The 143,562-nt window shown below is 41.3% G+C and overlaps 6 protein-coding genes across 12 annotated transcripts; 4 read left to right on the top strand and 2 right to left on the bottom strand.

Moving 5' to 3' along the window:
- Positions 1-25,003: 25,003 nt before the first annotated feature.
- On the top strand, positions 25,004-42,451 carry ppl (periplakin). The gene is made up of 22 exons (XM_026325505.1): positions 25,004-25,288; positions 28,827-28,926; positions 29,032-29,186; positions 29,933-30,053; positions 30,407-30,532; positions 31,203-31,244; positions 31,464-31,625; positions 31,728-31,835; positions 33,000-33,095; positions 33,204-33,326; positions 33,438-33,584; positions 34,299-34,450; positions 34,564-34,673; positions 36,211-36,368; positions 36,472-36,650; positions 36,809-36,947; positions 37,590-37,783; positions 37,915-38,065; positions 38,181-38,264; positions 38,371-38,487; positions 39,215-39,307; positions 39,389-42,451. The coding sequence occupies exons 1-22, from the start codon at positions 25,239-25,241 to the stop codon at positions 42,056-42,058; spliced, it is 5,277 nt and encodes a 1,758-aa protein (XP_026181290.1). The 5' UTR covers positions 25,004-25,238; the 3' UTR covers positions 42,059-42,451.
- A 9,489-nt stretch (positions 42,452-51,940) lies between these two features.
- glyr1 (glyoxylate reductase 1 homolog (Arabidopsis)) lies at positions 51,941-68,032 on the top strand. Of its 3 annotated transcripts, XM_026324751.1 has the most exons (16): positions 51,941-52,031; positions 53,337-53,373; positions 53,474-53,553; positions 53,643-53,781; positions 56,714-56,824; positions 58,335-58,418; positions 59,863-59,916; positions 60,585-60,635; positions 60,867-60,940; positions 61,164-61,263; positions 61,765-61,875; positions 61,971-62,072; positions 62,427-62,589; positions 64,072-64,251; positions 64,423-64,547; positions 65,138-68,032. In XM_026324751.1, the coding sequence occupies exons 1-16, from the start codon at positions 51,994-51,996 to the stop codon at positions 65,210-65,212; spliced, it is 1,524 nt and encodes a 507-aa protein (XP_026180536.1). In that variant the 5' UTR covers positions 51,941-51,993; the 3' UTR covers positions 65,213-68,032. The 3 variants fall into 3 exon arrangements, with proteins under 3 accessions (XP_026180536.1, XP_026180537.1, XP_026180538.1); XM_026324752.1 differs by lacking the exon at positions 59,863-59,916; XM_026324753.1 differs by lacking the exons at positions 58,335-58,418; positions 59,863-59,916.
- A 1,089-nt stretch (positions 68,033-69,121) lies between these two features.
- rogdi (rogdi atypical leucine zipper) lies at positions 69,122-80,476 on the top strand. The gene is made up of 11 exons (XM_026325880.2): positions 69,122-69,311; positions 72,234-72,305; positions 72,523-72,605; positions 73,453-73,507; positions 73,608-73,688; positions 77,411-77,506; positions 77,607-77,705; positions 77,920-78,033; positions 78,123-78,172; positions 78,253-78,379; positions 78,667-80,476. Exons 1-11 carry the CDS (start codon positions 69,237-69,239, stop codon positions 78,706-78,708), a joined length of 894 nt encoding a protein of 297 aa, XP_026181665.1. The 5' UTR covers positions 69,122-69,236; the 3' UTR covers positions 78,709-80,476.
- Positions 80,477-81,274: 798 nt separating this feature from the next.
- Positions 81,275-87,449, bottom strand: smim22 (small integral membrane protein 22). Of its 2 annotated transcripts, none has more exons than XM_026324162.1 (4): positions 87,354-87,449; positions 86,304-86,446; positions 85,602-85,669; positions 81,275-81,655 (listed from the first exon to the last, which is right to left on the bottom strand). In XM_026324162.1, exons 2-4 carry the CDS (start codon positions 86,431-86,433, stop codon positions 81,605-81,607), a joined length of 249 nt encoding a protein of 82 aa, XP_026179947.1. In that variant the 5' UTR covers positions 86,434-86,446; positions 87,354-87,449; the 3' UTR covers positions 81,275-81,604. The 2 variants fall into 2 exon arrangements, with proteins under 2 accessions (XP_026179947.1, XP_026179948.1); XM_026324163.1 differs by having other exon boundaries at positions 86,304-86,441; positions 87,354-87,444.
- Positions 87,450-91,654: 4,205 nt separating this feature from the next.
- On the top strand, positions 91,655-107,384 carry cog1 (component of oligomeric golgi complex 1). 4 transcript variants are annotated; one of them, XM_026325185.1, is made up of 16 exons: positions 91,655-91,998; positions 92,984-93,231; positions 93,413-93,594; positions 95,460-95,636; positions 96,810-96,966; positions 97,714-97,924; positions 98,107-98,488; positions 100,484-100,932; positions 101,749-101,895; positions 101,991-102,152; positions 102,354-102,478; positions 102,924-103,032; positions 103,273-103,382; positions 104,284-104,365; positions 104,501-104,557; positions 107,193-107,316. In XM_026325185.1, exons 1-15 carry the CDS (start codon positions 91,693-91,695, stop codon positions 104,540-104,542), a joined length of 2,889 nt encoding a protein of 962 aa, XP_026180970.1. In that variant the 5' UTR covers positions 91,655-91,692; the 3' UTR covers positions 104,543-104,557; positions 107,193-107,316. The 4 variants fall into 4 exon arrangements, with proteins under 4 accessions (XP_026180970.1, XP_026180971.1, XP_026180969.1 ...); XM_026325186.1 differs by having other exon boundaries at positions 104,534-104,557; positions 107,193-107,298; XM_026325184.1 differs by lacking the exon at positions 104,501-104,557 and having other exon boundaries at positions 98,107-98,470; positions 107,193-107,384.
- A 1,027-nt stretch (positions 107,385-108,411) lies between these two features.
- On the bottom strand, positions 108,412-128,633 carry rgs9a (regulator of G protein signaling 9a). Its single transcript, XM_026325352.1, has 17 exons — positions 128,546-128,633; positions 127,320-127,416; positions 122,969-123,019; positions 122,716-122,822; positions 122,072-122,123; positions 121,786-121,844; positions 120,818-120,894; positions 120,058-120,139; positions 119,894-119,956; positions 118,435-118,464; positions 118,155-118,216; positions 117,755-117,868; positions 116,347-116,462; positions 115,869-115,956; positions 115,298-115,436; positions 108,901-108,983; positions 108,412-108,568 (listed from the first exon to the last, which is right to left on the bottom strand). The coding sequence occupies exons 1-17, from the start codon at positions 128,612-128,614 to the stop codon at positions 108,412-108,414; spliced, it is 1,446 nt and encodes a 481-aa protein (XP_026181137.1). The 5' UTR covers positions 128,615-128,633.
- Between the last annotated feature and the right edge of the window lie 14,929 nt (positions 128,634-143,562).

Below are 143,562 nucleotides of genomic sequence, written 5' to 3'. Positions count from 1 at the left end.
CTACAGACTGATAGAACATCTTAAGTAGCTTGTTGCACAGGCCAAAGGAACAGAGTCTCCTGAGGAAGAACAGTCTGCTCTGTCCTTCCTTGAAAAGTGCATCTGTATTGTGTGACCAGTCCAGTTTGTTGTTAATGTGGACTCCAAGGTATTTGTAGGAGTCCACAATCTCTACTTCATCTCCAAGGATGGAGAAAGGGACTGGGGTCTTCCTGCTCCTCCTAAAGTCCACCACCAGTTCTCTGGTTTTTTGGAGCTTTCTGTCTAAAGCAGAGCTTTAGACAGTTGTTCTTACACCAATCTACAAAGTTTTTTATCAAGTGTCTGTATTCCTCATCGTTATCATTATTGATGCATCCAATGATTGAAGAGTCATCAGAGAACTTCTGGAGGTGACAGGTTCCTGAGTTGTAGCAGAAGGCTGAGGTGTAGAGTGTAAACAGGAATGGTGCCAGTACAGTTCCTTGGGGTGCACCGGTGCTGCTCATCACCACATCAGATAAGCAGCCATCTAAGTGAACAAACTGTGACCGCCCAGTGAGGTTAACTCCATCATGTCTGCGGGACCTTCCATATCCTGCATCTTTGCACTTAGCAGGTGGGGCTGAATAGTGTGGAAAGCACTTGAAAAGTCAAAGAACATGACACTGTTGCCCTGATGGGAGTATGCTCTGTGCATTAAGAAGATGATGGCATCTTCCACTCCAATGTGTTCTTGATATGCAAACTGCAGGGGTCCAGAAATTCAGACACTTGAGACCTCAGGTGTTTCAGGACCAGTCTCTCAAACACTTTCATGACATGTGATGTTAGCGCTACTGGTCTGAAGTCACTAAGGGTACTGGGACAGCCTCTTTTTGGTAATGGGACAATACATGACGTTTTCCATAACTTAGGCACCTTTTTGAGCCTCAGAGAGAGGTTGAAGAGTTTCTGAAAAACCTCTGCAAGCTGTCCAGCACACACCTTAAGTACTCTCGGACTGATCTCATCTGGTCCTTTTGCTTTGTTGGTCTTTAGTTTAGCAAGTTCCTTCCTCACCTGTTCTGTGGCAAAGGCTGGGCCTGTGTATTGTGTTGATGAGGAGTCAGATGGTGAGGGTAAGGGAGGAGGTATTGGAAGTGAGGTATACTTCAATGTTGTATGGCTACTGATAGAGGAGATGGCATCAGTGGGCAATGGGGAGGCAGCATTGGCACATATGTTGGGTGGAGGGATGTGAAGAGACCCCAAGGCATCAGCTAAGGTGGTGGAGGGAGGAGGGATGGTGTGTGAGGACAGTGGATCAGAGTAAGAAGCAGAGGTGGTGTCAAATCTATTAAAGAACAGGTTAAGTTCATTAGCAAACTTTGAGTCTCCTTCCACAGCAGTGTATGACTTCTTATAGTCATTATTTTCATCCCATTCCACACCTCTCTGATATTATTCTGTTTCAACTTGTGCTCTATTCTGTCTCTATAGAGCTGCTTTGCCTCCTCCAGCTTACTCTTGAGTTCTTTCTGCACAGTTCCTCTGTCTCTTGCCATGAACGCCCTCTTGTTGAAAAGGCCTTTAATGTCCTTATTTATCCAAGGCTTATTATTGGGGAAACAACAATTTTTTTTGGATGGAACAACATTGTCCTCACAGAAGTGGATGTAATCTGTGATACAGTGAGAGATGCCTTCAATGTCCTCACCATGAGCGTCCATGAAAAGGTCCCAGTTTGTAACACTGAAGCACTCCCGCAGGGCCTCCTCAGCATCCTTTGACTAAACCTTCACATACCTCTTGGTAGCAGACTGTTGTTTTACTACGGACTTGTATGTTGGTACTAAATATATTAAGTTGTGGTCTGATCCACCAAGTGGGGGGAGGGCTGAAGAGCTGTATGCCTCCTTCACATTGGCATAAAGGTCAGATCAAGATCAAGAATCTTATTTTCTTGTGTTGCACAGTCCACATACTGTTTGAAGTTGGTCAGAGTTCCAGAAATACTGACATGGTTAAAATCCCCATTAATTAGTATAAGGGCACTGGGCTGTTTTGTCTGGAGATCAGCGACAACTGTGTGGATGATGTCACATGCACTCTTTCCTGCAGCTGATGGAGGAGTCAACAATGGTGTGTGAAAACTCACGGGGCAGGTAGTATGGCCTCAGTCCAACCACCAACAGCTCAATGTCTGGAGTGCAGATGCAGTCCTTCACTGTTACATGTCCAGGGTTTCACGATTTGGAGTTAACAAAAACAGAGAGACCACCTCCTCTTTTCTTGCCACTCTGTTTGCCTCTGTCCGCTCGCACTAGTGAGAACCCAGGCAGCTCAAGCGAACTGTCTGGTATATTTTCATGCAGTCAGGTCTCAGTGAAGGAAAGCAAGCTACACTCTCTGTACTCTCTCTGGCTGCTAGCTAAAGCAGAAAGTTCATCCACTTTTTTGCAGAGTGACCTCACATTTCCCATAATAATTTTTGGGAGAAATGGTTTAAATCTCCTACGTTTTTCTCGATGCTTCACTCCTGCTCTGCAGCCCCTTCTATGCCTCCTCAGATCATGGGGGATTTCAGGTTTTATACCAAGGTTTTATTCAGGTTTTATACTTGTTCCCTTGAGCGCTAACAGTTGCTCCCTTGTATAGATGCTGTTGCCACAGAAATGTATATTTTCTGATGCAGTTTCCATAATCTCCATATGTCTCTCCACAGGAATTAAAAGATCCCAACTCATCCACTTTTCATCCATTGTCAGAGAGAAAGCATAGATCTTGACTTGACTTGGATTAACAGATGATAATTCAGTAAAAAACTTGCAAAAAACAAAAAACAGAGGAGCTGCTGTAACTGGCTGCCACCTAACAGGCGCCATTCTAGAATAACAGTAACCTAATAACAGTGATTATCTCATTACAATGACCTGTGTCAACATATTAATCAATAGGTGAACAGTTGGTCCTTGAAGTAATGTGACCTGAGTGAATTGGACAAGAAAAAAATTGTGATGGTTAATGACTAGACGTTCAGTGGGTGAATCTGCAACAAAGTCCTGGTTATCCAAAGCTCATTGATGTGCATGGGGAGCAAAGGCTTGCCTATTTGGTCTGATCCCACAGAAGAGCTACTCAAGCCAGCATTAGGTTGAAAAACCTCTCTGGGGAAAAGATGGTGCCAGCAGTACTAGAAGAAGGCAAGCTGGGAGAAGCAGTGTGATGCTCTGAGCAATGATCTGCTATACACACATCCCACCTAGCCAAACATATCTGCAGACCAAGTACACCCCTTCATGGCAACAATTTTCCCTAGTGATGGAGTGTGATGTCATGCTGTGTATGAAAATGAGATCCTGAAAAGTTACATTTTTCAATTTTCCCTGACAGCAGTGGAGGCCATCAGCAGGATAATGTACCTTGCCACACAAAATCTGTCCAGGAATGGTTTGAGGAAAATTATATAAAGTTCAAGGTATTACCTTGATCTTAAGTCAATCAAGCATCTGTTAGCATATTCCACCACTGAATGTCACTAACTTTGTGCTCTCTCCCTCTGTCTCTGTACCTTCTGCAGGTGTCCCTGGTCCTGGAGCTGTATATTGTTGATGTGCAGTTACTGGCCCCACCAACCTGCAGAGTTTGTTATTGTTCTTTTCTCTCTCCTCTATCCACTCACCCCAACCGGTCGAGGCAGATGGTCGCCCAAACTGAGTCTGGTTCTGCTGGAGGTTTTTTCTCTCCACTGTCACCAAGTGCTGCTCATAAGGGATTTGTTGGGTTTTTAGTTCTTTGTAAAGTGCCTTGAGATGATTGTATTGTCATTTGGCGCTATACAAATAAAATTGAATTGAATTGAAGTTAGATGTACTAAAAAACATCCACCCACTTGGATCTTTTGGGATTTTAAGGCAGCTGCCTGAAGACTAAAGTTACAGACTCAAAGCTTGTTTAGGCTTAGAAATTGTTACGTATGCTATTTACAATGTGGCCTCAGAAGATTGGGCAACAGCAGTCTTGTTTATTGTCCTGTGTTGTCCATCATGTTTGTCCCATTGCTTTCCTCTTGCCCTTTTACACACACGCATATGGTATGCAGACATAAATACAAACACTTATACAGGTATCTATTATCCTGTTGCTATACAGTTGATGCTATTAGTGTATAATTAAACCTGTTATATTGTAATGTTTGATGATTATTGTGTTTTTTGCTCTAAAATTATCTAAAGCCTCTGGCATGTTCCCTTGGTGTTACATAATTATAGTAAAATTTAAACTTCAATCTCTTAGATTTTATAGATAGATAGATATCTATTTCTGAACACATTTAATTTCATTTAATGTGTACCAGTCTGCAAATAGAAAAGAGCACAAATAAGGAGTTACTGCTTGATTAGACAGGCAGAACCAAAAGCAGTCTGCAATCAGGAATTTAAACCATGACTATTCAGGCAAATGACCTTTTAACCTCAAGCATAATCTGTTTTATTGTGAATTCTGTACGTGACATTGCACTGTAGTCACGTTTAACAAGGAGTAGCACTCTGAGTTTTGTGAGAAGCCTGAAGTCAAGATCAGGCATAGCAGGTTTACACATGCAGATAATGTATAATTATCTATACACATATACTTGTACATTAGTCTTTTTGTCTTTGTGAGGACATTTACATAATGCATTTCCTAGCGCCTTACCCTAACCTTAACCATCACAACTATCCCTATTACCCTAACACCACCAAGGGTCTGAAAAGGTGAGGTATGGCTATTATGTCCTCACTTTCATAGTATTATATTCAAACTGGTCGTCATAATGATAGAAGTATTTTAAAAGTACACACACATACACACACACATACACCTCATACCAGTATGAGGTGTGGCACTCTCATGCTGTCAGGTTTCCTCTGTACAAAAAGAGAGATGAGAATAAAGGAATGTGATGTGATTATCCTCATTTTTTGCAGTACACTGTAATCCAACCCAACATTAGCGGGGAAATAAAAATGAGCAAACACCCCAGACCAGCTTATTAGTAGTTCATGTTTTACCCAGATCTAACCCACTTTATTTTTTCAAGTACACCTGAAAATATAAACTCCAAGTAATAACCATTTAGTGAGTGTAAGTGCACTAGGTCATGGTTCAATTAGGAAATGGTTGTGTAAACTGTGTTTATAACATGTTTATAATGAAACAACTGGAAATAACTGAGACAGTTTGGAAATAACTGGTAATGTTTGAATAATATAAATAATCATGTTCATTAGCTGCTAATTGCTATATTGCATACACTTATTTCATGCACATCGGCATACAGGTATTTCAGGTTTACAGCCTTAGGAATAGTTAAACATATTGGGAATATTTGCCTTAAACTACCTCCCCTTACTCACTATGTTAGCCACACCCAAAACGGTATAAAACCACACCCTCTAGGCCTGCAGATTATTTTGTTTCTCTTCAAAGTCTCTGGAGATTCTCAGTCATACAGGTTATCCAGTTATCTAGAGGTTGAGTCATGGAAACCTAGTTTTTAGCTCGAAAAGTTTCACTACTCATCCTTGTAGCTTTATCAGTCTGAGAGAAAACTGTATGGAAACTCCAATTTATTTATTTATTTATTTCCCACAGCACATAAATTAAACTATCAGTTGCAAGAACTCTTTTTGACAGAGCAAACAATCACCCAAAAAGACAACAGACAGGAGGATAACCACATTACCAAACCTGCAAATATCCAAAATGTACTATAGACAAAGGAAAACAAGAAGTCAGGAGAAAGGAAAAAAAAGAGAAAACCAAAAAGAAAAAAGACAAAGCAGATCACACTGGCAGGATTACACTGACATACATACAAGGCATCACACAAAAAATTGTCTACCCCAAAGACAAAAGCACACCACAAATGCAATGTAATATACGAAATCCCTTCCCAATCATGCAACAAAACTTACATTAGAGAAACAGGAAAGACATTCAACATTCAACACATGCAAAAAAAAGCACCAAATAGGGAGAACCATACAATGGGCCGGGACAATGCCAGAGTTATTGGATCTGAGAACAACAAACACCACAGGTGGATAAAAGAGGCCATGGAGAAACAAGCCCATAGGTCAGTAAACTGGGATGAGGGGGGTTTATATGCTATCCCATATGTGGGATGCTGTTCTAAAGAAGTCAGGCTTTTCTAAAGAAGTCAGCTTTTTGGCGCTGTCTCCCTACCTTGGGTGGTAGGACAACAGTGCCAAAAAGCTGTATAAATCAGCCGACAAGACAAGACAAGGTGATTCTGTTCTAGTGAAGGATTTGTTTTGTCATATGATGACAATTATTGGTCTGAAATTGATATTCCACCACGCTTACAAATGTTTGAAGGTCATCCTGGGGTCATTACATTTCCATCTCAGTGTGACTCTGTAGCCTCTGTGACTAGCCTGGTGATGACTTGTTTGAAATGTTTTGCAAGGAGTTGTGTACTTATCATGATCAAACTTCAATGAAACATAAAACATCACCTAAAGCACTCAAGCGGTCTTCTGTTACACAAAAAGAAATGAAGAAATTCCTTGGCCTAATTCTTCTAATGGGACAAACAAGAAAAGCTAGCTGGAAAAATTATCGGTCAACAGATTCTCTTATAGTTACCCCTATATTTCACAGACTATGAGCCGCAATAGATTTGAGCAAATATGGACATTATGGCACTTTAATGATAACATGACAATGGACAATAGCTCTGGGAGACTCTTCAAAATTCAACCTGTGCTGGATTATTTCCTCCATAAATTCAGGACAATATAAAGACCAAAGCAACAGTTGTCTTTGGACGAGGGAATGATTCCATGGAGCAGACGCCTAAGGTTTCGAACGTACAACCCTGCAAAGATTACAAAGTATGGTTTACTTGTTAGGATGGTGTGCGAGAGTGACACAGGCTATATCTGCAACATGGAGATTTACACTGGTGAAGGGAAGAAATTGGAAAAAAATGTTCTTTTAGTTCTTGATCCTTTTCTTGGTATGTGACACCATATCTACCAGGACAATTATTATAACAGTACCTCTACTGCTGACTTACTACTGAAAAACAAAACTAGAGTCTGTGGAACTATTAGGGTGAACAGAGGTTTACCGCCAAGTCTGAAAACCAAAGCATCAAGAATGAAGAAAGGTGACACAGTATTCTGTAGGTGACGTTCTTCTTCTCATATGGAAAGACAAGCAGGATGTCAGAATGATATTAACAATTCATGACACTTCTGTCTCAAATACAGGAAAGAAAAATAGAAAAACTGGAGAGGATATAGTAAAACCTGTGTGTATAAATCAATACAATGCCCACATGAAAGGAGTTGATTGTGCGGATCAGTACCTTTCATATATCCTATTCTAAGCTAAACTATGAAATGGACAAAAAAAGTCCTGCTTTATCTCATAAACAGTGGACTTTTCAATTGTTTTAGAATCTGCAATTTCCTGAATCCAGAGAAAAAAATCAATTATAAGCAGTTTCTTCTTTCCGTGACAAAATACTGAATTACTGACAATGATAATGAAGGCTCCTTGGAACCAGAGATAGATATGTCCAGCCCTTCCCTTGGTGGTGCAGGGAGAGCAAGTCCACCTCTGCTACGACACGAGGTAACTGACCATGGCCCAAACACATCAGTGCCTACATTGGAGAATGGAACTTGGCAAAGAATGGCAAGGAAGAGACGTTTGAGAGATGGATGTGAGCAAAGGACGGACCTCAATGTCTGTGTCATGATTTTGCAGTTGGAACGTTTTGTGTGAGTTGGTCTCTGTTTGCTTTAAGAGAAACTCTGACCCTGTTAACCATGTGCTGGACAACAATTTAGCAGCTGGGAGGGATCTGGACCTGTGGTCTGCTGGGTTGAGCTCTGACTACACGTAGCTCCATTGAGTTGGCTGTGTGGCTTTGCGGATGCGTTGCACACAGGTATTCACAAAAACATGAAACCTCCTAGACTCATTGTAAATATAACCAATGAGCTCTCCAACGTCCACCACTAACACTGCTGCGCACAGCTCGAGTCTGGGGATAGTAAGTTAGAGTTTGGGAGCTAGTTTAGCCTTTCCGAATACAAATGTGAGCTCTGTTTGGACATCCTTGTTGGTTGCTTTTAGATAAGCCACAGCCATAATTGCTAGAGTTGATGCATTGCAGAAGATGCAGATTTCTTTGTGCTCTGCATTTGTGAGGGAAAAGGAGCAGTATGGTCTTCGAATGTGAGTTCACTCGAGTTGTTTGAGAGCGTTTTTCCATTCTAACCACTCTTTGAACATAGCCTCTGGAAGCGTCTCGTCGGTTAACTCCCGTAGCAGCGCTCTCCCCTGGATGCTTACTGGCACTGCAAACCCCAGTGGGTCAAAAAAACTATTGATTGTGGACAGAACACCCCATTTTTTGTGTAAGGCTTTATAGCTTGTGAAACTCTGAATGTGAAAGTGTATTTTTCAATGTCCCAAGATACTCCTAAACTACTCTGCATGGGTTAAAATCCATGTCTTTGAGCCCACTTGCCAAGTCCTCACTGGGAAATGCTTTCATTGTGGTGCTAAAATAACCGGGATGACGGAGAGCAGCGGAAAGTTACGAAGAATGCCGGAAAGTGCCGAACGGGTGCGGAAGGAAAACTCACGTGACTGATGCATGCACACAGAATGAGAGTGCAGCGAGGTCGGAGATGCCGTCAGTTTGGTGAGACAATGTCGCGGATTTAACTAGCACTTTCTGAATGTGGGGAAACGTGTCAACTGTCGGTCACCTCAGGGACACTGATGGTATGATAGTGTTGCTCTTTGATTGCAGTGTGTGAGGGTCTGATTATCGCACGGATCTGTGTTATTTCGTTACTAAGTTGCACATTATGAGAGAGAATAGTAGCTTGTATTATGTTGTAATTATCATTTAAATGCATGACAAACAACTTTGTGTGTTCATAGAAACTAAAACAAACGAGGGCATATGTCGCATTTGCTTATGAAACGTAAATGTTATGTTTGAGTATGTTTGGTTGGTTTAAGTTTATTTAAATTGTATTTGTTTATTTGGCTACATTTGATCAGAAATAGTGATGTATCCCTTTTCTTGTTTATTTTCTTTTAAGGTTAATAACCTATTGGAGTCTCACTACGTGAGCATATTTGAACAGTCACTGTCTAACCTGCCAAACTGCCAATACAAGAGTTGAAAGGAGATTCTGGAGTTGTTCCTTGTGTCCCCTGTAGTTGACAGGTGCTTTTCCGAGTTAGAAGCAAAAGTTGATGTGCAAAATTCCCAGATAACTCGACAGTTATTAACCACGTGGAGCAGTGAGGACAGCGAGATCAACGGCTCAGTAAAGTCCAGGAACAAATACTGCTGACAAGTTGGGAAATAGCATCCAAGGAAAATGGCTGAGGAAACTGTAGGGAAAACAGTTGATCAGCTGAAAAAGGCGAGAGCTACGGCAAAAAGCCGCTTTACCAAACAAGCTAATTTTCTCAGTAGAGAAGCGCATCGATTGGTAGAATCAGAGCTCAAAGATGAATTCAAAAAGCTCTCCTCTGAAGCAAGGGAAGTTTTTGAAACAAATGATGATTACAAAGCTGGGTTACTGGCAAACGTTGAAGCTCACCAAGAGGATGGTGGAGAGGAGACACTTTCGGACCAGCAAGAAGCTGATCTGAAGAGAACCATGGAGGAATGTGATGCAAGGTTCGAGGAAATTAAGGAGTTAGTGCAAGCTAATCTCTGGAAAAGGTATGGACAAACTGAGGTTTCTACCACGGTTTCCACTGCGGAAAAGGCCTGTGAACGCACAGCTACCATACCTGTTGATGCTGTCGGCTATGAAAGTTACGAAGTGCAGCTGGAACTCTTAATGAGACTGGTGAAAGAGGCAACTGGAGCTTTATTAAAGTGGGAAAGATGGACTCCAACAACTGAGAAAGCGGAGCTAGAGGGTCGGGTGCGTAAATTGAAGGAATTTAGCAATGAGCTTGAAGCAAGAAAAGTAGATTTCGTATGGGCTCGAAGGGCTGCTGAGGATGCACGGGTGTCAGAGACTAATATGAGAGAAATATTGGATGGGAGTGCATCTGCAGCACAAATCATGCCAGTAGTAAGGATCAAACCTACAAGCTTACCCAGATTCAGTGGTAATAAAAGGGATTTCTACCACTGGAGGAGGGACTGGGAGAATCTCCAAAGACAAGGGGAGCCCACAGGGTCGGCTGAGGTTAAAAAGATCCAGCTGGTGGACAGCATTGATGATAAGATTGCTAAGGAGCTCAGGCTATCCTCTTACAACACTGCTGTTGACATCTTCAGGGTGCTAGAGAATCGGTTTGGAAATAAAATCACAATTGCCATGGAAATTGTTGAGGAGTTGGAAAGGATTCCTGTTGTGAGAGGAAATCAGCCAAGGAGAGTTATAGAGTTAATCCAAACAGTGGAAAAAGCCCTGGCAGATCTAACAGATCTTGGAAATATTGGTGCAATTAAGAACCCACTTGTAACAAAGTCAATTGAGAGCAAATTACCTGAGTTTGTGAAGAGGGAATGGCTGGTCTACCTAACAGAGCCTGCAAATGGCATCACACCAGAGAACCACTTCGATGCACTATTAAAGTTCCTAAAGAAAGAAGAAGAAATTCTGGAAAAGCTTGAGCAGCTTAAGATCTCAGAGAAGGCGGAAAAGAAATCTGAGCGGTATACTTTCACCAGAACTACAAAGAAAGTTTCTACAGAAAGTGGATGCATCGTATGTGGAGCAGAGAGACACAGGGACAAGATATTTTTCTGCAAAAGGTTCAAAGAGTTAAAACCATCAGAAAAGAGGTCCATTGTGGAAAAACTGGGCGCCTGTAAAAAGTGTCTGGGGTGTCATGAAGGTGGGGGCAGGTGCAGCGATAACTATCTCTGCAGGAACAAAGACTGTAAAAGAGGAGCCTCATCAGACCACCATTACTTCCTTTGTCAAAAAGGGGAGCTTAAGGGTATGGTTGAAGGTAAAGTCGTGAGCAGAGACCATAAGAGAGGAACTAGATTGACAGATGAGCAGGAGGAGTTTCTGGCTGAGCTCTCGCCAGAATTAGCAGAAAAGTGTAAAAGAGCATTCACCAACAAAGCTAAGATGGAAGACTGCTCTGGGATGGACGGAATGGGATTGTTGGTTGAAAGTGGATTGAAAGAGCTCCCTGTTATTATGATGCTGATGGAGGTAACCACAAATGCAGGACAGAAAATTGGCACTCTAATAGATTTGGCTTCGGACACAAATTATATTACAAATGAAGCTGCTGACAGACTCAAGCTTAGAGGAGAGAAAATTACCCTTGTCGTCCATGGAGTTGGCAAGATGGCCATTAGAGTGAGCACGAAAAGATATCTTCTCAGGATTAGAGTCAGGACTCACAAGGGAACGGAGAAGGCTCACCAGTTGGTTTGCTATGGGTTGGAGGAGATTGCCAAAGTTCACAGAAGTGTACCTCCGGAGCACCTTAAGAAATTCTTCCCAGAGGCAGACCTAGAAGAATTGAAAAGACCGGAGAAAATTGAACTCCTTATCAGCCATCGGGAGGGGAGACTCGCACCGCAAAGAATGAAAATTGTGGGAGATCTTGTCCTGTGGGACAGCCCGTTGGGGAAGACTGTTGCTGGAGCACACCCAGATCTGTTTGAGGTAGTGGATATGACAGCATATGAGTCTAGGACACATTTTGCTCGGTCCATGAGAGCAGCTGCAGTCAAGTATGAGGAAATATTTGAGAAGGCTGAAGCCCCAAGTAGTGCCAAGGGGATCCAGAGGGGGCAAAGTCAAGAGGCTGTAACACTAGCAAGTAATCGTGAGTTTATCGAATGGTGGAGGTGGGACAGTATTGGAGCAGCCTGCGAACCAAAGTGTGGAGGGTGTCGCTGTGGCAATTGTCAGCCTGGAGGGAAAGAAATGACCCTAGTAGAAGAGAAGGAACTTGAGATCATAAGAGAAGGTCTCACCTATGTTGAGGAGGACTCCCACAGTAAGTCTCCACACTGGGATACAAAGTATCCGTGGATTCAAGACCCAGCTACTCTCCCGTACAATAGAGGTGGAGTGGAAAGTGTTTTTCTAAGGACAGAGAAACAACTTAAGAGGGTACCAGAGTGGCGGGGTATTTATGCAGCTCAGGTCCATGACATGGTAGAAAGAAGGGCGGCAACAAAACTCACCAAGGAAGTGATTAATAGTTGGAACGGTCCAATTTGGTATGTCAGCCACTTGGTGGCGCCAAACCCCCACTCAACGACTACTCCGGTGCGGCTGGTCTGGAATAGTAGCCAAAAATTCAAGGGACTGAGTATGAATGATCTTTTGCTCAAGGGACCAGATGTACTCAACCCCATCAGAGCTGTCCTGCTCCGATTTAGGAGGGGAGTATTTGCTGCTCTTGGAGACATTAAGAAAATGTACAACTCCGTCTGGCTGGAAGAGCGTGAAGTCCATCTTCATAGGTTCCTTTGGAGGGATACTGAGGAAGAAGAAATAGGCGAGTATGCCATCACGAGAGTTAATATCGGAGATCGCCCTGCTGGATGCATTGCACAATTAGCTATGCGTGAGACAGCAAGATTGGCAAAGTTTGCTCATTTGGAAGAGGAGCGCCGAGTCCTCGAAGAGGATTGCTATGTCGATGATATCCTTACATCCCACAATGACCAGGATAGACTGGCCGTGATAATAAGTGGACTTGAAGAGATTCTGACTGCTGGTGGATTTGCACTCAAGCCATGGGTCCGGTCAGGGCAAAGTGGGAGGCAAGTGATTGGTAGGCAAGCTCGAGGTCAAGTGATCATGCTTCCAAACCAGTTGAAGGAGGAAGAAAACAAGGCTTTGGGTACCGGTTACTTGGTAGAAGAGGATAAGCTCTACATCATGACTTCCATTAACTTCTCGAAAAGAAGAAGGAAAATGAGAACGGGCCAGAACCTGCTTGAAAACGAAGTGAAACTGAAAACTCCTAACCCTTTGACAAGGAGACATCTGCTAAGCCAGGTTGCTGGGCTCTATGATCCAATTGGTCTTGTTACACCTGCCAAGCAAAAGGGCGCAATTCTTGTTAGGAAGGCATTCCAAGAGGCGGGAAATGGGAGCTTAACTCGACAAACGTGGGACAAGCCACTTTCAGGTAGTCTTAGGGATGAAGCCATCAAACTCTTTGAAGAGTATGTGCAGCTCGGTCAAGTTAAGTTTCACAGAAGCCTCACACCAGTTGGCTGGAAGGGAAAACCACGGGGGATTACGTTCTCAGATGGTAGTGACAAGACTTATGGGGCCATCTTATACCTAAGGTGGGAGACAGACCAAGGAGTAGATGTCAGGTTAGTTGAGTCAAAGGCCAAATTAGCACCATTGGACCAGAAGGGAGATGCTATCAAGGCCGAGATCTGTGGTGCAGTTTTTGCTGTACGTCTCAAGAAGTACTTTGAGAAGCATGGACGGATGGAAGTTGAGCGTTGGTTCCACCTGGTGGACAGCCAAACTGTACTGGGGGCCATTCAACGTGAAAGTTACGGGTACCAGAAGTTCTTTGCGAACAGAGTCGGGGAAATACAAAAGGCTGGGCCAGTGGGGGACTGGTGGTGGATCCCAGGGGACTTCAACATCGCAGACCTCATCACGAGGGGAGGCAGTCCTAAGAATCTAAATGAAGATTCTGTGTGGCAGAATGGACCGCAATTCCTCAGGCATCCAGTAGAAGAGTGGCCGAAGAAGTCTGCTGCAGAAGTTGCTGCTGATGCAAGGGAAAGAGTCAATAAACTGCAAAGGAAGACATTCTCAGCAGTTCTAACAAGAGCTCAAACGGGAAAGGGAGAAGAGGGCCTCAATGAATCAAACGCTGAGAATAAGTGTAGTTCAACCAATATTGCTTCTGACCAAAACAGCCGTGAGGACCCATTAAAATCAAAGCATGTGCAAAGGACGCTAAGTGATTTGGTTGTTAAAGAACTGGTGGATGTGAGGAGGTTTAGTAACCTAACCAAACTAGTCAGGGTCCTCTGCTGGGTGTGGCGTGGCTTAAGAGCATGGTTGGAAATTCAAAGTCTGAACCCAAAGGATGGAAAACGGAAAGCTGCTTCTAAGAATTAAACCAGAAAAGGTGTGCTTAGTGTAAAGGAGCAAGAGGATGCATTGAAAGGACTCTTTCTTGCAGCCCAGGAGGGTGTGACTTTTCCTGATACTACATTGAACAGGCTTGCTGTATACAGAGAAGACTCAGGACTACTCGTCTGTGGTGGCAGGATCCAAATCTTTAATAAGGAAAAGGTGGCAGTTCCGATATTACCTGGCAGTGCATGGGTGTCTATGTTATTGACCCGGGAGGCCCACTATGCAAATCATGAAGAAGTGGCAGGTACGCTTCTCAGAGTGAGGAAGAAAGCATGGGTTGTTAAAGGTCGAAGACTAGCCAAGAAGGTAGTGGACAGTTGTGTGATTTGCAGAAAAACAAGGGCAAAGAGATGCCAGCAGATCATGGGTGACCTTCCTCCGGAGAGGACAGGGCCAGCAGCGCCCTTTGAATTCACAACCTTGGACTTGTTTGGTCCTTACGAGGTAAGGGATGAAGTCAGGAAAAGAGTACGACTCAAAGTCTGGGGTATTGTTTTCTGCTGCATGGCGTCCAGAGCTATACACACTGACATTGTGAGTGACCAGTCAGCTGAGGGCTTCTTACTTGCCTACCAGAGATTCACAGCTCTGAGAGGTCATCCGAGAAAGCTATGGTCTGACCCAGGCTCAAATTTCATTGGAGCTAGGCCTGCTCTTAAAGAACTCTACGGATTCTTAGATAAGCTGCAGGAATCCGACATGGAGGTAGAGGCTGCCAAACAGGGTACCGAATGGTACTGGAAGATCCATCCTGCGAGCTCTCCCCATAGGAATGGGTCAGCAGAGGCTGCAGTTCGTATTGTGAAGCGAGGTCTTCATAACTTAGGAGGAAATGGTGTTTTCACATGGGGTGAGTTCCAGACTTTCCTCTACATGGCAGCCAATCTAGCGAATGAGAGACCTATAGATGCAAGAACCCAAAGCAGAGAAGATTGCATAGAGTACATCACTCCCAATTCTCTCTTGCTTGGAAGGTCAGGGCCAAGGGGAGACCCAGGTGACTTTGATTTCGTAGGCTATCCCTACAAGAGATTAAAGACTATCCAGGGAGAAGTTAACAAGTTTTGGAAGAAGTGGAGTCAGTTAGCAGGCCCAAATCTGTTCGTGAGAAGCAAGTGGCACACGAAGGTGCGGAACGTTGCTGTGGGGGACGTAGTCTGGTTGGCTGACCAAAATGCATTAAGAAGTCAGTACAAACTAGCCAAAGTGGTCAAAGTCAATCCCGACCACAAGGGTGTTGTCAGAGATGCATTTGTTAAAGTCTTTACTCACTACCCAGTCCCAAATACAAAGCCCAACCAGGGAAGAGTTACAAACAAGACAAAGACCAAGAAGTTGACAATCAAGATTCCTGCGACCATTCTCCATAGAGATGTTAGACGATTAGTTGTCTTGATTCCTGCAGAAGAGCAGACAGAAGGATAAGAAGGTTTGACCTACTTGAGTTCAAGAACCAGTAGTTCAAGTGGGAGGTGTGGTGCTAAAATAACCGGGATGACGGAGAGCAGCGGAAAGTTACGAAGAATGCCGGAAAGTGCCGAACGGGTGCGGAAGGAAAACTCACGTGACTGATGCATGCACACAGAATGAGAGTGCAGCGAGGTCGGAGATGCCGTCAGTTTGGTGAGACAATGTCGCGGATTTAACTAGCACTTTCTGAATGTGGGGAAACGTGTCAACTGTCGGTCACCTCAGGGACACTGATGGTATGATAGTGTTGCTCTTTGATTGCAGTGTGTGAGGGTCTGATTATCGCACGGATCTGTGTTATTTCGTTACTAAGTTGCACATTATGAGAGAGAATAGTAGCTTGTATTATGTTGTAATTATCATTTAAATGCATGACAAACAACTTTGTGTGTTCATAGAAACTAAAACAAACGAGGGCATATGTCGCATTTGCTTATGAAACGTAAATGTTATGTTTGAGTATGTTTGGTTGGTTTAAGTTTATTTAAATTGTATTTGTTTATTTGGCTACATTTGATCAGAAATAGTGATGTATCCCTTTTCTTGTTTATTTTCTTTTAAGGTTAATAACCTATTGGAGTCTCACTACGTGAGCATATTTGAACAGTCACTGTCTAACCTGCCAAACTGCCAATACAAGAGTTGAAAGGAGATTCTGGAGTTGTTCCTTGTGTCCCCTGTAGTTGACAGGTGCTTTTCCGAGTTAGAAGCAAAAGTTGATGTGCAAAATTCCCAGATAACTCGACATTCATGACCTTAGGGGTTTTTGAGGCTATTTTGTGGAGCCTCAAATTGGAAGCAGCAAGCAGATCTTGGGTGTCTTTGAGAAGCTCGACTGCCTTGGACTCGGTGGAGACATATTTCAATCCATCGTTGACATAGAAATGTCTTTGGACAAACTGTTTGGCTTCAGGTGAGCGCTTTAACTTGGAAACTGTTCTGGCAGTGTGGTAGGAGACTTCGACGTACATTCTTGAGAATGCTAGTTCTGTATGAGTCCACTACATTTGGCTTATGAGCTCCCCCTAGGCATACATCCCCTACTATTGTCATGTGCTGGTGTCGGAGTGGAGGTGCGGGAGAGAAGGTAGGACCCAAATGCAGGACAACAAAAAAGGGTTTATTTCCTCCTGGGACTTCCAGGGCAACAAATACAAAAAACACACAGGAACCGGGTGAGACGGTAAATTTACTAAGACTGGATGAGACGGTCGAAGCAGAATTAAGACCGGGTGAGACAGTCGTCATAAAACACACTTTCACTCTTTAACACAAACTAATTACAACTAATGCTTCGGCGGGGAACAAAGGAAAGATGGAGGTATAAATAGGGAGAACACAAAAGGTGATTAAACAGGTGGAATGACAGTCTGTAAAGATTGTTAGGCCGTCTGTGACTAACTCTCTTTTAGCCAGAAATCTAGCAAAACTAGCAAAGTCAGTCTCCATTGTTATAATAATTTGGCTGGGGTGGTGGACTGTAGGCAGCATAGGAACTAACTGGCTGGACTGCTGCTGTACTCATGTGCCTGTAGTTTTGTGGCTCTGGGCAAGCAGTAGTTGGTGGGGGAGTGCCAAACTCATTTTTAGTATTGTGGTAATATGCTTGTGGAGAATATTCAAGGGGAATGTTTAGATCTGGGACTGGGCTTGTGGCACGTGGAGATTGCTTTACTGGTGTGAAGTGTTTGGTGTCTGGCAGGTCTTCATGGTAGTCCGTCGAGTATCTGAGGTAGGAATCCAACCCGTAGCTGTCTCAGTGCGTTGGAGCTGGGTGCTGGCCTAGTGTGTGAGGGGTCAGTTTAACTTGTGTGTGGTCTTGATCTTGTTTTTTAGGTGTGTGTGTTAACAGGGTTTCGCCCTTTATGACCTCCTCAGCTATAGCCGCCTCAAACACAGTGGCTTCAGCTACAGCGGCCTCAGCTTCCTTTTCTTCTCTGAGGGCCTCTAATGTGGCGTTAACTTCTGCTTGTTTTATTTTAATGTTCTTTACGTGAAAACTTTGCTCTGGCACATGCAGCTTCAGCCTTTGCACGTGCTTCCACAGCTGCCTTAGCGATGAGCTAGCTGAAGGATCTACTGAATGAGTGGGAACAAACCGACCAGACCTCTAAGTTGTCTTCCTTGGCTGGCTGCATGTTTGTGAAGAAGTCTGAAGTATGAAGAGCTGCACACTGGTCCTCGAAGAATAGCTGTCTGCTAGCCTTTTTACTATTCTGCCCTCGCTACTACCCCGATTGCATCTAGGCAGATTGACAACTCCTCCAATCAAGACACTTGTACATACTTTAAGTGAACTTTTTTTTTTTTCACTGGATGAAGTAAAACTGCAACAGACAGAAAAGCCACACCACATTGGTCCACATATTGTAGCTACGTTGTAGCCTTGATTGAAAACAAGCTAACATGCTAATGCTGCTTTAAATGCTAATTACGAACTTACACACTTAGCGACTTCCTAACAAAAATTTGACATTTATAACAACTTACAGGCTGTGCTTGACTCAGGACACAGAGCTACAGTCATTTTGAAGTTTTCATCTCATAAAAGGAAGTACAAGGCTCAACTTCCGGTTTATTTCAAAATATAATGCAAATGTAAAACTAAATAATACTAAAAGCTATAAAAACACAATAATATTTGGATGGCTCTGAAAGGAGCCAGAACACTGATGTAAGTTAAAATACTGAGTTTCCTTACCTGTATTACTAACTGCATTATCTATTATCTACAGACTATTTGTGTTCTAGTATATATTATTTTTATGTTTATTTGATTTGACCTGAAATGTATTGAAGATTGAGATGGTAGATGCATTCCAAAGTGCTGCAGCCAGAGTCCTGACAGGAACTAGCAAGAGAGATCATATTTCTCCTATATTGGCTTCTCTTCATTGGCTCCCTGTAAAATACAGACTAGAATTTAAAATCCTTCTCCTCACATACAAATCCCTTCATAATCAGGCTCCTTCATACCTTAAAGACCTCATAGTACCATATTATCCCAATAGACCACTTCGCTCTAGAGTGCAGGTCTACTTGTGGTTCCCAGAGTTTCCAAAAGCAGAATGGGTGGCAGAGCCTTTAGCTATCAAGCTCCTCTCCTGTGGAACCAGCTCCCAGTCCTGGTTCAGGAGGCAGACACTCTCTGTACTTTTAAGGCTAGACTTAAAACCTTCCTCTTTGACAAAGCATATAGTTAGGGCTGGGTTCAGGTAACCCTGAACCATCCCTTAGTTATGCTGCTATAGGCCTAGACTGCCTGAGGACCATCGGTGCACTGAGCTCCTCTCCTTTCATCTCCTCTCCTTTCATCTCCCCTCCTCCCTTTTCCTGTCATGGCCGCCCAAACTGAACCTGGTTCTGCTGGAGGTTTTTTCTGTTTCTGTTTTTCCTCTCCATTGTCGCCAAGTGCTGCTCATAAGCAATTTGTTGGGTTTTTGTAAAGTGCCTTGAGATGATTGTGTTTGGTGATTTGGTGCTATACAAATGAATTGAACTGAATTGAAATTGAATTGATATGAGTGAAAATAAGTTGTTATTTGAATTTATTCTTTATTCAAGTTCTTACTTAGTCAAGGCAACTTTATTTATAAAGCACTTTACAGACAGCAACCACCGACCAAAGTGCTGAACATAAGAAAAATCCAACTAGAATAAAATACAATAACATTTATTGAAATACTGAATTATAATAAGTTTGTCTTCTTCTTGTACAGACAAAATCAGCCAACTATCCATATACAGAGATCCTGAATAAATGGTTGGAACTGTTCAGTGGATCCTGTGTTTAAATGTGCACTTCACATCAGATGTCCAGTGAATCAGCACACCAAAAGTTAGAAAATGACTGTTGCTTTTCTGTGGCAGCTTTTGATGGTATTCCCCAGGATATTCACTTATAACCTATACCCAGCTCCTAACCTACAGTATACTGAGCTGCAAATCTACAGTATACCCAGCTGATATCCTATGCCCTGCTGCTGGTTGTAACTTTATATTTATTGTACAGACATGAGAGTGGCATTGATCTCAGCACCTAACTTATAGCATGAAATCAAATAAGCATCATTTAGAAGTAGACATATGATTATTTGATAACTGAATGTATGACAATGCACTGTTTTCACAAGTATACTAAAGTGTGGTGGTAGTGTTGGCTACAGACTGTGACCAGGGATGGCGGTCCTGTGGCTTAGCGGTCTGGACAAACAGAGCTGCATTTTCCTGTCAGAGGGGCTTTTCTGGGGTTTGAAAGGCTTTAGGCTCTGCTGTTGGCAAGTCTTCCTTACACACACATGCACACACCATCACAAGTACACAAAAATGATGTATTCCCATTTCTTGTCACTGTCTGTGGACAGTCTCATTGATTCAGATTATTCCAATTTGATGGGGATTGATTCTTGTTTGAAAGAAATAAACAAAGCATCAGGTGAACATCAGGCATACTAGTCACGTCCGCTTCTTACTCAGTTTGCTACTTTGCAGTCTGTTCCTCAGCTTATCTGCCAGTCTGTTTCTCTGTGTGCTAGCACTGGATAGGATAGGTCCCATCCTGTTCACCAGGCATTTAGCACAAGGTGTGCTAATCTTAAACCTTCACATGTCCCATGATCCAGCCTCCTCCAGGTCCCAAACGCATCAGCCCACTAGTCACCACCAGTCTGTTTCAGGACCTGTTGCTCCTGCAGGCAGTATCAATTCTGCTGGCTGCTCTCCAGTCTCCTATTCAGCTAGCACAGGATCTGCTAATTTTCTTCCAATTATTCCTCAGTCCGATCCATTAGTGGCACCAGCTGATGACAGGAGGTGACCTGAATCTTTGTTCACCCTGACCCAGAGGTGACTGACATCTGCCTCTCCACTTTTGTTGCTGTTGTTGAAAGATTTCTATCTAGACTACACTGTGTGTGATCATGGTTATGAAGGAACACAGTGCAGCAGTGTTCAGTTGCACAGAGCATTAACGTATTTCACACACACATACACACACACACACACACACACATTTATTGTTAGTTTGATTCTGCACATTATATTTATACCAATATATAGAAAATTACTTATCTATACATTTACATAACAGCACAGACAATATTCATTATGTTTTTTTTTTTGCTGTGTTGCTGAGCAATAAATGTGTGTTCACCCAATCATTAGGCTAGTCAAGCAGTTTCTCTTTAGTGCAGGATCACATTTTTGCGGGCAGGGTGGACTCACCTTGTCACTAACAGACTCTTTTAACAATGCTAAGCAGCAAAGGGCTTGGCATAGTTTTGATGTGTGTTACTCACTATTTAAGAGTGTATGTAGGAATGTCTGTGTCAAGACAGAATTCATATACCAACTTTTTTTCTGAAGTAAGAGAGGGACACTCCTGTCATTTAGAAACTGTTGCAACACACACCCTAACCCTTCCTACAATAGTGCTGAAACTGCTGCTCAGAGAAACCGCTGCTTTAAAGATTCACACAAATTTCAAACATGAAATATGTTATTTTTTTTCTTTGAGGGATCTAGAAATCCTTTATTATTAGTGTATTTAAAGCATTAAATATCACATCTAAAAAAATAAACAGCAACATGTCTTACCAGTGATAATGTACCACTTACTCTGAATATTCCACACACGTTATCAGAACTGTGTACTGAGTTGACTAACAATTAACTATTTTCTGTTTGTTTTTTGATCGAAAATATTTCCAAATGTCTTTTTCCTAGTCTCTTGCAAATTCATTTTATATATTACCAAAAGTTTTAGTGTGATATATTTTAGCAGAAATGCATTTCTTGTGTGGATTATGTTTCCTTGCAATGTTTTTTCAGCAGAGGAAATACAGCAAACAGCAAACAAATGAAAACAAAGATATATTAGATAACATATTTCTTAAGTAAAACATTTATCATAAATTTATTACAGATTGATTATATTTGTTAAAACATGCTGATGTTCAAAACTGCAGTGACTACATTAACATGTTTTTATTTTGCTGCTTTCTCACTTCACAGAAAAAGCTCTGTGTCTGCTATACCTGAGCTGTGATGTGAGTCTAGAACAACAGCCATGCAATTCACTGTTTGTGAATGTCCTCTTGTGTGACCCAGAAAACCTGCTGGTTTGATATGACACAGTTTAGGAATAAAATAATTGGTACTTGGAAGGCTTGGAAGACTTTGGGAAGCTTGGAAGGACTACATTAAAGGGAAAGCCTAGCGTGAAAAAATGAAGTACGTCAACATGAAAAAACAGTAAAATCAGTAATCACCTCAAAAAGTCCACCACAGTATGGCAACATTGTGTCTAAAGCATGTGTGCAACTTGTCATACCAAGACTGGACCCACCTCCTCCAGATAATAAAGCAGATAGGCAGGCACACCTCAAAGTTACCCAGGTCACACCTCACTGGGGAATGTGGACAGCAGGTCTAACAAAGACATGGATGCACTACTGTTTTTTTTTCTGTGCCATACCTGCTCACATTCCACATAGTATCACTTCCAAATAAACACTTGTTCACATTCTTAGCATCTCACTCACCTTGCTACGTTGCTACAGATACACATGAAGAAACTTAGACATTTTAATGCCCAAGACTTACAGAATATCATTTAAACACTGGATGTGCTCTATGCAAAACCCAGACTGAGCACCTCATTATTTTTCTAAAATTTAAATTGGATTCATCCACTGAAAGAGAGCTTGCTTGCCCTCTGAACACAATAAGCTTTATACAATACAGTTGAGATTGGATTACCAACATATTTTCTATGCTCATGTCCTGCCTTTGCTGATCTCTGTTACTATCTACCTCACTAATGGAACTGCATCACAGCTTAAAGCTAGAGACACTAATTCATCTGAGAGACTTTAAGATTTTACTAGCTAACATTGCTAGGAATGAATGATACTGTATATTATGTCTTATGAATATAATGCTTACTAATATAAGGGTTGCTGTGTATGTGTGGCAGGTGATCTATAAGGATGTTTGATGAGCTGTAATTTAATGTAATATATGTATATACTGTATGACCTTTATTCACAAGGCTCTCTTGCAGAATAGATCTTGATCTCAAGGAGACTTTCTTTCTACATCAAGGTTAACTAACTGCCTTACCTAAAAACTGGAGAGTGAAAAGACTGCCAGAGACCTGGAAGAAACCCAACAGGTTTTGTCCCATGTATAAGTACTCTAGCTTTTTAATTTCTCTACTCCTCCCATATCTGGTTGGGTGGAGCACCACGAGGACACCTGCACTACATCTCCCAACCTACCTGGGAGGGTGAACTGGATGGACTCCACCTGTCAACATGCTTGGGGTGGCATTAAAAATATTATCAGCACAATGGCTGCACTGTTCTGCTTGGCCTATCACTGATGCCTGTGCACGATGAGAGTGAATATATGTGGAGAGAGTTTTTTTGTTGCCTCCATCCCTACAGACATCACAGGTCATAACAGCACCACAGAGGAAACACAAGCAGCTGAAATGCTGTTGTTTACCTCTGTTGTTTACGTCTTAGGCCTCACTACTCTCTCCTGCCCCACGGCTGCAAATAAATATGCACTAACTGACCTTGTCTTGAATTTTTGTACTTTGTCAGTGTTATCATTTGCCTAGTCAGGGTATAAGCCTCCCCTAATGGCTCAGTCAACTTGTGCTTATGATCAGAATGCTGCTATACCAGTTGAACAGTCCAGCCAGACATTCCAGTCATGGTATACTGAATCAGCCTCCCAGACTACACCCTGCTCGACTGTTTTACCTTTCATCATAAAGGAAGGTCATTTCTGCCACATTAGCATTTCCTGAAGAACACTTAGAGCAAGACAAATATAAACCCCATAATCAGATTCAATTAAACACACTCAACTTATAGGACATGGCTAAATTAAAGGGTCACTCCATTGTATAATGTCTGTGGTTGTGGGCTAGTTCTTACTGATAAATCAAAATCGTTATATGTATATGTGTTATAAACACAATATAAAAGAATGCTTGAAACATGATGAAAAAGAAAAATCATGATCAATCAGTATTGTTGAAGAGACTCTGTGGGAACAGCTGATTTGAAGTATCTAAATAACACCCCCCTCCTTCTCTGCACAGGCTAGGTGGCTGCAGTTAGCCAGCGATCAGTGATACTGTCTACCTATTAAAGCAGAAAGACATAGCTAAAATACTCACTAAATTTTTATTGTAACTCATAGTGTCATTGCCTATGATGGACTGGTGACCTGTCCAGGGTGTACCCCTGCCGTCTTTCACCCAAAGAGAGCTGGGTTAGGGTCCATACAATACTGAACACTGTTATCACACATCGCAGATTTTCCTCATATGCAGGCAAGCTGTGGGCCAGCATTGTTAACTCTGACGAAATAACCCTGTTGATGTCTAATGAAAGGACATGCATTTTGGGAACTGTACCAGCAGCCTTTATGGCCCTAAAAGTCAGATAATTACTGCCTCTGATGCATCAGTTTTTAGTATTCTTCTTAGGTTTTCGATAACCAGTATTTCAATTTTTATAGAAAAAACACAGTTTTTTCTATGTCTTAGCCCATTACCTCAAATAAGGTAGGACAGTGTTAAGTCACACCACACATGAGCTGAGTTGTCAGGACACTGTTAATATGTAATCTAGTGTGACTGTCACAGAGCTCATGTAAAGGCCTTACACTGACTGACAGCACTCATGTAGGAAGACAGTGTCAAGTCTGACTGGTTCAGCCAGTGCAGTCCAAGTCACCACACCACCTCACCAGCTACAAACTGAGAGCCTACCCACGCAATTGTTTTCATTCCTTTACACTGACCAAGGTTTCATGGCAAGTCCTCAGGATGTCCATCTGTGCTTTTCACATAATAAGGGTGTGCCTGTTTTGTTAAATGGACTTCATAGCTAAGCTGTATTATGGAATATAATGCTACCTTTATGCCATACTTTTCCTGGTTAAATAAATAAAATAAGTGGTTTCCATCTATCTATAAATTGGTTACCCTACAAGACAGTGACTTTTACTTTAAGGTTTTTCAAAGTAATTTTCTCCACATAAATATTTTGTCACACCCTGTTTTACATTGTTTTGCATTTCTTTGCTCAAGTCTGCCATTACAATGTGCACTATAGGTTACAATAGTGAGATCAGTGGTTAGAATATGAATGTTCTTTTCCTGACATTGTAATGTCTGCTACAGTTATTATTGAAATACCATACTTTAGGTAAAGTACAAAGTTTATGTGTGTGTGTGTGTGTGTGTGTGTGTGTGTGTGTGTGTGTGTGTGTGTGTGTGTGTGTGTGTGTGTGTGTGTGTGTGTGTGTGTGTGTGTGTGTTTGCCTGAAGGGCGGGGTCTCGCTCAGTGGCCCGGCCCTTCCTCTCCGGGCTGACAGGTACACAGGTCGGGCGTGAAAACTAAAAGCGAACGCTCCCGGTGATGAGCCCAGTGCTGTTGTAGCAGTGTGTGCTGGAGGAGAAGCTCAGACTGTGGGTGGACGCGCCTGACACAATTCTCCAGGAACATTATAAGGAGCAGCTGGGAACACACACACACTTACACACATACACAGCTGAGGCTCACCTGTCCTGCTAGGATTGTTTTGTCGTCGGAAGCTGCTGACAGGTGACCTGCCACCATGTTCTCCAAGAAAAAGAAGTCCACCAATATAACGCCGCAGAAACCAGCGTAAGTAGAGACCTGTGCAGCTAGCTGCCGCGGCATCTGGAAACATTTTAGTTGTCTTTTCTGTTGTGCGATTATCTGTCGTGTGTTTATGTACCTTAGCTTCCCTATGCACCGTCAATGTCAAACGTAATGTCAGGCTGTTTAAAGTGACCTTGCTTCGCGGTGAAGTCGCGTAAATACTCTTATTGTCTAACTGACATGCAGAATGGGGCTTAAAGTGTTCAAATGTATTTTTAATTTATCATTGAAATATGATAAATTGGTGCAAAGCATTATATTCATGCCGAACTAACATAAACAATAAGCCATAAACAACATATTTCATTTATTTACCAAACGCCTTAGGTTTTATATAAATTGTGATGTTATTTGCACAAATAAAAAAAGTTTTGAGCACGCAACCAAAGAACTGGCATACAATATCTTCTATTGCTCAGTGCTGAGCAAAAACTGCCTGTTCCGGTGTAGGTAGTTTGACTCCACTGGTTGGGATGTTGTGTGAATAACATGAGATGGTGTCAGCATGATTTGCATTCAAGACAGAAACGGGAGAAAGTCGTAATTCGATTGCATAATGGACGCTTTAACTGAGGGTGTGGCTGATGGGCTGTGGAGAAAAGCTGTAGTAACTGGTTTGATTAGTGTTAGCCCTGCTGGCAGCCTCTCCCACAATGCTGCTGCACCAAGCCCAGCCCCTGTCACTTTACTTTTCACTGGGTTTGTCCAGCCACTCAGAGATTCCACCCTAGAAACAATGGGTTTATTAAATCATCGTGCCCAGTTTTCAACAAACTGACTTGTCTCAATTCAGCTACAGAGAGACTGATGCCTGTCACTGTGTTCCTCCCACTGCCGTGCCTGTTGGCAAGAGTAAGGAATGCTGTTTTCCTCTGCAGGACAACTAGTCTTTGACCTGTGCTGTGTGTTGGCATCATGAGAGTACAAACCTGTCCTCCATTCTCTTCATGCTGCTCTTCTTAGTTAGTAGTTGGTGTTTGTAAAAACAGAAGCCATGGTTTCAGGCAGCTGGCAATCTGTCATTGTAAGCTTCATGTCAAAGCACAACCTACAAAAATGGCTGGATCACCAGTGCTTGGAGCTGGGGATAGCTTTACAATGATCTAATTATAAAATGTGGTGTACTAGTTTAGGCTTGTTGGTCCGATTTATACTTCAAACCTTTTTACAGACATCTGGCTAGTTGAAAGGATAAGACATGCAGTCAGGACGAACTGTTTGTTTTGTAATGTATTGACCTGATGCCCAAATGGTCAGGAGGGCCTGGTCCACACAGAGATGTAAGACAACCACAATGAAATTCAGAATGAAAACAAAACTACTGCAATGTGATGACAAAGAATGACTACAAACAACACAATGCTTTTATTTAGGAGAGGTGGGAAACCTTTATATTTGGGGTCCATTGTCCAATACTCCCAGATTTCAGACGTATTGATGGAGATCAGGCTGCTGAGGTAGGGTGTGGCTCTCAGTTTGCTGAGATGCAAAGACCCTCTGAGACTTACGGTAATGGGAAAGCATTCTGATTCTAGTTAGAAACATGAGTTTTTCATCTAATGCTCCAGCGCCAGTTCTTCCCTTAAAGCAACCCATCCTGAATTAGAGCCAGTAAGCCTCCCTGGAAACGATTAAGTGTGTTTGGAGCATAGAGGACATACCAGAATAAGGTTATTGCAGCATTGTTTTCCTCCACATATATATTCTAATTAATAAGCTGTATTCTCAGAATCAGGACAACATAGTTACGCAACATATTCTCTTTGAAGACACTCACTGGGACTGCTCAACAGTCAAATGACCAGGGCAGGGTTAGCTTTCATCTGTTCTGAATTTTGCAACAAAAACATCTCTCATGACTCTTTTTCTGCATGTTCTGTTCAATCCAGTGCTGTTAATCATTCATGCAATTCAAATACATATGATTAGGAGATGTGCGGTTTATAAAGGAGTGTTGTGCTTACACAAGGACTTAATGGTTGGAAGGTTTCAGTGAGAAAAGAAACCTGTATGTGTTTGTTATCCTGACCTTGTGCTGTAATGTGACAGTCACTCCCTCAGGGTGTTTGATGGGCCTCTGCAAACTACCAGCTCCTTCTGCAGAACTTACCAGTTCAAACTTGTCTCATTGTTTCATATCAAAACTAAGAGATGCTTTAAAATTAGTCCAGTGTGCATTCAACAGTCATTATGTAATTTGTGTACAAACAGTGGATGGGTGCAGAGTTAGCCTACATGTGGACCTGAAGAGATGGGTAATGAAATTGAACGAACAAATATTGACTCTATTTGCTCTTGTGTGTGTGCGGGTCTCCCTCTCTCTCTCTATCCCTATCTGTCTCTCACACATACAAACATTATGTTTCAAAGACAACATCTGGGATGGTCATTGCTGTGAACATGGTCAGTGTTGTAGTTCATCACTAACATATACTGACATCATGAAGACTTTGAGTGACACTGTAAAACATGCAATATTAAATGGACACATGAAATTCCTCCAACAAACGTTCAAATAAATCTGTTATGCCACAGAACTCATCCTGAAATATGGATCTGCAGGAGGGTTAATGATTAAATTAGGGTGAGAAGGATAGGAAATGTTAGTGCTCTGATATCAACACTATAAATTCATATAAGGCAGGTGATATTACTTGAACATTAACTTAGGCGCACCTTACAGTAGGTGCTACACTGATTGCACTGGGTGTGTCTCCTGCATATGAAGGGAAAACCTGCTGGGCCAGTTTCCTTTACTTTAAGGAAAGATATCAGCTGTGTGTTTCTACTTACCATTAGTTTCACTGAACTTTGAGAGCAACATTTGTGATTGATGGTTGTCTGACAGTGTGGCAACTGTCTGCATACGGATGAATTCCAGTGTTTTAAGTTATGTTATGTTCACTGTCATCCACGCAGTCAGATCAATTTCTTTCACTGGTGTGTATTATGATTGACAGGGCAACTCTCTGAGCCATTTGCTTGATGTAAAGATCCAGAAGGGGATAAAGTGACACAGTATGTTTATGGTTTATTAAGTCATTAATGGCTATAAAACTATATAGTATAGCTTCAAAAATGGTGTGTTCGTGTAGCTCATACATACAGTTGATGGGAACATTCATATCACAGTGTGATTTTGACTCATTTGGAACAAAAAGTCTACCACCAGTGACAATTTGTATACGAATTACTCATACAGTCCATCGAGTGAGTTGATTGCACCATCAAGGATAATTAGAGAGTATCTTCATATGTATAGTGTTATTGTAATCACCTGAGTAGGTCTGTATCTGCTAGGACTAGAAGTATTTTCATTATTGATTAGTTGATTGTAATTGTTTTGGCACCAGTATCTGGTGAGTAGTTTTAAATTCAAGGCCATTCTCATGCATGCATTGTGGCTGTGATTAAGTCTACATATTAAAACTTACAGCATCATTGTCTCTCAAAGTAACAGTAATGACTTGTGGTTTTAACACACAGCATCTCCATTCATCTTTCTGTGTTTGTCTTCCAGTGATTCCTCCACAGAACTGAGCACTCTGATCGAGAAGCTGCAGAAGAATGCTGATAAAGTAGAGAAGAACATTTATGATGTTGAGCAGAACCTCAACAAGGTACAATCTTAAAACTGTTTCCAAACAGCACAGATCAAGTAGCCAGCAGCATTTATCTTACTGCCCCTGGGAAATGTAGTTACCTCCAATGTGGTTTTGCTGCAGGATGTGAGTAAGATCAATGAGGGAAAGCAGCCCCTGTATCAGGATGACACCAACAAGAGAATCCTCAACTCTCTGGAGCTGCTTTCCAGCCTGGTTGACGACGCTGCCAACGCCAAGCGTCTCAAGCATCCGCAGGCTGAGATGATAGAACAGGAGTAAGTAGTACATTTAAAGGCAAAATGCACTATAACATAATTTATGCTTTTGCGTTTTGCAATTTCGCACATATTTACCTCAGTGGCAAAAAGATCCAGGCCTTAAATTGTGAAAGCCAATTTCTGCATTTCACAGCAAAATTTTCTGCCATTTTTACCTGTTGTCTTAATACATTCATGGTAATGTTCATTTCCACTCATTTCACCATTACACAATGTCCCATCATAAGAGCATATCTACTGCTTTCAGCTTGTTTGCTCTAATAGTAAATACCATTACACTTCTTTTATTTTGTATTTTAACTGTCTATCTAACATCAGTGAAGCTCCTCACATCTTACAGTACAGTAATTCAGCAGGCATAACCCCTTGCTTCTCTGGTAACCATTTATATGAGACCAATTCTCTATTAAGTTAATTATCAATTAATGGCTAAGGCACCATCAATGATCAAAACAACAAAAGGATGGGTGCGAATACATAATGGGAAAAAGCATTTTAATCATTTGTATGTCATACTGAATTTAAAGAGGATTATCTATGAAATTATGCCTCAAAACATTTTCTTTGTTGTGTGTGTCTGTGTCTGTGTCTGTGTCTGTGTCTGTGTCTGTGTCTGTGTCTGTGTCTGTGTCTGTGTCTGTGTCTGTGTGTCTGTGTCTGTGTGTCTGTGTCTGTGTGTGTGTGTCTGTGTGTGTGTGTCTGTGTGTGTGTGTCTGTGTGTGTGTGTCTGTGCATGCATTCAGCATGAGACAACTGCGTGAGAGAGTGATGAAGCTGAAAGAGGAACGTGAACGAATCTATCACCTGGTCCGCACTGAGGGGGTGCCCACCATCAACTGGGGCAACATGATGGATGAGAAACTGGTAGGAAGTGTGTCATTTCTATATTAAGAATATATCAAATGACTATTTGCAATTTTAAAGCACATAGTGATAGAGCCCAAAAGAGAGTGAATATTGGACTTGTACTTTTTTGTTTGTTTTTTTGTAAAGTGCCTTGAGATGATTTGTATTGTGATTTGGCGCTATATAAATAAAATTGAATTGAATTGAAATGAATTGAATATCCATCAGATGGACCAAAGCTGACTCAAAAAAATTCTGTTGTAGCTCTATTGAGACAATATTAATTTCAGTAGCAGGCAGAAGTTAAAGTGAAGTCCAAACTGTCACTGTGGTGGAGTGGACTAAAGTGTGTTGTTTTGTTCACCCACCAGGACAACCTGAAAAACAAGGGCTTTGGGCAGGACCTGCCATCTGTGGAAAATGACGTGGTGGAACACAACATCTTCCACAGTGAGGTGGAAGCGCTGGCTCCGCACATCTCCACCAGTGGCGATAAGGTACAAACAGAAAACCAGAATGACATCAAGATTTCTCAGTTTTGATGACCAGAAATTGTTCACATTTCATCAGTAGTAATAATCCTCAAACTGTTATCTAATTATTGGTGGAATTGGTTATTACTGTATGTGTGTAGAGCCACAAAATTAACTACCATGTGGGATCATGACCTGAAGGGATAAGCAGACGAACTGGGCCTGATCACTGAGTTTGCAGGCAAGATCTAGGGAAGAGGAATACCACCTCTCCTGTTGGTAAGGAGCCAGAGTTGGAGCTGGCTAAATATAGTCTGTCCCCACCAAACACTGGGTCTAAAAAGTAAGTCCTGCAGATGGGCTGGGCTCTATCCTTTCCAAAGCCGCCCAGGATAAAAGTCAGGGAATGTGAAATCCAAGCGGTATGGACTGTGGAGGCAGCTGCTGGAAGATGTAATGAGAAAGTTGCTGACATAAGAACCAGCTTGTGGACACCAGCAAGGAAGGAGACCATCAATCTGCAGAAGGAGGACTTTTTGGATGAGATTAGACGTTGTTGGATGTTGTTCGGCTATTTCGTTTTTTTTTTTTTTTTTTTAAGTGCATGTTCACGTGAATGTGTATGGAAAGAGAGCTATATATATGAACCTCATCTTGTTTTCTTGTTCTCTCTCTCCCTGTTTTGTTTCTTTAGGAATATGTCACTGGCCTCCAGATGAAATACAACAAACTGCTGGTAGTTAACCCACACACACACAAACACTGTCAGTCCCTATGTCTTGTGTATCTAGTGTGTTTATATATGTGTCCAAAAGGTAATTCACTTACAGTACACTGGTTACTTAATATCATTCAGTTAGTTTTCTAGTCTTTATTTCTAAAATACATTTTGTCAGCGTAGTATTTATAAGGATTCCATTCATCAAGTCATTGTGTTTTTCTTTCCCATGGCTAGGCCAATTCCAGTGCACGTCAGCACAACCTGCTGAGCCTGCGGGACTATATGCAGAGATGTACCAATGAACTGTACTGGATGGACCAGCAGGCCGAGGAGAGGATCAACTATGACTGGAGTGACCTGAACCTGGACTACCCAGCCCGACAGAGGCAGTATGAGGTACCTGAGGGATGCATACACACCTCACAAAAAAGAAGCATATAGATTCCAAAATAAAACAGGAACCCCAGTTTACTCATTACCTCTGTCTCACCTCAACAGAACTTCATTAGTAAATGTCTGGAGTCCAAGGAGGCCGGAATCACCAAACTGAATGATGATGGAGAGAAGCTGACTGCCTCTGGTCATCCAGGAAAGAATGTTATTGAGGTACAGGCTGTGATTGTGAAAAATACATCATAGGGCCACAGATATAAATGCGTCAAAGTCAACTTCTGGGCTAGCAAATAGTGACTTGTGAGCATCTCTTGGGTATGGAATTTAATTTCTTTATTTTGAATGCTGTTAAGTCTGAACATACAGACATGACATGCATTTGAAATTCAGTGCAACTTATACATTTTGAGGATACCATTATCTTTCAATGTCCACTGGGATTAAGCATCCATAAAGTCACTCACACATCACAGGAAAATAATAGCTTTTTATAACTGCATATAGGCAGCACAGTGGCTGACTGGTTAGCACAGCAAGAAGGTCCCTTGAAACCCAGAAGGGGCCTTTCTGTGTGGAGTTTGCATGTTCTCCCTGTGCTTGCGTGGGTTTTCTCCAGGTACTCCAGTTTCCTCCCACAGTCCAAAAACATGTATGTCTAGGATATAGATAATGGATGGATGAATGGAAAACTGCAGATCTTGCCCAAAAATCATTATAATTTTTGTTTAGTTTAGTATCAGAGTAATCTGGAGCTGCCGATTGCCAACTCAGCTTTACTTTTAAGACAAAATGTAAACACATACAGGCAGAAAACTGTGCTCAAGTTGCCGTCCACATGAGCAAACTAAAAATCCATGGAGACATACTTCTATTTACATGCCCTGATGCATTACAGGAAAACTAAGAGCATGATTTTCTCCCAAGTGAATGTAAAAGAAAAAAAAAAATCATTGCTTAAAATAATAATCATAATTGTTCTAATTATTATAACAGATTTAAAATAATTATCTGGATTAAATCCATTAATTTTCTTAAAATAAGATGAAGATAAGATGAATCTATTTGTCTCACACCAGTGAAATTCACAATGTTGTGAAGGGTATGACATGATTAAAAAAACAAAATAAGAGCCACCAAAATAGAGAAGTACAGGTTATTACAATAAAATATAAGAACATATAAGAAAACAAAATAAATCGTATATTGCATTCCGGGATATTGAATATTTATAGTTTTTTCAGTTTATCAATGTGTGGGTCAATATATAAATTATGTTGGGGTGGAGCCCTACATAACCTGTGTCTGTGTCCTATATCTGTGTTGCCTGTTTTACTACAGTTCATTTTTAGTATTGCTTTAAATATTCACACACATCAGGCTCATATGGAGGCAGTCCACGCTGACTGGAAGGAGTATCTGAACCTGCTCATCTGTGAGGAAAACCACCTTAAACACATGGATGAGTACCACAAGGTCAGACACAGATGGACACTCACAGAATGCTACTCTGTATGTTCAGTCACACACACATTTAAACAGATAAACCTCATCAGTGTCTGTATATATCTCTTGTATGTACAGTACCAGAAGGAGGCGCGTGACACTCAGGACCTGCTGAAGCGGCTGGATACAGAGATTGGCCAGAAGTACAACCCAGAGTTCAAAGATGTCTATCAGATGGAGGGTCTGATTAGAGAGTTGGATGTGAGCGTTTCTTTATCTTAATAAGTATAACATGGATGACAACTAACTACACCATGTCTACTTCTACGTCAGTGGAATATATGCCGTTTGTTTGTGTTTATGTCTGTGTAGGACCAATCCAAGGCCATGGACAACTTTGATGAACGGGTCAAGGCCCTTCAGAAGCGCAGCCTGCAGGTTTTGCCTCTGAAGTATCGCAGAGAAACCCCTCAGAAGCTGCTGCCCATTGAAGCTCTGTGTGAGTTTGACACAGAAGAGGTATGTCCTGTGTTTTGGCAGCCATTGTGTTATAATTCAGCCTAACATCAACACCTGCCAATAAGCAGCTTACTGGCTTATATAGCTACCTTGAAAACAAGCTACTAAGACAACTTTAACACATGACCACTGATAAGTGTTTGCTAGTCAGCAGTGTCAAAGGTAACATTTTTTTTCTGGTTTTCAAAAATAACTTTGAAACACAATAAACATTGTCCTACAAGACAGGTCATTTTCTGTAAAATGACAGCATTTCTATACACAAACCTGATTTTATACATGAACCTCAATAAGCTTTTAGGCTTTTTTGGACCAAACATTATAGGGACTCAGCTATAGCTGACTCGTCTCTAGGAACTAACCCACTGAGGAACAGACCATGAACTGCAGACCTTAAGGGCCTGTGTGCGTTCACACCACCAGTAGGAAAAGTGAAGTCATTTTTTCCGTTGTCAGGTCAGGTTATGCATTAACTATACCTTAACTTTTAAAAATGCGAAAAAATTTGAGCTAACATATTTATGTTCAAAAAGCTTTCAGAGCAGAAAGAGCTGGGTCCTGACAACAAATAATGACTGACCATATAAAGAGGCAGACAAAATAATATTTGCACATTTCTTTAAACTACCTTTATGATCCATTTCACAATTCAGTTGTCATTCAGCTGCCAGCCATGAGTAAACTATAACTAGCGTAACTGTTTCACCTGTGCAGGGGCAGATATTGCGTGGGGAGAAGTACACTCTCCTCCGTAACAATGGGGCCAAATGGGATGTGAAGGATGCAGCTGGTCGTAAAGTCACTGTCCCAGCTGTGTGCTTCATGATCCCCCCCACCGACCCCGAGGCTGTAGCCATCTCTGACAGGTGAGTTTGTTCAAACATATGCATGTATGTTATTTTCTCATTTAGTGGATAGCAGAACTCCAGCGTTTTATTCCAATGGACCAGTAACCATATATTACATTGTGTGCTTGCAGCCTGGCCAGCCAACAAAAAGCTGTCAAACAGAAAATGGCCAGCAGCAAGTCAACTCTGCTCAAACGCTTTGATGAGCTGAAGAAGGAGAGTGGGACTGGCACAGCTACAGGTACAAGACACATTCTTCTATAATAAAGGAAACTGGGTAGTATAGGCTAATGAGGGTGATCTGCAGCAGTTAGCTAGTGTTTTAGCAAGTAGTTTAACCAGCATGGCTGAGCAGCTTAATATTTTTCCATTTTCTCATATATCATGCATCCCTAAATGGAAACACCTTAAAGTATAAAATGCATGAGTGCTGGTCGTCCCCCCCCCCCCCCCCCCCCCCCAGGTCAAACCCCCACTGCAACTCCTCACATGCAGTTTCACTGTTTAGCACCAAAAAAATCTCTGAGGGGGATAAAAAATATCCCCCTCAGTTTCCTATTAGTTTTAGTTTTCTGGTGTAGTTTTGGTATATAATAAGAGAACATCTTAGGTGCACTTATTCTAAATTGAAACTCCAAATAAATGGGTTGAGATAATTTAGTTTAATTGCCATATTGTCTGATCTTCTGAGTTTATTTTAGCTCTGTTATCATGCTTCCAGACCTCAGCAATTACTTTGTAATGTCACATTGTGTAATGTGATTAGTATAAAGTTGTCATAACCAAACCTCCAAAATAAAGCCCACATTTTAATAAACTGAAATCTTCCTTCAAATAGGGGTTACAAAGTTATTTAGCTGTCACACATTTGTACCCCCACGAATTCGCGGCCTCAGTCGTTCACGGATTTTTCCTTAGAACCTAACGAATAATTGCTCAAAGCAACCCCCACAATTTTGCGGAAACCGCAAATCTCTGCAATTTTTTTTTTTTTTTGTGCCAATACATAATACTATGTATAATTTTATATGTGTTTTAACGCTAAATTATTAAGAACATGTTATGTGGTGGGTGGGATGAGGTGAAGGCCCGGGCAGGATCCAAATGCTGGACACAGTCTTTTTATTAATTCCTGGACACACAGGCATAATTGGGGAACATTCTCTGACACACGCACTATAGCAGCCGTCATGGCAACTCTGACACTCGGCATACAAATAAAGCTCTCTCCTTCTCTAACTCAGACACGACATGAACAAACATTAATCCTCCAGTAAGGAACAAAGGAAATCGGGACGTATTTATACACTAAAACAAACTAATAGAACACAGGTGGCACTAATTCAAATAATGGAACATAAAGCTGCCTATGACTAACATAGGTGACCAGGAAACTCGGAAAGCAAAATAAAAGTCAAAAACCAGAAACATAATTCTCCCATCATAACAGAACAATATAATTTACGAATTTAGGTCACTAATTTATTTACTAATAGTGTATTAGACTAAGTCTGAAATTAAATCAAAGTGTTTTGGGAGCATATTTGGGGCATATTTAGGGTTTAAACTATAGAAATAGGCATTTTTTTAACTACATCCAAAATTTGCGGTTTTTGGATGCTCTAGGAACGTAAGCCCTACGAATTACGGGGGTTTACTGTAGTGAGATACTTTAACTATTTTAACATTTTGGCTCACTCACTCTATGCCACTGAAGAGAATAGATGAAGCCAAATTGTGAAGTTCATCGTGCTGTGTGTTATTGTGTGTGACCTCAGACAAGCAGGAGCAACAGTGCCGCCAGCTCATGGCTGGTCTGGACAAGGTCACCAGTGACCTGGACAAACAAGAGAAGGGCATTTATGCCAGAGTGCGTCCGCCGCTGGAGCAGAACAGGCCTCAGCAGGACAGTGCTGATCGCCTGCAGGATATGAAGGTATGACCATCACTCACATCTTCACATGCTACAGTTAAGCTTATAAGGCTAGGGGGGGTAAATATGCATTTCACAACTCACCAAAGAAGGTGTTTACTTTCAGGACCTTGCTGCAGCTGTCAGTAAGATTGAACCAGAGAAGTCTTCTAAAGTGCAGGAAGCAAAGAGCTTCTTGGTCTCAAACCCAAATTGTGCCAGTGCTCCTCAGCTTCACAGTAAGGTGGATGAGACAAACAACAAATACAACAAGCTCGAGGAGCTTCTTCGGTGCTCACAGGAGAGGTAAGAGACTTGATATGTGTCTTAGTATATCTGGTTCTAACATCTGTGCTAGTAGTGATTTTTCTGTGGTAGTAATTTGCGAAGTTCTGTTTCAGAAATGTTTTTTAAATCTTGTTGAATGGGTACTCTCTTAAGAATTATACTTCCCTTTGTTATAGACTAAAAAATTCCAACCAGCTGGAAACATCTCTTCAAAATGGAAAAAATTTACTTTCCACCTACGAGAACAAGCTGGCTAGGGAGGAGGTTGCCCCAGCTGACATGTCCACACTGGAGAAAACCCAGCGGGAGCTTGCGGTAAGCGTGTACATTTTTTGGCACACATTAGAGAATAGCATCTTACACTGCAATGGGACAATAAAGAGACATAATGGAGCTTTTGATTAATTGAAGTGCTATGGAGTAAGACTTTGATCAGCGGGTCCCCATTTTGATGTTTTTTGCTATTACACTGGACAACATTTGGCAATGTTAGTTCAGCAAGAAACACAATAAATTAATCTTGCTGAGAAAACTGTATGTGTGTATGTGTTTGTTCTTACAAATGCAAGTGCAGCACACCAAAAATGCAAAACATTGAAACTTACACTGTTAAAGGTGCTATGTGTAAAATGTGCAGCATCTAGTGGTGAGGATGCAGAATGCAACCTTCTGACCACCAGTATGAGTGGTTGTTTAATTCCCTGTGGAGAGGTCTTATAACTGTTGAGGGATTTATCCTCTGGCCCACATGTGCAGATTACTGTGTTTAAAGAAGTGTCCCTTGTCCTTCAGATGCAGATAGATTTTTCACCTAATATGTAGTGTAATTATTGCATGGGAAGTATAAATTCTAAAAGAAGAAAGCCTACACACACTGCCTTCATCGTGCCATTGACTTGACTGTATCATTCTTTCCTGCATTATACATTCAGCTTGTATAATTTACTGCCCTTGCAGGATATTGCATCAGACCTGAGGTCCAAGAGGTCTGTGATCTCTGAGACAGAGCAAAACCTGCGCTCGGCCAAAAGCAGCTGTGACAACATGGCCACCAAATTCCAAGAGCACTGTCCTGACATTGAAAGGCAGGAAGCTGATGTCCAGAAGCTGAACAAGCGCTTCAACAACCTCAACAAGCAAATCGACACCAGGTGAGTGGGTCAGCATAAGGAAGGAAAGTTCTCTGAAAATTGTGCATTATCAATCAAATAGAAAACAATACTCTACCACATTACCCCACAGAGACAGACTGCATACTGATCAGTTTTGCTGTGTGTTCCAGGTCCCAAAGCTTACAAAGAGCCAAAATGGCATATAACAATTACCGCAATGATTATGACAATTTGAACAGCTGGCTGTCTCGAGTGCCAAACTACGAGCCCCGTGAAACTGATGACATAAAACAAGTGGAGACGAAGCTAAAAAATCAGAGGGTGAGAGTAATAAGCAACAGGCTGATACATACTCCATTTCTTGATATATGGTAATAATCTGTGAGTGGTGCAGTGGAAAGAGGCTCCTAACAACTTCTCTCTCTATTTCCTACAGAACTTGCTGTCTGATATTGCAAGAAAGGAGTCTGATTTGAACAACATCTCTAAAAATGCCCAGCTTTACCAACAAGCTGTAAAAGTAAGATTCTATTGTACAATGGCCTTGCCACCAAATCGTTATCTTAATTTGCAGAAATACAATACTATGAAAGTTTGACTAATGGTTTGCTCGCTCTCCTTTGTAGGACTATGAGACTGAAACTGAAAAGTTCCGATCTATCCTTGACCTTGAGGATGGACTTGTGCCTCAGACATACAAGAGGAGCAGACTGGAGTCACCTGCTATGACAGTGAAGGCAGAGGTGAGGTTTTCATGACATGTTTGAAAGACAAAGTCTTTCCATCGTCCATGGGTTCCACAAGCCTGCATCTGATATTAAAGCCTGCCCTCTGCATGCATGTTTTTAACTTGTATTTAAAACTCCATCTGTTTACTATTACTTTTCTGTGTAAATTTGAGGCCTTGCGGGAGACAGATTAAAGGAATAACCAAAACATACACAGTACAGACTAAGACCTCTAACCCCTAGTAGGAATTGTGCCACTAGATTTGACATTCCTGTAATGCAGGTAGTTATATTTTATTCAACGCTCCCTTCCTAATAAATTCTCACGTATTTCATTCTTCACCAACAGACTTTCTGTTAAAGATTTTGAATCTTGGGCCTAATGTCATCGTTATCATTCTTTTCTCAGAGTAAAAGCACAGAAAGAAATAAACAGGACTTTTATACAAATTTGTTCAAGTCGGTGTTCTGTGTGCTTAGTTTCTCATCCTTCATGAAAATAATTGCTTTTATTTGGAATTTTCATGTAGTAAATGAATGAATAAATTGAGTTGTACACTGAACTGTGACTAGGAATAGATTTAATAGGAATATTTTTAATAGATATGTATTTTTTTTCTTCAACTTCTAGTCAACACAACATGAAGAAATGTGACGTGGGTTAGCTACAAACAGTCATATGCACCAACTTTTGTGAAATTTATGGTATGTGGTTTTCATAACATTATTTTATTGTTTACAGGAATCTGCTATTGAGTCTAAGTTTACTGAGGTGAATGCTGTGCATAAGCAAAGGTTGCAGAATCTTGAGTTTGCAGAAAGTCTTCTCAAACAGGTGAAATATTTTCACATAATAAAATTAACAATAACACACACATTAAAAACAATAATAACAATTGAAATTTTCATTGTACAGCAACCTGAGATCTCTGTGGTCCAGTCTACAAATGTCAAGTCAGTCCATGCTGCCCCAGGAGAAGAGACTTGGAGAATCAGGAAACAGCTGGAAGATGAGATACAGAGGAGGGAGCAGCTACAAAAAGAAACAGAGAGCATTCAGACTGAAATCTATGTCCTTGAAGGACAGAAGCCCCAGGATACAATTGTCAAGAAGGAGCTGATAAAAAAGGTTCCTGACCCCCAGCTGGATGAGGAAGTCCACAAGGTCCAGCAGAAACTCTCAGAGGAGCGACGTACTACACATGTCTTGGAGAATGAACTTGAAGTACTAAAGTTGAAGCTGCGTGGCCTTGAAACAGAGGTCAAAGAAGGTGCCCAGCAATACACGGTGAAGGAGGTCCTGCGTATAGAAAAAGACCGGGCACAGATGGAGGAGTTGCGCAAGCTCCGAGATGAATTGGATGAGATAAGAAGGCAGAAGTTAATAAAAGACAACGAACTGATTGAGATTCAAAAGCACGTGACACTCCTGGCTGAGGAGAAGAACAAGGAACAGGAGGTGATCACTGAAGAGGAGGTGATCAAAGTTCAGAATGACCCCCAACTTGAAACAGAGTACAGAGTACTCCTCGACAGGAAACAAAAGGAAATGGATAACAGAAAGCAGCTTGAGGATGAACTGAAATTTCTTCAGGAGAAGCTGCGGAGGCTGGAGAAGGAAAAGGCGATGGCAGAGGAGAAGATTTCCATCAAGGAGGTGCTAAAAGTTGAGAAAGATATTGCATTTGAAAGGGAAGTAGAAAACCTCCGGAGGCAGTATGAAGATGAGAAAGCCAAACGAAGATCGTCACAACGAGAAAAGGCTGATCTTCAGAGGAAAATTACCAGTCTAGAGGAGGAGAAGTCTAAGGTTGTTATTCAGGAGAAAGTGCGTGAGATTGTCCGCCCTGACCCCAAAGCTGAGAGTGAGGTAGCCAATCTCCGGCTTGAACTTGTAGAACAACAAAGGCGCTATAAAGATGCAGAAATCCAGCTTAGATCCTTGCAGGATGAGCTGACCATGCTGAGGAACAGAGGACCACAAGTGGAGATCAAAGAGATTATCAAAGAAGTCATCAAATACAAAACAGACCCACAGACTGAAAGAGAACTGGAGAGACTCCGCAATGAAATTGTAGACAAAACCCACCAGACTGAGAAATCTGAAATGGAAATACGCCAGCTTCGTGATGAAATTCAAAGATGGAAGGACACCAAACCCCAAGTTCAGACAAAAGAGGTGGTCAATGAAGTGGTGCAGTACAGGGAAGATCCCAAGACTAAGGAGGAGATTGAGACTCTTAAAAGGAAATTGGCTGATGAACAGAAAAAACGACTCGACCTTGAGAGAGAAAGGTCAGCACAGGAAGAGAAGATAAGAATGAAGAAGATGGATCTGTCTCAGGTCCGTGAGAAGATTGTTCAGCAAGAAGTGGTCAAAATGGAACGAGACCCTGTCCTCAAGTCAGAGTGCGACACCTTTTCACAAAACATCAGCAATGAGCAGAAACAAAAGGAGCTCTTGAAAACAGAGCTCTACCAACTGCAGAGACAGAAGACTGACCTGGATCTGCAGCTGGAAGAACTAGAGCGTGAGCGCAAGGCAAGACGTGATGCGGAATTGGAGATCCAAAGGCTTCGGGTCAGACTTAACGAATTAGAGATCCGCGACAAAGAGAACCGTGAGAAGGTGACTGTGAAACAGAAGGTAGTGTTACAACAGGATCCTCAGCAGGAGAAGGAACACTCCATCCTCAAACTACAGCTTGATGAGGAAAGACATAAACGTACCCTGCTTGAGAAAGAACTGAATGTCCTCATCCAGCAGCAGCTCACATTGGAGAAGATGGATATTAAGGAAAAAGTTGTCCGCACTGAGAAAGTTCAAGTTGAAAGGGACCCTGAGGCTGAGATTGAGATTGAGAACCTGAGAAGGACTATGGAAGATGAGAAACGGAGAAGGCGAGAACTTGAGCAGGAGCTGTCCTCTCTCACTTCCAGGCTCTCTGATATAGAATTCTCCAATACCAAGTCTTCTAAAGAACTGGACTACATCCGTGATGAAAGTAGTCGTCTGCAACAAGAAAACCAAAGATTACAGAATGAGATCCGCAAGCTTCGGTCTGAGATCGAGATCACCAGCAAAGAGACTCGGCTTATCACTGAGTCTGCCCCAAGGGAAGATGGAAAGAACCTGGAGTTGAGGCTTGATTCATTACAGAAAGAACTTGCAGAGCTCAGAGGCATAACCACCCAGAAGGATGAAGAAATAGAGAGGCTTCAAAAGAACCTGGCAGCAGCAAGAATGAAGAGGGAACAGAGAGAGAGCCACCTTCGTAGGTCTATTGTTGTCATTGATCCAGATACAGGCAAAGAAATGAGACCAGAGGAAGCCTATAAACATGGGCTGATCGACTGGAAGATGTTTGTCAACCTGCAGAGTCAGGAGTGTGACTGGGAGGAGATCACAGTCAAGGGCCCCAAGGGAGAATCTTCGGTTCTTCATGACAGAAAATCAGGGAAAAAGTTCTCCATTGATGATGCACTGCGTCTTGGGCACATCACAAATAGCCAACTTCAGCAATACCTAAATAAAGAAATCTCCATACAGGAGTTTGCTGCAATGGTGTCGGGCAAGAGTATGTGAACATAAATGTTCTAACACATTTTGGTTTGATTCAATTTGAACTTTTTATTGTACTTCTGGTCTGACTTTAATACCATGGTGACTTGGCATTGTTTTGTACTGTATCCATGATCATTGGATGCTCATTGTATTTATTTGCTTATATTCAGTTTTGGGGTATTGGCATGAATTTATTGATTAATATTACTATTTTTACAGCCATATACATACCACTTGATGCAGTAGGAAGGGTTTTCATAGCTGAGCTCTAATTTCTTAGGTTTGGTACTAGGGTCAAGATCGCACTAATTTGATATTTTGGAAATCACAAGGGTACCAAATTTTGTGGTTGATATTCCTGGGCTTTATGTTACATATGATCTGCAAGCTTCAATAAAAATCAAATCAAACTCAGAAAATTGTTTGGTCTTTTTGTGTTACAAAAATAAAAGAAATAAAAAAAAAAAAGTCTGATAAAAGTCTGATACAGTGTGTGTGTGTGTGTGTGTGTATATATGTATATGTGTATATATATATATATATATATATATATATATATATATAGACGATAAATAGATCCTTAAATTCAATTCCGTACTTAATTAAGAGGCTAATGCTAGGATCTAAGAACTTAAGTAATATATTGTCTCTTCTTGGTGTTTGTCAAATAAAAGCAAACATGTCCACAATTATTTTAAAAGAAGAACAGAAAATTAAAAATAAATGGGAAGTTCCTTTTCTTTCCTTTGAATTGGCACTTAGCCACACATAATGTTCTGAGTAATTAATGAAACCTACTCCAACACATAACACCACAAGGGGGAGTATGACGGATGTGATCATATAGTACTTGTAAAGACCATTATATTAACACTGTACCAAGACAAAATATCTTTATCCAGGAGAAAAGCCTTTTAGCAGAATAAATATTCCCTCTACTAATGGAAGGAGTGATATCTTGAAATGTAGTATGTCTATCAGAGTTTCTGAAGAGTTCAACCGGTCGAGGCAGATGGCCGCCCAAACTGAGCCCGGTTCTGCTGGAGGTTTTTTTCTTCCGTTAAAGGGAGTTTTTTCCTCTCCACTGTCGCCAAGTGCTTGCTCATAAGGGAATTGTTGGGTTTTTAGTTTTAGTTTTTGTAAAGTGCCTTGAGATGATTTGTATTGTGATTTGGCGCTATACAAATAAAATTGAATTGAATTGAATTGAATTCAATATTAAGAAAGTTGAATACATAATAAAATGGTGATCAGTTTTGTACATAAAATATGAATCAGCATATTAACCTCCTAAGTCCCAAATTTTGGTTTGGCTTCCATTTTAGATTTCTTCTAGCTATTTGGGGTTAGGTGGAACAAATAAATATAATAACCAGATATTAAGGGCAGTTGTGGCCTAATGGATAGAGAGTTGGACTTGTAACCTGAAAGTTTTGGGTTTGAGTCTCAGGACCGGCAGGAATCGTTGGTGGGGTGGCGTGAATAGCCAGCGCTCTCTCCACCTTCAATGCCACAACTGAGGTGAGACCTTTGAGCAAGGCACCAAAACCCTAACTGCAGCATTGGCTGCCCACTGCTCTGTGTGTGTGCACGGTGTGTTTGTGTGTTCACTACTGTGTGTGTGCACTTGGGTGGAAATGGAATTTCCCTGTTGTGGGACTAATAAAGTTTTATTAGTAGTGCTTCATGTGATTAGCAGACACAATGTGTTTTTTAATTCTAAGTCAAAGCTCTTATCCACATTTCTGATCTGGTTTCCTTGGCGGGACTGCGGGTTTGTTGACACCGAACTCCAAATTGGTTTTGTTGATGTCATTAGCTCAAGAATTTTTATAACTTACAGTTAATGTTTGAGTGACCTGCACCGTATGGACAATGATTTGTGTGTTATTATTAAGTGTGACTGTAGTTTAGCCTACATAAATGCACTTGCCACTATAACCACTTAAAGCTATAATCCTAGGTAATGGCATACAGAGAAGATGGGCTTGTGTGTGGAGACAAGAGAACATCAGGTTCCTTGAGTGCAAATCTCAAACTCACCTGAACTATGGACACCACCACAATTGTCAAACAATCCTAACAGAGATGACATTATCTAAGAGACTGAAGCAATCATCACTCCCTGTAACATTCCTAAAGCCTTTTACAGATGCTCAGTTGAGTCTGTGCTTAGGTGCTAATTTACCACTTGGTTCTCAAGCTGCTATGACAGGTAGTTAGGTAGTTAACAGCTAGATCAATTTCTGTACCTCTCCAAAGTATTTGATTACACACCTGTTCACTAGACAGGCTAGTTTTACCACTTTAGTGTCACAGCTCAGCTGTTATCTTGTACTGGAGTGCAAGCGTAACATGAGGGTTGGAACCCAGATATAAAAATAACAATTACATTAAAATAGACTCATTTGCTTTTCCTGAATAAAAAGCACAATTACTGGGAACTGTTGCTGCTTCAGTGATTTCTGTATGGCATTTTTCCTTTATAAAGCAGGATTAATCTACTGATCATTGTCTAGGTTCAGTGCCCTGAAAGTAAGTGCTATATTAATAAACTTAGTGTTGTCAATGCACTTGGTTTGATTGTAAAAGTTACAATATATAAAGGTTATAAATCAATATAATACTAAACTCAAAAGCACTTAGTGCAGCTTTAATTGTCAAAAAACTCTTGTGTTATGACATATTTCTAGCATTTATGAGTACACAATGGACCATTCTGAGCACAGTAAAATAAATAAAAATAATTGAATTTAAGCAAACAAAAGACATTCTGTGCTCAATAAATATATTATATTTGATATTATCCTTAGAAACATGCCTTAATAAACTCAACTGGAGGGCATGACAAAAAACTGGTTCAGGTTCATTCATTTACCTTCACAAACCAGCTACTGCTCTTCGTTCTCATGGAGCCCTGCACTCTCTGTCAATACCTCAGCTCTATGTGCACTCTGCCTGTACACTTGCCCAACTGTTGCACCTGTGGCAAAAAACAAGCAAAAACAAAACAACAGCCAATCACTGAGGTGAACTGAAGGCCAAACAAATGGCTGGTTCATCTCTAATCACAAGACTTCCAGAAGAACAGTGTTTTTAATTGCTTAAATAAAAATATGTATGTATATATGTATTTTATATTTAACTTCATCTATTTTATATTTAACTTCATCTATAGGCACTTTGATAGCAATGTGTATTGTATTTAAAATCTGACACTAATTTTTAGCTTACTCTTGAGCTGACAACACCTCAGGGCAATGCCTTTATTTTTTGAGTAGACTAAGAAGAGGCAACCACATCCATCCATCCATCTTCTATACCCGCTTTTCCTGGCTCAGGGTCACGGGGATCTGCTGGAGCCTATCCCAGCTCTCTCTCGGGTGGAAGGCAGGGGTACACAGGTCACCAGTCTGTTGCAGGGCCACATATAGACACACAAAGACAGACAACCTCACACACTCACACTCACTCCTACGGTTAATTTTAGAGTCACCAATCAACCTAACATGCATGTTTTTGGACTGTGGGAGGAAACCGGAGTACCCGGAGTAAACCCACGCAAGCACAGGGAGAACATGCTCCACACAGAAAGGCCAGGATGCGAACCCACGACCTTCTTGCTGTGAGGCAACAGTGCTAACCACTCAGCCACCATGCTGCCCCGCAACCACATCCCAAAAGTCAATTTAGATCATCCTAATAAACTGCATACAGTAGTACTAAAATGAATCAAATACCCTCTAGCCTGTTGTGACAACAAACATGGACACTGTTGGCATAGAGTTGCCATTGTTAGAACATGTCCATGTCAGAAGGGCTAAGAATATCATAAAAGACATTGCACAACCTGCATACCATCTGTTTAAGCTCCCTCCATCAGACAGGTGACCATGAACAATCCACACACAATCAGTACAAATAGACTAAAAAACAGCTTATTTATAAAAGCTGTGGTTGATGTGTTGCTATCATTAGAGCACATGCAACTTATTTGTCTGTTGAACAATAAAATCCAATAATCACCTATCACATAATATCTGTCACATTGTACCTTCACTGCAGATGATTTTGCACCCTTGTATTTTATTTTATTGTTCTTTTGAGTGAGGACCTAAGTATAAATGCACTGTTGGGTTGAAAAATTTGGAGTTTAGTTGTGCCTGTACAAGGCCAATGAATTTTGTGATTGGTTGATTGAAAGGACAAATTAAGACTGGTCTCCCTTGGATGATGGTGGACACTGGTCCCCTCAAGTGCTGTCTGTCTCAGTAACTGTTTTATTATTTCATTAGGTCCTGGGATCAGATTGTAGGGAAAACGGCCAATTAGAACTGACCCCCCGACTGGCTACCCCCCAATGGTTGACACCGGTCAGTTTTTGTTGCACCATTGGTGCTTGGACACCTAAAGAGAAGAAGAAAGGAAAGAGCGGCAAAACAAACAAATCAATCATTACAACAGGTATTTGCCCATACAAAACATACAGTACAAATGTTGTATTGTCCTGTACTTGGTCCTTTATTGCTACTTTATAATTTTACCACACTAGATTTTAGAAGAAAATACTGTACCTTAATCTTTCCCACATTTATAGTTCATAGTTAACCTTCAATGACCTGGCGTCCAATTCAATTCAATTCAATTCAATTTTATTTGTATAGCGCCAAATCACAATACAAATCATCTCAAGGCACTTTACAAAAACTAAAAGAGAGAGAGCACAAGGTTAGTAACATTCAATGGTGGAATATACATGAGGTGGGAGGAGAGAAGAGAGGGGCGGGGAAGGGAAGGGGGGGAGGAGCTCAGTGCACCGATGGTCCTCGGGCAGTCTAGGCCTATATCAGCATAACTAAGGGATGGTTCAGGGTTGCCTGAAGCCAGCCCTTACTATATGCTTTGTCAAAGAGGAAGGTTTTAAGTCTAGCCTTAAAAGTACAGAGAGTGTCTGCCTCCTGAACCCAGGCTGGGAGCTGGTTCCATAGGAGAGGAGCTTGATAACTAAAGGCTCTGCCTCCCAGTCTGCTTTTGGAAACTCTGGGAACCACAAGTAGACCTGCACTCTGAGAGCGAAGTGGTCTATTGGGATAATATGGTACTATGAGGTCTTTAAGGTATGAAGGAGCTTGATTGTGAAGGGATTTGTATGTGAGAAGAAGGATTTTAAATTCTATTCTATATTTTACAGGGAGCCAATGAAGAGAAGCCAATATAGGAGAAATATGATCTCTCTTGCTAGTTCCTGTCAGGATTCTGGCTGCGGCATTCTGGATTAATTGGAGGCTTTTTATTGAGATATTGGGACATCCAGATAGTAATGAATTACAGTAATCTAGCCTTGAGGTAACAAATGCATGGACTAGTTTTTCTGCATCATTTTGAGACAGCATGTTCCTAATTTTGGAAATGTTGCGCAGGTGAAAGAATGCAGTTCTACAAATTTGTTTTATGTGTGAGTTAAAGGACATGTCCTGGTCAAAAATAACTCCAAGGTTTTTTACAGTAGTGCTGGAGGCCAGGGTTATGCCATCTAGAGTAGCTATAATTTGAGAAAAGTTATTTCTGAGGTTTTTAGGCCCAAATACAATAACTTCTGTTTTCTCTGAATTTAAAAGTAGAAAATGACTGGTCATCCAGGACTTTATGTCAGTTAGACAGGCTTGAAGTCTGGTTAACTGGTTTGTGTTAACAGGTTTAATAGATAGATATAACTGAGTGTCATCTGCATAGCAGTGGTAATTAATAGAGTGCTTCCTAATGACATATCCTAAAGGAAGCATGTACAGGGTGAACAGAATCGGTCCTAGCATGGAGCCTTGTGGAACGCCATAACTAACTTTTGTTCGTGTGGAAGTTTCATCATGGACATGAACAAACTGGAATCTGTCCGATAAATAGGATTGGAACCACTTTAACGCTGTTCCTCTGATACCAATCACATGCTCCAGTCTCTGTAATAAGATGTTGTGGTCAATGGTGTTGAATGCTGCACTAAGGTCTAGGAGGACAAGTATAGAAACAAGTCCATTATCTGAGGCTAAGAGAAGATCGTTGGTAACGTTCAACAGTGCTGTTTCTGTACTATGATGTGCTCTAAATCCTGATTGAAAATCTTCAAATAGTTCATTCCTGTGTAAGTGGTCTGATAGCTGCTTAGCAACAGCTTTTTCTAGGATTTTAGAAATAAATGGCAGGTTGGATATTGGTCTATAATTAGCCAAGACTCCTGGATCAAGACTAGGCTTTTTGAGTAAAGGTTTGATTACTGCAGTCTTAAAGGCCTGTGGTACGTAGCCTGATACTAGAGATAAATTTACCAAGTCCAATAAAGATGAGTTCATTAATGGCAGGGTGTCTTTAAGCAGTCTAGTCGGGATGGGGTCTAAGAGACACGTTGATGATTTCTATGAAGCAACTACTGATGTAAATTCAGAGAGATCTATAGGAGAGAAGCAGTCTAAACATAACTGAGGTCCTACAGATGATTCAAGAGCTACTGTAGTAGAAGATTCATTTATTGCAGGTATAGGAAGCATCTGCTGAATTTTATCTCTAATAGTTGTGATTTTATTTGTAAAGAAACTCATAAATTCATCACTGCTGAGAGCTAAGGGAACACTGGGCTCAACAGAGCTGTGACTTTTTGTCAGCCTGGCTACAGTGCTGAAAGGAAACCTGGGATTGTTCTTATTTTCCTCTATTAGTGATGAATAGTATGCAGTTCTGGCTTTACGAAGAGCTTTTTTATATGTTAGTAGACTGTTTTTCCAGGCTAGAAAAATTTTCTTCTAAGTTTGTGGAACGCCACTTCCTTTCCAGCCTTCATGATGCCTGCTTTAAGGTATGAACATGTAAATTATACCATGGGGCTAGTCTTCTCTGATTCACTAACTTCTTTTTCAGAGGGGCTACAGAATCAAGCGTTTCACGCAGTGAGGTTACAGCGTTGTCAACAACATAATCAATTTGGTAGGGAGTAGGATTGAGGCAGCTGCCCTCCACTATGTTTATACTTGGCATAGATGCAAATAAAGATGGAATCATTTTCTTAAATTTATTAACAGCGTTGTCGGATAAACATCTGCTGTAGTGGAATTTTCTTCCAAACGCTGCATGATCCATCATTTTAAATTCAAAAGTTATTAAAGAGTGATCTGACAAAACAGGATTTGGGGAAAAACTATTAGATGTTCAATTTCAACACCATAGGTCAGAACAAGATCAAGGGTGTGATTGAAACAGTGGGTGGGTTTATTAACGTTTTGAATGAAACCAATTGAATCTAATATAGAATTAAATGCAATGCTGAGGCTGTTATTTTCAACATCTACATGAATGTTAAAATCTCCCACTATAATAACTTTATCTGATCTAAGCACTAAATCAGACAGGAAGTCAGGGAATTCAGTTAAAAACTCTGAGTAAGGAACAGGTGGACGGTACACAATGACAAGTAGAACTGGTTTTTGTGTTTTCCAGTTTGGATGTGAGAGACTAAGAGTGAGGCTCTCAAATGAGTTATAACTGTTCTGAGGATGAAAGTTTAATAAGTTTGAGTGGAAGATTGCAGCTACTCCTCCACCTCGACCTGTGCTTCGAGGAACATGATAATTTTTATGACTGAGGGGGGTTGATTCATTCAGACTGACATATTCATCCTGCTGTAACCAGGTTTCAGTAAGATAAAGTAGGTCAATTTGGTGATCAGTTATCAAATCATTTACTAACAGAGATTTAGAAGAAAGGGACCTAATAGTCCACATTTGACAGTTCTGTTTTTCTGTTCAATAAGAGGAGTGGTCTTAATTTTTATTAAGTTTTTATGAATAACTCCTCTTCTGTTAACTTCTGATTTATTTGATTTATATGTTCGAGGGGCAGACACAGTCTCTATGTGGTTTGAGGGGGGCGGCGGCTCTAAGGAAACTGCAGAGAGACGTTTTAGACTGATTCTCTGCATCCCGGTCCCCACCCTGGATTGTCAGGCTTTAGGTCGGCTAATAAACTCGGCCAAATTTCTAGAGATGAGAGCTGCACCATTCAAAGTGGGATGGATGCCGTCTCTCGCTACCAGACCGGGTTTTCCCCAGAAAGTGGCCCAATTGTCTATGAAGCCCACATCGTTTGCTGGACACCACCTAGACAGCCAGCGACGGAACGACGACATGCGGCTAAACATGTCATCGCTGGTCAGATTGGGGAGGGGTCCAGAGAAAACTACGGAGTCCGACATTAATTTAGCACAGTTACACACCTACTCAACATTAATTTTAGTGACCTCCGATTGGCGTAATCGGGTGTCATTGCTGCCGACGTGAATAACAATTTTCCCATATTTACGATTAGCCTTAGCCAGCAGCTTCAGATTTGACTCGATGTCGCTCTGGCCCCAGGAATACATTTGACTATGGTCGCTGGCGTCTCTATTTCCACGTTCCTGACTATGGAATCGCCAATTATCAGAGTCGGTTTCTCAGCGGGTGTGTCACTGAGCGGGGAAAATCTATTAGAAACGTGAACAGGCAGGTGATGAGCCGTGGGCTTCTGCTTAGGAGTACGTTTCCGTCGGACCATCGCCCAGGCTAATTCTCCGGGCTGCTCCGGAGCTGCCCTTGGACCGCTAACAGACCCTGAGCTCGGTGGCTCCACACCAGCTAACGGGGCTAGGCTAGCTGGCTTTTGTTCGAAGGTGCGGAGCCGCGCTTCCAAATCAGTGATCCTCGCCTCCAAGGCTAACAGAACCTTACACTTATTACAGGTATCATTATCGCTAAAGGAGGCAGATGAATAACTAAACATGTGGCACACCGAGCAAGAAAGAGAGAGAGAGGGAGAGGCCATGTTAGCTAAGCTAACTAGCTAGCTAAGCTAACCGGTAGGCTAACGAGCACTAAGTCAGGAAATAGCAACAAATACCGGTCAAATTAGAAAGGTACTTGACTAGTACCGGAATGTAGCAGTTAATGAATTGTTTGGAGTTTAGTTAGTTTTTAGGTGTGTTAAACTATAGCTAGTCTGTTGCTAGTCTGTAGACGAACTATACAACACACACAAGACGACACGCTTGCAAGACAAAAGTGATTCGCTTACCCCACATATGTATGTACCCCACATACATGGACATCACAATTTTGGTTGTCTGCACCATAATACTTAATTCTGTGTAACTAAAACCTGTTGTACACAAATATGGATCAGACAAAAAGGACATTCCTTGTTTGGAGTAGTAGTTTTGGAGCATTACAAAAAAGCAATAACAAAACATAAGCACATTGTCAAGGTTCTGGATATGTTGCGTGTTTTGTTTTTCCATATCCATGTTCAGAGGTTGAAACAGTTGCATATGCAACAGTGAGAATGCAATGTGTTGAAAACTGTGTTCATGCTGGAAATAAAATAGATTTGCACTTTGATACACGATGGCGTCTTGATTGTTTTCTGAGGAAACTCTGACCAAGTGTCCCCATATGTGGACACCTTTTTTTTCTTTTTTCAAGAAGTGCTTTATGTTCGAAGATAATATCCGGTTGTTATATTTATTGGTTACACCTAACCCCAAATAGCTAGAAGAAATCTAAAATGCAAGCCAAACCAAAGCTTGGGTCATAGAAGGTTAAGATGTGAAGCTTAAAAGGAACAAAGAGACAAACTGGTTGAATCTATAAATAAGTTTAAAATGAATACTTCATTTATAGATACTATATTAGGAAGTTATTATTATGAAGTTAAGAAAAATGTCATTAGATTTATTAAATAGGAAAGAGTGATAAGATTTAAGAGAGATGAGGTTTCCTTGAACTCAATGACTGTCCATATTCCAGTGCAGTAGGTGGCGGTAATGCAGTGGCTGGCTTACAAACCTCAATTAAACTACAGAAGAAGAAAAATAAGTTGGGGGGGGGGGGGGGTGTCTTTGCGCCTCATTCACTGCGACGTTTTATTAAAGTTGTAAGATGGCGACGGTGCATCTGAGGATTGGGGATCTAGTGTGGTAAGATAACCCTTCGACATTAGTAGACGCGCCTGTTTCTGTTAAACAACGTCCTGTTGTAAAACTAGCGCTCTGGTGCGTTGGTTAGTTTAACAGTGTGTTTGTTGTAGGTCTTAACCAGGCGCAGTCCATCTTAGCGGACACGGTCAACCCAAACAAATCGCTAACCGAGCTGACTCAGCCAACAGCCGTGCTTAGCGGTTAGCTAGCGGACAGGCTACGCAAAGCTTCAAAACGACACATTTGCCTGGACCCAAACATATCTGATATACTTTCACTTGCGCTGCCGTGCTTATCGGCAAAGCCTGGCCAAAGCTATCCAGTTTAATAATGTAGAAATGTTCTGTGTCGAGCCGTGCTAGCAGTGTAGCTAAGGCGTATGTCGACTGCTGGGAGGCTTCCGTGTGCTGGTGCACCCCCAACACTCGCTTATTTGCACGTTTCCCCCAGTGTGAGGTCTGCTTGTTTACAGGGACCTGTTACCCACCTGCGTGGAGCAGCAGCAACTTGTTTCTCACGGTGGCATGACGCTAAACAGCACTACAGAAAGTGTGGCTGGGTGCCTGCTGTTTAATCAGCACGAGTTTCTGTAATCCTTGCTTCTCCAGACATGCCTTAAACCCGACGCCAGCGATTCAAGCAACAGCTGCTTGCTCTGCTAAACAGTCTTCAACTTAGCTTTAGTACACGACTGTGGCAAAGGTCGTAAATCAACAGGACTTGTTAGTACAAGTTCAGGAGGGCATGACGACAAAAGGAGCAAACAACATAAGAACATTCTCAGTGGTGACTGAAAAGCACAATGGGATCATCATTAGCATCTGTTTCTTCTCTGCACTCAGTAGCTTACTCCAGTTGACCTGTTCAGCACTCCTGTTTACCCAGTTTTTCAGTATTGCATTTTGTATTCTATTTACTGAAACAAGCCAAACCTCTCAGGTGAAGTCAGATGATTTAGAAACACAAGCAGATGCTAGAAGTTTTAATAATAAAAAAGCTGTTCAGTTTGATCTGAAACTGATTTATTAAAGAATTAGATGAAATCACACATTTGATGCTAACATTGATCAGTACTGCTGATGCATTTTGGGTAGTACAAATATATGCTACTTAGACCACTACTTATGTACACACACACACACCCATATATATATATGGGTGTGTGTGTGTGTGTTAGTTGGACTTAATGCAGTACAGCACAGTGAAAGGGTCTTAAACAAGAAATCATCAGATGTATGGAATGTATTGTAATACGTCTCTGTGCTAGCTAGTAAGACTTGTACCAAACTCTTACTCTTACTTCAGGGGGAAGCTTGGTCGTTACCCACCATGGCCTGGAAAGGTAAGTGCAGATAAATCAATAGATGTTTCAAAGAAATTATAGCATATAAATTTCAAATATTATGCTAATAATTTCACTAAAACGGTTATTCATATTTCAGATAGTAAGCCCTCCAAAGGACCTGAAAAAGCCCAGGGGCAAAAAATGCCATTTTGTGAAATTCTTTGGGACTGAAGACCAGTAAGTGTGGATCATAAGGTGCTTGTATGGACTTTGCAATGCCTTTCCCACGAAATGTGCAAGAACTGTCTTTGTGTGTGCCTATACAGTGCCTGGATCAAAGTAGAACAACTGAAGCCCTATCATGCCCACAAAGAGGAGATGATTAAGATAAATAAAGGAAAGCGCTTTCAGCAGGCAGTTGATGCAGTGGAAGATTTCCTGAAGAAAGCAAAGGGGAAAGAACAGGTGAGAGCGTTTTAACACAGTTTCAAAATGTGCCCAAACAGACAGCAAGAATGTGTTTCTGACCTCATTTAAGTAATGTGTTTTTGGTAAAGAGCTATCAGTTCAAACTGTTTCTCTCTCACTGTACACAGAGCAGCGTCGGGTAATTCATGGCAGACTAGAATTTTTGCAAACAGAGCCTTTTTTGAAACTTTTTGATGAAAATACAAGCCTGACTGAAGAATAGAGAGGCTGGTGGGGGAAAAAAAAAGATGGCAAAGCACAGCTTTTTATCCAGTTTTTCCTACACACTCAGATGTATGTAACTTTGGTACTGAACCCCAGGGAAGTCAGAGGAACTCCTGCACCACACAAGACCCCATTTCCCCTGCTGGTGTTCACCACTTCCTGACAGCTCAGTCAGGAACCTTGTCAGGAGTGCTGGTTCTGTGTGTGTTTTTTTTTTTTTTTTTTTTTTTTTTTTTAAATATACAGTGGGTACGGAAAGTATTCAGACCCCTTTAAATTTTTCACTCTTTGTCATTGCAGCCATTTGCCAAAATCAAAAAAGTTCATTTTATTTCTCATTAATGTACACTCAGCACCCCATCTTGACAGAAAAAAACAGAAATGTAGAAATTTTTGCAAATTTATTAAAAAAGAAAAACTGAAATATTACATGGTCATAAGTATTCAGACCCTTTGCAGTGACACTCATATTTAACTCACATGCTGTCCATTTCTTCTGATCCTCCTTGAGATGGTTCTGCTCCTTCATTGGAGTCCAGCTGTGTTTAATTAAACTGATTGGACTTGATTAGGAAAGGCACACACCTGTCTATATAAGACCTTACAGCTCACAGTGCATGTCAGAGTAAATGAGAATCATGAGGTCGAAGGAACGGCCCAAGGAGCTCAGAGACAGAATTGTGGCAAGGCACAGATCTGGCCAAGGTTACAAAAGAATTTCCTGCAGCACTCAAGGTTCCTAAGAGCACAGTGGCCTCCATAATCCTCAAATGGAAAAAGTTTGGGACGACCAGAACTCTTCCTAGACCTGGCCGTCCAGCCAAACTGAGCAATCGTGGAAGAAGAGCCTTGGTGAGAGAGGTAAAGAAGAACCCAAAGATCACTGTGGCTGAGCTCCAGAGATGCAGTAGGGAGATGGGAGAAAGTTCCACAAAGTCAACTATCACTGCAGCCCTCCACCAGTCGGGGCATTATGGCAGAGTGGCCTGACAGAAGCCTCTCCTCAGTGCAAGACACATGAAAACCTGCATAGAGTTTGCCAAAAAACACATGAAGGACTCCCAGACTATGAGAAATAAGATTCTCTGGTCTGATGAGACCAAGATTGAACTTTTTGGTGTTAATTCTAAGCGGTATGTGTGGAGAAAATCAGGCACTGCTCATCACCTGCCCAATACAATCCCTACAGTGAAACATGGTGGTGGGAGCATTATGTTGTGGGGGTGTTTTTCAGCTGCAGGGACAGGACGACTGGTTGCAACTGAAGGAAAGATGAATGTGGCCAAGTACAGAGATATCCTGGAAGAAAACCTCTTCCAGAGTGCTCAGGACCTCAGACTGGGCCAAAGGTTCACCTTTCAACAGGACAATGAACCTAAGCACACAGCTAAAATAACAAAGGAGTGGCTTCGGAACAACTCTGTGACCGTTCTTGAGTGGTCCAGCCAGAGCCCTGACCTAAACCCAATTGAGCATCTCTGGAGAGACCTGAAAATGGCTGTCCACCAACGTTCACCATCCACCCTGACAGAACTGGAGAGGATCTGCAAGGAAAAATGGCAGAGGATCCCCAAATCCAGGTGTGAAAAACTTGTTGCATCATTCCCAAGAAGACTCATGGCTGTACTAGCTCAAAAGGGTGCTTCTACTCAATACTGAGCACAGGGTCTGAATACTTATGACCATGTGATATTTCAGTTTTTCTTTTTTTAATAAATTTGCAAAAATTTCTACATTTGTTTCTTTCTGTCAAGATGGGGTGCTGAGTGTACATTAATGAGAAATAAAATGAACTTTTTTGATTTTGGCAAATGGCTGCAATGACACAGAGTGAAAACGTTAAAGGGGTCTGAATACTTTACATACACTGTAAATACACTGTATACTAGCACTGTGTGTTGTGTGTGGTCTTTGGTAGCTTGTATAGTTAAATCTATATTTGCTTTTTGACCCAAAAAAAGGTTTGTAAACAGTTGTTAAAAAAAAATTCATAAAAGCAGCTGAGAAGAACCTGAAATTGTACCAAATCTAGTCAAATGGGAAAGTTAGCTATAGAAAGATGGATTTAATTTCACTTAACAAACTAAGCTCTGTTTGTTAGAAAAATTGAAGATTTCAATGCAAAGATCAGAAAAGACAGCAATTATTATGTATAGATTTTTTTTTTTTTAATGTTTTTAAACCTGTAAGAGTCTATTGCTAACTCTGCTGTGCTCCTAGCTGGGTGTGTATTTGTTTTGCTTGTAATTTATGTGCTTCAGTACTTCTCTAAGCTGCAGAAAGACCGAAAGAACCAAACAGAAGACTCACATAAGACAAAGCGTATAGAGAAACTTTTATTTTTGGCATTTTTAGAAATTGTTTTTGAGTGGATGTTGCAGTCCATATTTTCAATTTAAAACTCTCTGCAAAAAGTCTTCAAGTCGACTAAACTGTCCACATAAAAGGGTCCAAGATTCCAAAGTAACAACAAAATGCTGTTTTTTGTGAGATCTTTCGCAATGGGTCCTTCTGTTTCAGGCCTCCTTCATAGAATACTCCAAGGTATCACATTCAGTCTCAGAAAATGTTTATGCAGGTTGATGCATGGCCTCTTTGGAGGTTAATTGCCTACAACTGGGAAACACTCGTCTTTTCTGTGTTCATGTTGCTTAGACAAGGTATTTTTTGTGACAGCACAAAGTCATAATCCTATTTTTGACAGAATTCAGACAGCAAAGGAGACTCCAAAGGAAAGAAGACGCCCTACAAGCCACTGAAAATACTGGAGGAAGATGATGAGGATCTCAGTGCCCTGAAGGACCCCTCTGAGAAGGTCAGTAGGACTTTGAGAAGTTCAATACCTCTCCCTGTGAATTATTTGTTAAATAGCTTTTAATTAATGTAGAATATCAAAAAAATACATATAAAAAATGACAACTGTTCAAAAAAAAAGCAGAGATGAAGACAAATTCATCTATACATCATCCTGAACGTCTTGTTTCTCTCCTCTGTTGGAAATGTCTTTGAGACTTAAAACGTTCTAGTATTTGAGGGAAAAAGTAACCTGATGAAACTATGTTCACTAAGCTCAGTTATACCCCCTATGCACCTGGTTACATCACCACAATGCATAGTTTTGTTTTGAAGAGAAATGTGCTCACATAGCACAATGGAGTTCATGAGTTTATTTACCTTGTGCCTTACATGGTGTATTTTTGAGCCCTTTCAGTGATCACACTAGATTTTTATCATGCCAGGTATACTGAACCATACAGAGCATTTATACTAATCACACCAACTGGACTTTGTGGTCACATGTGGTCTATCGCCCAAGTGTGGTTACTGAGTACTGTGACCTACACTGTAGACAGTAATAAGCACTAGACTTCACCTAACTGGAGTACCAGTGAACAATCCTGATTTTCTAGGTTAGGTTGTGTGGTGATTAAAATGTACTTACACGATTATACATTATTCAAATTCTTGATAATGTCAGGGATTACTGACAGTGCTAGTATAAGCAGCCCCTGTTATTGGTCAAGCAGACACAAACATCAAAATAACCACTGTTTCACTATGTTGTGTGGCAGGAGTATGGGACAGTGCAGCGCGAAAGGATTAAAAAAAGATTACAAACGGGGTTTGCTGGATGCTGATTTTGGCCAGTGACTTGCCTATGCCAGTCTCAGCAGTGCTCTTGCTTACCAGTTGTCATATAAATTAGTATCACTTGTTCACATAAACTTGAAAAAAAAATCAATAACTGTAACTTTTGCTTCTTCCATTCTGTCCCAAAATGAATTTCTTCCCTCTTATGCCAGCTGGAAGTGGCATTGTTAAAGCAGTGGATTGTGTTTCAGGCTGTTGTCCAATCCTTTAATTATTTTTTTCATCAGAACTATAACAAACAAACACTACTGAAAGCTATAGTAGCTAGGAAGATCATCTCATTTGAGCGTGTCAAGTGTCAATTTTAACAAGGGTGTAAAAAATCCAGAAAGTTGATTTTTTTTTTTTTTTTTTTTTTTAAAATAATAATCATGTTTAATCCATTTTGGCTAAAGTGAGTGGTGGCTTTCATTTTTTTATGAAGCATGGGTAAATCGATCATATTCATTTTGGACCTAGTAGATGATGTGTATTCTGTAACCCCTGACATTATCTGTTTTTCAGATGCCTGTCTAGTTTCTGCTACCATCCTAATGCAATGGACTTCTGTAATTGGTCCTCAACATTGTCTCCCTCATATATGACAGAGTGGTGACCCCACTATAGCAGACATGGGTCTCTACCAATTCCCTCAATGATTTAGAAGGTCAATATCTGTTTCTCTCCTCCTTAAGGATTTAACTGACTCTGACCCCGAGCCGTCCACTATGGAGAGGCTGGGGGCTGGACCTGGCTCAGGATTCAAATGGGAAAGCAGTGTAGGTGAACCCCCCCTTCCCACCAAGCCTGCCTTGCCTTGCTGTTCTTCTACCTGACTTAACCTTTGGCTTTAATCACCAACAACTGCAGACCTTTCCCTTCTGACCTTCTTGGTGCTCACTGACTACTGAGACTCTGGCATGTACTGTAGGCTCAAACGGAGGTTGAGGTTTGGTTGAGTTGATCTGGAACCATAGTCCTGGTCAGATTTGAGTATGTGGTAGTAATGAGAGCCAACCTGACCCTCAGGACCATGGTGGATGACACCAGGTGTGTGTAAAGAAACATATTCTTTGAGTGCATTTATGTAATTTGTAAGCTGGCTGTATTTAGTGTGTCATTAATTCAAAGCAGCCAAGACCTCCTACCCTGAGCTCCTGCTGCTCTCAGCCTTCTTTATGACCTGTTCAGTTGTAAACAGAATCAGACCTTTTTCTTGTATCAGTTCTTTTTCTATGCAGAACCCAATCAGTTCCTGTGTCTAGAATGGTGCACCTATTTTATGATTATATTTTGCTTCCTCAGAAATTAAAATCTTAATTTTCCCTCAGGCTGTAATCGAATTGTGATTGCATCCTTGTGGATTGGTGTTAAACAGAGTTCCCCAGTTTGTGCTTACTTTGTGCATAAGCAGGGGCTGGCTTTGTGGGTTGAACTGAACCTTTAGGATCATACCTGATGCATCGGAATAAAGGCTTTTGGTTTTCAGAGGACTCTTAGTCACTCAATTAAGGAAACTGTTTTACACCAATTTTTCCCCAAAGATAACTCACTTTTCTCTCTGTGACCTTCTAAGCACACACTGTAATGTTTTTTCCAATTGACATTCATGTTTTGGCTGAGAGTTGCATGGTGATCACTGTAGAACTTGTATAACTTAATGTCAGGGCATTTCATAGGCTAGCCATTCCATTCACTGTATCAAACACCCAGCCCATTTGTTTCAGTTCGAAAACTTGGTTATTGGCACACCTCTGGTTCTTTTGAATAGCAAACTGCTCTTGCTTCACATTGCTCTGAGTATTGTAAAACTATAGGGCCATGTGACTAATAGTTTTTTTTTTTTTCTTTTAACCTGAATGATGTGTGTAGATGCTGAACACATACAGGGTTCTCACTGGTTATGGAGTTTCTGAAGAATTGTAGAGTTTTGACAGAACTGAGATTTATCAGAGAAGTAGCAAACATATTGGAAATTGGAAGAATTCTATGTAGCCTATAACTATCAGGGCACAGTCAAAGTGATGGAATCACTCACCAAATTGGTTACCAGCAACTGTAGAAAATGATGGCAGTTTCTCAAAACGGCATGATGGGAGCCATGATGTGTCAGTACTGTGCGGTGTGAGTGCAAGTGTTTCTACACACTGTGTTCTAGGTTAGGTCAGTTCATATCCATATGCGAAGAGAGCACTGTCCCACTGAACTCTTCTTCTGTTGCAGTCTTTGAAGGATGACCCACATTTCCATCATTTCCTACTCAGCCAGTCTGAGAAGGTAAAAGGAAACATGCAGCCCAACCTTCTATTATCTGCATTTAGTGATTTTCTTTTCAGGCTCAGGTAGAGGAGTGGGTCTGATTTGGTCAGCAGCGATAAGATGTTAATGTAGCATCTTGCATTATCTTGTCATGCCAATCACAGAATAATGTTGGAATGTTGCAATTAAACAGAAAACAGCATGCAGCATGTGGTTAAAGTGACAGAGCCTCTGTATGTCAATGTGTTGGGGATTTGCTAAGTGACATTTCAACACTGGCACACTCCAAACAAGCCATGTCCCTGGGCTTTTTTTTTTTTTTTTGGACAGACCAAGTGCTATAAAATATACATCACTGTCATTTGCTGATTAGAGTTCTGTATCATTCAAACACACCAATGCAGTACACAACTTTTTTTTTTGAAAATAATTATTTTGCATTAGTTACAAAAACTTGACATCTAGTATGAACAAAGAGCAGACTACAATGTTAGTTACCTGATGCTGACCAGAGGTTGCCTAGAGATTGACTTATTTGCATTTAAGGCTGTTCATTAGTAATGTTTACTACACAATATAGTTACTGCTCAGTTTTATATTAAGCAGAGTGAATCTGGTGTGAACTTGCCATTGCAGTGCTGTGTCTATAGAGTATGTTGGTCACCTCTCGTTTCCTCTGCCCATAGCCGGCTTCATCACTGGAACCCATTAGCAAGCGCCTGAAGATCATTGAAGAGGTAACGTAACTAATGAATTCTGGTCTGAGTAACCAGTCAAAATATTTAAACTTATATCAATTAACTTTAATATTAGCCATGTTTTACTTATATTAATTGATTCTGCATTTAAAACTGTGGTGTCTTCAATAACATACTTTTTTTTTTCTTTCCTTACATGTAAATGCATGGGAGAGCTAGGTAGGACTTTTGCTATTATTGTGATATTAATAATGTTGCATTTGGCTGCAGGACACAGGATCGACATCTATCCAAGCAGCAGACAGCACAGCCATTAATGGCAGCATCACACCCACAGATAAAAGGTACTAAGCATATCTGAATACCATTATCAAAATGACTTACTAAATATAGCTGGAATATAGATCACAAGGTTTGCAGCTAGGATTATCTTGTTACGTTATAGTCATTTAGGTTTGTTTTTAAAGCTTGGACCGTATTAAAACATGAATGTATTCTCTTTAGTTTTATCATTTGTTTGCTCATGTTTTTATTTTTTGTTTGTTCTTCTTGGACATTGCCCTCTAGGATAGGGTTCCTCGGTCTAGGGCTGATGGGTAGTGGTATAGTATCTAACTTGCTGAAAATGGGTCACATCGTCACAGTGTGGAATCGCACAGCAGAAAAGGTACAAACTGCACCACACAGTCACCATCACATGGGAAACTACAGTATGCAGTTTAAAATGATCACTAAAACTGATGCAGTGTGTGATATTATATTTAATTTGAAACTTCTGTTACTTTGCTTCTTCCGATGTTTAGTGTTTCAACACACATAAAATTGAGAAAGCTGAGGATGAGGCAACACATAATGCAATATTTTTTGGTGGCGGTTTACACTTGACTGACACCAGAAAGTGTAGAGAAGAATTTGAATGCTTATTAATAAACATGTACGTAAACAGTGTAGGGTTTGAAATACAAATCAACAGCCAAAGTTTTGTGGGAAAGGAAATCCATTAAACAAGATCACACAGTGTGTTTTTGTGAGTAACAATAAACATAAACATAATCTGCTTGTTTACAAGAGAACTCCAAAGGAGGCAGTTTATTGGTATCAAACCACAGAAGGATCATGCACATCAGTGTTGACATGCCGCTGGTGACTCCTCTCTGCTTTGTTCCAGTGTGACCTCTTCATCCAGGAGGGTGCCAGATTAGGCCGGACTCCAGCAGAGGTGGCTTCCATGTGTGACATCACTTTCTCCTGTGTCTCAGACCCAAAGGCTGCCAGAGATGTGAGTTCCATCTCAACTACAGGGAATGGCTTCCTATAAAGGTGTGAATAACTGTCTTACGGTTAAAATCTTCTCATGTATTTATTGCTCTCCAGTTGGTGCTGGGACCCAGTGGAGTGCTGCAAGGAATCAGGCCAGGCAAATGCTACATAGAGATGTCTACTGTAGACCCTGAGACCATCACAGAACTCTCACAGGTGTATACACACACATATACACAAATTTGCCAAAGCAGCCATAATTCTGGAAAAAGTATTAAATATGCATCCTTTCAAAGCTTTTCTTCATAACGGAATATCCCAAACTCTCAAAATGAGTGTTTTTTTTGTTTTTTGTTTTTTGTTTTTTTCCACCTGAAATATTCACAGTACAAGCAGTTATCACTACTGGAGTAGTCTGGGTATTACTACAGGGCTTGCAAAATCACTAGCCCGATGTCCTGGGGTCTTCCAGTCAGGCTTCCAAAATTTATAATCTACCCTGCCCATTGGGCTTTCAGAATTTGTGAGCGCTGTACTATATTAAATTGTTGTTGAACCTGTGAATGTCAGGTGATCACATCGCGGGGTGGCCGTTTCCTAGAGGCTCCAGTGGCAGGAAGCCAGCAGCTCTCCAACGACGGGATGCTGGTCATCCTGGCAGCTGGTGACAGAACAGTCTACGAGGACTGCAGCAGCTGCTTCCAGGCCATGGGCAAGACTTCTTTTTTCCTTGGTATGTAGGGTGTAAGAATGTGTCTAGCAAAGGGATAAGGGGAATCAGTGCTGGATATACAACAGTTGAGTTGGTGTAAACATGAACAAAAGAGGTTATCAGACTCATCCAGCTGAGAGAAAGACAGGCAACAAAACCCCTTTGCTAGAATTGACTGTTGCAGCTATATATTATATGCAAAATGTATCTTAAGTACTGGGCCAATAGGACATCCCAAACTCAACTTGAACTCAGGTGGGCCAAGACTGTTTTGGGTTTAATTTTTCCAAGGAACTCACTGAGAAACCTCTTTTTCAATGGAGACCTGGGCTACATTCCAAAAGGGTGACCTACTCCTAAAACATTGCTCATACAGTATCACTTCTTGTGGTCAAAACATCCACAGGCTACCTTTTGATATAAGCAGTTGAGGTTTTATTTTGCAGGTAAAGGGCTGATTGTGACAAAGTTTCAGATTGCTGCACAGTGCAAACCAATCAAGGAGGCCACCTCTTTCATAGCGATGAGTGTAGGGCAGGCCATAAAATTCCCACACAGACTCCTGGTATGTTCCAGGCATGTCTTAGAGTCATGCCTGTGCTTTCATGTGAAGAAAGCATATTTGTAACAGTAGGTAGTAGTGTTCTGGACAGTTTTCAATCGAAGTTACTCATTTCAGCTTTGAAAGAACATAGGTATTGAATTTATGGTGGTTCATTAGCAAATGGAATTGCACTGAAGTAAAGTCACAAATGGTTTAGTATTAGTGAGTAACCTTTAATATATCAGTCTAGATCAGAGGTAGGCACAGATGTCCCACCCCTGGTCTAGATCAAGTATGACCTCTGGTTTCCATTGCAGATTTTGCATGTATCTGTCAAAACACAAACCTTCACTTATCACCCGCTTACCTGAACTCCATCCAAAGACCTCTGTGCTGTGATTCTGAAAGAAGACTGTCTTCTCTGCAAACATGGGCAAAGAGTAATGGGCTGCATTTAACACTGCTGGCCCAAGCTACAAGCTAACCTAATCATGTTCAGCTGTGCTCAGTTGCAAGCTGTGTCATTTTTACTGCAAGCACCGTGGTTTTCAACAGGAAAAAAGTTGCTAGCTTCCATGTTGTTTCTCAGAACATCAAGTCATCATTCTCCATCATTTTGAACATGATGGACTAAACAGAGGTGCAAGGCAGTCTGATGATTTGAAAAGCCTGCATGTGCTATCATAACGTTTGTTCAGAGACTATCTTTTGAGACTGACCTCAATGTATCAATGGAGGGCATTTACATTTGTTTTGGGGCTCTGAGCAAGGTGCGCTATTGCACCTACCTGTATTGACAAGAGCTATAACTGCAAGGATCCTGCTCTATGTCTGCTAAATGTTAAAGGCTAGCCAACAGAAATGTAGACATTGGTACACACAAAAATTAATTTAGCAGGGAGACTATTGCATATTTCTGCTTTATATGTTTAATTTAGCAAGTGTGTATGTGTTTTAAGGTGAAGCAGGGAATGCAGCAAGGATGATGCTGATCCTCAACATGGTGCAGGGTAGCTTCATGGCCACCATTGCAGAAGGGCTAACTCTGGCCCAGGCCACTGGACAATCACAGCAGACCTTCTTGGACATCCTGTGCCAGGGCCAGATGGCGAGTACCTTTGTTGACCAGAAATGCCAAAGTAAGTCAACCAAAAAGAAGCTTCAGGTCATTTTATTGGGTTATCTGAACCTTGCTTAATTGTTCATTTCTATTTACAGTATTTAAATTTTTTTTTCTTTCAATCTCAAAATAAAATTTAAATTCTAAGTCCATGGCCATTGAAAAATATAATCCTCCATGCTTCTTTTAGATATCTTACAGGGCAACTTTAAGCCAGACTACTATTTGAAACATATTCAGAAGGACCTGCGGTTGGCCATCTCCATGGGTGACATGGCCAACCATCCAACCCCAATGGCTGCAGCTGCCAATGAGGTACAAGTATGCGCTTTTATTTATTTCAGTGAATAAAATGAATGAATAAGTTTGGAGTGGATCCACTGGGGAACATGATGCTGTCATGATGCTTTTTGAGTAATTGATTGGGGCACAAAGCTGACAACCAGTATATATGTTGTCTGAGCTGCTTGTCAGATGGTCAGATAGCTTCACAACCTCCCATATGCCCACACATTTCCAACATCAGGTTACAAAGGTCTGTGTCCAAACATTTCTCACTTTAATGCATGACCTGTTAATCACATTAGTCTATTTTGATCAGAAGTTAAAAATGTGATCACTACATTGTTTCTTTTAACTGATCTGTGACTTTTCAGCAAATAATGATCTTGATCTCATGGGCACCTGTGTCCTGTTGGTCCAAGCAGTCCATCAGTAAAGGAAACTTTCTTTTATTTTTGTTCTGTAAGCTATGGTATGGTTTGACAGTGTGTAGAAGTGACCCTGGTATTCTAACTCCTTTTTGTGTGCACTGATATTGAATCATCAGATCAAGTACCTCTCTCCTTTTCATCAATATATGAATAAATAGTTTTTTTTGTTTTTTTTTTTCTGTTCCTCCACAGGTTTACAAGAGGGCCAAGGCACTGGATCAGTCAGACAACGATATTTCTGCAGTGTACAGAGCCTACATTCACTAGAGCGTGCAGTGCCACCTATCCTCTGGTCCACACAGTCTTTAATCCCTTCTTATCTCTCCCTCATCATCTAAGAAGTGTTTTAATTTAAATTATAGTTTTACTCTATTTACCCCTGATGCCAGCTTTCTTACCTGCATACACGTCATGGGACGTAATTCCTTTTTTAAGAGATGACCTGGAGTATGCACTGACTGTAATGGGGGATGCATGCTGTAAGAATGTTTCAAGCTTGTACTAGTGTAGTGCTGCAGTCTGCTGAGGGGGAAGTGTGTCTGGTTTCTGACAGCTGAAGACATTGGTACATGTAATGCAGGGTGTTGTGTGAGGATGTGGGGTCCAGTGCCACTTTGGAAAGCAGGATGTCCAACTCTGTCAGGTTTTGTGAATGCAGAAACTCTAAAGATTTTTTTGTTAATTTGCAACTGGTAAGTTTATTTAATTGTAAGTTTTCTTTTAAGTGTCCAGAATTCCATGAGAGAAAACACCAAGAACATGCCACTGCATTGCCTTAAGATTGTATTCCCTCAAGTCTTTCAGTAATAGCTGTATTTATATTTCTTTCTAAGTTTTCTTGGTGCAGTTTGATCATGGCTTGTCTCTATCTGATAAAATGAAATGATTTATGCTTTTATTTTGCTGTTATTGATCTTGAACAGGTTAAGGACAGAGCAACAGTGTTGAGGCCTTAAAATGCAGTAATAAGTGACATCTCAAGACTTAAGATTTTCTACTTTTGTTTTACAGAGTTCTCATTTCTGCTGTGCTTTTCTTATAGCAGGGGTAATATATTACCCTGGAACCAGATGCATCCGCTTTTGATTTGCATTTTAACTGAAGGTCATAATTAAGCCCCTGTGTCTTTTCTTTTTTTTTCTTTCTTTTTTTTTTTCCAGATTATTATTAAAAATTCCAGCTGGGTTTGAAAACCAATTTTAAACCGCCCACGAGATGCATGAGTAAAAAATAAACTAAATGAAAGAATATTATGGGGATTAGTGGCAGGAAGGTTTTATTAGTTTTAAAGACTGACACTTGAAGCTGTAAAATAAATGCACACTTATCTCTGAAGTCAGTAGCTGACTTCTGTTGAAACATTGTTGACCAATTTATACCATTCTTAGTACATACACCAAAAAATTGAAATGTTAACAATCAGGGCCCCAAACCAAATGGATGTCTTTATTTTAATTTATTTTATTTTTTGATTGCCCTCAAAATCTTTTCAGGGGAAATAAACGGAAGGACAGCAGCAGTAGTACAGGTCCCCACCAGTTTTCTTGGTTCTAATACTGGTAGATCTAGAATCTGTTCAATGAATTGGCCTGCCAGTATTCATCAAACTGATAAGGTCAGCATAGACATGCTAAAGATATGTTGGATTTTTAATGATGAAGTTTCTATTACAGAGCTCAGGCAAGTTTTTTTTTTTTTTTTTTTTTCCTCACTGAAATGTTGCACTCAGTAGTATCTTAGTCCTAATGCTTTACAGATTGTCATCAAAATTCTACGTTAAAAAAAGTGGATAGTAGTGTAGATAATTTTATATTTAAATATCAGATATTTAACCTTTGGCACAGAATTTTTGAGGCAGATACCATCTGGGTCCGTTTTTATTTCCAATCCAGTCACATTGTATTACTGCAGTTCTCAGATCTGCCTATCTAGCAGGTCCAAGTGGACCTTCAGTTCTCATATAATCCCAGGAGAAAAATTGATCTTGTTGATCTGTAGCGTTCTGAGTGAAGTCTATAACAATGGGCCCTGTTTTAATTTATGCGCATTTGGTTTTCTGTAGACGCTGGTCTAAAAGGTTTAGAACAGTGAAGGCCTCTACTACAAAGCCTAAATCATTCATGCTCACATGCACACCTTGCAGTCACCAGTAAACCTAACATGCGTGTGTTTAGGCTGTGGGAGAAAGCTCACACGGTCACAGGGAGGCCTCAGTAAGTGAGCAGTTCAAAGGTAAAAGATTCAGACCAAGAATTTTCTACTTGTGCGGCAGCAGTGCTAACCACTGCTCCACTGTAGCTCCCAGCCTAATAACTAGTGTGTAGATGTGAATTGCTATGCAGACCATCTACATACCCGCCTATTAGTCATGGATCACATAGCCAGATACTCAAACTTGGCTAGTTGAGCATCATGGTCTATTGGTGCCTATTAGTGCACTCTTCATTCTGCCACTAAATCACCGTTTTGTCGTGTTCATTGTTTTAAAGAAAATAATTTTGGATATAAGTTTAAGTACTTAAAAGTCCAGCAAGCTGTAGCAACGAGTCCTGCTGTTCTTTTGCAACTCATCCAGTACAGCACAAACAGCAGATCTGGGAAGAGGAGAGTGTACACCACCAAAATGTAATTGCTTCCTTGAAGGAAAGGCCCTCATGGTGTTTTGTTTTGTCCTTTCACCCTTCTTCACCCCACTGAATGAGTTTGTCACAAAACAATTATGTTGCATGATTTAAATTTAGGTTACAGGTTCAAGTGTAAAGTAAACTGTTTATAGACAGATGTAAATAGCCCATTAAGATGAGTAGGGGTTCTTTTGTATCTACAATAACTGGGATTAATTGCTTTCAGTTTTGACTTTACAGAGAGGTTGTTTTAACATTTGTGTCTTAATACTGTAGATTGTTCAGTTCAAGTGCAAATGGTTTATTATTACATGGCTTACATAATCGGACTTACACTGAATCGAAAATGACTTGGATCTTGGAAAGTTGTAACTTTTGTTTTGGGGATATTTATGATTTTGTGTACATGTGGAAATATCAAAACTTCTGTGCTGTTTAATAAATCCTCTCTAGATTAATGACATTTAAACATGTTTAATGAATAACCAATTTCCAACTTCATTTGAATTGATCTCTAATATTTTCAAACAGTGCTTCTCAAAACCAGTCTCTAGTTTGTTTTTTTTTTCCTCCTCAATCAGCAGGCAAGGATGGTCAAGGATAACTATTAGGAATATTTTCGCTTCAGTGGAACGAAAATCTGTATTTTGCTGACTTTGTTGAGGTAAATAGTTAAATTATTTGTGCACTCCATATTAGGAGACACTACACTGTAGCTCACCACCAAACAGTGGTGGTGAAAAGGTTGCAGATCCAACTTTCATTATACGGCTTTAATTACGGCCAACAATACAAATACTAATAAAAATGAAGTTTACTGTGAGTCATGAGTGGGGTGTTGTAATGAGGGGAACAATGGACCTATACCCATGGCCACAGCAGGGGGCAGTTTAGATTTGTCAGACTTCTTGTCTCTCATGTTGCTGAATGTCAGATAAGCTGAGGACATTTAGCGGCTACTGAAAGTCATGTGCCTTCATTTGTGGTAGTTTACACTGGTACTGTCCAAAACACCTTCATTCAGACAGTGTTGCTCCAATCAAAGGGCATATAAATACAGTACTGCAGTCATATGTGTTCAGCAGGGGCCCAGGGCCTTTGTTTTATGACAGTAGTAAAGACATGTTTTATTAACCAGTTCAGATCTATGCTGCAGATGTGGATTCAGTTACATGGCCAGATGTGACAGCAGCTTATCAAAGGGGAAGAAGAGTATGAACTAAGAGGCTGGGTGAGCTTAGCACTGTGTTGATGTCACTTTAGGCGGAAGTTACATCCCCAAATAAAACGCGTAGTGGGCGGATCCGCTCTAATTGCGAACGTGTGACCAGCCTGATGTTGCATTCAGGTGGTTCTCGTAAAGACCATTTCCAGAGTCCCCTCAAAGTGGCTTGGTGGGAAATAAGACCTGAATTGGTCACACCAGTCAACGTACACATATTTGATCTACTGATATGTTTTGTCCACACGACAGATTGAAGACAACAAATGTAACGTGGCGCCTAACGGCTGAGCTGACTTGTTCATGGAGCCGCTCTCCGTATTTTCGACAGCGCGTGAAGGCAAACGGTCCTGTGCTAGGCTAGATAGACAGGCGCATCCGTCCGCAGGAGAGGGCAGAGTTTGAAAGGTGTTGCTCGAGGGCCTGGCTCTGTTTACTGCACAAAATGCTCAACCCGCAGAGATCTCTGTCGGAGCTGCCCAAGATGTCCGCTGCCAGCCAAGTAGAAAGAGCCGTGTTGGTAAGCTGCATAATGTTAGCTGCTTTAACAGAACCTGTTTGACATATGTCGTCGATGTAGCTGAGCAGATGAGCTGCTGCTAGCTGGCAGGGACGGTGGCATCCTCGCGGTACACGGCAGCTGCTGCAGCCAGGCTGATTTGGTGGTGCATGTCTGAACGATCCCATTACAAGGTGCACAGCTGACACCTGGACACTAGTCGCCTGTTCTCTGCATGGACTGTGGCTGTTTGTGGTAGTAAGGGGCCTGCAGCAGTAACCTCAGCTAAGCTGAAAGCTAAGATGATGTGCAAACAAATCCAAACCTCAGAAGAAGTCTTGTCTTCTTTTTAATGTGCTTGGTGTTTTACCAGAGGAAGCCCTAAGTGTTCAATATGAAATTACTCATTCAAAATACTAAATGACTGAATTAAGATTCACTAATAAAAAGAACCATTAAAACAAATTAAGGATATTGGATGAAGTGGTGATGAAAACACAGCATGGTGAAATGCTCTGTTATAATTGCTAGGCCTAAACAGTATGAAATGTTTGAGCATTCAGTATTATGTCGACTCATTCTGTCTGAGGCAGAATTCAAACACATCACTGGATCTGTCCTTGTTATTAAGAATGACACAATCATATAAATCGACCAATGGAAAACATCCGACTGCATAATAAAACAACAGGAAAGATGAGGGAATAGTAATAATGAAACAAATGCACATCTTCCTAACATTCATTCAAATGATTATTCATTTCATTTCATTTGTGTATTGCAGTGTTTTGGATTTTGATTTTGTTTGTACATGCCCCAGCTCGCCCCTTTTTAAGAGGGTAGTGACAGAGACAAGAGGCCACATGGATAAAAATTCTTTAAATCTGGTTCCTTAGCTTGGTAACTTGTTTGCACAACTATACTTCCTGGTCAAGAAAACCTAACATTTTGTTGGACCCTCTTTGGTTTTAACTACGCCACGCATTCACTGTTGTGTTGTTTTGAGACCCTTATGCAACACCACAATGTTTATTTCTGTCTAGCCGAGATCTAGCGATGGCAGGAGAGTTGAACCACTCTGGAAAGTCTTCCCCCGCACATCGCAGATGTGGGGTTAAGGTCAGGATGTGGTGGCCAATTCATCAGTTCATGTGTGAAAATGATGCCTTGTTGCCTATTGCCTACTGAATCGTGGCATTGCAATATGCCAGGGGAGAAAAAAATGCACTGATGGGATATCCTAGTGCCACAAAATATTGCTCAGCCCAGACCAACTGAAGCAACCTCAGATCCTAACCCTGCCTTCAGAGTCTTGCACAATGATGATGCATCATTTCAGGGTAAATCTCGATTCATCTAAACCACGACCTTTTTCATTTGTCCCAAAATACAATCTCTCGCTCTTCAGCAATTTGAAGTCTTTTATTCTGATTAGGCTCTTTAACAAGTGGTGAGTGTTCGTTGCGTTTGTGTGTGAAAATGATCTTACTCTCACTTTTAAACATAGCTGGGATTTCTTCTGTTTTTCTATTATGTAACTTCGCCAAGTGTGTAAGTGATCCCCAAGCATGGTCAGTCAAGATGTTTTAGTGAGCCATATTTTCTGTTGTTAAACATGAACTAGCTTGGTCATTCTGACATCACAACCAGACAGACTAACTCCCTTACTCAAAACATTACTGTAATGTAGATATAGATGTTTTTTTTTTTTGTTTGTTTTTTTTAAATCTACTTCTGACATAATTTACCTGGTAATTGTTTTACTAGAGTTTAAGTTCAGAATGCAAATAAGTACAAGGAGCAAAGTTTATACACAGGTGAATGAAAAATCATGTCATCAGAAGACTCAGAGGACTCCCAAGCCACCATCTCTGTATCTTGAGGCTCAACTAAATCTGGGCAAAATGCCCCCTGCAACAAGAGCCACAAACACACATGGAAATATGTTTGAGAAGAGAACAAGGAGATTCAAATGGATATATTTATCTCCATTTGAAGGTTAGAGCTTAACATTTGTGTTTGAATATATTTATTTGGCCGGTTTCTTAAGTGGTAAAGCTGATTTTCCTGTGTGGATGTATGTCATCCATCATTTCACCAATTTTTTTTTTATACAGCTTCTCTTGTAGAGGAGCATGGGGGGGCTTGAGCAGGTCTCAGCTGAATTGATGTATGACAGTTTGAACTACATAAACATCTCATGGGTTTGGGTGTGTTAGTCCTGTTTTTGTGCTTTGGATTTATGTCATGTTGAACACTTTGGGTCTATGTGATGATTAGGGCATTACCTGCTCCTTCCCGGACCCAAAGCAGACTTGGACCCACTCCAAAAGATTTTGAGGGCTACTGACCTACCAGGAAATGTGCCGACAGCACATTTCAGCAACTGAACACGTCCAGTTGTTAACAGATGTTTTTCTGTTAGAGTAAACGGGGTTTACCAGGGTCACGGGGATCTGCTGAGAGGCGTTTCTACTATTTATTCTACCCCCGTCAACACCACTGTCAAACAGCTTCAGTAAAAACATTAGAACCGCTTGATTTATTATAGCCCGTTGTACAAATATTTGCATTTGTTTAGCTAGGTGGATGTAATGAACTGCCACCTGTGTTTATATACCTATGGAATACAGTGAGGTGCAAAGTACCAATGAAGGAGAATCACGTGACTAAAATTGACAAATTACAGACTACCAACAAAGCAGTGCTGAAGGGTGCATCAATGCTACTGTTACGACAGTTTACACACATTATAAAGGAGTATTGGGAAAAAAATAGTAAGTAGGTAACAGTAAGAGCATCCTGATTAGACACCTCCACCAAAGAACCTAGTTCCACCCACAGGAAAAGCTCATCAGAAATGTCAATGATACCTTGTATTGTTCCAGCCCATGTTCCTGCTCATCAAAATTGAGTTTAATCTTTATTTAATCATTGTTGCAGGAGGAGGAATTCAACTGGCTGTTGAAAGAAGAAGTGCATGCTGTCCTAAAGCAGCTCCAGGATGTCCTAAAGGTAAAAATAACAACGCACTAGAAGTAGGAATGTCTCAGTTAATAAGATTATTTTATATGTTCTCTATATACAGGAATTGTAGAAAATAGATAAGTTGGTGTTTAATGCAATGGGTTTTCTGTTTGTAAGGTCTGTAAAATTACCATGAAGTTAATGCATCTACAACAACACAGTGATTAAATTTTAAAGCCACATTTTGCTCTGCTGTTGTTCACAGGAGGCATCCAGACGTTTTACCATGCCAACACCAGGCCTGGAGAGTCAGCTCAAACAGGAAAACTTCATCCTTGGAAGCTCAACGTAATACTTATAAATATTGATATACACTAGGGCTATCAATCAATTCAAATATTTAATCCCATGATTGTCATGAGTTAACTCGTGATTAATCACAACTTAATGGCACATTTCTATCTGTTCTAAATATACCTTAAATTAATACTTTTCAGGTTTTTAATCATCTAACCAACATGGGCATGAACAAACATGGATGCTTTATGCAAATGTATGTTTATTATTAGTGAAACTATCCTAAACATACAGCATAAAGAACATAGACATGTTTCAAAGACGGTAGATATGTTTTTCAAAGAAATTGTTTATTAAACACATGGGAAAAAAAGAACAGAGAAAGTTCCCATTATTTCTCTTCCTTTGCACTGAGCCAGTTGCTCAAACAGACAAGCCTGTTTACATTTTCAGATGACAGGACAACTCACTTTTTCTGAACAACATGCCTTGACAGTGAAAACAATCTTTCACAAGGTATGGATGTGGCAGGAGTTGCCAAGTATCTGCAGAAATTGTTTTGTAAATGTATTTACCATTTAGAAGACCTTTTGAATTTCTCCATTTCAGTTTGCTGCTGCACTCTTTACTGTCCATGGCTGCATTTTCCTGCTACTACGGGCTAGGCCATGGGTCAAACAGGAAATGTGCGTTAATCGTGTGTTAATAAAATTAGTGTCGTTAAAATGAGTTTGCGTTAACACATTAATTTTCACAGCCCTAATATTCTCACACACACACACACAGCAAAGTTGAATGTGCTGGTTATTTCTTTCATGTTTCAGATATCCTCTCTAATACTCCATGAACTGTTTATTCCTCTAATGATGTTGAAATAAAAGTCTATGTGATTTTGCAGCATGGATCAAGTGAAGGGGGTACTGACTCTGCAGGGAGAAGCTCTGACACAGGCTGTGAGTTTGGCTAGTTCTCTTTAAAACTTCATTCCCCTTATGTGGAAAAGTAACATGGATTTCAGCTGAAATCTTGTAAACATTTTTCTCTTCTCAACAGGACATAAACCTGAAGGTCACGAAAAGCAGCCAGGTGCTGCACTTTCAGTTCAGAGAAGACAAACAGTGGAAGCTGCAACAGGTACAGTGTGTCAGTGTGTAACAGTGCTGCAGTCTAATCCTCAATATTTACAACATGTTTACAATCTGTGTATAACATATATTCACGGATGATACTTGTCTACTCCAAATACCAGTGTCATTATACAGTAGATGTCTACATATAAAAAATACAATCTGTAAAATACAATCTGTACGTGACACAGGCATTACACAATTCACGCAGCATGACGATAGAGGCCAAAAGGTGTAATAAAAGAAAAAAATTGTGTTCTTTTTAAGAGTAGAACCAACCAACAATCCCAAAATAGGTCTAACTTTCTCACATATAGCTGCTGCAACCTGATCTACTGTACTAAACCTTCCACCCAGGGTGGAGGATACAGAGACCACCAGAGACAGCCAGTAGAAATGCTGCTTATGCTGGGTCGAGTGTCGAGTGTTTCAAACACCAAACACATATTCAACTAAATGAGTACAATGTGTCTGAAAGTAATGGACACTACTGTTTCATGTTGTGATTCATCCAAATGACCAAATCATGCCTGGATATTGGCTAATGCTTTGAGTTTTGAAATCGGGCTGCAATACTTCATAGCCCAAGACCTCTTCCTCCTCCTCAATTGCTATTACCACAGCAGGAATTGACAATGCTGACAAGAAATGTAGGATTGCCATTAATAATGGAGTCATTTCTATCAGAATTAGAATAATGTAGCCAACTTATTTTTATTATTCATAGCAATCTGTTGCCTGTATAGCCAAGCTAACCAGAGAGTTAATAGTATTAGACCTTGATTAGCAGTGCTATAGTCATGTTGCTCAATCTTAGTCATGTAGGCATTTCATTTTTTTTTTTCTGTGTAAGTTCTATATTCTCAGTATATAGTCAGTATACAGTGGGTATGGAAAGTATTCAGACCCCTTTAAATTTTTCACTCTTTGTGTCATTGCAGCCATTTGCCATAATCAAAAAAGTTCATTTTATTTCTCATTAATGTACACTCAGCACCCCATCTTGACAGAAAAAACCAGAAATGTAGAAATTCTTGCAAAATTATTAAAAAAGAAAAACTGAAATATCACATGGTCATAAGTATTCAGACCCTGTGCTCAGTATTGAGTAGAAGCACCCTTTTGAGCTAGTACAGCCATGAGTCTTCTTGGGAATGATGCAACAAGTTTTTCACACCTGGATTTGGGGATCCTCTGCCATTCTTCCTTGCAGATCCTCTCCAGTTCTGTCAGGTTGGATGGTGAACGTTGGTGGACAGCCATTTTCAGGTCTCTCCAGAGATGCTCAATTGGGTTTAGGTCAGGGCTCTGGCTGGGCCAGTCAAGAACGGTCACAGAGTTGTTCCGAAACCACTCCTTTGTTATTTTAGCTGTGTGCTTAGGGTCATTGTCCTGTTGAAAGGTGAACCTTCGGCCCAGTCTGAGGTCCTGAGCACTCTGGAAGAGGTTTTCTTCCAGGATATCTCTGTACTTGGCCACATTCATCTTTCCTTCAATTGCAACCAGTCGTCCTGTCCCTGCAGCTGAAAAACACCCCCACAACATGATGCTCCCACCACCATGTTTCACTGTAGGGATTGTATTGGACAGGGGATGAGCAGTGCCTGGTTTTCTCCACACATACCGCTTAGAATTAACGCCAAAAAGTTCAATCTTGGTCTCATCAGACCAGAGAATCTTATTTCTCATAGTCTGGGAGTCCTTCATGTGTTTTTTGGCAAACTCTATGCAGGTTTTCATGTGTCTTGCACTGAGGAGAGGCTTCCGTCAGGCCACTCTACCATAAAACCCCGACTGGTGGAGGGCTGCAGTGATAGTTGACTTTGTGGAACTTTCTCCCATCTCCCTACTGCATCTCTGGAGCTCAGCCACAGTGATCTTTGGGTTCTTCTTTACCTCTCTCACCAAGGCTCTTCTTCCACGATTGCTCAGTTTGGCTGGACGGCCAGGTCTAGGAAGAGTTCTGGTCGTCCCAAACTTTTTCCATTTGAGGATTATGGAGGCCACTGTGCTCTTAGGAACCTTGAGTGCTGCAGAAATTCTTTTGTAACCTTGGCCAGATCTGTGCCTTGCCACAATTCTGTCTCTGAGCTCCTTGGGCAGTTCCTTCGACCTCATGATTCTCATTTGCTCTGACATGCACTGTGAGCTGTAAGGTCTTATATAGACAGGTGTGTGCCTTTCCTAATCAAGTCCAATCAGTTTAATTAAACACAGCTGGACTCCAATGAAGGAGCAGAACCATCTCAAGGAGCATCAGAAGAAATGGACAGCATGTGAGTTAAATGTGAGTGTCACTGCAAAGGGTCTGAATACTTATACAACACATGGCTGTAATCACATGGTGATTTCTAGTGATGGCAAGATGAAGCCATCACTAGAACATGCCTTCATGAAGCCTTGAATCTTTGCAGCCAACTGGTTCACAAAAGGGTTAATTTCTTGAGGCACACAAATCCCCCTGCTGGTCAAAGACTGTAAGACAGGCAGATGTGTTCTTAGTCATTGTAACTGTAGTTTGGGAATGGGAAAATGACTTCCAGGAACAGCAAATAAATAAATTTTCATTTAACTTTGCATTTTTCTGTTGTGAGCACAAAATAATAACCCATTCCAACCACGTTTTTCTCTCTCCTTATTAATGTGCCTGTGATTGTTTGTAAATAGTTTGCATAAGAGTTTCCTGGCTGATACATTCTAATCGATGTTGCATGGTAGTAGTACACATACCAAAGTGAACCTTCTCCTTTACATCAATATTTGAAAAAGTCATATTACAAGGACAATTATGTTTTCAAACTGTGGCACTGTTAAGGGTGAGGAATGTGAATGTGCTTGTGAACATACAAAGGCAGTGAAGGTGCTCGTGCAGCTGATGTAGGGGCAAACTTTATTTTTATTTAAAAACAGTATTGTTCAACAGTCTTGGGGTTTAGGCGATTCCTCTTTTTCAAAATGAGTTCTCCGGCTTTGTGGAGATTCAACAGGCTTTATATCTGCCAAAATTTGAACCACTTCCTGAACCGCCACACGCAGCGAGGCTTCAAGCATTGACATCACTCACAGTAAACAATACAAGCCTTGAGACGCGCTTCACTAAACACTTCCTGGATTTCTTGACACATGCTTCGACGCATCGGCACGATACGTCCCATCACTAGTGATTTCTCACTAGCCTCTGTTTCTCACTGACTAGACATAGGTTTGAACAATGGACAAGTATCTCACTGGGACGAAAAGAAAATCATGCGACGTTTTCAAAACTATCAAGACAATGACGGACAATGTGAACAATGATTTACCACCAAAATCCAAGAACAGGAAATATGATGACATGTATCTTAGTCATGGATTCACAGCGAATGTGGTTGGAGATGAAGAAAGATCACTGGCAGTGGACAGTACGAAAGCTAATAAATTGGAGAGACACTTAGAGACCTTACACCCATCATGTGGGTAAGAGTCTCACTGCAGCCACTGATACCCAGATGCAGTTACATGACCTTTCATTATTATATTTTCATGTTTGCACTTCTTTTTGTAGAGTTTTAAAAATATGTGCAATGTATAACGGGGTCATTGCAGCCACTGATACTGTTACAATATCCATCTTTATTTGCTAAAAATCTCTTTTTTTGTTTTGGAAAATATTTAACTTTCTTGTTATAATCATAACAAAATAATTGCACTTTTCATTTTTCATTCCTCTTATGTTTGTTCTTCCGTTAGATCCAGGATGCCAGGAACCATGTGAACCAGGCTCTACAGCTGCTCAACAGCCGTGATGAAAGCTACCATTTCAAGACGGGGGCTGAGGTTAATAAGGTCTGTCTCTCCTCAGGGCAGCAGTGTCCTATTCCAGTCAGTACAGAGCCCGACATGGATGAGATCCCAGACTAATTTCATGTTTCTGTTGGTGCTGTAGCTCATGGATGCAGTGATGCTCCAGCTGACACGAGCACGAAACCGCCTCACCACCCCAGCCTCCATGACACTCCCTGAACTGGCCACCAGTGGTCTGATGGTACAGGCCAGCAGATAATACACATTACACACATGCTGCTGTAACACACTACAGACCAGTGTATGACTGACAGGGCCTCCATTCTGGTAAAATCTGATAATTAATACAAACAATACACTGATGAGCCCCAACATTGGGACCCTATCTCCAAAATGGCAGTGGTGTTGGGGGTGTTTATATTTCTTTTTTTCACTGTTTACTCTTTCATCACCAGAAAATGTTCACTCCGCCTATGCCTGGTGATGTCATGGTGAACTTTTACATCAACTTAAGCAAACTGTGTCTGACTGTCTACCAGCTTCATGTACTCCCTCCCAACACCACCAAGGTTTGAAATTGTGACTTCCTGCAACACTATATGAAGTGACCCATAGTGCCATGTGGCTGTCATTTTAGTGTTTTCTTTCCTCTCAATAGAATTTCAAGCCGACTGGAAGCTCGGTGTTGCACAATCCTGGAGCAATGTTGTAAGTCCCTTTCTTTCCTTTCTTTCTTTGAGGGCCTTTTGATCTGTCTTTACATTTTGCTGTGAATACCTCCCTAACAGTGAGCTCAACAACAACCGGTTCGAGGTCAGCCATGTTCACAAAGTGGAGTGTGTGGTGCCTTGGCTGAGTGATACACTGGTGTTCTTCACCATTTCCCTGCAGCTCTGTCAGCAGCTCAAGGACAAGGTGGGTGTTTGTCTTCGGAGATGGCACCTTAAAATAGCACTCAGAAAATTCCATACATGAAAGACCGACCTTCATTTGTCTATTTAGCAGATCAGTCAAGAATCATTTTATGTTCCGCTGAACGTAAGAATGCATTTGTGCAGCTCATTTGCTGCGTTGCACACCTGTGCTTTAAAGCAGCAGTCATTTTTTATTGGTGCAGCTTCAGGTCTGCATTGTGTCAGGTGTTTGTGTAATTTTGTAAATTGAGAGAAGCAACAATAAGCAATTCTGTCATCTCCCTGCAGATATCAGTCTTCTCTAGTTTCTGGAAGTACAGACCTTTCTGATCCACCTCTGGTCCATCCTTCAGAGACTGGCTATACCCAAACTAATCACACAACTGTAAGGGACATGTTAAGGTTTTTTATTTTTTTTATAGTTACCATCTTGTCATCTAGTCTCATTAGATGAAGGAGCCAGTCAAACCACAACAGATATCAATGTTTGCCTATTTGGTTGCCCAACTGAGTGACATTCCTCTGTGTGTTTTGCATCTCACTGCATTAACTAGAACTTATCAAAAAATGATTTTTGTTGATTTATTGTTACAAAATGTTTGTTACATTCAAGTAATTTAAGACTTAGTGACAGTTTATCTGGTTTTTTGTCCCAGGGTAGTTTAGTTGAGTGGAACACTAATTTGCACAGAGGGTTGAAAGACTAAAGGCATATTCACATTATCACAGGGTTTATTGCAACAAGCCAGGGGCAGTCCACTTCCAGTGGTTTCATTTCACATCTGGGGTGTTGTCACATTGCCTGTGGCTTCAAGTGAAGAACTCTTTAGCTTTTTACTTGTGTTTTGGAATTTTCTAAAGTGTATAATATAAAATGACACTAATGTTCAGACTGGACAAACCTAAAGATTTATTACTAGCACTGTTAGCATTGAAGCTAAGGTGGTGCTGTTTCACACAGGGATAAATACTGCAACCAACCAGTGTGAAATATGCCCTGCAAGACAAGTAATGTACCCCAATAATGTGAATACTCCTTAAGCAGTTGTAAGAGATCATAAATGATTTTTTTAAAATTCCATCACAAAAATATCTTAAAACATTTTGCATCTCATGACATCTTCCCATGCAAGATAACAGTTCTGTATTCTTTTTCACAAGGCCCTCAGAAGATATTTGCTTACTCCTGTTCTTACTGTGACTGATGGGTCATTTTCTGTTCAGATAGTTATGGTTATTTTACCGACAGATTTTTGTATTTATGTTTTTCTCATGATTTAGTCATGAATATTTTTGGAAAGTCAAACCAAGTTTTCAGGGATTTTTATTGCTACATTTATAATATACCCACATGTACTGTTATGTCAGTTATGGTCTTATGTTTTTTTTTTGTTTTTTTTTTTTTTTTTAAACTGGGTCTTTGTTGATCTGTGTTGTATTTCTGGGGTTCCATTTAACAGCCAACCATGTAGTGCCAGCAAAACATACGTGCTGTCACTGGATGCAGTCAGATCTAATCTTGCTGAAAGCTAAAACACAATCAGAGTGGTTATCCATTTAAAGGAATGTTTCAACAAATTGGGGTATGTTCTTCCTGTGAAAGGTTTGATGTTCAGACTGACCACTCTCATTAACTAACAGCTAGCAGCTAATTAGCTTAGCTTATAATGACTGCAGTGGGAGACCGCTAGCTTGTCCCTTTCAAAGCCTCCATACACCTTATTTATTACTAATTTCACCCTCACTAATTCCATAATCACCCTTATTTCCCAGTGACAGACCAGTTCTGCTAGGAAAGGTAGATACAGTGTACAGTGTGTGAATCCTGTAACACTAAGGGATTAAAGTCAATCATTTTCTTGCTACATGGATGTGTTTTACTGTTAAACTACTAGTCACATCTGCTGATGTATGAATTCAAGTGTTTGTCTGCCCTATTTTCATATTTATTGTTTTGCACATATTGTTGATTCTCTGTGAACCAAGCACTATTTCAATCATGAACAAATGCTTCATTCCAGTGTTATTCTATTTTCAAAAATCTGCCTATAAAATGTGGAAGTTGAATGTGCAATAAAATTATTCTAAACAACTCGTCCATATTCAACTTCCTGTTGATCTTTTCTAATACACCTACACACGGTAAATGTTCCCAGTAAACCAGTTTTTCTTGCAGAACAAGTACCTCATAACTGTTTTTAAGTACATCACTTGAGTATTTAGTATTTAGATACTTTCCGACACTGCAAACTAACCGATTTCAGATAGACCTCTAAATCTGTGTTACACAAAGTTGTCTACTCTTGACTAGTTTAGGTAGGACTTATGTGCCATGGATTCTGGCTGAAATATGACTTTTACTAACAAATATGTCTGAAAGCAAATGCATCAAACTGATGAGTTAAAATAGAAATTTTATCCATTTTATACACCATAAATCGCAAGAAGGAGGGTCTGAATGCTTTGTGAGATCACTGTATTTGTCTTGCCCTTTTGAAAAAGAACATTTTGAAGTAAATTGTAGAATAAAATTGGGATTCAATATTATGAAATCAGTAACAAAATGATATTGAATTTGTTTACTGTAGGTGTTTTGCATTTTAACATTTATTCATTTTTATAAATTTATTTCAGTATGTGTGATTTATTTATTCAGTCCAGCCTTACACTAGCCAGCAGCAGACCTACAGTGTGTGATGCAGTGTAGTCTATGCTTTTAAACTTTCCTGCTGATCACAAACACACACACCCGTCTCCCGTTTTACGATCTATGCCTTCATATGGCTGTGTACTTTATCCTCTACAAATGCCTTTGTGTTTGTCTAAGTACTCCATAAAAAAACAGGCACGAAGAGAAGTGTTACACCAGTACATAAGCACAGAGCAAAGTTTACAGTTGTATTCATTTGAAATTTTTATTACTAAGAAAAACTTTCAAATTAAAATGTTATGTGGCACAAAACAGACAGTTGAGACCTTCCAGCTCCTCTATCAGTAAACCCAACAAAGCAGTGACAATAAATAATATGTGTTAGTTTTCCATGATTGGGTAGCAAAGAGCTTGTGAACAACTATTTATTTAACTATTTATTCTATGTGCAAATTTCTTTACAGAATCACAAAAGTCAGCACAAAGTTTCTGCTTTGGCACAGGAGTCAAACTGTTAGACTCTGCTTCTACATCTATCAGTCATCTTCACATTACTTCATCAGTGAAGTTAAGTTGTCAGGGCTCCAGAGCCATGTTCTCTATCCCAACCTTCTGCCTCCGGGGCTGCTGTAGAAACACAAAGGAATCATTTTATTTGACGTCAGCCTGGTTTCACTTCACTAAATGACAGAATAAGTGAAGATACACAGGTCTTCTAAACTGTTTTGTACTGAATGTTTTGAGTTGTGATATCTTATTGAAAATGAGTTCTACCTAACTGAATGAACTGGGCTATCTCTAGCAGTACAGTCTGTTAGGCCCACAAATACTTATAAGTCAGCAGAAGGGGAAACAATGCAGACATTTCATCTAGGTCTATTTCAGTCTACAAAAGCATTCGCATATCACACAATGAAAAACATCTGTGCTGCTATGGTGAAAATATTAATACTGTCACAAGCCTAGAAGTCCACGTGTGTTCAGAGTGTTAAGGAAAGTGTGTATCAAGTTATTCTAGTTTAGGAGGAAGGACAAAGTCCTTGTTTACATTAGTTGAGGACACATTTAATGTGAAAACCCATGTTTCATGTTGCATTACTAGCCTTTCTAGATTAGCCCATGTGCATGACTGTATCACTTTTTCTATACCAATATACTTCATTTGGAAATCAGAAGGGCTGCTATCCTCCAAATGGTGAGCAATAGGTGAGTGATATGGTGAATGGCTGATTCATCCTCTGAAATGTTCTTAATTGGCAAGATGTTTTTTCTACATAGATTGGACACAATGTTTGTCATTCTTTGTCTGGCAGGTTATCCATATGATTTGGTCACTGGCCATGCAAGCTGTACAAGGAAAACAGACTGTGCTTTTAAAGGTGAACAGGCCCAAGAGACCATACAATAAATCAGTGTTTAAAGCTCTTGTTTTGTGCCATACATCCTCTTTTTTCTAGCTAGTGTACCATTAAACTGCTGTGTGTAGATAAACCAGAAATCAGTATTGTTTTTGAAGCTACTGTAGATTGTTGATAGCCTGCACCTTTTGCTCTTTTCATGCCAAAACAGTTTTCTCTAGATTTCATTCATCTTCCAATGACTTCCAGCTCTAAAACCATGAAGGTATCTTGTGTTATAGTTAACAACAGCATCAATTCTAAGCATTACCTATAAAAATTTGTCTTATAGCATGATTTTTCGACTTAATTATTTGTATCCTCATCATTTGTTAGCTCCATTACTGCTTTGCTGTGCAGCACTTCTGTCTCTTGGAATTATGTAACATCACTTTTAATTCCACATCTGTATTATTTTCAACTACTCTATAGAATGTGATGTCCAAGGGATTGTTGGCTGTAAGCACAAAGTGATGCTTTATAACTCCAGAAATGAGATGTATAGATGCACTTGCATAAAAGAGACTCTTCAGCTTCACATTTATCAGAAATCTGGTCAATTCAACTTTAATTCAGTGTGTAGGCGCAAATGTTCAACACTTCAACCTCTGCATCTGACAACTTTTTAGATATGTTTATTGGAATATCTTGAATGTGTTAACTCTGAAAAGGAGATGGATTTACTTGATTAGATGTTTCTCTTTTTCATTTCACATCTTTTATGTGCATCCTCTTGTTCTGGTTCAAAATATGTCTAGACCTAGGCCTCTGAAGTTCTCAGTTGTGCTGATGAGGCCATTATGTGTATTTTTTAATCAATTATGTAAACTCTCCTTGTTAAGCAGTCACATCTCTGAACTGGCATCTTGAATCTGGGAGTTCCATACAGGACTTACTAAGTTTTGTTTGTAGGTCTGTCTGTTATGATCCATGTTCTTGGCTTTTATTTTGTCTTTATTTCCTGTGTCGCCTGTAGCTAGCCCTCAGGAATTTTATGTCTCATTACCGTTGATTTCATCTGTGTTTCCTCTGCTCTCTGGTTTTCTCTGCACCGTCTCTCTCCTGTGTGTGTGTGTGTGTGTATGTGATCTAGGCAATGAGGTGATGAGCTGCACCTGTCTCCATTTGCCCTTTATGAGGAGCTCTACTTATACCAGCTCTCCTCTTCACCTTGTTACTGGATTGTACTGTGAGAATTACTATGAACTAACTTGTTCCCTATGAGTGGTTTGGTGTTTCTGTATCCTGTTTCCCTGTGAGTAGGTCACTCTCCTTTGAGTTTCTCCCTGTTTCTGTGCTCTGTCTCTCTGGACTCCAGTGTTTCCCCTGGCTCACTTTTCCCTGAGTTACCATGCTCCCAGAGTTTTCCCAGTCTACTCCTGGTTCCTGAATCCCGTGCTTAATGGGTCTTGCTTCCCTGTCCCCGGTTTCCCTGTGTGTGATATGCTCTCCTGTAGTCTCCTTGGCTTCAGGCCGGCTCCTGAGACCAACATTTCCCATTTCAGCTCTGGAGTGAGACAGCGCGCTCTCCAGAGTTTCCTGGGTCTCTCCCTGTTCCTGCGTTCTATGTCACTGGATCCCAGCTTTCTGGCCACACTCTCCGGAACCTGCTGGATCCTTGCTCCAGACCCCTGGTTCCTGTTTTCCCCAGTCCGATGTTTCCTGGTTCCCATGTCTCCTGGTCCCACTCCTGTACTCCTGAATACCTGAGTGAGCTATTGTTTTCCGGTGATCAATAAAGTCTTGTCTGCAACCTTGGGTCCAGTTTTAAAATTATATTACAATATTGTAATGTTATCTGATTTATCTAGTCTTGACTTGATAGTGATGGTTGTGGAACTGTGTCTGGAGCTTTGGGATTTTCAAAGAAGCAGGTCTGTGGATGCCCCTGATTTGCAGATGCTGCTGTCTAAACAGTTTAAAATAATCAACTGTGAAACTGAAGGACTACTGCACACTGAAGTAGACCTAGTCAAAATGTCTGTGTATTTTTTCTCTTGCACTGAAGCACATTAGTTTGTACTAAATAAAAGGAAATTTCACTATTTTGGGATCCTGTAATATTTCTGTTTCTACAGAATTTCCTGAAGGAGGGAGTCTGCAGTCTCTAAAGACAATGGCTTCTCTCTCACAATATGACATTCATGCTGAAACCTTGAATATACATTCGTAGATGATCTGTACCGGTATCGAATTAAGCACCGCCGTAGATGTAGATACTGTGGCAGGAAAAAATAAAAGCTATAAAGATAACACAGAAACATACATTTTAAAATATTTGAACACTAAATAGCAAACCTTCTGATTTAATAAGAGGTTTAATAGTATAAAGTTTCCTAGTAGCTTTGTGGAGGGTCAAACTTCAGGAGCAGTGATGTTCATCAGCTCCACTGACTCCTTTCAATCTTTAGCTATCACTCTGGGTTTCTGTATTTTCCTGCAGTCATTTTAGGTGGGCACCAACTTCTCTGGAGAGTAGCCACAATTGTGGAATGATTTTATTACCAATATTACTGTGTATCCTCTTCCAGTGGCATGCAAACAACTCTTGATTGTCCCCTGATCTCTCTTTTAGGGTGGGCATGGTTCACATGCATACAGTCTTAAGTTGACTTTGTGTGTAAACCCCAGTGCTTATAAGCTAATCATGCAACTAAATCCACCAGTAATGGAGAGCACAAACTTGCAGAAATGTAACTTGAAGTCACCCCTAAACCAGTATAAGTGTAATGTTTCCAAACCTAAATTCATAATGATAATTTTATGCTATTAACAAATTATTGGGAATGATCTTAAAACAAATTAAGTCTAATTAACATGTATGAAAATTAGTGGAATTGTAGAAGAAGATGGCCTTGCTCCTCCTCTCTACCTATTTGTGTGGTTTTGTGTTAGAAATGGCTTCTAAAACACTTACTATGTAAGTAATGCTCAGTTCACTCTATAGTGAAAAGTTAATTATAATTTTGGACCTGTGTTAATCATGCTTAGACAACTCTAATTTCCACATCTATAAAATGTAACTCGTTATTTTAGTATCATTTTATTGTTAAATATCTGATAACAGAGGGTACATACAGCACACGATATTGTGAACAGATTTTCGGCACAGCCTTTTTCTGTGATGTCCAGCAAGCATGTCACAGCTGATGTACTGTATGTGTAAATGTGTTTACCTCATCATCGCAGCAGCAGCAACAGCAGCAGCGGATGAGGACCAGGATTAGCAGCAGCACAACCATACCTGACAAAACACACGGAGCAATCATCAATATTGAGTGCAGGACTGTATTCTCAAGACTGTATTCTCTGCGCACCATCACATCAAACCCAGATTCATTCACAGCAGCTGCAGCGTTAGCATGCAGGATTTTAGCACTGTTGGCAGCTGGCATTATAGGAATGGCTATGATGTAGCCAGAAGCAAAGACTGAAGATCACTGCACAATGCTTGTGTGCATGGTTAGTATTCTGTCCAGTGTGTTGTTGTGTCATGGGATAAAAGTGGCCAAGCTTTTCAGTTGCTGCTCATGTTCTTCAAGTGCCTGAGTAAAAGCGCTATACAAGTGTGAGACCATTTATCATTTATTAATGTGTGATCTGAGTTATTTATTCACTTTTGAAACATGGGTTAACTGTTTTCAGTGAGTAGGAAACAGGATGAAATGAGAGGGGCAAAAGGCTGTAAGGGGCAGTTTATGGTTTGACTTTGTTTTGAGTCTCACTAAACTTTAGGTTTCTGGCAAATCAGTGAAAGAAACTGGACATCTACTTGTTTTATTTTGTATTTACCTCTAATAGTACCCTGATCCTTATAGATATAAAAATCATTAACCTATCTTGGCGTGTGTTATCCAATTTCCCTAAACTGTACTTACCAATGAAGATGAAGAAGATTGCAAAAGAAGCAATGTCCCAGTCAGACTGGAAGAACTGTTTGGACTGCAGTCTGGAAACCACATTGTTAAACTGATCTTGAAACTCCTGCTGGGTGTTGCTCTGACCCATTGTTCAGTCTACTCTGAGAAAGACACAGGACTACTTTTTAGTAGGATATCCCACCATGTCTAATTAAATCTTCTAGAAGATGTAAAAATAGTTGTAAGAAGATACCAATGCAACAGTATTTTAGTTTAGACACTGGGCAGGTATGTGCATGATGCAGTAAATAAAAGACCTAACCTACAGGCTAGGTTAGAAACTTCAACATGTAATCTGATCAAGTGATAAAAGATGGCTGAAGATTTTTATATAAGGTACGAGTCAGTCGGTACATACATATATATATTCGACCAGGAAAATGTCCTCTTTGTCAAAATGTCCTCACTTTGATAGAAATATGCTAAAAATGGTATTTGCAAAGATAGCTATACAAGTACACACACACACACACACACACACACACACACACACACACACACACACACACACACACACACACACACACACACACACACACCCTCACACAAAACCCACAACAGGCCACACTAGGTCACATGAAATAGATGCAAATAATAAAATATAAATAACAGGCAGAATTTGGTAAAAAAAAAAAAAAAAAAAAAAATTGTTCTGGCGTCCAGTGGAATCACTATTACTGGTACTATTGGAGTTACTTATATTTTTCCTTGTGTAACAAAGTGGAGGCCGATTAATAACTTCGTGGTTGCTACATTAAATCAGTTTGTATTGTTGAAACATTCCATAGCACAAGAGCACTGTGAAAAGCCGTGTGTCCCGACTAAATCAACGCATTTCATTTTCTGTTGACTGGTAACCAGGCGGCTTCATTAGACATGAGGAACACAGTAAGCACAGAATGAACAGGTAGCATTTTCATCTGCAATAAGTCACACAGCACTCGTTATGAAGCAGCCTACACCGTGTAATGTGCTACTTTAGACGTTTTTCAGAACAGAAAGGCTTACCTGGAAAATGGAGTTGCTTGCTGTAGATCCTTTACCTTCCGGGTACGAAGGTTCCTGACACACCTGTTGTCGCTGTTATGCCGAATTCTGTCTGCTGCGACAACTGCATGCGCGTCCCCGCAGCGCGCCCACATCATAACTATTAGCGATGTGACAGAAAAGGTTCCCTTCTTTAATGATCAGTCACAGGTCATTAGAGATGGACAGTTTGCTAAGTAGTCCTCAAATGATGAGCAATAAAACACGAAGTGTGGCTCCTTTATGCTTAATCTCCACTAAATCACATAAAACACCTTTACTCCTCAGTAGGAGCATTATAGCTACCTGCCTATACTCTAGTGATTCTTAAAGCCCCCAGTTGTGCAAGATGCACTTACTGATCATACTTTTAAATTGACATGGCTGTCCAGCGTGTGCAGACTCACACCAAATATGAAAGAAGTCTAGCCCTCCTTTTTATCCCTGTGGGACAAACACAAAAACATCAATCAGCCCTAACATCTTGAGCACCTGCCTAACCCTGTGTACCCAGGAGGCAATGCAGCAGTAGGTTGACACTCATGTGGCTCTGCAGTTCACTGTGCATCTTCTGGGAATCTGTTTGCTTCTATAGCTCTACTGTCAGGAAGAGAAACACACATTTGTCCACCATTCAGAGACACACATATTAAAAGGAGAGAAAACTGTGACCATGAGGACAAGTTAGAGATCATTTCTTAAACAAACTCAACATCCTCCCCACTGAATGTTTCTCTTCATAGAGACCAGTGTACATTATTTCAAACTTTGCAATAAGGATTCAAACAAAATGGGATTTTTTGAGAAGCATAAATGAAAATTGAAAGTTTCATCGACAGCAGGTTAACCTGGTCATCAGTGAGCCTTGGACACCCATGACCCTGTCGCCTGTTTGTCCTTCCTTAGACAACTTTTGGTCAGTACTAACCACTGCAGACTGGAAACACCCAACAAGATCTGTAGTTTGGGAGATTCTCTGACCTAGTCATCCAGCCACCATACTTTGGCCCCTGTCAGAGCCTCTCAGATCATTATACTTTGTAATGCAATGTTTTTCCTTATCTGTCAGTGCTCACAAAGTTATGGCTGATTGCTGTATATCCTATACTCCTAGAAGCCTGGAGGTGCCCACATGTTTTGAGTAAGCTTAGTGGCTCTTGATCTAAGAGTCATAGAAACAGTTCACAGTTTAGAAGGTTGTAAACACTATGATCCAGTTATAGGAGCTTATAAGAGCAGTGGGGTGGGAAAGAAAACAGGATGGATGGGATGAGTGGTTGTCCAGTAAAGTAGGATTTTAGCCTCCATCGTAGACTGTGCTGTGATAGTGCTGGAAGTGCATATAATTACAGTGATAATGCAGAGCCAGCTAGAAGTCAACAAACCTGAAAAATAGATGGAAAATGAAAACCTAATCAATAGTTTTTAATTTATTTTCTCAATTTGTTTTTACTTCATTCCGTCTCATTCTCCCTATCAGCCTTCCTTCTACTGTTTTGCTTTGATATACACACACTTTCTTTTATACATATACTTTGTTTTATACCGTCCTCTTGCTTTCCTCTTTGGTGCTGAGACCATAGAAAACAGTAGATGAGCTGCAGTTTTTAGGTATTGTGTGAGGCTCTTTTCCTGTTGTTCAGACTCCTGAGAGTCCAGTACCCTGCCCCGCTTCTCTGTCTCTTTTCAATAAAGCAATACGAGGGGTGTGTGGCAAATGTCACTGTCTCTCTTTTAAAACAGGGACAGGGACAACCCTATCTATTGTGTGCCATATGCAGAACAGATCCAATGTAAGCTACATTGTAACATAGTCTGGTTTTTATTACCTTACATAAAAAAGAGATACCTGACTGTAGAGAGGGGTTCTTTATTAATCCATAAAATTTGTTATGTAATGACAAGCTTTTACATAAATGTTCTGACAGTCAAAAAAAAACAACTTAGTACGCGACCGTGAAAGAATAACTTTGATACATGCTTGCCATGCCAGTTGGAAGCTAAGAAAAAACTGATTAAAATGATATGACACAACACTTTAGACACTGTAGAAGCCTAAATGCCTTTTAAGATGATTGTGACTTGAGTTTGTAGGTTAATGATGATTTATGCTTATTGAGAAAGGGAATATTACAGATTGAAATGTTGGGTTTATGTTTGCAAAAAGAGGGAAGTAAATGGTTTGATTTATTAAATGTTTTAAAATGTTTAAATGTTTTGAAGTGCCTGCTCGCCCTTGAAGGGTGGGGAGCTGTGTGGGAGTGGCTACCTGTTGACTCAGGCTGGCATGAAGTGAAGCCACATTTTGACCTCCTTTGTTCTTCAAATACTACTGTGTGTAAAGAGTTTAACCAAACTGGGTGGCTCCTCTGGAGTTTTTGTTTTTTGTGTGGTGTCGTTGACATGGATTATTACAAAGAGGGACAATTAGAGTGTCAAGCTGAAGCTCCATTAATGAGGAAACTATAGACAATATGACTCTTATTAATCTTGAAAAGCATTTTTGCAGAGGGAATGGTCATGTGTGGCTGCTTTCTTCCAGGAGGGGGACAGAGCTAACTGAGCATGTGCAGTATGAATATCATGACTGTAGCTCATTGCTGATCGGAGGAATAAGCCATTGCAACTGTCCCCACCCCCTCCCCCAACAGGCTGGAATTCAGAATCAGGATTTCTCTGAATACAAACATTACATTATATTTGAAAATAATCTTACATTGATAATTTGCCTAGCAAATGTACCCCAACAACTATACCCCCCACCCTATTTCCTACAGCCTATCAATGCACAGCATCTACTACTGTTTCTTTACATTTACATTCATCCAGTAATTAATAATGTAGCATTGAGTCATGAATGTCCTAATGTTAAAAACATCCTGCTTTCTATATTAATTGCTGCTGTTGCTTTTCATATTTTTTGTATTTTATGGTAACCTCTTCCTTTGTTATCATTATGCCAGATTTCTTGCCATGATTCTAATATTTTGGGATACATAAAACTCCCAAAACCAATCTGCAGCCTCATTCCCTTCAATACCTACAGTATATTAACTGCTATCCAACAAAACTGGATATCTATTCCTAGGTGTTGAGAATTTGGTAAAATGATAAATATGTTGACCATTCTGTAGATTGCAGTTTCAGTCTGAATAAATTACTTGAAGTGGTTTACCCTCGTCCCTTTGAAGACTAATTGTTATCGCTGTCAATTCTGCTGTGTAAACTGAACTGTTTGAAATTGGTTAAGCATTAGCAAATTGTATAATGTACATTATATCCCTATTCTGTGCTCATTATTTGGCTCTATCTGTGAAAATACTTCAGTACTTATAATATTGGTTTATCAAATATTTTTAACCAAACATTGACAGTTACAGTTCTTCCTCTTATCTAATATTATAATGTTTACTCTTGGTTATGGAAAAAGCCATGCCACAACTGCTGAACTATAAGAAATGGCATCTTACTTGGCAGCACGGTGCATGAGTGGTTAGCACTGTTGCCTCACAGCAAGAAGGTTCCTGGTTAGAAATCCAGCAGGGGCCTATCTGTGTAGAGTTTTCATGTTCTCCCTGTGCTTGCGTGGGTTTTCTCCAGGTACTCTGGTTTCCTCCCACAGTCCAAAAACATGTATGTCAGGTTGATTGGTGACTCTAAATTGCCCATAGGAGTGAGTGTGAGTGTGTGAGGTTGCTTGTCTCTATGTGGCCCTGTGATGGACTGGTGACCTGTCCAGGGTGGACCCCTGCCTTTCACCCAAAGAGAGCTGGGATAGGCTCCAGCAGATCCCTGGGACCCTGGTTAAGGAATAAGGGGGTTTAGATAATGGATGGATGGCACTTTGTTACTTTGTAATATATTATATTATATCATATAATAATATATTATATGATATAATACAGTAGGTTGATTGGTGACTCTAAAATTGCCCGTAGGAGTGAGTGTGAGTGTGTGAGGTTGCTTGTCTCTATGTGGCCCTGCGACAGACTGGTGACCTGTCCAGGGTGTACCCCTGCCTCCACCCGAGAGAGAGCTGGGATAGGCTCCAGCAGATCCCCGTGACCCTGAACCAGGAAAAGCGGGTATAGAAGATGGATGGATGGATGGATATAATACAGTATTATATTAGACAATATTATATTATAATATACTATAATTAATATAATATTATATTGCATTATATTATAATATAATATAATATTATATGTTATGTATTATAATAGTTTTTTTTTTTTGCTTACGTGGAAGCAGGACGTTTACTTCATCCGGTCTTCCGGGGTTGACTTCCTGCTACAGCTGAAGTTATTTTGGAGCTGCGATGGCTGAAGATCCTGCGTTGGCTCTTCGGGTCTCGGAGATTAAGAACCCCGCGGCTCTCTTCGAGCGATACAACACCGAGGAGATCCGCCGGATCGAACGCAAAGTCCGCGGGGAGATCGAGCAGAAGAAGGAGGAGCTGAGGCAGATGGTGGGGGAGCGCTACCGGGACCTGATTGACGCCGCCGACACCATCGGAGAGATGAGGCAGTGCTCAGAAAGCGTCGTCCAGTCCGTGCAGGACATGCACCGGTACTGCCAAGGGCTGAAACAAGGCAAGGCCATCGGGAGCAGCTGCAGCCTGGAGGTGAATGATTTGGCTACGAATACATTTTAGTGTGAAGTTACGCCTGAGGAACAGGCACACTGGAACACTCAACTCAGTTTTTAGAATTTATATTCACAAGCATTCACTCCAGTTATAACGACGCAAAACAGAGACGACCCAGCACTTTGAATATGTCTGTCTTTTACTTCCACGCCTCCCGTCCAGAGTTGAAACATGAAACTCCATTCAAACAAAGTGCTGCTGGTGGACCACGTCTGTGCCGAATTCACCAGAAGACTCAGTTAAACTATAAAGTGCCCGATCACTTGGTGTGTGAGGCGTGTGTTTTTGCTGATATACAAAGGAACATTAAAATATAATACTTTTCGATGAAAACTGGTGGCATGTTCTTAAAAAGGAGAGATCAAGTGAAATCAAAGTTTGTTTATAGCATGTGTAATAGAGCCGAAGTTGACCAAAGTGCTTCATAATATAAACATGGTAAAAAGAGACAGAGTAAAAGATAAAACATTAAGAACCAGAACTAAATGTTCAGAGAGATAACAAGGGGCTACTCCATGTAAAACTTTAAAAGCAAATAAGATATTAAAATCAATCCTAAAAGAAACTGGAAGCCAATGCAATGACCTCAGAACCGTGTGAATGTGTGTGAACTTAGAAGAGGAGCTGCAGCGTTTTGGGCTAACTAAAGTCTGGAAATAGTGGTTTTGGTGACTCCAGTGTAGGGGGCATTACAGGCATGAATAATTTTCTCAAGATAACATTTGGTCAGAAATGCACTATATATAATCAACAATAAACATTATAGATGATTCTTTACTGTCGGGTATTTCACCTGCAATGATCTAATACATCATAGTATTACTGTACATTGCTATATGTCTTGTGTTTGTACTTATCCTTATGTCTTTACTTCTCTCTAATTGAATCAGTACACATTTTCTTGTGAGTCTGTTTAGCCTGCTGCATATGAATATGCAGTGTGTCTGTCATCCTGTTGTAGAGCCAGAGGCAGTGGCAGGAGAAGTTCTACACCATGGCCTCTCAGATAAAGCTTCTTATAGAGATCCCAGAGCGCATCTGGAGTGCCATGGAGGCATCTCAGTACCTCCAGGCAACTCAGCTATACCTGCTGTGCTGTCACCTGCACAGTCTGCTGCAATTGGAGGTTGCTACAGCAGGCCACTACAGCCCTGTGCTGACCCGCTTCCCCATCCTGGTCCGCCAAGTAGCCACCACTGGGCACTTCAGGTAGTATATTTGTTATTTTTTTTATTTGTGTCTTTCTCATAAAATGTAATTCCTTCTAGTAATGTGGTGATTCTAAAAGAGGAATAAGTACACCTCAGAACTGACAAAAGTAGTAATGGATTCAGGTTTGCATAGATCCAGTTAGTGTGGGCTAGTTCATAAGCAACCTTTCCTTCCACAGGTCCACCATTCTGTTGGATAGCAGATCTGTTCTGCGAGGCCGGGCAGTGTCAGACCAGGCCATCGCTGAGGCCCTGGTGTCCACTATGTTGCTGGAGGACAGTTCACCTCGTCAGGCCCTGGCTGACTTCTTACTGGCCCGGAAAGCCTCCATCCATCAACTGCTCAACCAGCCACAACATGGTAATGTACCATTTGTAACACCTAGAAATACATACATATTTAAATGTCATTGTGTGCCATATTATTTTTATGCAGAAGGCATGAAACAAGAAGACTTTTACTGGGACGCATGTGTCTGTATATGTATACAGTATCTCACAGAAGTGAGTACACCCCTCACATTTTTGTAAATAGTTTTTTTTATATCTTTTCATGTGACAACACTGAAGAAATGACACTTTGCTACAATGTAAAGTAGTGAGTGTACAGCTTGTATAACAGTATAAATTTGCTGTCCCCTCAAAATAACTCAACACACAGCCATTAATATCTAAACCGCTGGCAACAAAAGTGAGTACACCCCTAAGTGAAAATGTCCAAATTGGGCCCAAAGTGTCAATATTTTGTGTGACCACCATTATTTTCCAGCACTGCCCTAACCCTCTTGGGCATGGAGTTCACCAGAGCTTCACAGGTTGCCACTGGAATCCTCTTCCACTCCTCCATGATGACATCACAGAGATGGTGGATGTTAGAGACCTTGCGCTCCTCCACCTTCCGTTTGAGGATGCCCCACAGATGCTCAATAGGGTTTAGGTCTGGAGACATGCTTGGCTAGTCCATCACCTTTACCCTCAGCTTCTTTAGCAAGGCAGTGGTCATCTTGGAGGTGTGTTTGGGGTCGTTACCATGCTGGAATACTGCCCTGTGGCCCAGTCTCCGAAGGGAGGGGATCATGCTATGCTTCACTATGTAACAGTACATGTTGGCATTCATGGTTGCCTCAATGAACTGTAGCTCCCCAGTGCCGGCAGCACTCATGCAGCCCCAGACCATGACACTCCCACCATCATGCTTGGCTGTAGGCAAGACACACTTTTCTTTGTACTCCTCACCTGGTTGCTGCCAGACACTCTTGACACCATCTGAACCAAATAAGTTTATCTTGGTCTCATCAGACCACAGGACACGGTTCCAGTAATCCATGTCCTTAGTCTGCTTGTCTTCAGCAAACTCTTAGCGTAGCGGGCTTTCTTGTGCATCGTATTTAGAAGGGGCTTCCTTCTGGGACAACAGCCATGCAGACCAATTTGATGCAGTGTGCGGCGTATGGTCTGAGCACTGACAGGCTGACCCCCCACCCCTTGAACCTCTGCAGCAATGCTGGCAGCACTCATATGTCTATTTGGTCGACCATGGCGAGGCCTGTTCTGAGTGGAACCTGTCCTGTTAAACCGCTGTATGGTCTTGGCCACCGTGCTGCAGCTCAGTTTCTGGGTCTTGGCAATCTTCTTATAGCCTAGGCCATCTTTATGTAGAGCAACAATTCTTTTTTTTCAGATCCTCTGAGAGTTCTTTGCCATGAGGTGCCATGTTGAACTTCCAGTGACCAGTATGAGAGACTGAGAGCAATAACACCAAATCTAACACACCTGCTCCCCATTCACACCTGAGACCTTGTAACACTAACGAGTCACATGACACCGGGGAGGGAAAATGGCTAATTGGGCCCAATTTGGACATTTTCACTTAGGGGTGTACTCACTTTTGTTGCCAGCGGTTTAGACATTAATGGCTGTGTGTTGAGTTATTTTGAGGGGACAGCAAATTTACACTGTTATACAAGCTGTACACTCACTACTTTACATTGTAGCCAAGGGTCATTTCTTCAGTGTTGTCACATGAAAAGATATAATAAACTATTTACAAAAATGTGAGGGGTGTACTCACTTCTGTGAGATACTGTATATATAAAAATAATATGGCACACAATTTTATATATATATATATATATATATATATATATATATATACACACACACATACACACACACACACACACACACACACACACACACTGTAAATATATTTATATTATCATCCAGGTGTGGGGATTAAGGCCCAGGTGTGCAGCCTGGTGGACCTGCTGGTGACCACTCTGTTCCAGGCCTATGCTGTCTTCTACCTGCCCCCAGAAGGCGACCCCAAGCTGGGGGACGGAGCGCTGAGCTGTGGCATGCTCTTCTCTATTCTAGAGAACGTCACTTCTGCCACACCTGCAGGTGATTCTGGGACATACTGGAAGTCAGGACACTTTTTGTGATTTCCTTACTAAGATTAATGTAACACAACCTTAGACAGGAATAGCCTCTTGTTTGTCTTGTTGAAATCTCATCTTTTCTTTCTCAGTTCCCACAGTGAAATAACATGAGGTATTTTGTCACTCCTGTTTATATCTTTTCCATTTTGGAAGGTGTCATGTTTGACAGTTCTGAAATGGAAAAGGTGTGGTTTTCTGTTTTATAAATCTTCTTGTATTTCCGTATACTATCTGAGAGGATGACTTGCTTCACTAGTTAACAGTCTATCTCTCAAAACATTCCCCTGTAACAAAGGTTCCACCTACTTTTACTTTAATTGTGCATCTCTCTGTTACCTTTCATATGTTTTTTCTAGGGATGTCCCAATCTAGGTTTTTTTCCCTGATACTGAGCCATTTACATTTTTAATAGTGAAACTAGAACACTCAAAAAGAGTAATGTAATCACAGTCCCACTTCAAAGTAGCGTCATAGTTTAACACTGACAGAAGCAAGAAATCCACATCCAATTCTGCTTAGTGCCACATTATGGTAAACTGTGATGAGTGAACTCCCTGTATTCTGTAGTTTATTTTGTAGGTGTTGTATCAAATTAGCAGTATTGATCTTTGTTACTGCCTCCTCATGAAATGCTCATATTTCAGGAATTACAAATGACCACTTAACACTTTTTGTTTTCTAATTTCAAATATTTCCACACTGCAGACATTTTAACCATGTTGTGCTGCAGATTGTACTCTGTTTAACACCTGCGTGAAAGCTGATGAGAAACAGGATCGGTCGTAGGTTCATCTTTATACTAATCTAGTAAAAAAATGCCTTGATCAGACCCCAATCTTTGAGTTCAGATCAGGACATCCCTAGTTAATTTTTTTCACAGAAACAGAGAAATTTTGCTAATTCCATGTTTATACAAATGTTTTACAGTCTGTATTTTATAGGTTGAGTTATGATGCCTGGAAAAGGTTTGATGCAGTTGTCATTTAAAGTACTTAAATACAGTGCATTATGTGTAAAATAAGAAAATCCAATATCAGATGTTAAATCCATTCATAGATTCCGAAGCACAAAAATCCATAGTTAACAAAAATGTTAACTTGATATAAAGTCTCATCCACTCGGTTTGTCTGTTTAGCTAAAGGCAGGAAGGTGCTGCAGGAAGGGACGAGTACAGGTAGCTGTTTCAAATACCTGCCTCCATCCGTCACTGAGTTCCAGCCCGCCCTTCGCACCCTGGCTAAGCCAATCCAGAGAGAGCAGCTCCGGGATGCCTTACAACAATGGATCAATACGTAAGGAAGCTACTTGTTTTTTTCCATATTTGTTGTTTCTATTATGAATGTACAGTAAAACAAGGAAATCGCATGTCAGAATGAAGAAAGCAGAATCAGAGCCAGAGTCATGCTTTGTCTGTGGATTGGAAATAAAGTTCAGTTCTCCACTGGCCAAAAGCAAAGATACCACAGCAGGACCAGAGAAGCAGGCTTCTTGTCAATTTGGCTTTTACCTGGAGGAGTATTAGCTGGCTGATCTACATAAATGCAAACACAGTCATCTGATTGGCTTTTTCCCCATAAATGGGTGCATAACAAAAAACAAAATGACTGGAAATAAATATTGAATGAAACAACCTAATATTGGAAAATAATCTAATTGTGAGTTGTTTTTTTTAGTTCCCTCTTTTCTGTGTTAGTCACTAAAAAAAAGTTAATACTGATAATAAAAAGACCAACACGTAATGGCACATAGCATAGTGCCAAATCACAGGAAAAAGAAGGGAGAAACAGAAGAAACCTCCAGCAGAACCAAACTGGGAGCTGTGTTACTGCTGGTAGATGCACAATTATTTGAAGAATTAAACTTTATTATTGTTGTTAGTATTATTTTGAATCAGCAACCGTAGAGCTTTGAGTGATCAGTTACAGTCAGCACATTACATGGTTTTGCAATACCATGAGAGCCTGCCTTAATTTTAAAACCAGCTCTTTTTTAAAACCAGCCTTTAATCCATGCCTCTCCAATGTCTCCCCCATTCACAGCTGTAAGGAGGACATTTGCCGTGGTGTTGGCAGCCTTCTGGTATATGTCAAGAGCCTGAAGGGACTGGCGGCCATTAGAGATGCTGTGTGGGATCTCTTGTCCACGGACTCCATCAGTCAACACTGGAACACTGTGTGCCAACAGGTGCTGGAGCGCCCTCTACCGATCTGGGATGACTTTCTGCAGCAGCTCTTCCTTCAGCGCCTTCAGGTTAGTGCTCTCTAGCTTTGTGAATCGTCAAACAGTTAACAGTTTCTAAATAGGACTAACCATTGACATGGTATGTATTCATGCCTTCTTAAAGTTTTTTATTGTTTATACATTAGCACAACCCAAATTGTTGTACTCAAATGATTCGTTCCTTCAGTGATTTCTTCTTCCCATTCACCAAGGCCATCACCAAGGAAGAAACTGAAGCCATCTCAGTGAGTTCTGTTCAACTCCTCACCTCAGCTCTGAGGGATCTGGAGGGCCAGACCATACATACTTCTGTAGGTACCAACCATGGCTCTAGCCATGGGGCGCAGTATGAGGTAGATGTTGCCTCCTTCCTATGGTTGGAGTCTCCAGGGGACCTGCTAAGTGATGCAGGGTGGGTCAGTGTGACCCAGCGTGATCAGCAGCAGCAGAGGAGTGCCCTGGCCATGAAGACTCAGGCCCTAACACCTTATGTTCAGAACTTCTGCTCTTCCATGGATGCAAAGCTGAAGGCCAGGCTCGATGACCTCCAGTATTACCTTCCCTCACAGGACACAGGTGGGCGCAGTTCACATGGTAAATGGTCTTATATTTTGTATAGCGCTTTTTGACACTCCAGAGCACTCAAAGCACTTTTACACTATTTGTCCATTCACTCACACACTCATATACCGCTGCATCAGCCACCAGAGGCAACTTGATGCTTGGGGTTCAGTGCCTTGCCCAAGGACACTTTGATCTGTGGACTAGTGAAGCCAAGGATTGAACCACCAACCCTCTGGTTCATGGTTGACCTACAGCCACCCCAAATCTGATCTGCAAAACTATAATTAGTGCATGCAACGTATCTACGTATATAGTTTGGCTTTTCTTAGAACTTTACTATACTTCTGGAGTTACTAAATTTTGAAAGGGCTTGAGGTCTATGCCATCATGCCATGACTGGGGTTTATCCTCTGGAAATGAAAAGCAACCTGTTTTTCTAGCAGTTCAGCACTATTTATCTTATATACAAAGAAAGCGAAAAAGGTTGATATTATAAGTAGGTGTTAGTAAGGCAGTCAGCATGTTACATTCTTGTATTTCCTGTGTATAGGTGAAATCTATTGCCAGGTAGAGGAGTTTAAGGGAACAAACCTAATAATGTGCAGTGGTTTTCAACATGCTGTCATGAACCAAAGTGTTTGTCAGTGGAAACCTTTGAGATGGATGCTCAACAAAGGTCAGGTGATGTTCTAGGCACGTGCAGTGGTCTTACTCGGCCTGTCACAATAATTACATTATCACCTTATTGTATGATATATGGACATGATTTCGATAGCCCTTGCTGATCTTGATATTGCCCACTGCATTTTCCTGCCTGTTTGTTTACATCTGAATGAATGTCATTAACATTTCAGCCAGTTGCTCTGCTTCTGTCGTCCTGTCTTGTAAGCCATCAGTCTGTTACTTTGTTGGCTTTCTAATTGCCAACATTTGATCATTGGCTCTTAATCGTTTTAATAGGGCTCTTTTACAGCATCTGCAGAAGGTCAGCCAGAGAATTTGAAACAATAAGTAGACTTTGAAGACTTTTTTTCTAAGCCAAATTCCACTGCTCCAGTGAGGGCACATTTTGGCTTTAAGCCTAATGAGAGAGTAGAGCCCTTTGACGTGAACCAGTCGGTAAGTCAACTTTGTTTAAAAACAGCGACAAAAAAGTGGCAATACAACTAACGTAACAGTTCATCACAGACTTTGGGTGCTGGGAGCAAAAACCCCAGCTGGAGAAGGAGCTGGACCTTCCCAACAGACTACAGATGCCTTTGCCCAACAGTGGAAATATAAATGTGACAGCATACTCACAGATGGTGTACCTCACCATATAACTAAAGACATGCAGCCATTATGTGATCATATTGTATTTGTTTTATTAATTTTGGATTTTTAATTCTATGAAATTCTAATTCTAATATCTGACTTCTTAGAATTAAAAAAAATTAAGTGTTCTTTGAAGGGTGTACTAAGGGTGTTACCATGCTATTATACTGTCGTCATGTCATTGGTAGAAAATGCCAATAATGTCCTCTATCACAATTGTTCTAGGGACAATAAATTGGCAATGAAAATTAGATATTGTGACAGGCCTTGGTCTGACCACCATATTCTAGATACCAGCGCTCAAGGAATGGTATTGTTGGTCTTTTGACCAGTCAGTTCACTTTGGTCCAGGCTGCACTTTCTAAAGAGCTACTGAATGGACTGGCTACAAATATCTATGGTCCCCATTGCAATCTTATGACTAGATGGTTTGCTGTAAAGTTTCATAGGGATTTGAGGACTCCAGATTTTGAGTCCTAGGGACTATGCTGATCCCATCACTTTTCACCCAGTTTCACTAGAAGGCTGATATTGTACACTAAATTACGTACATATATTCATGGCTTATAAATGATGTATACTGTTTACTTGGTAAAGTTTGGACAGTGCCACTAGCAAGCCAACATTATTGGTTCGAGATAATCATTAAAATTTGTAGAGGCATGTTTTGATATAGTGATAAATGTTTATTGTCTGTGCTGTGCTTGGCAGGGTCTGACTCCATCTCAGTCTTCTCCACTGGCTCTGCTAAGGGCTCATCAGCATCCTCATTTAATCGCTTCACAGACTCACCAGCTGTGGAAGAAGCTTTATGTGACGGCTGTCTGGGCTGTGTTCGCCACATCCTGTCCTACATCCGCTCTGAACTTGTTGCAGCCTCACCAGACCCCAGCCCCACCTGCCTTAGTTCAGTCCTTTTCCTGGGCAGATTGTGCCAGTCCATGGGTGAACTATGTCCCAGTCTAAAGCGTTGCATCCTGGGAAAACAGAATGAGTCTGAGGCCACAGCCAAGGGGACACCCAGGCAAGGCAAAAAGCTGAGCAAAGCCAGGGCCACCATGGAGGTCAGCCCCACCCAGGCCAAATGGGAAGGTCTGAAGGAGGAGCTTCTGAAATGCAGTATGGAGGCCTTCCGAATCTGGAGCTCCACCCTGTCCAAAGTCAGATACTCTCAGAAATGTAGACCTATATCTGGGACATTTTATTTTGTGCAGTATTTAGTTTGAGATCTGTGCTGAGGAGTGGCAGAGACAAAACACAGATTACACAGGATTGCAGGGATCAATAAGCAGTAGAATTTGAGCATCAAGTTTAATTTTTTTGGAATAATATGTATAACTAAATATTCTGAGGGAAATTTCTCATTTCTCACAATGCAGACATACAGTATAAGTTTTTGTTAACGTGTTGGCAAACAAGTATTTAATTCAGCAAATGCAGACAGCTCAGGTGTCCTCATATGACCTACATAATTTGAGGAGAATCAGTAGAGGAGCAAAATGCACCAATTTTATATATATTTATATATATATATTTAAACATTTTATATTAATCTGCTGTTTTGTCTTGTTTCATCCAAGCAACAATCTAAAACCCACAGGGATTTATTATGTGAATGCAAACTGAAACAGAGAAAAGCAATAAATCCTTATAAAGACAAAGCTGCAACCCAAGAACATTAGCATTTTTGCTTATAAAATGTTGTAAATGATTCTGAGAATTATTTAGAAACCAAACCAGAGTTAAAATATACACATATATATCCATTAGTTAGGCCAGCTATGTTGTAAAGGTTCATGGTTGAACGAAGTCAATCCCAGCTGTCTTTGGTGACCTACCCTCTCGCCCATCTATTACAGGCTGACACACAGGCAGCCACTTATTCACACACAGAGCTTGTTCCAGTGTCATCAAATAGACAAAATGTGTTAATGCAGTTTAAGATGGCTTATTTACACAGTGCTGTGTTGTGACAGGTGCTGCTGGATAAGTTTGGTTCAGTGCTGCATGCTGAGTCTGCTGGTGCCATCCTAACAGCAGCAACAAACTGGGAGGATCTGGAGATCCAAGAAGAGGCAGAGTCAGGAAGTAGTGTCACATCCAAAATCCGTCTTCCAGTCCAGGTCACCTGCTCAGCATTACCTCTAACATAGACAGAGAGCACTTTGATTTTTGGTTTCATTCAAAGAGCTGATGTGAAAATTTGTGTTTTCTGCAGCCATCTTGGTTTGTTCAGTCACTCCTCTTCAAGCTGTGCGTGGAGGTGAACAGGGTGGGAGGACACGCCTTGCCCCGGCCCACCCTGCAGGAGCTGCTCCAGGACTGTCTGACTCAGGCCCTGCACCACTACCACAGCCTTTCACAGCAGCCCCGCAGCAGGGTAACTGGTATACAGACACACACAAAATGTTGCAGGCAAGGGCAGTTTTATGTTGTATGTTGAGTAAAAACAGTGCATCTCCAGCCTTGAAACAGAAGTATCATTTGTTAAGTAAGGAAAAAGCAGTGGCAGAATTTATTAGGATCACCATTACCTTCATGAATTTTTTTGCTTTGTTTCCTATGCCTATCCATCCTCCAGAAGGATGTATTCCCTATGACTCAGAACAGAGCCTTGCAAATGTTGTTTGACCTTCGTTATCTCAACACCACACTCAGTAGCAGAATGGAGGAGAGCAAGAGCTCCCGATTACCTCAAGACTCCAGGTATGAATCTCCATTACAGATTTGTGACATGCAGCCATTCTGCTTTGATGACAAGTCAAGAGACCGATGATATCAGGGCTGTTTTTCCGTTTTATATTTTGTAATCATGGGACAGCATGGTGGTGCACTGTCAAATCACAGCAAGAAGGTTCTGGGTGTAAATCTGCCAAATGATCGTAGCCTTTCTGTGTGAAGTTTACATGTTCTCCCCATGTCTGCGTGAGTTTGCACCGGGTAGGCTGGCTTCCTCCCACATTCCAAAGACATGCACCTTATCTAAATTGGCCATAGGTTATCTCGCTGTGTCAACCCTGTGATTGACTGGGCTGCACCCTTCCTGTTTTATACCTTATACTAGGAATTTTTGCCAGCTGTATGTCCTATTGTTGCAATATTATTAAGAAGCTCTTTGAGGGCAATAAACATCATGCTATGTCTTTTCCAGATTCCACAAAGTCTGTGATTGGCTGGAGAGTTTTATTGACCCATTTGACCTGGATGTGTTCACACCTCTGTTGAATGCCAACCTTAACCGCTTGTCACAGAGGACCTCGGTACTGTCAGCCCTTTAATATAAATAACACATACAAAACAAAATTTCTTGTAGGTTGATAAACAGGGAAACATGAGTAGGTGTATAGACCTTTGTTCACATTAGTACTGAGATGATTAGCTACAAAGAGTTGAAATGCCAAAATTAACTAATGTTGTCTACGTGTAACAGAAAACATAATATGCAGGGTCACTTCTGTTCACTCACATTGTTAATAGTTTGATGTGACATTGTGTTTCAGATGCTGCTGGGACTGTTGACAGGCTCAGAAAAGCAGTTTGCCTCACGGAGCAGCAGTGTCAATTCCCAAGAGCCTTACAACATCCTGCCACTGGCAAGCAACCAGATCAGGTCAGAGATCAACAGTAGCTCATAGTGAATCTCAGGTGCTCTGTGTACCATTAATAAGTCATTAATGACCACATTAAATTAATAACCTTAGTACAATTTGCAGAAACACAGCACAGAGGCACTAATCATAGCAGCACAGGAACAGGCCCTGAGCACAAGATCAATAGAGGCTGGGGTCTACCACACCAGGCAGGACCCCAGGTGCAGGCTGTGCAAAGATGCCCCTGAGACAATCCAGTGTAAGATACTAGCAGGCAGAGCATACATGGAACGCCATAACCAAGTGGCCGTCATAGCGTACAGGAACATCTGTGCCGAGTATGAGCTGGAGGTCCCAAGGTCAAAATGGGACACACCTCCAAAGGTGAGGGAGAATGACCGAGCTAAGATCCTGTGGGACTTCCAGATACAGACCGACAAACAGGTGATGGCTAACCACCGGACATAATAGTGGTGGACAAACAGCAGAAGAAAGCCGTAGTGGTAGATGTAGCGATCCCAAGTGATTAACTTCGGGTTTTTTAGGTATTACCACAGGTAATATCCTAAAAAACCCGAAAGTTAAGGTTGACATGGATCTCATGTCAGATAAAACAGAGTCTGTCTGCTCAGGGAGATACAAGTTACTATGTCAATTGACCTGAGAAGCATAAACCTTTTACTGGACAACTGATTATCTGACCACACAAGAAGGCTCCACCACTGTCCACATAACAGTGTAAAAACTGTTTGATTATGGAAAACGGGGCGTTTACTCTTCTCCGCTTCCGACAATTACATCTGTTGCCAACTGTAATAATTGATTTTTATCAATTTTATCGATTTGTTGTTATATAGCAAATATATTTACTGGAAAAACATAATATTTTTCTAATCACCACCATGAATCTGTCCTCTGCAGGTTCGGGTTACTGCCTCTGAGCATGTCAAACATGCGCAAATCCAAATCAGCCTCTAGGAGTTCTGATGCACCCCACCAGCTGGTGAGTAACAGAGCTGGGACGAAGCTGCTCTGTATCTGAGTTCTGTGTAGGAAGTTACAGTTTTGTTGTTTCATTTACTGACAACCACAGTGTACCTTCACTTCTCTGTTTTCACTGTCTTGTTCCATTTGGGAGAAATGTTATCTGTTACGCCCTCTGCCTTCCCAGCATTTCTGAGTGCAAGAAACCCAGGCAAGTTCATCAGTGTGGTATTATATTTGTTTGTATGTGTGTGTTGGTTAGGTTGCTAATGGTGTATTTGCAGTGTGAGTGCATTACTGACTGACTGCTGAGTTTGGATGGCAGAACACTACAGAATGTTCTGCTCTGATTGGACTAAGAAAGTAGCTTAGGGTCAGACTACTGAGAGGAAAATTTCATTGGGCAGCAGCACAGCAGTCGTGAGCTTTGGCTTCCATACCTGCTTGACTGGCCTATTCCGATCTTGAGGTACACACATTATAAGTGACATTTGTGTTAAGGTCAGCAGAAGCAACAGTTGTCTGTCTCTGCACAAGTTTGGATTCTTCACGATCGCCTTTTAGCTTCCCCATTAAAGAAATACTCTTGACAGTTTGGGAAACGTTCTTGTTTGTTATCTTACCAGCATAAAATAGCCATAGGGAGGGATGGAGTTTGATGTTGTTAGAGAAATTAAAATGTTACCCTCAAGTTTGTTAATCTGCTTTACTTTAATGTAAGTCAAAAACATTGTTGAGTAGGGCCTGTTACCTCGTCTCTTCCTAAGGTCAGTCTGTTCTGACCTTCACTTTCTGATAAGACACTTAGTATCGAAACCCAGATGTTTTGCAGTTTCATGGGAAACTGCCTCCTCTTTCTTCTTTTATCACATGACTGTTTGTATCATAGTATTAAAATGATGTGCTGCCCAGCTAAGAGCCAGTGACCCTCATGCTGTACCAAGGTGCTGTGTGACTGTTACTCCTTGCAAGTAAAACTTCTATATAATCTTACCGAAGTTCGTCCTCTGAGTCTATTTGTTAAAAAGAATTTACCTAACAGATGTCTTGTTATCACATCTGAATCCAGTTTATAATCTGCCTGTCAAATCCAAATGCTTCTGAATGCTGAGTAGTTTGTTAGTTTTCTCAACATAACAAACCTAAAATGTTTTGTATAACAATTGACAAGGTGATATTTCAGAATTGAGATTTTTATGACCATGTTAAAAACAAAATTGGTCACTTTAATTGTGATTATAGATTAATTACTATACTAGTGTGACTCTGACATATAAGTATTACATTACTGTCAAACCTAAACAATGGACATTCTGCTCAGTTGACAATTATTAACACTGTCATCAATCATTTTTCCATTTATTGTATTAGCTATTGATTATACTTGATCATTCTGCTACCAGAAGCTGAACTGGTTATTGCACTCCTATAGGTCCCAGTATAATGCAAGTTCTTACTTAAACATGTTGGATGCCAGATAAATATCTAACTAAATAAAGGACTTTTTTTGTTCAAACTTTGATATGTCACAGAATACAGAATATATTTGGCTACAACAGCATCACTGAGTTTGTAGCATCAGCGAGACTAAGAGAATATAGAATATAAACAGATCATAAATGACAGATTTGATAAGGGGCTCGATTGACCATGAAGCTTTAGCTGTTTATTTTACTCACTTGGAACTGAATCCAAAATAGTTATTGTCCAGTAAAAACTGATGTTTTTACTTTTATTACTTTCCTCTTAATGTTCAACTTTGTGCTAAGCTAGGCTAAACATGTCCCATGTGTGTACACTAAAATACTGTACTGGATAGTACTTCAGTTCTTGGCTCAGGTGTTCTATGATAAGACTAGCAATGACAGTGTAAATTTTGCTGGCACTAATTACTGTGTTGTCCTTTTGAAACAGAGTAATCCCCAGTTCAAAACAGCTTTGGGGCTGTAAGGGTTCTCATTTTCTTTACTTTGACTTTGACATAATAAGTCTCACTAAACATTTTGCATGCTTGACAGTAGATTTCATGTAACCTCAGACAATTTGATTTTTAGGTAACCTTTCAGCTCTGCAGCTAAGCGTTTCAAGATAATGCTAAACATCTACTACAGTCCCTCAAGCTTTGAAGTGTTGGTATGGTGTATCAGAGAGCCAGCATCACCGTTGTGTGGATTATATTGCTTTTACTGCACTAAAACTGTTGGTGGTAGCAATTCCTTTTACTGTCCTTACCATAATTAGTCATTTTCAGACACCTCATACACCTCTCCTGCTTTCAGAGCCAGTTTTATTTTGATCAACAACAAAATAGTACCTTTGTACAGGCCTAACACAGCAGGCAGAGAATCAGGCCATGACTTGCAATATTAACATTAGCATGTTAGTATATGCGACACAAATATGCGACACACTTGCTTCATTGCTCACATTGTTAGGTGTAACAGAAGGCAAGCATGCTTTGAAGGAATTTAAGTGTTTGATCATAATTATAAGTCATGTTCCATGATGTTTTCAACCACAATAATCATAGCATGAAATAATAACAGAACATGCCCAGTTGACATCTACTGGGACACAGGCATTTTGATCCCTCGAAGGATCATAAAACTCACCCTCACGGATAAGACTTTAAAATTGGAAACAACAGTATCAGGCAAATGTAAAAGAAGTTTCGATTTACTCCTACCAAAAAGGTGTCTTCACAATACTAAGCTTGTAAAACCAAAGCTACTGCCTGGGTCAATGAACAATGGTACTATATGTTGTCTTCAATTACCAGTTAACATAAGCAACAGGAGAATCCCTCAAATCTCAATAAACCCGATGTTTTCTCCTTCCCCCCTCAGGCTCCTTCATCCACTGCAGTAGAGAGAGAGGACCGCTTCCTGCCAGGCAGCCTTTTCAGACAGCTGGCCAATCAGGATGAAGACACAGCAGCTCCTTCGCTATTCAAACTCAGCTGGCTGTCCAGCATGGCCAAATAACCCTTTGCTGATTGAATCATATATATATATAGTAAATATACTTTTTGTCTTTTGCCTTGTGCCTCTGGTGTTATTTCATTCACTTCATTCATTCATCCATGCAGGTGGGACTAAACATACAGTAAGAGTTGATTGCAGTGTGTGTTTTGTTTTATTTTTTTTTTTTCATGCTGGACTTGTTGGCCACCCATGACTTGGTCTTTCCTGTCGCACGGTTGAGTCCAGTTTCACTCACCACTGACTTCATACTGATATTAGCACATGCACCATTCTGACCTGCCGCTTTGTATATACGGCACCAGAGTAACTCACAATGTTGCAGCTCCCTTATGACAAACTGGCCCATTTAAAACACATTTTATTTAATTATCTCTTTATTTTTTTTATTAACATAATTCTTACTTATTAACTTTAAAAGCTACAATATTGTCAATTTACACAAGAGTGAGATTAATCACCTGAGTATCCCTTCATTCTGTTAGCAGACTTGGTTTTGGAAAAAAACATTTAATAAGTTAATAATTATGGTAATCATTTATTTAATGTGTTGGTTACTGTGGAATGAATAAGTAATGACCTGATTAATGCATCATTAATAAGTACAAATAACTATGAATCAAGGGCTACATAGTTGAGTTACTACAAAGAACAGACTGGTAAATAGGCTTCTAAATTAATGAATCACTTGTAACATTACTTATTCACTGCTTTTCTGTCCCCCTAAACTAAAGTGACACATACTGTGTTGTTACTAAGTGGTGCCTTATTTAATGATTATCTGACCATTAAAGTAACATAGGCTAAGTTTCATCATCCAACATAGAGAAATTCAGTTAGTTCCTAAATATCAAACCAGACCGCAGGATTCTCACAATAATAGGCTATTCATATCCAGTGCTTTGATGTTAAAGCAATATGATTATTGCTTATTAATAATTGGTTTAGGATCAATTACTTTATTTTCCATCAGTGAGTCCTCCTCCTTATTTAATTAATTAAGCAATGACAGCAGCTCACAACTGGAAATGAGTGTTGATACAGTAGAACCCTGCAGAGAAGCACACACGTTCACTGTATATCTCTACTTCTTCCTGTCTATTTTGCTCATCACAGCCTTGACATCGATGGGAGTGGCGGCAGCTGTGGCCTTGGCTTTTTCTTCCTCTTCCTGCTGCCAGAGAATGATGGGATGAATGCCTGGGCTCCGGTTCTGAGCGTTTCGCTCCAGCTCAGCTGGACTAGGGTGATAAAACAAAGAATAAAGTCAAGTAGTATAATAGTGAGGTCTCTCTGACAAAGGAATGAAAACATTTTTTTGTTGGCTTTCTTTTTTTACTTTGATCACTGTGGAGGTATAAAAGGTTATGGTGCAGCTCACCCAAAACTACAAAACATTTTTTTAAAATATCTAGTCTGAATTTTTTTTAGTGCAGACTAATATGATCTGTCACAGAAACAACTGGGAAGGGCTTAAACGTCCTCAACCAAAAGTCAGTGTGTGACTGGAAAAAGATTTAAAGTATATCTACTGATTTCATTTGCAGTGATTTTGTTAGAAAGAGCCACCAACCTGAAGTTATGAGGCTCTGGGTTCAGAGCCTTCTTCTGGATGTCTTTGTATACTGGTGACTTGAGGTAACGGAAGAAAGTATCCTGTTCCAATTAAAACACACAGGTACAGGAACAACATCAGAGATCTCAGTCCAGAAGAGCACAGTGCTAGGAACAGCTAAGATACTGTGAAGAACCGTCGAACTCCCAGGCCTCTGGTAGAGGACCAGAGATTGAGGAAGACACATATACACCACCCGTAGGGGTGAGAAGGGAATTTTTTATCCATCCATATCCATTTTCTTCTGCTACTCCGGGGCCACGTCGTAGGGGCAGTATCCTAAGCAGGGTCGCCCAGACTTCCTTTTCCCTGGACACTCAATTAAGACACAGCTCTACTGGGGGGGCACCGAAACGTTCCCAAGCCAGCCGAGAGACACAGTCCCTCCAGCGTGTCCTGGGTCTTCTCCGGGGCCTCCTTCCGGTGGGACATGCCCGGACCACCTCCCCAGGGAGGCGTCGAGAAGGCATCCGAATTGGATGCCCGAGCCACCTCAGCTGACTCCTCTCCATGTGGAGGAGCAGCGGCTCTACTCCGAGCTCCTCCAGGATGACCGAGCTCCTCACCCTGTCTAAAGGAGCTCCCGGCCACTATCCGAGAAAACCCATTTCGGCCACTTATGTTCATGACCCAAAGCTCATGACCAAGGGTGAGAATAGGAATGTAGATTGATCGGTAAATCAAGAGCTTCGCCTTTCGCCTCGGCTCCTCCTTCACCACAACAGACCGGTACATCAACCGCATGGCTGTTGCCGCTGCACTGATCCGTCTGTCAATCTCATGTTCCATCCTCCCCTCACTCGTGAACAAGATCCCAAGATACTTAAATTCCTCCACCTGTGGCAGGCTCTTTCCCCTGACCTGGAGATGGCAAGCCACCTTTTTCCAGGTGAGAACCAGGGCCTCGGACTTGGAGGTGCTGATTCTCATACAAGCCGGTTAACACTTCACACCGCTCCATAAAATTGACAACACTTAGTTTGTTTTTGTTTAGTCAATGTGGAGTCTTTGTTCTCTGAGAGCTGAGGTACATATTCTGATTTTCTCAGACACCTCAGGGTCAACACGCAAAGGTCTCTCTCTCTCACACACTATAATATGCTGATATAGTCCATATAAAACTCCATATTAAAGCCAGAAACTAAGCTTTCTATGCACAGGCCTGTGTAAAGGGTTAATGGGGCCACTTGGTTGTCAACAGTAAAAATCACCTCTTCCCAACAGGGGAAACCACCAACCATCAAGAATGGATGATTATATGGTGGCATGGCTGTGCAGTCAAAATATGTCATTATAATGGCAGTCAATGGGGCAAAAACATCCACAAACAGTAAATTAGTCAGAAAAAATTAAAATCCGATGCGGCACAAAAACTAACAATGCATCAAAAATCATTGTTACTAATCTTTAATATATCCAAGGCTGTGATAAAAGGTAAAAACATTTCCAGTGCACAATCACTTTTTATATTGAATATAAGTCATTTTGTGTTTTTTTTCCCCCAAATCTGTGACATCACTTATGAAATTGGCATTTAAAGAGTTAAAGACCTCATAGTACCATATTATCCCAATAGACCACTTCACTCTCAGAGTGCAGGTCTACTTGTGGCTCCCAGAGTTTCCAAAAGCAGACTGGGAGGCAGAGCCTTTAGTTATCAAGCTCCTCTCCTATGGAACCAGCTCCCAGCCTGGGTTCAGGAGGCAGACACTCTCTGTACTTTTAAGGCTAGACTTAAAACCTTCCTCTTTGACAAAGCATATAGTTAGGGCTGGCTTCAGGCAACCCTGAACCATCCCTTAGTTATGCTGCTATAGGCCTAGACTGCCTGAGGACCATCGGTGCACTGAGCTCCCCTACCCTAAACCCCCCCTCTCTTCCTCTCCTCCCCCCTCAAATGTATATTACATAATTGAATGTCACTAACCTTGTGCTCTCTCTCACCCCTAGTTTGTGCTCTCTCCCTCTCTCTCCCTGTACCTTCTGCAGGTGTCCCTGGAGAAAATAATTTAAATAGTTTTTTTATATCTTTTCATGTGACAACACTGAAGAAATGACACTTTGCTACAATGTAAAGTAGTGAGTGTACAGCTTGTATAACAGTGTAAATTTGCTGTCCCCTTAAAATAACTCAACACACAGCCATTAATGTCTAAACCGCTGGCAACAAAAGTGAGTACACCCCTAAGTGAAAATGTCCAAATTGGGCCCAAAGTGTCAATATTTTGTGTGACCACCATTATTTTCCAGCACTGCCATAACCCTCTTGGGCATGGAGTTCACCAGAGCTTCACAGGTTGCCACTGGAATCCTCTTCCACTCCTCCATGATGACATCACAGAGCTGGTGGATGTTAGAGACCTTGCGCTCCTCCACCTTCCATTTGAGGATGCCCCACAGATGCTCAATAGGGTTTAGGTCTGGAGACATGCTTGGCTAGTCCATCACCTTTACCCTCAGCTTCTTTAGCAAGGCAGTGGTCATCTTGGAGGTGTGTTTGGGGTCGTTACCATGCTGGAATACTGCCCTGTGGCCCAGTCTCCGAAGGGAGGGGATCATGCTCTGCTTCACTATGTCACAGTACATGTTGGCATTCATGGTTCCCTCAATGAACTGTAGCTCCCCAGTGCCGGCAGCACTCATGCAGCCCCAGACCATGACACTCCCACCACCATGCTTGACTGTAGACAAGACACACTTTTCTTTGTACTCCTCACCTGGTTGCTGCCAGACACTCTTGACACCATCTGAACCAAATAAGTTTATCTTGGTCTCATCAGACCACAGGACACGGTTCCAGTAATCCATGTCCTTAGTCTGCTTGTCTTCAGAAAACTGTTTGAGGGCTTTCTTGTGCATCGTATTTAGAAGAGGCTTCCTTCTGGGACAACAGCCATGCAGACCAATTTGATGCAGTGTGCGGCGTATGGTCTGAGCACTGACAGGCTGACCCCCCACCCCTTGAACCTCTGCAGCAATGCTGGCAGCACTCATATGTCTATTTGGTCGACCATGGCGAGGCCTGTTCTGAGTGGAACCTGTCCTGTTAAACCGCTGTATGGTCTTGGCCACCGTGCTGCAGCTCAGTTTCTGGGTCTTGGCAATCTTCTTATAGCCTAGGCCATCTTTATGTAGAGCAACAATTCTTTTTTTTTTCTTTTACTACAGTAGCTCTTGAATCATCTCTAGGACCTCAGTTATGTTTAGACTGCTTCTCTCCTATAGATCTCTCTGAATTTACATCAGTAGTTGCTTCATTGAAATCATCAACGTGTCTCTTGGACCCCATCCCGACTAGACTGCTTAAAGGCATCGTCATGGGCAACCATGTTTCGGGAAAAAGGCTCGGTGGGTTGGTGGTCGACGGCAAGAGGGTCTGTGGCGCTGAGAGATCCATGGATGAGGAGGACGAGTAAGGGGAACAGGGAAGGGGAGAATGAACTCATCTTTATTGGACTTGGTAAATTTATCTCTAGTATCAGGCTACGTACCACAGGCCTTTAAGACTGCAGTAATCAAACCTTTACTCAAAAAGCCTAGTCTTGATCCAGGAGTCTTGGCTAATTATAGACCAATATCCAACCTGCCATTTATTTCTAAAATCCTAGAAAAAGCTGTTGCTAAGCAGCTATCAGACCACTTACACAGGAATGAACTATTTGAAGATTTTCAATCAGGATTTAGAGCACATCATAGTACAGAAACAGCACTGTTGAAAGTTACCAACGATCTTCTCTTAGCCTCAGATAATGGACTTGTTTCGATACTTGTCCTCCTAGACCTTAGTGCAGCATTCGACACCATTGACCACAACATCTTATTACAGAGACTGGAGCATGTGATTGGTATCAGAGGAACAGCGTTAAAGTGGTTCCAGTCCTATTTATCGGACAGATTCCAGTTTGTTCATGTCCATGATGAACCTTCCACACGAACAAAAGTTAGTTATGGAGTTCCACAAGGTTCTGTGCTAGGACCGATTCTGTTCACCCTGTACATGCTTCCTTTAGGATATATCATTAGGAAGCACTCTATTAATTACCACTGCTATGCGGATGACACTCAGTTATATCTATCTATTAAACCTGTTAACACAAACCAGTTAACCAGACTTCAAGCCTGTCTAACTGACATAAAGGCCTGGATGACCAGTAACTTTTTACTTTTAAACTCGGAGAAAACAGAAGTCATTATATTTGGGCCTAAAAATCTCAGAAATAACTTTTCTAAAATTATAGCTACTCTAGATGGCATAGCCCTGGCCTCCAGCACTACTGTAAAAAACCTTGGAGTTATTTTTGACCAGGACATGTCCTTTAACTCACACATAAAACAAATTTCTAGAACTGCATTCTTTCACCTGCGCAACATTTCCAAAATTAGGAACATCCTGTCTCAAAATGATGCAGAAAAACTAGTCCATGCATTTGTTTCCTCAAGGCTAGATTACTGTAACTCATTACTATCTGGATGTCCTAATATCTTAATAAAAAGCCTCCAATTAATCCAGAATGCCGCAGCCAGAGTCCTGACAGGAACTAGCAAGAGAGATCATATTTCTCCTATATTGGCTTCTCTTCATTGGCTCCCTGTAAAATATAGAATAGAATTTAAAATCCTTCTTCTCACATACAAATCCCTTCATAATCAAGCTCCTTCATACCTTAAAGACCTCATAGTACCATATTATCCCAATAGACCACTTCGCTCTCAGAGTGCAGGCCTACTTGTGGTTCCCAGAGTTCTCAAAAGCAGAATGGGAGGCAGAGCCTTTAGCTATCAAGCTCCTCTCCTGTGGAACCAGCTCTCAGCCTGGGTTCAGGAGGCAGACACTCTCTGTACTTTTAAGGCTAGACTTAAAACCTTCCTCTTTGACAAAGCATATAGTTAGGGCTGGCTTCAGGCAACCCTGAACCATCCCTTAGTTAGTTATGCTGCTATAGGCCTAGACTGCCCGAGGACCATCGGTGCACTGAGCTCCCCTACCCTAACCCCCCCCCCCTTCCCCTCCTCTCTCTTCTCTCCTCCCACCTCATGTATATTCCACCATTGAATGTCACTAACCTTGTGCTCTCTCTCTCCCCTAGTTTGTGCTCTCTCCCTCTCTCTCTGTTCTCTCTGTACCTTCTGCAGGTGTCCCTGGTCCTGGAGCTGTTTATCGCTGATGTGCAGTTACTGGCCCCACCACCTTGCAGTGTCTATTTGTTGTTTATTGTTCCTGTTCTTTTCTCTCTGCTCTATCCACTCACCCCAACCGGTCGAGGCAGATGGCCGCCCAAACTGAGCCCGGTTCTGCTGGAGGTTTTTTTTCTTCCGTTAAAGGGAGTTTTTTCCTCTCCACTGTCGCCAAGTGCTTGCTCATAAGGGAATTGTTGGGTTTTTAGTTTTAGTTTTTGTAAAGTGCCTTGAGATGATTTGTATTGTGATTTGGCGCTATACAAATAAAATTGAATTGAATTGAATTGAATTGAATTTTTTTTCAGATCCTCTGAGAGTTCTTTGCCATGAGGTGCCATGTTGAACTTCCAGTGACCAGTATGAGAGACTGAGAGCAATAACACCAAATCTAACACACCTGCTCCCCATTCACACCTGAGACCTTGTAACACTAACGAGTCACATGACACCGGGGAGGGAAAATGGCTAATTGGGCCCAATTTGGACATTTTCACTTAGGGGTGGACTCACTTTTGTTGCCAGCGGTTTAGAAATTAATGGCTGTGTGTTGAGTTATTTTGAGGGGACAGCAAATTTACACTGTTATACAAGCTGTACACTCACTACTTTACATTGTAGCAAAGTGTCATTTCTTCAGTGTTGTCACATGAAAAGATATAAAAAAACTATTTACAAAAATGTGAGGGGTGTACTCACTTCTGTGAGATACTGTATATTGCTGATGTGCAGTTACTGGTCCCACCAACCTGCAGTGTCTATTTGTTGTTTATTGTTGCTGTTCTTTTCTCTCTCCTCTATCCACTCACCCCAACCGGTCGAGGCAGATGGCCGCCCAAACTGACCCCGGTTCTGCTGGAGGTTTTTTCTTCCGTTAAAGGGAGTTTTTCCTCTCCACTGTCGCCAAGTGCTTGCTCATAAGGGATTTGATGGGTTTTTTGTTTTTTTGTAAAGTGCCTTGAGATGATTGTATTGTGATTTGGCGCTATACAAATAAAATTGAATTGAATTGAATTGAATTGAATTGAATTGTTACTGTTTATTACCTGCTGAAAATTATTTCACTTAATTTTTACACATCACCCCAGTGATCCTTGATATGCTTGGTATTATATGTATATGTATACATATATAGATATACATGTAATACAATATATTCTTTAAGTATACATGGACACACCTTTTTCATTAGCATGAAGACGTGTGTCTGAGCTGCTTCCAGCACATAGCGGTGAGGATGCTCCAGGCCTTTCACTGTTAGACCCATTGTCCTCCCATCAATGTTGATCCAGCGGGGGGCACCAGGGGCCAGGAAGGTCCTGAACACACAGACATTCCATATCAATGCTACATCGCTGAAAGTTAATAAAGATTGCAGTCTATTCTGTTTAGAAATATACTTCTGAATTAGGTATATGGCCTGTATGAAGGCTTTTATCCCATTTTTGCTCACTTTCTAATACTGCTTTTTGCACTTTAAACTGTTTTTGTGAGCTGCTATAACAAGTGAATTTCCCCACTGTGAGATCAGTAAAGTTTGATCTTATCTTTCTATAGCATCTGCTGATGTTGTGTCCATATGGTCCACTTTCATAAATAGTGAGAATTTCCCTCAATTACCTTGAGCAGCAGTGACACGCTGCCTAATGCATATGTACATTGTTAACGCTACCAAGAATAAAAAAAATAATCAATTGTACACAAGGCCTAATTATAGGAAGATCTTTATCTTTATAGTAAGTTTGTCTTACTTAAAGATGGTCTCAGCTTTTGTTGACATAGAGGAGGCAGTGCCCCATTTCAGTTCTTCAGCTGCTTCCCAAAAAGCCAAGTTCTCCCCTTTGACACACACAGACACACAAATTTAGGTCTCAATAACTTTGGGAACACCTGATATTTCCTGGAGCACTAGCATGAAGTTAACATCTATGCTTTCTGTAGATTTCTTAAAAAACTGTTGGAGAGACAATGATTTTGGTTCATACATTCCATGTCACCCTTAGAATGAACTGTAATAACTTTACTCAATTCAGTCAGATCCCCATCTCAGGTCAAAAGTTGAATGTGTCCAATACTTCAGGCATGCTCAGTCTAGTTCAATACCAGACACATCAGCCAAACTGGCATGAAGTTCATCAGGTTTGGTTTGGTTTTTGTAACGTGCCTTGAGATGATTGTATTGTGATTTGGCACTATACAAATAAATTGAATGGCACTGAATTAACATACCACTGAACTCCTTCTTGAGAAACAGCTTGAAGTCATCTCGGCCCCGGAGGTCACTCAGCAGCTCAAACAAGCTGAAGGACCACCTCTCTACTCGCATTTTAGTGGGAACTTCAACTCTGAACACAAACACAGGTTCAGTCACAGTTGATTGTAAAAAGTATCCATATTACACTTTTATAGACATGGAGTGCCATACACAATGACAAAGCAGCAAAGAGGGTCTCCAGAGTACATATACTACAAACAATTGTGAATACAGCTACAGTATATGATACACTGATTATAGGGAGCTAACTGTATGGAGAAATAACTAGTATGAACAAGACTTGCAAGCAAGTCTTAACAGGACCCAGAGCCTAACTGAAACAGTGCAACCAGGAAGCTGAGAGCACCGACCAACACAGCTTACCACACAGACCCCTTTCCCCACTTATCTGTCAAATGTGTTATTGTGCTCTGCTCCTTGAGCATTCAAGCTGTGATTCATGTCAGCTGTTTTCTGTTCATGGCATCTAAATATTTCCTGCCTTTTTGTGTCTTTTTGGTCTGCCTAAAAATATCTGCATTGTTTTGACCAATTACGTGCATTTTAATCTTCACCTGTCCTGGTTTTGCATCATGCTTTTGGGTCTAGACAGTATACATACTAGTACACTATTGTAGCACAGAAGCACACTGAGCACTGTGTGCAGTACATCGTAGCTTCTGAATGAGGCATCATACAGTTGTGATCCAGGCAATATAATAAACTGATAATAGGAACTGCTGGTTGTGATATTCGGTTTATAATGGATGTGTGTTCTCTAAAGAAATTTATTTGTGCTATGGTTTTATGTGGTGTCAGGAACAACTCTAAACTCTATTTGTAATCCCTCCTCCTGAAAGCCTTATTGTACAGCTCTAATGCTAATGCAACATGTTCTCTGGAAGCCTGATGTGAAAAAAGCTCTAATCAGAAACAAGCTCATTGCCAAGTAGGTTTTCACCTGCTTGGATCTTGGTAATGTGCCATAATCTGGATTACATAAAACCTATGGTAAACCATATATACATATGTTAATATAATTTAGGTATATAATTGTGATGATATTATTATTAGTTCAATCAGTTCAATGAAAACTGTTTCAGTGAATGAAAACCCAGATTTTCCCTGAACCCAGCGTAAACAAATTCTGTGTTTTCATTTACCCTGCTTTGTCCAGAAGCTGAGTCATGCCAACTGGACTTCTTGCTACCATGACTCAGCCCCTAGATGACTTCACCTGGGTGACTGGAAAGCTTCACAGACTTAACCTGCTTTCTGCAATACCCTCCTGGCAACTGAAGTGATGTGATCATTTACTAATTGCAGACAGATACATTTAAGTATGTTGATGACCCCAGACAGTAAAAAAGTGGCAGGCCTCACCTTCTCATGTTGAGAGTCCAGTATGTGTCATTGTCTGTTTGCCAAGGGTTGCTGGGTAGACAGGGAGCCAGGAATGAATCATGGTTTTTGTAGGTTGTGATGTACTTGACAAGTCTGCAGAGACAGAAATATTATGAGACTAATGGACTCTACAGAGCTGGTGTGGTAAGTGTCTAATCTAGGCACAGTTTTGACTGATAATCAAAAGATTCTTCTGTTGTAATATAAAAATATTTTAATTTGTAATAAGATGAGCTTCTAACTGGGAGCTATCATACATCTCATGATTGAGATAGTTTGTATGTAGTCACAAAATGTCAAGTCATATTTATGAGAAAAACATAAAAATACATTTTAACCCATGTAAAGTTCCTGTAAACAAGGTACAAGAGGAACTTACGCTCCAAGGGACACACTAGATTTGACCTTTGATCTCATGATGGCTTGTTGATAGAACATGTTCTAGAATAAAAGAGGAACATAAAATGTAGTTTGTAAAATTATAAATGCAATATTGAAAAAAAAGGATGTTAGCTTATCCATTTCCAAATGTTGTGAAAGATGTCCATATGAGAAAATGCCCACATTCTAGCTTCAATCCATCTAATGATATTGCATAAGGATAAGGCAGAATATCAGTGTGTGTATTTTACTGTTAGTACTTAAATATTCTGACTTACCATCCGTCTGTACTGGTCAAAAGTAATTTTCTAAGAGAACAAGAAAACAATGTATTTATGCCTTAATAGGTCCCATCTACTAACTAATCAGTGAAGTATATTTAGCATTACAGAGAACAGAAAGACACTACTGCTGAAGCACAAGGAGAAATGTGAAAAGTAACCAAATACACATTAGTAAATCTTCCCTTCAGGATAGGGGTTGCTTAACAAGTTTTTTTCTTTGTTGTTGCAGCCAAAGTTTAACACATATGCACTTTTCTGAAAGTAAGTATTTCCTGGACTAAACTTTAACAGCTCTTCAAACTTTCAAGTTCTTTAAATATTTTATTTTACGTTAACAAATACAACTGCAACATATCCATTTCCTGGAGGGACTGATTAAAGATTATATGTCATATTATCCAGGGGTGAGCAGTCCATATTCCTAGAACACCACAGCTGATTACCAGCTGATTACCAGGATCAGGTGTGTTCAGTCAATCAGAAAATGGAAGATACCACCTCAGATGAGGGTACAGTGTGGGAAGATAAGCAGAATTGGTATCTTCCAGTATCTGATTGGCTGAACACACCTAATCCACGTAATCAGCATTGGTAAGGCAGGGATAGTTGGAAAACAAGCAGGACAGTGGCCTTTAATGCCCACCCCTGTGCCGGCAATCTACATGAGTGTAGTCTTCACACAGAAATGGCAATTTGCATAAAACAGTGTATACTATTTTCCCTTTTTTGTTTTATCACATTACTCTTTCTTCATCAGTGTAAGGAAATCTGTTTGAAAGGAGAGGAAGACAGAACAAAAAAATGAATTTAACAATGGCTGTCCAATTTCTTGTTATTCTCATCCTATTCATTTATTCTTCATTTTCTTATTTAAAAAACATTAGCAATGCAAAATGCAAGCTGAGCCCTTACTCATAAAATTCAACACATAATGAAACTCCACTACTCCTCCTAATTTACAGACTTTAAACTAACAATAATAATATATAATAATTCGGTTTATTTCTGTATGTTACAAACAATATAAGCTCACAAAAACTGTATTCACATTCACAGCTTCAGATATGACTGTCCAACAGCTCTAATCTCAGTCACATTACAGAGATAAAAGAAAAAGGACATATGCATATTTTAGATGCTGTAACTGACAACTGGTCAAATTTTGCCTTAGAAAGTGATGAATTAATTATTTTCAATTGGCTGAATATATTTTTCAGTTGTACTCGGGCAGAATGGGGCCCTGTAGAGAAAAGATATTTCTTGTTATACAAAGAGTGAGCTAGGCAGAGCCAGGGAGGTTCTAGTCTCCAAGTAGATAATTGTAAAAAGATTAGTCCTGCAGTAGTACTCTATATACTGAGTTCCAGTAAGTTTCTTAACAGATCAGCTGATCTAAGCCTCTCAGTGTGTGACTGTGTATGTGTGTTTGTGTGTGTGTCTACTGACCTGTTACCTCATCTGCATTAGGATTGATAAGACGATCTGGACCGCAGTCCAAAGCGCTGTGAGTATGACGCTGAACACGAGACAGGTTTGTGATAAATGTACAGTAAAATAATAACAATCAGATGTTTGTATTACTACTGTACTATTTATAGACATTAACTATATACTGACCGGAGGCCTGTTCACCATCCAGTAGGCCCTCTCCTGGCAATCAAACACCACACGATCTGGCTTCTTCCTCTCTTTGTTAGCCCTGGTACACACATGCACATACAAAATAAATAAGTAAATAAATAAATGGAGGGTGTGGAGTGCTACAAAACAAATTTCACTTATCAAAACGCTTGACAGTGTTCCCAGGTCTAAATTGTTCAATAGATACTTCTCCAATAGATTATATAAATATATTACAAAATAAATTCATTACATATCATAGCTATGAGTTGGTCAGCCCTTACCCAACCTCCTACTCAGCTAAGTAAGCCATTATTATGTGCTTGACCTTTGCCACCATGGTTACAATAAATGAAGCAGAGCCTAGCAGGTTGGTTAAGATTAGGGAAAGCTTGTGGTTTGGGCTAAAATGACTAGTCAGTAAAGTAACAACAGAATAATTATATAAACAGCTGTCTTCCATTTCATTCTGTCAGCCCAGCCTCCTCCCTAAGTAGACCTTGTTGCTCTTTGTATGGTGGTCCTGTCAGAATCACTACAGCTGCTAGAGGGTGAGTTATAACATATTGATGGTATGCACCTTCTAGAAGCTAGGTGCAGTGTGTAATGATTCTGCACTGTAAACCTCAAATTTCAATCAAAACACACACACACACACATACAATAATTATCTCTGAACAAATGGCACCTCACAAACTAACCTTAAAAAAGAGAAAATATTGAGGTGCAATGTCAAGCTGTTAATGGTTTCACATACTTGTACTGCTCAGTGGCCTGCATCACAATAAAGTCCCACTTGTGATTCAGCCATTCGTGAAGGTGGTTGTAATGTGCCTGTTCAAAATATAAATGCAGAGAAGTACTTTTGTAAAATCACTCCTCATCCATTTTTGCAGAAGGAATCGCAGCAATACGAAACGTTTCACATAGATGGAGTTTAACAGATGTTTTAACAGAATGTCTGCATTACTAATTGTAGAGTTTGAGTAACAAGGGAATTTACACTGGAAATGCATTATGGAAAATGTGGGATCTAGCATCTTTAGAGCTTGACCCATATTAAATCAGGTGAGCAACCATATATGATAACCTTATTGATCTTGATTTGAAACAATGAAATTTCAGTCACAAGAGCAAAAAAGCCATGTAATATCATCCAATAATGGTCTAGGGCTGCAATTTTCAGTGTTCAAGTATTTAAATTAGTGTCTTATAAAGATACATACAGATACATAAACCCTGCTGCTCCATGTAGGTTTGGAGTTTCAGTGGTTTTCTTAGGATGCTAAAGTATCTCCATATAGCTACATACCGTATCTTGTCCTGTTCCAAATTGTTTCACCATCTGTAGAAATCTGACTTTTACACCATTCCCTTACCTTGACCATCAGAATGATGATAAAACATGGCTGGTGCCAGGCTTGTATCTTCAGTATAACAAAAGATACAGAAGACAGTCTAGACCATGAATATGGCTCTGATTTTTATGTATCTGTTCAGTTACGCTCTCTAAACTTTAGGCGCACTCTGTCTAAAGGGCTATATCTTCTTCTTCTATATTTTCTTTGTATATCAATGTAACTTTACTGGCATTAAAGCTGAGACTATAATTTACAACCTGTTTGTTCATTGTCACATTGTGTCTGCATCCAGACTCAATGTGTGTTAACACACACACACAAATGGAACACTAACACTAACATCTTCTATATTTTTAACACTTACCTGTTCATAGGGTTCTAACATGCCTTTCTTGCGGATGTTTCTCTTTGCCAGGTAAATGGCTACAATCAAAGCAAAACAAAATCATTAGTACCAGTATCATACATGTTAAAGGTAACAATGGTATTAAAGACATTGCATTGCATTGCATCCTCTGTTAAGGACACTGAGATGCTGCGTTTAGTGACCTCCAAAAAAAGAGGCAATTTCTTCATGTTCAGGCTTCCTAAATTTACCAAATCATTTTCCTGTTCTAGGCAACACTCCTCATATGACATATTGTACCCACCATAGTCAGAGTCCTCTGCAACCCATTTCTGTGTAGGCCAGTAGTATGGGGTCTAAAAAGAAGATATTGAATAGGTTGACATTGTAAACATAAACAATAGTGTCTATGAATACTTTCTAAAATATGAATAAGTTGTAACAACAACAGAAATAAATAATATAATATAAATATATAAACAATATAATATAATCCTTGATTCAGTATGATTTAGGCATTAGCTAACAGTTTGCCATTTCATTACCAAAAAAAGGTCAAGACCAGTATCATGAAAAATGACGTTATGTAACAACTATAAACTATAAAAAATACACATATGAGATGACATAAAAAAATTATAAAATGAACTAAAAACTATTAATAATAATAATGTTGAAAATAATTTAATTATAACGAGTTGCATTTTGATAATATTGGAAACACTACAATACTACAAATTATTTATTATTTTACATTAGTTATGTTTGTGATTATCATAATTACTTGCTTACTCATTAAAAACTGAACATTTTGCACCTCAGTAGTAGTATTCCTTCAGCAGTCACATTATTAGACATGAACCTACAAATTCTCTTCCCCTGTCATAATAAAGTGGGCCATTGTTTGCAGCAATAGGCAGTAGAGAAGAAACGAGGGTTTAGTTTTACCTGGAAGCGGTAGAGGCTGGTGTCATTGCTCATGACCAGCTTCCTATGGTTCTGCAGAGGGTAGATGTAACCATAGGTCACTAACATGGTGCCAAAGACTTGAGCCTCTGAAACACACACAGGAAGAAGCAGAAGAAGAGGAAATTAATGGGATGTAACATTTGAACATTGTTTCTGCTGATGGTTTTCATCATGCGTGGAGGTGTCATGATTTAGTATCAACTCATTCATATTCATAGCTTATAGACTCTACCTTCTGGAGTGGTATTCATCTTGTTGGCAATCCACATAATTATGTCCTTACCTGTGTGGAAACAGAAGAGCTGAAAATTTGCACATACTATACACACACAGTTCAAACCCGGCACAGACATCCACATTCATATGTCATTACATATATACACACTTTACTTTAATTGTACTTTCAATGCAACCACAGGGGGGCACAATCCAGTGTCTTCATGTGCCGGTCCCAAATCCAGGTAAATGCGGAGGGTTGTGTCAGGAAGGGAATCCGACGTAAAATTTAAGCCAAATCAAACATATGAATCACTTTACTTGTACTTTACACATTACTTTGCACAGCCTGCACCTGGGGTCCTGCCTGGTGTGGTAGACCCCAGCATCTACCGATCTTGTGCTCAGGGCCGGTTCCTGTGCTGCTATGATTAGTGCCTCTGTGCTGCCTTTCAGTCCAGCTTTTTCCAGCCACTGGTAGGACTTTTTGGTATCAGCCACTTCTTCTATCTGTCAGTGGTAATACCATGCAGGGGTTTGTCCTGCCATGATGGTTATTGCTCCTCTCTCTCCGCTTCAGGTTTCTGTTGCCTGAGATATTCGCTAAGTACTCCATCACTCAGGGCCATCTTACTCATGGATCTTTGCTGTTTCGTCTCGAATTGTGGCTCTGCCACTCACCAGTCCTTGGCCTCCTTCCTTCCTCTTAGTGTATGGTCTCGGGATGCTGGATTTGGGGTGAAACCGTCCATGCATTGTAAGGAGCTTCCTTGTCTTGACATCAGTGGCTTCTATGTCCTCTTTTGGCCAGCTTATTATGCCATCGGGATATCTGATGACCGGCATGACATAGGTGTTGATGGCTTGGACCTTATTCTTCCCATTTAGCTGACTTCCTAGGACTTGCCTTACTCTCTGTAGGTATTTGGCTGTGGCTGCTTTCCTTGTGGCTTCTTCTTGGTTCCCATTTGCCTGGAGGATTTGAACGTATTTGCAGCAGTCCTCAACATCCGCTATGCTGTCTTCTGGCAGGTCAATTCCTGACAGTCCTGACAACCTTCCCTCTCTTCATTATCATCTGACCTCACTTGTCCAGTCCGAATAACATTCCAATGTTGTTTCTGTATATCTTGGTAGTGTGGATCAGTGAGTCGATGTCTCGCTCATTCCTGGTGTACAGTTGATGTCATCCATGTACAGGAGGTGACTGATGGTTGCTCCATTTTGCAGTCGGTATCCGAAGCCAGGCTTAATGATGACCTGGCTTAGGGGGTTCAGGCCTATGCAGAACAGCAGCAGGGACAGAGCATCTCCTTAGTAGATGCCACACTTGATGGAGACCTGTGCAATCAGCTTGAGTTTGGCCACTAGGGTTGTTTTCCACAGTCCCATTGAGTTCCTGATAAATGTTCTTAGAGTCCTATTGATGTTGCATAGCTCCAAGCATTCCAGGATCCATGTGTGAGGCATTGAGTCGTAGGCTTTCTTGTGGTCAATCCAGGTTGGTCTGTCTGGTCTTACAGTCTCAAGTTACTGCTTTATCTACCAGTAGTTTTGTTCCCCTGGTGTTCTTACCCATTCCTTTCTGGGCCCTGCTCATGTATTGAGCCATGTGCTTACTCATCTTAGCCGCTATGATGCCTGACAGGAGCTTCCATGTTGTGTAGAGGCAGGTTATCGGTTATCATGTCAGGCCCCGGTGCTGTCCAGTTCTTCATGCTTGAGACCCTTTTTTGGATATCTGTCATTGTGATGGTTACTGCGTCCTGTTCAGGGAGGTTGCTGTGGTCTTGCTCTCATGTTACTACCTTGCCACTGAGAGTACACTTTGGATGGTTCAGTGGAGAACACCCTGTTTATTCTCCTGCTTCAATTTCTCTGGTCTACCTCTTCAGGCATGTGGCCAGGGCTGTGAGTCGGTGGTTGGCAGTCTCCAGGGCCTCTGGTATGGTCAGCTTGTTGTACTTCTTACCCAGTCCTTTCTTCATCCCACCTCTCTGCAGTTCTATACTTCTACTTCTACTTCTGTACTTCTACTTCTATCTGTGTTGCCCTTATCTTTTGTCTACAACCCCCTTCTCCATGCAGGATACTGCTCCTCAGTGGTGATGTTTATCTTGCGACGAAGCATCTCAAGGATCACTGTTGCCGTGGTGTATATCAGCTTGTTGGTCTCAGTGATGGTCACAATGCTGCATTCACATCTTCTAGTAGACCTTCAGAGGGTGCTTCACTTAGTCTTGGTAACCAGCTGCTGTGGTTCCAGGTGTCCAGCTTACTCATGATCTTCAGTCTCAGGTCAGCTGCTCTTGTGCTGCACTTGAGTGCTGCCACTATATATATTTATGATAATAAATGCATTAAATAAATTAACCTTTGCTTTCCCTTATTGTATCTTTAAACAACTAAAAATACTGCATACATAAAAAAAATGAATCAAAGTCTTTCAAGTTTTACTGATATATTTATTGGTTATTACATAGTCTAGTGTTATGTAGGCCTATATATTGACAATAAACTTGCCTTCAGTTTTTTTTACAGTTTCTTTTTCTTAATAAATATAATTTAAAGATGTCAGTGTAATTCATTTTCAATAATTCTAACATGCTCACAATAACAACACTAAGATGCTGATTTTTACCAGAGGTAATGTTTGCTATTGTCACTATTGTAGTTCAGCAGGTTAACATGCTAAATTTGCTTAATTTGTACAAAACACAAAGTAGAACTCAGGCAGATGTTTCTGTAGGACAAATTCAAATTTTGAGCTCATGGTGGCACTAGATGAAAAGTCAAGGGGTCATCATGGTTATTAGGATTCACCCTCTGGACACTATGACTATTTGTATCAAACTCCATAGCCAATAATCTGATTCTTGTTGCAATATTTCAGTGTGGTAAATGGTGTAAAGGAATGTTATTATTTTGTGCCAGTGACAACAATGGCCCTGTGACGGACTGGTGACCTGTCCAGGGTGTACCCCTGCCTTTCACCCAAAGAGAACTGGGATAGGCTCCAGCAGATACCTGTGACCCTGGTTAGGAATAAGTGGGTATAGATGATGGATGGATGGATGGACAACAATGGTTCAGAGAACATGAGCTTCAAAAGAGCAAACTGTTGTCTGCAGTGCAGCCATTTTGTATTAGCAGCAGCGAACAACCCAAATGAATAACTACAGGAAACAGAGTAAATGAATCACACTGTTTTGTTTCTGTTCTAACCAGATATTTTAAGCTGTTACTCATAGCAGGACGTTCTTATGCTCAGACCACCTCAGGTCCCATTGTGGGTTTGACCTACGTGTTCATGTTGACCTTTTCCTTGCAGTTCTTATACCAGATTAAAAAAAACACCTTAACTCCTAAAGCACTGTCCAGATTTCATCCAATTGTCGGCTGCTTTATTTAGCCTGTGTTAGCAGCTTAGACAGTCAATGCAGCCTTTCAGTGTTTCCACAGTCTATACTATAAAGCCACAACAAGGTCTTCTAGCATTGCTGTCAAGTGAATTTATAAAGATTTAATGTTTGAACAATAAATGTACTGTCCTTTTTTGTCCTCATTCAAAGAACTGACAATAACATTTTAATGGGACCTAAAAGTCAGTAAGGACACAAGGACACAAACTTTTAGAAAAAAAAAACAGACCCATACCCTGAACATTCAAAAGTTTAAGAAGTAATCAATAATACAACCTACCAAAATTTGCAGATTTTTTTTCCCCTTTTCTATTTGTATTTTTCTACATCAGATGTGCAGCATTTGCAGCAACAATCTTCTGTAGACCTTCATGGTAAATAAAGCCAATAACAAAATTACAATGATCAATATGTGTGTAAATATGTATTCTAATGTCATTAAAAAAAACATATTTGTAATATGTTCCTATGAACAGCAATGGACTCACAAACCCAAAACTGCATATTTCATATAGATTGCTTCACAATAGGTGGCCTCTATATACACCTGCCCTGATTTTCCATAATTTGAATGAAAATGAAAATCCACAGAATGACAAAATATTTTGCTGAAACCGTTAGCATGTGTATTATATTAACCCTATTAAGGATTAACCTAAGGACAATATAATTGCCTGGTAAAAATATGTAGTACATGAACTTTAAACAAATTCAAACTTAAAACAAGCACCATGGCACCAAGGCCAATTCTCATTTTCTAATAGATATTCATGTTTGAGGACTAAGACTTGGTTTTTAGGGTTCCGTTCAGAATAAGGTTTAGGGTAAGCATTGGGGTTAGGCATTTAGATGTTATGGTTAGGTTTAGGACAAAAGGCTAGAGAAATCATTTTGTCATTGAATGTCCACACAATGCAGATGTGCATGTGCGTGTGCTTGTCTCACCAGCAATGACATGTGGAATGACAGTGACGTTGAGTTTCTGCTCGGCTCCTTTAACTCCATTTTTTGGGTCCTGCATTTCCACCACAATGGCCTCTAGCTGGAAGCAGAAGTGACCAAAATATATTTATATGAAATAAGGGATTTACATTTTTTAAATTAGACAATGTAGATTTTTATATGTCTCAAGTAATAACACAGATTATAAGTTATGCTCAGGGCATCTGGGCTATCAGAACCCCTTTGTTTACATAAAAAGTGGAATCTTAGATAATTTTGTTTTTTTTGTATATACAGTATAAAGAAAGACTGACAAACTCACATTGTGATTACTTGAAGATACCTTCAAGTATTTAATTAACATAGTATTTCAATTGAAAATCCAGGATCCAGTCTTCCCCTGTGGTTATGGTATATGCATTGTGTTGCCTTGAGGTATCTATCATATGCAGTGGCTATAGTAGCTCCATTGTCAAGACAGGGCCTCAAAGTGCAGCAACTGCTTTAAGACTATTATCATTTAAGTAGCTGCTGGCATTTAGTCATGCAAGTTTACACATTTGCAACTACTGAAACATACAAAAAGCTTGCATTCAGTAAACATGGGTCATGTGGGGCCACTGATGGTCTGTGGATTCTTGCAGCTGGTATAATGGTTTTCAAACGTGGAAGCATCAATTCAATTCATTTCAATTCAATTTTATTTGTATAGCGCCAAATCTCAATATAAATCATCTCAAACTCCATAGCACTAGGTGATGTCAGGTTTTGGTGGTGAACTACACTGAGGCTTCTATAGTTCAGCAGCAGAGTAATGAAGTTAATTCTTGCCTAATGTCAGCTGGAATTAGCAATAAGACAAAAAAGGAAAAGGTCTTTTGCTGAAAAATATCAAGCAGGAGAAACCTAACTGCCAAAAAATGTCAGTCTATTTTATTACTTTTTTCACAGCTTCTGTGCTTCATATTGTTAAATACATTTAATCAAAATGCCAGTGTTCTCCAGAACTAACTAGAATATATTAACTATAATAAACTAACTAGGATCATTTGAATAATTTGTATACTACAGCTGTAATTTAAGTAACAGTTAGCTATTGTGATATCAGTATCATATGTCTAAATAAATACAGTTATCAAAATATATTATAAATAAAATACCAACCATCTATAAAGAATTGAAGTACTAAATAAAACTGTCTATTAATAATAATGATGCTATCCACTCACCTTACTGAGGCAGTGCATACGGGGCCGGAATTGTTGTCCACGGTTAGGACGGGCAGTTCTAATTGTCATGTTTGCAGACTGATAAAGGCCAAATCAGATGCAAATAATAAAATTATAACAATAATTAAATCTTGGTGTGAAATATCCAGCTGTACTATGTATAGTTGCTAATAGAAAAGTGTTTTGCAGTGGACATGAACACTCTGCTCTAATGTGGGGTTTGGAAGGCAGGATTGAATGAATAAATTTATCCACCAATCAGCTGCAGGAGAGAATCCTGACAGAGCCAATGTCAGAGCTGGAAAGTTATGTTTAGGTCACTGTGTGTGGGGGTTGGACAGTGTCACAGTCACCAAAGATTATAATGGCCAATTTGACAAATTGATATCGTAAGATACAATGTAATAAAATTAAAGTTAAATTATGCATTTAAATGGGTAAAATGATTATAGTTCTGCCTTTTATATGAGTAGTTCTGCATTTTGGAAAATATGCTTAGTGTCTCTGTTGCTGAGAGTAAAAACATCTGACTGCACTCATGTATTTACAGTAGCTATGAAGCTATGGTTGGATAGCTTAGCTCAGCACATCCATTCATCCATCCATCCATCTATTATCTATACCCGCTTATTCCTAACATGGGTCACAGGGACCTGCTGGAGCCTATCCCAGCTTTCTTTAGGTGAAAGGCAGGGGTCCACCCTGGACAGGTCACCAGTCCATTGCAGGGCCTAGCTCAGCACAAAGATTGGATAAAGGTGGAAACAGCTGTCTCTGTCTAAAGGTAACCAGATCTACTACCAGCACAAACAAATTGTCTCTGCTTTCTTTCCTCTTTTGTCACAAAATGCACCATACAAAAAACACACTGGAAATACCTGTAGCTCAGGGCTTGTCTTTGTCATTTATGCCATCAAAAAAAAAAAAATGTTCTGAGAATACAGGTCTGAAAAGCCATCATCATATATGAATTCATTCTTATGCCAGGGCTAATTTATGTTCACTTAAAAATTTCTAAAGCTATCCTTGCTTATTTGCTTAGTATTTACAAAGAAACAAATTTTAATTTATATACTATGGTATATAAGAGAAACCTCACTGGTAAATTTTGGTGAGGTTTTGTGAAGCAAGCATCATCTCATATTGACAGCATGCAGTGACGGGTGCTTGAATAGATGTGTTCACTGTGTAATATAGAAATTGACTGGAAACTGGATTCTAGCAGACTGGCAGCTGGAAAACCTCTGATAATGACTCCCTTAATAGTCTCTTATACCTAAGTAATAACTACTTACTAGAAAATATACTTTCTTGATAAACTGAGTGTTTTCTAGTAGGAAGACACCAGTCCTTCTCTATATCCTTGGAGAGGAAGTAGAGATTGTGGACTCCTACAAATATCTTGAAGTCCACAACAAACTGGACTGGTCAAACAATACAGATGCACTCTGCAAGAAAGGACAGAGCAGACTGTTCTTCCTCAGGAGACTCTGTTCCTTTGGTGAAGCTACTGAAGAGCTACTGTACTATCAGTCTGTAGTAGCAAGTGCATTGTTCTTTGAAGTTGTGTGCTGGGGAGGTGGCATCAAGGCTGGTGAGGCCAACAGACTAAATAAGTTGATCAGGAAGGCAAAATCTGCTGCTGGACTGGAACTGGACAGTCTGGAGGCTGTCGCAGAGAGGAGGATGGTGGACAAAATCAACTCCATACTGGACAATCCTGCCCACGCACTTCATGAGGAACTGTGGCGAATGGGAAGTTCATTCAGCCACAGACTAATTCCTCCTAAAACTAAAACCGAGAGATTCAGGAAGTCTTTTGTGTCCACAGCCATAAGACTCTATAATTCCACAATATAAACAATGACACACACACCAAAAATGCTGTAACAATTAAATTTTCCAAGGTCATCTTTGTTTTTGATGTTCCAAATTCCCTTACAGGGATTAAGGGACCGGCCTGCATCCTATTTAGCACAGATCAATTTAGTGTAATTCACATATTATAAATTACTTTTGTTTTATTGTAACATTTTTTACCCAAACGTAGTGGTTGGGCAGAGTGTAGCCAGACAGCATAGGATGGTGATGTGTAGGATGACTCTGGTGATGAGGAAGATGAAGAGGACAAGGGCAGAGCAGAGGACCAAGTGGTGGAAGTTGAAAAAGGAAGAGTGTTATGTGGCTTTCAGGGAGGAGCTGAAACAGGCTCTGGGAGGTCAGGAGGTTCTTACAGATGACTGGACAGATACAGCTAAAATGATCAGGGAGACAGGTAGGAGGGTACTTGGTGTGTCATCTGGAAAGAGGAAAGCAGATAAGGAGACTTAGGTAGAGGTGGCAAAGGCCAAACAAAGGGCGTATGAGGATTTTTATGATAGGATGGACACTAAGGAGGGAGAGGTGGATTTGTACAAGTTGGCGAGGCAGAGAGACAGAGATGGGAAGGATGTGCCAAAGGTTAGTGTGATCAAGGACAGGGATGGAAATGTGTTGACAGGTACCACAAGTGTGATGGAAAGATGGAAGGAATACTTTGAAGAGTTGATGAATGAGGAAAATGTTAGAGAGGACAGAGTAGAAGAGGTGACTGTTATGGAGCAGGAAGTAGCAAAGATCAGTCAGGATGAAGTGAGGAAGGCATTGAAGAGGATGAAGAGTGGAAAGGCAGTTGGTCCTGACGACATACCTGTGGAGGTATGGAAGTGGTGCCCATTTTTAAGACATAAAAGGAATAAAGCTGATGAGTCACACAATGAAGTTATGGGAAAGAGTAGTAAAGGCTAGGCTGAGGTCAGAAGTGAGCATTTGTGAGCAGCAGTATGGTTTCATGCCAAGAAAGAGCACCACAGAATTTGCTTTGAGAATGCTGATGGAGAAGTTCAGAGAAGGCCAGAAGGAGCTGCATTGTGTCTTTGCACATTTGGAAAATGCGTATGACAGGGTGCCGAGAGAGGAGCTGTGGTTTTGTATGAGGAAGTCTGGAGTTGCAGAGAAGTATGTTCGAGTGGTGCAGGGCATGTATAAGAGCTGTAAGACAGTGGTGAGGTGTGCTGTAGGGGTGACAGAGGAGTTCAAGGTGGAGGTGGGACTGCACCAAGGATCGGCTTTGAGCTCCTTCTTGTTTGCTGTGGTGATGAACAGGCTGACAGATGAGGTTAGACAGGAATCTCCGTGGACCATGATGTTTGCAGATGACATTGTCATCTGTAGTGCACAATGCAATCATCTCAAGGCACTTTACAAAAAACAAAAAATCCAACAAATCCCTTATGAGCAGCCCTTGGTGACAGTGGAGAGGAAAAACTCCCATTAACTGTTAGGATCTGGTGGTGTTGGTGGTGAAGGAAGAGAGGTAGGACCCACGTGCAGGACACAACAGCTTTTATTCTCTCTGGATCGTCCAGGGCTCAGGCAAAACACAAATTGTCCTCCGCCGTTCGGCTGGCAGGCAGACAGGACAGGAACGCTCCTCCGAGAAACAGATCTTGTGCGCTTACTTGCACCGTACTTCGTGCATGCTATACACGCTAATGCTCCGACAACGAACAAAGGGACACAGGAGATATATATACACAGAACCAAGGACTGATTAACACAGGTGAAAATAATCTAACTAATGAACAAGGCTGCCTGGGAACAAACACAGACACGGAACACAGGAAACTGACCTAAATAAAAGACAAAAAAGAACCAGAAACCTCAGGGCCTAACAGTACCCCCCCCAAAAGGCCGGCTCCCAGACAGCCCAAAGGTCCCATCACAATGTCCAGGGCGGGTGGGAGGGAGCTGGGTCTACAATAAGACCCTGACAGGGCAGAGTTCTGGGTTGCTCTGGGGATCAACCCCTGGGGTGAACAAAATCCGGAGCCATTCGGGAGGAAGGCCCCTCAGGCAAGCAAAGGTCCAAAGCCGTTCCGGAGGCCGGCCTCTTTGGCAAACAAAGGTCAGAGGCCATTCAGGTGGATGGCCCCTCAAACAGGCATGGGTCCGAGGTCGTTCAGGAGGGCAGCCACGCAGGCAGACGTGGGTTGGAGGCCGTTTGGGTGAAATGCCTCTCCAACAGACGTGGGTCCGAAGCTGTTTGGGTGGATGGCCTTGCAGGCAGGCGTGGGTCCGAAGCCGTTCTGGCAGATGGCCTTGCAGGCAGGCGTGGGTCCCAGACTGTCCCGGAGAGAAAGGATCAAGGAGGCGACAACGTCTGGCTCCGCCATGCTGGACTCTAGTTCCGAAGCGTTGGACTGTGGGAATCTTGGCGGCTGCGGCTGTGACAGCTGAGGACTCAGTGGCCTCTGAGACAGCTCTGGGCACTCTGGCTGTGGGCTCTCTGGGAAGCCTGGCGGCGGCAGCGGCTCAGGACACTTGAGTGGCTGCTGCGGCGGTGGCTCAGGACACTTGAGTGGCTGCTGCGGCGGTGGCTCAGGACACTCTGGTAGCTGCTGTGGCAGCGGCTCTGGAAACTCTGGTAGCTGCAGAAGCTCCGGAGACTGGTAGCTGTGGCAGCTCTGGAAACTCTGGCCAGTTTGGTGGCTCTGTTGGTCCAGGCCACACTGGCGACTATGGCCAATTTGGTGGCTCTGGTGGTCCAGGCCACGCTGGCCAGTCTGGTGGTTCGGGCCACTCCAGCAGCTCTAGCCAGTCTGGTGGCTCTGATTCCTGTGGATCGGGCTCTGGTTGCTTGGACGGGGGCGGCAGCAGCGACTCTGGAAGCTCTGGAGGCTCGGACGGCGGTGACTCTGGAACCTCTGGAGGCTCGGACAGCTCTGGAACCTGTGGACACTGGATGGCCCACGGGACTTCTGTGGCTGCGGTCCAGACGGCCTGGGGGACTTCGGTGGCTGCGGTCCGGACTCTGGTTCGGGCTCTGGCTGCGGTTCTGGAAGCTCGGGGCACTCTGGAAGCTCAGGCTGTGGCGAAGGCTCGGGAAACTCTGGCGGCTCGAGCTGCTGCGGCTCGGGCTTGGGGAAGTCTGGCGACTCGAGCTACTGTGGCTCGGGCTCAGGGAACTCTGGCAGCGGGCACTCTGGCGGCGGCTCTGGGAACTGGGACTGGTGCCCTGGAGACTGGGACTGGCACCCTGGACACTGGGACTGGATCTCAGCGGGGACGGACCTCAGCGGGGACGGACACGTCGGCGCACTGAAGCTCGGTTGCGGTTGTGGCTGTGGCTGCGGCTGCTGTGGCGGCAGCTTAGGAAGCTCTGGCTGCTGTTTCTGCCACGGCGGCTCGGGAAGCGCTGGACACTCAGGAAGCGCTGGACACTCGGGAAGCGCTGGACACCTGGGAGACTGCTGCAGTGGCTCTGGAGACTCGGGCAGCTGCGACGGCTCAGGCTGCTTCGTGGAACCTCAGCGGGGACGGAGATGTCAGTGCACTGAGTTTCAGGGAGTGGTACTGGAGCCTCAGTAGGGACGTCTTCGTCGGTGCACTGAGGCTCGGGAACCTGGATTGGGGCCTCAGTGGGGATGTCTTCGTCGGCACACTGAGGCTCGGGAACCTGGACGGGGACCTCAGCGGGGACGGTGTCGTCGGCACACTGCGGTTCTGGCTTCAGCCTCTTCGGGAGGCAGCAACTCTGGAGCTGAGGCAGCCGGACAGGAGATTCCGGCGGGTGGACCGCCGGAGACCGTGAATCTGGCGGCTGGGACGCCGGGGACCGGGAATCAGACGTCTGGAGTCACAGCTGCCTTGGCAAGGAGAAGGGGGTCGGCAGGTCTCTAAACACCAGTGTGGTGAATAGGGAAAGGAAAATGGTCAGCATTGCCTTAACCCCCTCCCTCGGCGCATTGCAGGAGGAACGCCGAAGCTCCCGCTCCTGCTGAGCGCAAGAAGCAAGCGCCTCCGAATAATCCCCGGAGGTCCAGAGGGCGAACCGAAAAGCGCGGAGGGAAGCTGCAACGAACTCCTCCTCATGCACTCCTCCATTGGTGTCCGCTGGGTCCATATGTGGTCGGAGCATTCTGGTAGGATACTGGTGTGTGTATGTGATGTGTACCATTGAAGGTATTTTCCGTTTCTGCCTCCCTGCCTGTCCGCCGAGTAGCGGAGGATATTTTGTGTTCTGTATCTGGATCCTGGGGAAATAAACTTGCCTGTGACCAGCACTTGGGTCATAACCTCTCTTCCTTCATCACACACCACACCAGTATTCTAACATTAACCCATTATCCCATTAGGTTTTTCTTCTGTTAAAGGGAGTTTTTCCTCTCCACTGTCTCCAAGTGCTTGCTCAAAATGGATTTGTTGGGTTTTTAGTTTTTAGTTCTTGTAAAGTGCCTTGAGATGATTTGTATTGTGATTTGGCGCTATACAAATAAACTTGAATTGAACTGAAAATTGAATTAACGGAAGAAAAAAACCTCCAGCAGAACTAGGCTCAGATTGTGCGGCCATCTGCCTCAACCAGTTGGGGTGAGTGGATAGAGGAGAGAGAAAAGAACAGCAACAATAAACAACAAATAGACACTGCAGGTTGGTGGGGCCAGTAACTAGCGATATACAGCTCCAGGACCAGGGACACTTGCAGAAGGTACAGAGAGCGAGAGAGGACAGAGAGAGAGGGAGAGAGCACAAAGTTAGTGATATTCAATGGTGGAATATACATGTGAGGGGGGAGGAGAGGAGGAGAGGGGAAGGGAAGGTAGGGAGGGTTAGGGTAGGGGAGTTCAGTGCACCAATGGTCCTCGGGCAGTCTAGGTCAATAGCAGCATAACTAAGGGATGGTTCAGGGTTACCTGAAGGCAGCCTTAACTATACGCTTTATCAAAGAGGAAGGTTTTAAGTCTAGCCTTAAAAGTACAGAGAGAAACAGCACTGTTAAAAGTCGCCAACAATCTTCTCTTAGCCTCAGATAATGGACTCATATCTGTACTTGTTCTGCTAGACCTTACTTGTCGACACTATCAACAACAGTATCATATTACAGAGACTTGTGATTGGAATCAAAGGAACAGCGTTAAAATGGTTCTAATGTTATTTATCAGACAGATAAATGATGATGAACCTTACACATGCACAAAAGTTAGTTATAGAGTTCCACAAGGTTCTGTGTTAGGACTGATTCTGTTCACCTTATTCATGCTTCCCTTAGGCAATGTTATTAGGAAGCACTCTATTAACTACCATTGTTACACAGATGACACTCAGCTGTATCTATCTATGAAACCTGATAACACAAACCAGTTAGCCAGACTTCAAGCATGTCTAAAGGACCTTCTTTCACTTGCACTATAGTACCAAAATTAGGAACATCCTGTCTCAAAATGATGCAGAAAAACTATGCGAAAAACTATGTCCATGCATTTGTTACTTCAAGGCTAGATTACTGTAACTCATTAGGTGACCCTGAACCATCCCTTAGTTATGCTGCTCTAGGCTTAGACTGCCTCAGGACTTCCAATCGGTGCACTGAGCTTCTCTCTCCACTCTCATGTCCTCTCCTCTCCCTGGCACATTGTTTATTTGTTGTTTATTGTTGTTGTTCTTTTCTCTCTCCTCTATCCACTCACCCCAACCAGTCGAGGCAGATGGCTGCCCAAACCTCTGCTGGAGGTTTCTTCCGTTAACCAATGTTATGAAGTTATAATAATCAATAGCACACTCGGGGATGGAGAGTATTTCTGATACATATATTTAAAATACATATTTGAAATACAAAATATAATTTTGTAATTTGTACTTGACAGTAATAAGGAAAATGCCTTCATATTTTGTAACAAAATACTTTGGTGTGTTGTATTTTTAAAATACTGTAAAATACTTTCGGTGAGACGTCATCAACGTGATGGTGTCAAGTGTAAAACGAAGGATGGAGCTATGGACTCGTGCGCAACTTCTCCAGACGTGTTGAATGCAGAACAGTAGCACAAGGTCAGTAACGGAACGTAATTGGTTTACTTCTCGAATGAATTTCAAATTCGAATTTCATTCATAATTTGCTCTCATTCTTGAATAGTTCATGTTCAAGTTCAAGTGTGACATTAGGAATTTGTTGTAAACCTAGCCAAGTCTAATTATTTAGCTTGAATGTTAGCTAATTCCAGTTGCAACCTCGTGTTCTCTGTAGTTTGTGTACGACCAGGCTGCTGCTCTCAGACACTGTCCACATTAATAACTTGCCAAGCTAAATGGTGAAGAGATAGATGAAATAAGTTGGGGGGGGGGGGGGGGGGGGCTGTAACCGGACAGCTGCTGGGTTAATAATCTTCTGGATGGTGAAGGGACCGATGAACCAGGGGAGAGCTTGTGGGATTTCACTTTGAGGAAGATGTTACGGGTGGATAACCAGACCGACTAACCTGGCCGATAGGAAGGAGCAGAGGTCCTGTGGCGATTCGCCAGCCACTGGTTCTGCTCGGCCATGCGTCAAAGAGCGGCCCGCGTGAGTCGTCACATCTTATGGCAACGCCATAGATGGTGTTTCAGTGATGGAACCACCACCTCTTGCTCCTGGGCCTCAAACAGGGGTGGCTGGAAACTGACGGAGGTCTCGAAGGGGGTTCGGCCAGTTGCAGTACTCACCTGGGAAATGTGATTTGATGCCTCTATGCAACGGAGGGATGCCTTCAGGTCCTGATTAAGCATGTCTGTTTGCCCGTTGGTCTGAGGGTGGCTCACCAAAGCCCCCAGGCTCCCACAGAAGGCCTTCCAGACTTGGGACGTGAACTGGGTTCACGATGTCCTGAGGGGAATGCGATGTCCTTAGGGGAATGCCATGCAACCTAAAAATGTTCTAAATGAGCAGATTAGCCATCTCCAAGGAAGTGGGGAGTTTGAGAGGGGGATAAAATGGGCTGCCTTAGAAAAATCTTCTAAAATATCTTCTAAAATTTCGGATAAAACGCCTATAAATGTTGGCAAACCCCAGAAACTGTTGGAGTCCCCCGATGAGTGGTTGGTCGGGGCCACTCGGCCACCATGCGTAACTTCAGCTCACATACTGCCCTTCTCAATAATCAATCCCAGGAAAGAGATTGTTTCCTGGTGGAACTCACATTTCTCTGCTTTGACATATAATTTATTTTCCAATAGTCACTGCAGCACTGGCGTATTCCTGGTGTTCCTGCAGCATGCGTGAGAAAATGAGTATATTGTCCAAGTATACAAACACAAACTGGTTTAGGAAATCCCGCAGCATGTTGTTGATAAAAGCTTAGAAGACGACAGGGGCATTGGTGAGGCTGAACTGCATCACCAGGTATTCAAAATGTACTGGAAAGTCAACCCTTTTAACTGCTGTTCACATGTTCTGACCATGTGGCCTGACTCACCGCAATAGAGACACAAAACCTCGCGTATGCGGTGCTGTTGCTCTTGGGGACCTGGCTCGACCGAGCTGCATAGGTTCCTCTGAGTCCCTGGATGGCGGTGGAGGCTTGGCGAGGTTTGGGGCAAGACTTGCACAATCGGGCGAGAAGAGGGAAGTGGTGAAGGGCACTCAGGCTGGCTCGGCACGGCTCGCTCCTGACCACTCTGTCTGAGCCGGTTATCCACACGTATGGCCAACTCATCTTTCAATTGCTCTGATAAACCCTTCCTAAATAGTTCTTTCAACTGTTTTCCTGTCCACCCTGTGTCTGCTGCCAAGGTTTTAAATTCTACTGAATAATCCAGTACACTCTGGTTCCCCTGTCGGAGTGCTAGTAGACACTGGGCATGATCTGGATGGGCGAATACCTGCCAAAACAGTGTGTTGAATTGTTCAAAGGTTAAATCAGTTAGTGTGACTGAGGAGGATTCCGCCTCAGCCCAGGCAAGTGCTTTTCCTTGCAGTAATCCCAGAATAATGGACATCCTACACTCATCTGTAGGATAGGCACAAGAGCGAATCCTGAAAATGTTCATGCACTGCAGGAGGAACCCTTTTCAACAGAAATTCACTGGAGAACAAAGGAGGGAACGAAGGAACTCCAGATAAGAACGGGAACTCAGGAGGTGCAAGGTTCAACCCACAGGCAACAGGAATGCCGGCTTCACTGGGAGGCAGACGATCTGCGAGAGAGTGAGAAACGAGGTAAGCAAGTAAGTCACAGGTGGAGCTGCTCAGCGCCTCACGTTCTCTGGCGATGCACCTGCAGGTAATCAACAGGACGAGACAGAACAACACACTCATGACATAAGTAAAAGGTTTGTAACGTGAGTACATAGTATTTTTAAAATACAAATTACTGTAGATTATTTTGATACATTTGTAAGCCAGGTATTTTATTTTAAAATACTATTTTTGCCCATCCCTAAGCAAGCTGCACCTGCCCACTAATATCGATGGGCCTGACTGAATTTGGACAGATCGATGGGTCTGCCACTGAACAAGTCTCTGAAGAATACATAAACACCAAAAAATCTGCTCTGCCAGGACTGATTAGTGATAGTGTTTGACGCAAGCGTCAATTTTCCCTAACTGGTCGTAGCAACTCGTAGTGGTTTTTGTTGTGTTGTGTTCACTGAGGTTTTTTACTTTAATAAATTTGTTACTGTAAATAGATTACACAATATGTGATACATATGAGTGTAAACATTAGTTTATACATCAACCACTTATTCCTATTGTTGGTTCTAATCAAACATTTAAACAGAGACTTTCTTTTCTTTGTTCTAGGTTGAGCTCGTGACTGTTAGGAGATGCGAACTTGTTGCTTATCTCCGGCTGCAGCCCCGAACTCGCCCAGAACACTTTAATTTATATGTGATGTGGTTACATGGGTTCCAGGCACCGTCTCACTTTACACAACAGGGGAAAGTTGAAACATAGGTTAACTTCAAAGTTCATACAGAGTTCACATCCATATCTTTACATGTCTTGGTGATTTGCACAGAAAAACAGAGAACATCCTTGACTGTGATATGCCTGGTTGCACCCTTTACATAAATCTATCTGCAAAATGACAATTCTCATAACACTATTAGCAATTTACAATGCCCTTATTCTAACATTTCCCTCCTGTTTGTCATTTTCACCATAGTATCAGAGTTTTCCATCTTCCTTGTAGGATTTTCTGGAAACTCGTCATTATGACTAAACAAGATTTGGAGAAGCAAGGCTCTGTGAGGGGTTGGGCGAAAACCTTCTGTAAAGGAAAAATTCCCAACCGGCTCCTGGGCGACCACCTCTGGTCCTCTGTCAGAGCACAAACAATTACGCATAATCAGTATTTACACAACCTGTTCATCATCGTCTTCATCAGAGTGGTCCATGGCTATGAGGAGAGGGTACAGCTGATCCACCTGTTTCTCCATCGGGCCCAACGCTCGCTGTATTAGGCGTTCGACCAGGGAGCGGATACAGGGGATACAGCAACACCCACACAAAACTAAAACAGCACAGAACACTGCTACAGAGGTCAGAACTGAAACCACCAAAGCTTTGTATTTTCCAAACACAGTTAACCATCGGTCCCATATTGAGGTGTCCACTCCTGAATGTTCTTTCATTTTCTTACTCAATGTCCTTAATCCTTCAACCACCTCAGACAATTCTCCTCCAGGAGCTGTGTTATTCGGGATAAACGTGCAACACATGTCACCGAACATGGCACATACCCCGCCCTTCTCTGCCAAGAGCATGTCCACAGCCAACCTGTTTTGGAAGGTCATCAGTGAGGTGGCCTGTAGTTGATCACGTACTGCTATGAATCCTTTTGTGGTGTAATTTGCCAACCTCTGAACATTGTAATGCACATAGTTGATACGGTCCACATTCTTATTTATGGTGCTCCACCAGAACAAAAAGGACTCAAACCCCGCTGCTACTTGATCTACTAACTTATACTCATCCGGTACCCCCCTTGGAACTCCAATAGCATCAATATATGTGGAGTCTGGCCCTGGAATGTTGATGCTTCTTTTTGTGAACCAGTCACGATTAGCTTCAAGATAGGCATGTACAAAAGAGGCGTCATTATATTCAAGTACAACTGCAGGCAGCATTAAATTAATCAATGCACATATTCCTGATGCGTTCCGTGGAAAAACATCATAGATGCTCTTACCTCCGCACCATAACCATAAATCTCCCCTAGGCACCAATAGATGACTGGGGACAGTTATGTTATGTATTTCATTGCACCAGTGGGCACTTACATTCCCCACTTGATTAATACCTGTTAACCTTATACATGTAAAGTTCTGTTGGGCCACTTGAGAATTGAAGAGGGGGGCGCTTTTGGTTCTCTGTGTGACAGGAAAAACATTATCCCAGCTGGAACAAGTTGATGAAGAACTGGAACTTTGTAGAAGCTCTAAAGTACAATTTCCCATATGTGGTGCAGCTGCTACTCTAAGGAGTGGCCGTGAACCCATGCAAACCACGCAGTCACCCTTGGTTGTATTTGCCGCTTCCTCTGCCAACAATAACCAGTTATTTGTACTCTGGCTCACTCCAGTCATTACGTGAAGCCAATCATCAGTAGTCATGTTATTTAGGTTCCGTACTTGGATTCCTTTTCTTTTTGTTGTGGGGCTCACTTGTGGCTCTATGAGGTTAGTAATAGTGCGATTTTCAGCACATATGATAAGAGTAAACCAAGGGTCTGTGCCAGCTGCATGGGCCCACAGCCTAAATCCCCAACAATCCCCTCGTTCTCCTGCACCTTGAGTTTTTACTCCTGGGGGCCACAATGACTTTGTTGTAAGGTTAACCATTAAACTGAGGCCATCATTTGTCGTTGTCAACTTAAATAATTGTTTTTGATGTTTAGCATACCGTGTGGTGCCCCATGATGGGGTCCATCGATTACCCTGATCGGCCACTAGGGTCGACCAGCTTGTGTCCTGTGGATCATTTGTCAGATACCAATAATAAGCCCTATACTGCTCCCCCTTTGAACCTGTTTTTGTGTTCACTAGGGCGTGGAATGGAATTGTAATTACAGCTGAGCTATTCAATGGTAAGCATACCTGTATGCCGAATTGATAACCCCTTTGTTTGGAGCAAGTGGTTTTTACAGTCACCTCTGTGCTTGCATAACAGACAATACTTAGTGTCCCTAGACACAGAACCAGCCGATGGAGAGCCATAGCTGGGAGTAAGGATCAGATGGTCTCTTCAGCAGCCAAGGGTTTTGATACCGGCTGACTTCCACCTTACTCGGCTCCTAGTGGCTGTAGTATCTTGCAGTGGCTCTGATGAATCCACGTAGGTCTCTCCTGAATCTTCACTGCAGTGGGAGTGGTCAGGATCACTGTGTAGGGCCCCTCCCACTTAGGAGTGGACCAGGTCTTCCTCTTGATGACCTTTATCAGAACTTGGTCACCAGGCTTGACTCTCTGCACCTGTGGAGACAAAACATCTCTTGGCAGATTATTTGCACTCATGACTTCTCTAGTTTGCAACATCTTGCTCATCCATTCAGCTAGAGTAGTTTCTCCTTGAGGTTTTTCACACACATTTTCACAAATGGGAAGTGTAAAAGGTCTTCCATAAAGGATTTCAAACGGGGTCAGGCCTCTGTCTGTTGGCGTGACCCTCATATACATCTTCACCAGGGGGAGACATTCCACCCATGTTCTTCCCGTTTGCTACATAGTTTTCCTCAGTCTCATCTTTATAGTGCCATTAGTTCTTTCTACCAGGCCTGCACTTTGGGGATGGTATGAACAGTGGTTTTTCAATTCAAACCCCAGATGTTTAGACATCTGCGTAACTACTTCATTTACAAAATGTGGACCATTATCACTGTAGACTCGCTGTGGGATTCCATGATCTGGGATTATACTTTTACACAGCGCTTTGGCCAATGTCAGTGCATCAGCACTTTTGCTGGGCACAATCTCAACCCACTTAGAGTATGCATCTATCAAAACAAGACAATACTTGTATGTCTGACATTGTGACAACTCTATGAAATCCATGTGAATAACTTGGAATGGATAGTCCGGATTGGGGAATCTCCCTCTCTTTGGTCTGAGATTTCCCTGTGGGTTATGCTTACAGCAAGTCAAACAGGATTTACAAAAATTTTTTGAGTAGTTATTAAAACCTGGTGCATGAAAATACTTTTCCACTGCATATACCATCCCTCCTGTTGACACATGGCAGGGCCCATGTGTCAAAATAGCTGCCGTATGATAGAGACTTCTAGGTAGGCAAAGTTTGTCTTTAATCTTAAAAAGATCTTGCTCAATTATGGCTCCTCCTTTGAGCCAAAGTTGCTGTTCAGCCGGTGGAGCTCTTTTCTGCATGTCTGAAAGTACTTCATGATCTATAGGCTGTTTCACTTCTTCCATGAGGTAAAGGTTACATTTTCCAAACTGTCCCTGCGCCGCTGCTTTTGCTATAGCATCCGCTCTATTGTTTCCTTTAGATATTGGATCTAATTTCCTCGTATGTGCGGCACATTTACAGACCGCAAGTTGTTTTGGTAACATGACAGCTTGTAACAACTCCTGCAAGAGTGGAGCATGTCTAACCGACTGTCCTCCAGCTGTCTTCATTCCTCTGCGAGCCCATTGTGCAGCAAAAAAATGAAGAGTTGAAAAAGCATACTGGCTGTCTGTATAAATTGTGACACTCTTCCCCTCTGCTAGCCTACATGCTTGCGTTAAGGCTATTATTTCTGCAGCCTGTGCTGAGAAATGTGAAGGAAGTTGCCCTGCTGCACAGACATCCTGTAGTGACACTACAGCGAACCCACACATATTTTCTCCTTTGTCATTTTTAAAACAGGAACCATCTACAAACCACACGTCCCCTTCAGCTAAGGCTACATCCTTCAAATCACTACGGGGTTTACACGTCTCCTCAGTGTTTGTAATACAACAGTGTGGTGTGCCTTCCTCAGCTGTGGGCAATAGTGTAGATGGATTGAGTGTAGAGCATCTTTTTATAGTCAAATGTGGCTGGGACATTAGGAGCGCCATGACTGACAGATGTCTAGCTGGTGACAAAAATGACATTTTAGTTTCTGTCAGAAGTAAGTCAACTGAGTGTGGGACCAGCAATGTAAGTGAATGGAAAAGCATTACTTCTGCCGAGGCTTTTACTGCCATTGCAGCGGCACACACAGCTCTGACACAGGCAG

Source organism: Mastacembelus armatus, chromosome 8, assembly GCF_900324485.2.
Source record: "Mastacembelus armatus chromosome 8, fMasArm1.2, whole genome shotgun sequence".
In the NCBI taxonomy this organism is placed as follows: Eukaryota; Metazoa; Chordata; class Actinopteri; order Synbranchiformes; family Mastacembelidae; genus Mastacembelus; species Mastacembelus armatus.
The sequence above is the reverse complement of the archived record's forward strand: the minus strand, read 5'-3'. Positions and strand labels throughout refer to the sequence as shown.

Bases quoted from the DNA above. Each gene is read 5' to 3' on its own strand.
- cog1 (XM_026325182.1), top strand. From the start codon at position 91,693: ATGGCTGAAGATCCTGCGTTGGCTCTTCGGGTCTCGGAGATTAAGAAC. The intron at 100,933-101,748 runs GTCAGATACTCT...GTGTTGTGACAG, and splicing joins GGAGCTCCACCCTGTCCAAA to GTGCTGCTGGATAAGTTTGG. The intron at 104,366-107,192 runs GTGAGTAACAGA...TTCCCCCCTCAG, and splicing joins CTGATGCACCCCACCAGCTG to GCTCCTTCATCCACTGCAGT.
- glyr1 (XM_026324751.1), top strand. From the start codon at position 51,994: ATGGCGACGGTGCATCTGAGGATTGGGGATCTAGTGTG. The intron at 52,032-53,336 runs GTAAGATAACCC...CTCTTACTTCAG, and splicing joins AGGATTGGGGATCTAGTGTG to GGGGAAGCTTGGTCGTTACC. The intron at 64,548-65,137 runs GTACAAGTATGC...GTTCCTCCACAG, and splicing joins TGGCTGCAGCTGCCAATGAG to GTTTACAAGAGGGCCAAGGC.
- rgs9a (XM_026325352.1), bottom strand. From the start codon at position 128,614: ATGACAATTAGAACTGCCCGTCCTAACCGTGGACAACAATTCCGGCCC. The intron at 122,124-122,715 runs GTAAAACTAAAC...TCTTCTTTTTAG, and splicing joins CCAGCCTCTACCGCTTCCAG to ACCCCATACTACTGGCCTAC. The intron at 117,869-118,154 runs GTAAGTTCCTCT...CTGTCTCTGCAG, and splicing joins TCTAGTGTGTCCCTTGGAGC to ACTTGTCAAGTACATCACAA.
- smim22 (XM_026324162.1), bottom strand. From the start codon at position 86,433: ATGGGTCAGAGCAACACCCAGCAGGAGTTTCAAGATCAGTTTAACAAT. The intron at 85,670-86,303 runs GTAAGTACAGTT...GTGTTTTGTCAG, and splicing joins AATCTTCTTCATCTTCATTG to GTATGGTTGTGCTGCTGCTA. The intron at 81,656-85,601 runs GTAAACACATTT...GTGTTTCTACAG, and splicing joins GCTGCTGCTGCGATGATGAG to CAGCCCCGGAGGCAGAAGGT.
- rogdi (XM_026325880.2), top strand. From the start codon at position 69,237: ATGCTCAACCCGCAGAGATCTCTGTCGGAGCTGCCCAAGATGTCCGCT. The intron at 69,312-72,233 runs GTAAGCTGCATA...TCATTGTTGCAG, and splicing joins AAGTAGAAAGAGCCGTGTTG to GAGGAGGAATTCAACTGGCT. The intron at 78,380-78,666 runs GTGGGTGTTTGT...ATCTCCCTGCAG, and splicing joins GTCAGCAGCTCAAGGACAAG to ATATCAGTCTTCTCTAGTTT.
- ppl (XM_026325505.1), top strand. From the start codon at position 25,239: ATGTTCTCCAAGAAAAAGAAGTCCACCAATATAACGCCGCAGAAACCA. The intron at 33,327-33,437 runs GTGAGCGTTTCT...ATGTCTGTGTAG, and splicing joins GTCTGATTAGAGAGTTGGAT to GACCAATCCAAGGCCATGGA. The intron at 36,948-37,589 runs GTAAGCGTGTAC...CTGCCCTTGCAG, and splicing joins AAACCCAGCGGGAGCTTGCG to GATATTGCATCAGACCTGAG.